Source organism: Tachypleus tridentatus, chromosome 7 (genome assembly GCF_004210375.1).
Source record: "Tachypleus tridentatus isolate NWPU-2018 chromosome 7, ASM421037v1, whole genome shotgun sequence".
Taxonomy (NCBI): Eukaryota; Metazoa; Arthropoda; class Merostomata; order Xiphosura; family Limulidae; genus Tachypleus; species Tachypleus tridentatus.
This window is the reverse complement of record NC_134831.1, coordinates 165069369-165186782: the sequence shown is the minus strand read 5'-3', so window position 1 is coordinate 165186782 and position 117414 is coordinate 165069369. Positions and strand designations below refer to the sequence as shown.

At 34.2% G+C, this 117414-nt stretch overlaps 5 protein-coding genes across 13 annotated transcripts; 2 read left to right on the top strand and 3 right to left on the bottom strand.

Annotated features, from left to right (window-relative positions):
• Positions 1 to 12942: 12942 nt before the first annotated feature.
• Positions 12943 to 37786, bottom strand: LOC143257119 (lysosomal Pro-X carboxypeptidase). Of its 3 annotated transcripts, XR_013031693.1 has the most exons (10): positions 37339 to 37786; positions 35470 to 35607; positions 33834 to 33935; positions 33326 to 33507; positions 32309 to 32466; positions 31746 to 31915; positions 29506 to 29670; positions 25726 to 25913; positions 15517 to 15788; positions 12943 to 15056 (listed from the first exon to the last, which is right to left on the bottom strand). XR_013031693.1 is itself a non-coding variant. In XM_076515372.1 (9 exons), the coding sequence occupies exons 1-9, from the start codon at positions 37438 to 37440 to the stop codon at positions 15584 to 15586; spliced, it is 1410 nt and encodes a 469-aa protein (XP_076371487.1). In that variant the 5' UTR covers positions 37441 to 37786; the 3' UTR covers positions 12943 to 15583. The 3 variants fall into 3 exon arrangements, 2 of the variants coding, with proteins under 2 accessions (XP_076371487.1, XP_076371488.1); XM_076515372.1 differs by having other exon boundaries at positions 12943 to 15788; XM_076515373.1 differs by lacking the exon at positions 29506 to 29670 and having other exon boundaries at positions 12943 to 15788.
• Positions 37787 to 37846: 60 nt separating this feature from the next.
• Positions 37847 to 43116, top strand: LOC143257120 (uncharacterized). Its single transcript, XM_076515374.1, has one exon. It carries the CDS (start codon positions 39045 to 39047, stop codon positions 39963 to 39965), a length of 921 nt encoding a protein of 306 aa, XP_076371489.1. The 5' UTR covers positions 37847 to 39044; the 3' UTR covers positions 39966 to 43116.
• An 8268-nt stretch (positions 43117 to 51384) lies between these two features.
• On the bottom strand, positions 51385 to 58802 carry LOC143257117 (RING finger protein 11-like). The gene is made up of 3 exons (XM_076515370.1): positions 57712 to 58802; positions 57084 to 57238; positions 51385 to 52998 (listed from the first exon to the last, which is right to left on the bottom strand). Exons 1-3 carry the CDS (start codon positions 57826 to 57828, stop codon positions 52812 to 52814), a joined length of 459 nt encoding a protein of 152 aa, XP_076371485.1. The 5' UTR covers positions 57829 to 58802; the 3' UTR covers positions 51385 to 52811.
• A 9571-nt stretch (positions 58803 to 68373) lies between these two features.
• On the top strand, positions 68374 to 92185 carry LOC143257115 (uncharacterized). 7 transcript variants are annotated; one of them, XM_076515363.1, is made up of 10 exons: positions 68374 to 68493; positions 69669 to 69794; positions 71796 to 71966; positions 79807 to 79899; positions 81624 to 81846; positions 83215 to 83372; positions 84860 to 85015; positions 87652 to 87712; positions 89318 to 89478; positions 91832 to 92185. In XM_076515363.1, exons 2-10 carry the CDS (start codon positions 69699 to 69701, stop codon positions 91976 to 91978), a joined length of 1266 nt encoding a protein of 421 aa, XP_076371478.1. In that variant the 5' UTR covers positions 68374 to 68493; positions 69669 to 69698; the 3' UTR covers positions 91979 to 92185. The 7 variants fall into 7 exon arrangements, with proteins under 7 accessions (XP_076371478.1, XP_076371479.1, XP_076371476.1 ...); XM_076515364.1 differs by lacking the exon at positions 68374 to 68493 and adding an exon at positions 68912 to 69039 and having other exon boundaries at positions 71799 to 71966; XM_076515361.1 differs by lacking the exon at positions 68374 to 68493 and adding an exon at positions 68912 to 69039.
• Positions 92186 to 92909: 724 nt separating this feature from the next.
• LOC143257116 (transcriptional activator protein Pur-alpha-like) lies at positions 92910 to 112246 on the bottom strand. The gene is made up of 7 exons (XM_076515369.1): positions 112089 to 112246; positions 99823 to 99941; positions 97332 to 97434; positions 96366 to 96484; positions 94967 to 95096; positions 94477 to 94583; positions 92910 to 93416 (listed from the first exon to the last, which is right to left on the bottom strand). The coding sequence occupies exons 1-7, from the start codon at positions 112129 to 112131 to the stop codon at positions 93288 to 93290; spliced, it is 750 nt and encodes a 249-aa protein (XP_076371484.1). The 5' UTR covers positions 112132 to 112246; the 3' UTR covers positions 92910 to 93287.
• Positions 112247 to 117414: the final 5168 nt, after the last annotated feature.

Sequence of the window (117414 nt, the reverse complement as noted above, 5' to 3'; positions counted from 1 at the left end):
ATGTTCTATTTTAGGAATAACAAAATAATATTCCGCACCAAGATGAATAGTTGGTTAAATAATCCCGTAAAAGAAAGAGAAACAGTACAACAAGAACATTTTTATTTTGTTTTTTAGCACAAACTATAGTGGGATAATTATACTCTGTCCATTAGGGTGAATCGAACCGTGTGTTTTAGCGTTGTAAATGCAGATAGCGCCGAGCCACACACACAGGGCGAGATATTTTGGTAATGCTTATTGCTATGTGACATTTCTATCTAAAGTTACTAGATACATTGCTATTCAACTTGAAGTGAATGGTTAGAGTGATGTGATGTCATTTAATAATATTAAATTAAATTCTGTGAAATTTAATCGGCAATATAACTAAGTAGAATTAGTTGTATTGTAACATTTATTGTTCTGCTGGTTCAATAACGTTTGCTATAATCTGTGTTCATTAGTAAGCCTAACTTCTCAAACAGTTTTTCAACAGGAACTTCAAACAAATACGCCTAACTCACAAATAAACTTACTTGCAGAAATTCTTCGTTAACTGATCGGTAGGAAAAACACTGACTGACGAACTTACTAATTACAGACAAACAGACGCAATAACTCCTACTGTCTACCTTATTAACTGACGTGGAACTGATCAACTAACCCTCTCTCAGTTCGGCGTTTTTATATTGTATTCATATTTTAATATCTTAGGAAGCTTTAAAATTTTGAAGAGGCCTTAATTTTCATGAAATTAAAGTTTATGGACTTAATTAGTCATTACCCATATAAAAAAACAAACTTCTATTGAACAAAAACAATGAAGTTACAAAAGCGTAGCCCACAACACTATCTCCTTCCTGAATTGTGAAATTCTTTAAAAATCCTCACACACAAATAAAACGCTACACTAACTTTATATTCCATAATTAGGAACAAAGTTATTTTTTACAACGAACAAAAATGATTTTACCAGTGAAGCACTATAACTATTAAATTATTAATTAAGTGTATTGTGAAAATATAATAAAAATCTCGATTAACAAAATTAATGTCTTATTTTACTGAGTCTCCACTGTCCTTTCACCAAGTATCCTTTGTATTTTTATTTTATGAGGCTAGTGTGCAGATATAACGACCTGTCTTTTATTGCTGTCCTTTCTTTAGGCAGGAGATCATATGAATCCACTAGTAGCGTTTATCCTCTCTTTTGGCAAAGACTGTAAGCCATACCATGTTACTTTGCTGAGGTCCAATCTTATCAATATAACAGCAATGTTTCATTTAATCACTAGATAAGTTAAGTCCTTTCTAGGTCAAGTTATCTTTGGCGTCAACAATCTTTATTATTGTCTCTGAACATTCTATGTAAGACTTTGTTGAATGACTATCTTCATGATGCGAATGCAAAAAGTCCAGTTGCACAATAAATTCTTCCTCAAACATCATTGATGATGATGTGTTTGTTACCTGTATATTTAGGTACCAGTATTTGATATCGCATACATTTGTTTGAAGTTAAGTACAAAGCTACACAATGAGCTATGTGTGCTCTGCCCACCATGGGTATCGAAACCCGGCTTCTAACGTTATAAGTCCACAGACATATCGCTGCGCCAACCTTGTAAGTATTGTGTTTCACAAGATATGTTAAAAGTATGACTGATAAACTGCTGTAAGTCGGATTTTGTATATGTGTAACTGAATTTGACTATCCACTTTTCTGTCTGTCTGACAACCACTAAATATCTCAGAAAAGCTTTTACGTCGTGGCTTCAACGTTTTCTGTGATGCTGTTATAATCTCTTCTGAGGTTTGTTTTGTTTTGAATTTCTCGCAAACCCACACGAGGGCTATTTGTGCTAGCCATTCCTAAATTATCAATGAAAAACTAAAGCAAGGTAATTAGTCAACATAACCCACCGCCATATCTTGATTATTCCAATTTAATAGCAGGATATGATCGAACGTTATAATGCCCCCAAGGCTGAAAGAGCAAACATGTTCACTGACGTGGTTTTGAACGTCCCGCAGATTACGAGTTGGGTGTTCCAGCCAAAAATAATGTAACTGCTGTATTTGTAATAAAATTTGAGATTGGTAAAGATGAGCACATTTAATTGGCTAAATAAAAAAGGGGGAATCATCAATAGCTGCGACAAATTATTTCAGGTAAGATTGGAGTAAATTAATCTTTGAGACCGGCCTCCCCCTTATATCATTCTGTATCAAGTTACTAACGGATCAAGAAATATGGAAACGTATACGGACAGATACACACACATATTGGTGTTTATTTATATACATCAGGTGAGGTCCAACCCATTTCATGTCATTCTGTATCACTGTGTCAAATTGTGCTGATTTGGTAGTTTTTACAAAATTAGATACAAAATGTATCTTCTGTGGGGAAAAAAAATACATAAATATATACATATAGTTTTCATTGACCCCACAAATATGACGTTACAAACATTAAACCTGAGTACATTGACTCCATATTTTTATTGTTCTACTATTATAGAGGCTTAAAGGTGCGAACAGACACACACAAACTTAGTTTTATATATTTGAAATTTTTGTATGCTAGCAATAAAAAGCGTAGAGTGTGCGCATACACGATTCGATTTTATTACTCATCAGGATCTCTACAAGCCTACCCTCATACTGAATTATTTTAAGCAGAATTCGAGTAAATTAATCTATGAGATCTTGGGCGTAGTCAAATACACCAGTCGAAAGAGTTTGACCTTCCGAATCCAAAACCGTAATTTGGTTATATAAATAGGCAGCAGCGATACAGAAATCTTAAATACATCACATAAAATTATAAATATTATATTTTCTGTTTATATAGGCAAGTGTAAAATTAATCAAAAGCCCACAGAAATTTCTTTAGTAAGGTAAATTTAAAACTACACTTTTACACAATTTCGCGTCAATCGAGAAACTAGTACTACAGATCTACAGAAGTTTTCCTTTATTCATGAGGCTACCCCTCAAATCTGCCGGTTTATGGCGTTAGAACTAGAATTTGGGTATCCATGGTAGGTAGAGCACAAACAGACCGTAATATAGCTTTAAACTTGACAACACTAAACGAAATTCCCGAGAACCAAGCAAAAACAGGGTTACAAAAATGTTTGTGCGTGTATAGGAGAGGAGCGACAATTCGCTATTAATTCACATGGGGCAGATCCTTCCTGTTAATTGTGTCAATAAATTCTATATGCAGGGATCGAGTACGTTATATTAAAACGGTTTTGGAACCTCGCCTCCTCATTGTAGTCTATGTTGTCACGTCCAGTCAATCTCTACCTAACAGCCGTACATCTTGACAATAGCCCTTTATGGTCGTGGATTCTCACCTGGTACGAGATGCCACACTTTGCTTACCATAAATAGAGTACGACTTGTTGCAAGTCCTGAATAATTCAAGACCACAAGTTGATCCATATTCTGTTGTTCCTCAGTGTCATTTCCTTTTGGAAATCCTAAATACTCAATATGAACAAAACTTTTTGAATACTTGCGTGAAAAAAGCCTGTTACGCATCTTCTCCAAAAGCGAACAATTTTCAGTGGTGTCATATCATCTATAAAACAATATCAAAATATAGATTTGGCACGTGTCGTTCCAACGCGAATTTTTATCTGCTGTTAGTGTCACATGACTTTGTAATTTGCGTATTCAAATTTGTCTGAATATAAAGTGCTAAACTTCATGGATATATCTTTTGCTTCATTCCTTCGTCATTTCTGGAGTGATTTATGATTATCAATAACTTACATAAAACGTCAGTGCCACCTTTTTGTTAATATTTACAACCAAGTTTCAGATAAATCTACGGTGCTTTAAATGCTTTGTTCTTATCTCTAGATGCATTGTGTTTACAATGATTTAACTCGGATTACTGAAGAAATATAGCATTCCGCGAAACAGAAATGTGTTGTCTGTTAGTGAGTAGACATTAAAATGGCATCACGTAATGGAAGCTTGACGTTGCAATTTGTACCCTCGTGACGTCTGCAAAACGTGTGCATGCCATTGATCACGAAAAAAAAAATTATAACACAACGTGACATACGAACTTCAAAAGCGAGAAACAAAAATATTTGTTGCTCTTAATTTGGGATTTATTTACACAATAGTGGGCTTCCGTGGAAGTACATCTTGCCGAAGCTATAAATAAACCAACAGATGTTAATAAATAAAAACAATACACCTTCGAGATTTTCCATATAGTTTGTTATTATTTTTATTGTGTGTACAAAATTCCCTGCAGAGACATTTCTAGTATTAGTTATTTGTTTGTTAAATTTTATATAAAATTGCTCGAGCCTTATGTGATAGATTAGATGACAGGTATATAGTTAACACTACCTACCATCCAACTCTTGGTTTACTCTCTACCAATGAATAATAGGATTGACCATCACATTGTAATGCCCCTACGACTGGAAGGGTGAACACGACTAATGGGGAAATTGGATCCTGCAACCCATAGACTATGTCCTAAGCCACAGGCCATTCTAGTATAAACACAATGAGCGCAACTCACTGAGCTGTGATAACAAAGATGTAATGATAGCTGGGTGGATATTTGTTTCGTCCATTATTATAAGACAAAGAAAATACCAAATAGAAAAGACCTGTAGCTACTGTACAGACAAAACTTTCTTTAAAAAACATGGATCGTTGTACATATTTGGTTGTATATGGATTGATTTTCAATTGCATAGTTAATTCTAAAACCTCCCAAGTGGCTCAGCAGCTAGAAACCGCGTTTCGATACCTGTGATGGATAGAGCACAAGTAGCCCATTGTGTAGTTTTATGCATAACTAGATACAAACAAACAATAATTCTTAAAATCAGGAGACGTTTGTCAACTAGATTCCTAACACTTTGATAGTTCGACAATAAACAAACTCACTATAAAAAGGAACATAACGTTTACTGAAATATTTTTTCAGCTTCTAGACATCTACACTACCAACATCCAAGTACTTAAGAATCTTGTTCAGTTTTGACATATTTATGTACAAAATGTGACTATACAGAAACCCTCGCATCTGAAATGATTATATCTTAAAAATATTTGTCTTAGAGAAATTACCCCTACCCCCAAGTGAGTAAACATTAAGTTCACAGATTTACAATGATAAAATCCAGGGTTCTATTCAATTAGGCGGTAAGAGTAAGACAAAGAATGACATGAAGCTCATTAACAATGTTTACAGTCCTACAGGACTTCTTGTTCCAGTGTTTGGTTCCCTTTCTGGATAGTGGACGCTATTCGTGCAGACACTCGCACGATGTGTCATCTACGATGCCACTTCACACTGGCTGGAGCACATTTATGACGAGTTAAACTGATATCTTCCAATCTGTTGATCAACTTACTGTGATTCTCACGTGAGTACATTATACTGTGGCAGTTCATACGGCACAACTGAAAACTCCAAGTTGGCGTAACCTAAAGTCTAGCTAACAATTTAAGGTCGAACATCACAACCAACCAGGCTAAATAAAACTCCACCCTTTCTTGAAGAAAGGTAATTTGGATTGATTGATTGATTGATTTAGTGTTTTATGGCACAAAGCGGCTAGGCTGTCTGCGCCAAACGCCTAGTAAAAGGGTAAAAATAAATTAAATGTAGTAAAACACATAAAAGGAAACGAAGGTAAAACAAAACATCATTGAAAAACAGAAAAAGTATAAAATCAATGTTGACACCTAGTTTACAATGTTAAGAGAGAAGGCAGAGTAAGATAAGTTGTAACAGGTGAGTACAAGAACCACCGTCAGTCACCTGAAGTTGGCCTTTCCAGTCCTAGTTCCGGGTTATGTTGTCCTAACAGCCATTATCAAAAAGTAAAATAAGAAAAGTGTTAAAAGACATATAGCAAAATCGTAATAATGATTAGCCAAATGTTCAGTAAAAATGTAAAAGTAAAGTAAATGTAGTAAAATTCGTAAAAGGAAACAAAAGATATAAACAAAACAGCAATTAAAACATAAAATGGCATAAAATCGATATTGACATCCACTCTACAAAGTTGTAAAGGACATCCTGTAGCAGAATGGTAATAATCATAACCCGCCAGGAAGACTAACAGGTAAGTACAAGAACCACCATCAGTTACCTGAAGTTGGTCTTTCCAGTCCTGGTTTCGGGTTATGTGTCATTATGGCCAGTACCAAAAGGTAAAGTAATAAAAGTGTTAAATGACATGCAGCAAAAGTGTAATAACAACTCGCCAGGACGACTAACGGGTAGTTCAAACAGCAGCTTTAGTCACCTAAAGTTGGCCTATCCAGTCCTGGTGTCGAGTTATTTAATGTTCTGGCCATTTTACAATGTCAAAATGAACTAGAGAGATTGAGACTCTGAAAAGGGAACCACAATTAAAAAGTTGTAATGAATAAATATCAAACACTTAAATGAGGGTAAAAAGATTAATGGCTATTAAAAAACTAAAAACTTTATCAAGGTGGACAGTGTCACCATTACCAATAATACTGTCCAATGTTACAGGCAAACCCTGGGACAGAACATGTTTAAAATAGTGCCGTTATTGAGAGTCGTAACGATGGCAGAAAAGTAAAATGTGGCTGACAGTGATTTGAGTGTTACACACACTACACACTGGTGCATCAGTTTCTGATAAAAGAAAACGATGAGTTGAAAAACTGTGACCAATGCGTAGTCTAGTTAGAACAATTTCCTCTTTCCGAGCTTTATGGAAGCTAGACGGCCAAAGCCCAATATAGGGTTTTATTTGGAAAAGCTTGTTGTCGCGTTGTTCACTCCAAGTAAACTACCAGCTGGCACGGAGCCGAGCCTTAAATACAGGAACATAGTCCATGTACAGAATAGGGACAGTGGTGATAGAGCCAGAGTAGATAGATTTAGCTGCCATGTCTGCAAGCCCATTCCAGCAAATATCAACGTAGCCTGGTATCCAGAAAAACTGGATAGAAATAGATGTTAATGAGAAATGAGCTAGTCGGTTTTGAATATCAGCGAGAACAGGGTGTGAGCCAACGTAAAGTGATTCCAAGGCCAGTAGAGAACTAAGCGAGTCAGTATAAATAATGCAGTCGGAGAACTGCTCAGCTTCAATATGATCTAGGGCAAGAGATATGGCGTACAGTTCAGCAGTGAACACAGAAGCTGTAGAGGGGATTCTGCACACAACCACCGAACTGCAACAAACCATGGCAGAGCTCACAGAATTACCTGATTTGGAACCATCCGTATAAATTGGAATGATTGTTCAAAAGATGTTCAGCAAATAAAAGACGGTACATCCAATCGGGAGTATCTGCCTTTTTCAGACAACTTAAAGAAAAGTCACATTTGGGGACTGTAATAAGCTATGGGGGGAATGAGCTGACCAGTGGATTCTGCAATGTCATCCAAAAACAGACCCAATTCATCCAATTGCACCTGGATGTGAAGGCCAAAAGGAGCAATGGCAGATCGTCTGTTCTGAAAAAGTAAGGCCCACTGAGAAAGGAAAACACATCCCCAGGTGGGATGCTTTGGTAAGGAACAAAGTTTAGAAGAATATAGTAAAGACAGTTGCAAATGGCAAAGGTGCAGAGAAGGTTCACGAGATTCTACGCATAAGCTTTGAACTGGGGAGGTGCGGAAAGCCCCAGTGCAGAGTCGAAGTCCTTGTTCATGAATGGGGTCCAGCATCTTTAAGGCCGAGGGTCTGGCAGAGCCATAGACCATTGATCCATAGTCGAGTTTTGAACAAATAAGAGCACGATATATCTTTAACATAGAACATTGATCTGCTCCCCAACTGACAGTAGAAAGGACAGGGAGGATGTTCAGTGCTCTTGTTCATTTGGCCCGTAGCTGCCTTAAGTGTGGTATAAAGGTCAGCGTAGGTCAAAGATAAGCCCCAAGAGCTTGGTCTCAAGGACCACTGGCAGCAAAACTGCATGCAAACGGTTTTTGAGAGAGAAAAGTTAAAGCCGTTTGCCATAGTCCACTTCAGTACACGATTGAGGGCAGTTTGTAGTTGCCGCTCAATATATCTCATGTTCGACGACTGACACGAGATGTGAAAGTCGTCAACATAGAGCCTGTTTGTAACAGTGAGAGGGAGTTTTTCAGTGATGACATTTATCTTAATACTGAAAAGTGTGACACTCAAAACACAGCCCTGAGGGACCCCAAGTTCCTGTACAAAAGAACGAGAGAGTGTCGAACCCACACAACCCTGGAATCTCCTGTCCATCAAAAAATTTTTCATAAACATGGGTAAATGGCCACGTAACCCATATATATGAAGGTCTCGCAAAATGCCATACCTCCATGTTGTGTCATAAGCCTTCTCAATGTTAAAGAATATTGAAATAAGATGTTGGCGTTTCAGAAAGGCTTCTCTGATTAATGTTTCAAGTCGAATTAGGTGATCCATGGTGGAATGCTGTCGTCGAAACCCACACTGGGTAAGCGAGAGAAGGTTGTTTGATTCGAGGAACCAAACAAGACGAGCATTAACCATCCTCTCTAAGGTCTTACAGAGACAACTCGTCAAAGCAATTGGAATCTTTCCCAGGTTTAGAGAAAGGTAAGATAATAGCCTGGCACCAGGCATCAGGAAAAACATTCTCCTGCCAGATCCAGTTAAAAACAATAAGAAGAATATCAAGAGAAGCAGGAGAGAGATGAAGCAGCATGTCATAGTGTACATAATCAGGTCCTACAGATGTACAGCCAGACCAATGAAGGGCCATTTTCAGTTCCACCAGTGTAAATGGACAATTATAGTAAAAAAGACAGTCAGTTCGAAAGGAAAGAGGTGAATGCTCTGCCCGAGCCTTGATGGCCAAGAAGGTGGATGAACAAGCAGAAGTGCTAGATACCCATCAAAAGCTCTCACCTAGAGTATCGGCGATGCTCCGAACATCAGCTACCTCTTGGCCATCAGAGAGTAAGAGAGGAGAACAGAATTGTAGTGCCCACTGACCTTTCAAATCCTGTCCCATATGACCTTGGAACTGGTGGTAGAAGATATGCTAGTTGTAAACTTAATCCAAGATTCCTTCTGGCTTTGAAGTCTTACCCACCTAGCATGTGCACGAGCACGTTGGAAAGTGATGCAGTTCGAAAGTGTGGGATATCTACGGAAAGTATCCCAGGCCCGTTTTTGAGCCTTACATGCCAAGTGGCAAGCAAGATTCCACCACTGACGAGGATATCGTGGAAAACGTGTTGAGGTTTTAGGAATACACTGAGCAGCTGCTTGTATAATACAGTCAGTTACCGCTGTCACACAGTCGTCTATTGATGGCTGATTCATGATGGCAGGATCAAGTTCTTCGAGAGCAGTGAAAGTGGACCAGTCTGCCTGATCCAGCTTCCACTGGGGCATGCGGGTAGGGTGGCATCGACCATGGTTAGTCTCTCTCAAAAGTATAGGAAAATGATCACTGCCTAGTGGATTATTGTCAACCCTCCATAAAAAATGGGAAAATAATGAAGGGGAGCAAACCGAGAAATCAATAGCAGAAAAGGACTGAATAGGTGCGTGAAAATAAGTGGAAGAACCAGTATTAAAAAGAGAAAGATTGTGATCAGAGAGCATACACTCTACAGAGTGACCCCTCCTATCAATAACAGCACTTCCTCAGAGGGGATGATGTCCATTAAAGTCCCTCAGGATTAGAAATGGAGACGGCAACTGTTCAACGAGAGCATCAAGGTCTGATTTATCATATGTCTGTCCAGGGGACAGGTAGAGAGTGATGATACGACCCAAGGAAACACAGATGGCTACGGCCTCCAAGGGTGTGTTGAGTGACAAAGACAGGGTGGGCACATACTGATCAACCAAGAGTGCCACCCCTCCATGTACTCGTCCATCACACAGCCTTTCATTTCTGTACAGAGAAAACTGCCGAATGGTGAGTGTATCAGCAGGTTTTATAAATATTTCTTGTACGGAAAGACATGCAGGATGGTAGGAAGCAATCAGTGTTTTAATATCATTCAGATTAGAACGAAAACCTTGACAGTTCCACTGTATCAAGGTGGCCATTTTTAATGACGAGTAGGTGAAGTGGCTGGAGAACCCTTCTGTTTACGACCACGTCTTTCTTCCTTACTGTCCTTATTCGGAGGAGGTCTATTGACCTCCATGGATCCTGCCCTGGATCGATTGGGCAGGTCTTTATTGTTGGAAGGGGATTCCAGTGACTGAGGACGTAAACGAATGATTGTTTTGCATCGTGGGGAAGGAGAAAAAGACGTATCAGAAGAAATGCCTGTATTTGAAACCGAAGGATGTGGATCTTAAGATTTGTTGGACTGTATGGGAGGTACAGAGATGGGTGTAGAAGTTGATTCATCAACCTTTTTAACCATGGAGGTCAAAAGGCTTTTCATTTGTTTTGAAAACGATTCTCTTGGAGGTACAGAGAGACCTGTCTGCACTCCCACTGTAGTTGTGAAACGAAGTGCAGCTGTATATGTCCGAGAAGGAGTGGCAGACAGCAATTTCCTAGCCTCAGGATAACTAATGTTATGGGTCGTTTTCAAACGCTGAACCTCTTTTTCCTCCAACCATTTTGGGCAAGAACGAAAGTGGGAAGGGTGGGAACCATTGCAGTTGACACAATGTGGGTCCGTGTGACACTCATTGGTATCGTGGCCCTTGCCACCACAACGAGCATATGTCAGGGAACCACGACAGGACGTCTTTGAGTGGCCAAACCTCTGACATTGGAAACATTGGAGAGGGTTTGGAATGTATGGCCGTACCCTGTAAATTAGATAACCTGCCTTGATGGTGGCAGTTGCACGTGGTGATGTAAATGTCAAAACGAGAATATTTGTCGGCAGTGTAACTCCGTCTTTGCGAGTGGAGATGCACCTCACTGCAGAAACTCCTTGAGTGGAGAGACCAGCGAGAATCTCTGACTCAGGAATGTTCTTCAAATTCCTCTCAACAATAACTCCTCGTGATGAATTCAAGGTAGCATAAGGGGTAACCTCAATAGGTACATCCCCAATTGCCTTTGAATTCAAGAGGAGTTCACTGTGTTGGGATGTGGATGTTTCAACCAATATGTCTCCAGATCGAAGTTTCTTTACTGACTTTGGAGAGCCAGCAAGTCCCTCTTGTCCCTTCTGAATAAAAAAAAGGGAACATTTGCCCTAAAGGTTTTTCTGAAAGAGAATGTAATATAAGAAAATGGGTACAGGTGTTACAGATGTTGAAGATTGCTGCTCAGAGTCTTCAAGACGTGGTCGTTTACCTATTGACTGTTTTTCATTATTTTATTTAAATTTTTTGTTGGAGGATCCTTATGAGAAAAGGAAAAATTCGGTACCCACTGACCCCACCCACGATGGAGCCCTACGGGACGCACTACAATGTCATGCAAGGGCATTGCAGCAACGCCAGGGTTTTGTGAGCACTATACCTAAACACCAGCATCAGGCACAATGTCCACAACACCCGTTGAGAACTTCCAACACTGGTACTTGGTTGACTCTAGCCCAAGTGGACCAGTCGATTGATCCAAGGGGGACCACCCAAAGGCCACCCGTCTACAGGAATTCAAAGCCAAAGTGGTGTGTTAGGGTTGGACCCCTCAACCACCGGGATCCTCTCCTCCCCTTCACGAGTCACCACGCACGGCAAACACGTGGGTGGATGTTTAGATCCTAGAGGAGGTAAACTGAAAGAACAGAATCTTCCCTGGTAGGTCCCCTCACCACGTACAGAAATCCACACCGAGGGGAGGTAATTTGGATATGGTTATAGAACACGTGTTGTATCTTATGCTACTCGACACTGTGACGTCAGGGCACGTTTCTTACAAGTGCTAGAAGACGTGCAAACCCACTTATCACTGCACAGAACTGGGCTACATTACCCTGACCATGACAGGCCTTGGCAACTACTTTCTACTGAGTTTTTCAACTAGGAAGTGAGTGGTAAAACTGCAAGATAACAATAGCTTGTGATAATAACTGAAATTAAGCTAACTTCTTTACAAGCAATAACCAAAATTTCTAACCTTGAAAGTTTTATACCCTGCTTTATCATAACAATAAGATGTTTTCTGATACAAATATATTAATATATTAAATATATTAAGATACAAGATTCAGCAATATCTGCCAAAATTTTTCACTCATACAATTCAAGAAAGCTACTCAAAAACAACACTTACAGTAACTGTGTTTTTATTTCATTATAATGATTCAGTTGCCTCAGCATCAGCGAAAATCATATTTTTCACCTTGCTTGGTGTAGATTCTATCCTAACTCAGGACTAGCTTGGTGAGAAACTATGCGTTTGTGCAAATTCCAAATTGATATCAAACAATATGTACATATATAATACTTACCTGTATTAAGCAAACGAGCCCTCTTTATTTCTCAGTGTGGTCAAAGATAGTCCTAACAAGTTCATTTCCATTTCATGCAAAACTACACGAGGACTATCTGCGGTAGCCGTCCCTAATTTAGCAGTGTAAGACTAGATGGAAGGCAGCTAGTCATCACCTCCCAGGGCCAATTTTGGGCTACTCTTTTACTAATGAATAGTGGGATTGACCGTCACATATAAAGACCCTGTGGTTGAAAGGGCGAGAAAGTTTGATGGGACAGGGTTTCAAACCTGCAACTGTCAGATTACAAGTTCAGCGCCCAAACCACCTGACCATGCCAAGTCGCATTCCTAACAATCTGTGAAATGCTTCTTTGAATTCCACCACTGAGCATGTTTGTCCTTTTAGCTGTAGGAATGTCATAATGTGACAGTAAATTTGTTTATAAAGTGTAGCCCAATAGTTGACTGTTGTTGGTCTTTATAAAATGCCTTCTTTCTTAACTATCGCTTCAAAATTAGGGACGATTACCAAAAACAGCGCTCAAAATAAACCAATCACACTATTTCTGACCAAACATACCACATCTCAACAGTTCAAGCCTTATTCTTTATTAGCATGAAAAACATTATACATACAATTAAATATTTGGAAACAGGTTTAGATAAATAATGGAGAACACGTTTATGCTGTCACGTTTGACAGAAATAAACAAAAAACAGATCACATTTAAACAATCCAACATAACAAATGGAATGCTAGCAAACTTACTTTCTATATCATTATAAACAGCCAAAATCACCATATTTACCTCACACGTGCTGCCGTCTAGGAATCGTCTTAATTTCTCATGTTATATCGGAGAACATCTTGCTTAAGAAAGCGTGTGTGTACCAATCAGACCATCAGATAAGATGCCAGTAATTGAGAGTGAACTGTTAACTTTACTAGCCTTTCATTTAACGATTTCCACTGTTACAGCTGTGTATCTAGAGAGTTTGTTCTACAGTAATTATATTAGAAATCTGCTATATAGACGGATCACTTAACACAAGACATTCGACCAACGTATCACTCAATAGCATATAAAGACAAGTGGTTTATAATAATGACACATCTTATTATGAAAGTGCTACTGCTGTGTACATCGATACTACATGTACAAGCTAACTTACTGCGTGGCCAAGCCAAATCTGGCTAATTCAGTTGTTTTCATTAAGTCTCTGTTAAGTTGTTCATAATGAATATTCAAGTACAGAACTGTCACTTCTTGAACATTCAGAAATCACTCTTATTTCCACATTAAATGAATGAAAAATATTTCACAGGTCGGTACCAACAATAAATGAATTAGTATGGACCATAAAATGATAGAGAACCAGTATATACTAGAGAGAGACTGAATTTGTACAGACTATAGTGACACTGAACCAGTACAGGCTAGAGAAACACTGAATTTGTACAGATTATAGTGACACTGAACCAGTACAGGCTACAAAAGACACTGAATTAGTACAAATTATAGTGATACTGAACCAATGCAGATTATACAGACACTGAATTAGTGCAGACTATAGTGACACTGAACCAATGCATGCTGCACAGACACCAAATTAGTACATACTATTGTGGCACTAAACCAGTACAAGCAACAGAGATATTGAATTAGTACAGAATAAAGTGACACTGCACCAGTACAGAATACACAAACACTAAATTAATACAGACTATAGTGACACTGAACTAGTACAGGCTACAGAGACATTGACCCAGTTCAGACTATAGTGACACTGAACCAGTACAAGCTATAGAGACACTGAATTAGTACAGACTAGAGAGACATTGCATTTGTACACACTATAGTGTTAGAATGACACTAAATTAATATGGACTACAGTGTGAACTGAATCAAAAAACTACATAGTGAAGTGAATCAATAGACAAGTGTAAAATGATTCAATAGACTATGCAACTGAATCAATAGACTATAGTGAAATAATCAATAAACTATACAGTGAACTGAATCAATAAACTGTACAGTTAACTGAATCAATAAACTATACAGTGAACTGAATCAATAAGCAACACAGTGAACTGAATCAATAAACTATACAGTTAACTGAATCAATAAACTAGACAGTGAACTGAATCAATAAGCAACACAGTGAACTGAATCAATAAACTATACAGTTAACTGAATCAAGAAACTATACAGTTAACTGAATCAATAAACTATACAGTTAACTGAATCAATAAACTATACAGTGAACTGAATCAACAAACTATACAGTGAGCTGAATCAATAAACTATACAGTTAACTGAATCAATACAGACTATATGATGACAAGATTTGTTTAGGTTCTACAAAACCAAGTTAGAAAGATAGAGCTTCTACTTACTTAAGATGTAAAAAAGCTGTTTCTCTATGGAATAACTATATATACATACTATTGACAGTTGACTCAGAGTCTAAAATGATATGAAACTTGTGTTTTAATTATACAGAATACTTGTTTTTGAAAGTACCATCAGCATATCATCTGTAGAGATCAGGTTTCAAGTGTTAAAGACAGTAATCAATCCAGTTCTCTTTGTGGTGACAGGAAAATGTTGAACATTGGAACCATGGAAGAGACCAGAACAAAACCATTATTCTGCTCATATAGAAAAACTGTTATGGAGGACTTCTGAAGAGTCTTTAGTCTAGAGTTCAAACATGGATTTGAAATAAGAGTTAGAAAATCCACTGTCGAGAATGTTTTAGCAAACAGATTAAAAAGTGCAATAGTTTCGTTCAAGGGAACTTTACTAAGATAAAGAGGCGTAATATCAACGTTAACCAACATGTAATTTTTAGAAATTGACTAATTACTTGGGAGAACTGCAAAAAGTCACATGTTGCTCATTCACTCATATATTTATAGGAAGTCATTCAACAAAACCATTATTATTTAAGTACTTCTTCCTTCATCTGTGTATTACAACATAGCTAGTTTTTAAATCCTCTCAAACCTCCTGTTAGGCTAGGATGGTTCACTGGTGTGCTATTAACACAGATGAGGTACAATAAAAACAAAAATAACACCACATCAATAATTATTCTCAACACAGAGGTCAAAGTTCTTTATTTAAAGTTTGAATTACTCTAAATGTCTTTCCTTACTTTTGATAAAAGTTAGAAATTTCTTATGTGGAAGTCTTCACTATCATTGTTACTTGTTGAATGTATTTCACTGAAGGCTCCTAGCTTGATGCAACCACTTTTTGATAATCTTCTCCTCCAGATACCTAGCTTTAATAACTGATGGTGGGTCCCTTGAGTTGGCTGAACGCAAGTCAAGGTGGTGAGTAGCTCCTGGAATAATTATAGCCACTAGGGATTCAGACAAGGATTTCAAAATCCCTCCACCACTCCATGGGTCTAAAAGTCCATTACTATAAAAGGAACCAGTAGAAAATGTGTCATCAACTTTGCTCTGTTTGACCACAACTAATTTGTACACTGTTTCACCAATCTTGCTTTTTCTAACTACAAACTATCTGTACAATGTGTCACAAACCTTGCTCATCTGACTACAACTAATCTGTACATTGTATCACCAACTTTGCTCTTTCTGACTAAAATTAATCTGACTGATAACTTGAAGTGTGGCAAGGACTCCCATACTTCACTAGAAGAAAAGGTGCAGCATTGGTATTGAGATGTCTTGAGGAACCACACACCACCCAGAAAACAGTGCAATGTGTGTCTGTAATTCTATATTTTTAAAATAGAAAAACATTAATTATAAGAATCATTGGTCATCTGATTTACTCATAAGTCCATAAGACCTACCCCACTCAAAGGCACACAGATGTGTGTAGAAATGTCACAGTATAATTGGATAAGAGATATACCAAGTATAATTTGGATGGGAATAACCTTAACAGTCATGAAAGAAAAGGATTTTGATGTAATGACTGATCAGTCTTTTAAGCTATCCATGCAGTGTGCTGTTGCTAATAGCAAATTGGATTTTTGGTTGTATCTAATATCATATACATTTGGAGTATTCTGTTCAGTCTTGCCTTATGAAGACTTTGAATTGTTGGAAATGGTTCAGAGGTACCTAAGATGAAGGGGTTGCAATGAGAGGAGAGAGAGATTCTTAAAATTGTTTCATCTTGAAAAATGAAGAGTTAAAGGGAATCTAATTGAAGTGTTTAAGATTGTAAAAGGAATTGATAATGTTGATGCATTGACATTTTTCATACATAACAGTGAGGATTATAGAACTAGGAAGCACAAATATAGATTCAGGCATGGTAAAAGCTGCCTCAAACTAAGACAATTTCATTTTTCAAATAGGGTGGTTGTCTTTGGATGTTGTGGAGGCAGTAAATTTGAGTGAGTTTAAAAGAAAGATTTTAATTATATGGATGATAAGGGCTGATTTTAATTTGTTTTATTTAATAGTTTTAGTTTGGCTTAGAGAATGGGACAGCAAAGATGGACCCACAAGTTCCTTGTTGTTCCTAAACATCATGTTATGTTATCTTGACTGAAAGTATCTACCCCTAAAGCTGAGAGGTGAGGAGCCAGAGTTCACAAGGAAAGAAGTTTAACATTCCAGTGAGGGGCAAACACACACACATATATATATATGTGGTGATCACAGTTGAGAATTCACCCACAGAAATATCTATGGATGAAAGGGTCATTCTCAAGGGAAAATCTGGTTGGAATGGGAAAAGTGATTAACCATACAATTCATAATTTTTGGAATATGACACATCAAAACCAGTGTTGTGGTTTTTGGTCTAGTATAGGAGAACATGAGTCTGAAAACAAAGATATCTGGAATTGGTTCAACCCTTACTTGGTGGTATAATTGATGACAAAGAAATTGTCAAAATAAACCAGAATTACCCACCCCTACAGTTGGGGAAGGAAATAATATAGAGCCAAAGGTTCAAGGATGTTGACCACTGACCTGAAATCTTTTGAGGAAAGCCTCCAACCCACCAAGGAAGCATCTGTAAAGATAAGAGACTCAATACAAGACAGAAAAATGGGCCCCCTCACCATGGCTACATCCCTATCAAGCCACCAAGGGAAGGTCAGCCCTGATCTCAGGTGGAAGGGTGATGGGATGGTCCAAAGAATCGTGGTCAACAAGCATCCTATGAAGAAAATGCACATGTGCTTGACCCACATCCCCAAATGAAGTAAAGGCCTTCATAACTGCCTACTCCATACCCAGAACCAAGGTGGAGAAGGCTGGGCCAAACCAAGAAGGGAATCCACAAATGAATAAGATAGTAGATAGGGTAGTAAAGGACTTCTTGAACTCAATGAGAAATCCTACCTGAACATCTTTTTGAACAAGTAAGTAGGTGTGAGTGACATGAAGAGGTGATAAGTAGCTAGTTGTAATGGTGAATCAAAAGACTCAGCGAGTGCAAATGACATGTAAATGACCAAACCACTTGACAGAGCTGGAGAAAAACTGAACAGCAGCACTCAAAACTATAATACAGAACTTTTGTGAGTAAACAGAAGAAAATGACACGACACAGGAGCAATCAGAATACGAAGTTAGACATCCATCACTCTTAACAGTCATGAAAGAAAAGGATTTTGATGTAATGACTGATCAGTCTTTTAAGCTATCCACGCAGTGTGCTGTTGCTAATAGCAAATTGGATTTTTGGTTGTATCTAATATCATATACATTTGGAGTATTCTGTTCAGTCTTGCCTTATGAAGACTTTGAATTGTTGGAAATGGTTCAGAGGTACCTAAGATGAAGGGGTTGCAATGAGAGGAGAGAGAGATTCTTAAAATTGTTTCATCTTGAAAAACGAAGAGTTAAAGGGAATCTAATTGAAGTGTTTAAGATTGTAAAGGAATTGATAATGTTGATGCATTGACATTTTCATACATAACAGTGAGGATTATAGAACTAGGGAGCACAAATATAGATTCAGGCATGGTAAAAGCTGCCTCAAACTAAGACAATTTCATTTTTCAAATAGGGTGGTTGTCTTTGGATGTTGTGGAGGCAGTAAATTTGAGTGAGTTTAAAAGAAAGATTTTAATTATATGAATGATAAGGGCTGATTTTAATTTGTTTTATTTAATAGTTTTAGTTTGGCTTAGAGAATGGGACAGCAAAGACGGACCCACAAGTTCCTTGTTGTTCCTAAACATCATGTTATGTTATCTTGACTGAAAGTATCTACCCCTAAAGCTGAGAGGTGAGGAGCTGGAGTTCACAAGGAAAGAAGTTTAACATTCCAGTGAGGGCAAAACACACACACATATATATATGTGGTGATCACAGTTGAGAATTCACCCACAGAAATATCTATAGATGAAAGGGTCATTCTCAAGGGAAAATCTGGTTGGAATGGGAAAAGTGATTAACCATACAATTCATAATTTTTTGGAATATGACACATCAAAACCAGTGTTGTGGTTTTGGTCTAGTATAGGAGAACATGAGTCTGAAAACAAAGATATCTGGAATTGGTTCAACCCTTACTTGGTGGTATAATTGATGACAAAGAAATTGTCAAAATAAACCAGAATTACCCACCCTACAGTTGGGGAAGGAAATAATATAGAGCCAAAGGTTCAAGGATGTTGACCACTGACCTGAAATCTTTTGAGGAAAGCCTCCAACCCACCAAGGAAGCATCTGTAAAGATAAGAGACTCAATACAAGACAGAAAAATGGGCCCCCTCACCATGGCTACATCCCTATCAAGCCACCAAGGGAAGGTCAGCCCTGATCTCAGGTGGAAGGGTGATGGGATGGTCCAAAGAATAAGTGGTCAACAAGCATCCTATGAAGAAAATGCACATGTGCCTGACCCACATCCCCAAATGAAGTAAAGGCCTTCATAACTGCCTACTCCATACCCAGAACCAAGGTGGAGAAGGCTGGGCCAAACCAAGAAGGGAATCCACAAATGAATAAGATAGTAGATAGGGTAGTAAGGACTTCTTGAACTCAATGAAAATCCTACCTGAACATCTTTTTTGAACAAGTAAGTAGGTGTGAGTGACATGAAGAGGTGATAAGTAGCTAGTTGTAATGGTGAATCAAAAGACTCAGCGAGTGCAAATGACATGTAAATGACCAAACCACTTGACAGAGCTGGAGAAAAACTGAACAGCAGCACTCAAAACTATAATACAGAACTTTTGTGAGTAAACAGAAGAAAATGACACGACACAGGAGCAATCAGAATCTGGGTTAGACATCCATCACTCTTAACAGTCATGAAAGAAAAGGATTTTGATGTAATGACTGATCAGTCTTTAAGCTATCCACGAGTGTGCTGTTGCTAATAGCAAATTGGATTTTTGGTTGTATCTAATATCATATACATTTGGAGTATTCTGTTCAGTCTTGCCTTATGAAGACTTTGAATTGTTGGAAATGGTTCAGAGGTACCTAAGATGAAGGGGTTGCAATGAGAGAGAGAGAGATTCTTAAAATTGTTTCATCTTGAAAAATGAAGAGTTAAAGGGAATCTAATTGAAGTGTTTATTATTGTAAAAGGAATTGATAATGTTGATGCATTGACATTTTTCATACATAACAGTGAGGATTATAGAACTAGGAAGCACAAATATAGATTCAGGCATGGTAAAAGCTGCCTCAAACTAAGACAATTTCATTTTTCAAATAGGGTGGTTGTCTTTGGATGTTGTGGAGGCAGTAAATTTGAGTGAGTTTAAAAGAAAGATTTTAATTATATGAATGATAAGAGCTGATTTTAATTTGTTTTATTTAATAGTTTTAGTTTGGCTTAGAGAATGGGACAGCAAAGATGGACCCACAAGTTCCTTGTTGTTCCTAAACATCATGTTATGTTATCTTGACTGAAAGTATCTACCCCTAAAGCTGAGAGGTGAGGAGCTGGAGTTCACAAGGAAAGAAGTTTAACATTCCAGTGAGGGGCAAACACACACACATATATATATATGTGGTGATCACAGTTGAGAATTCACCCACAGAAATATCTATAGATGAAAGGGTCATTCTCAAGGGAAAATCTGGTTGGAATGGGAAAAGTGATTAACCATACAATTCATAATTTTTGGAATATGACACATCAAAACCAGTGTTGTGGTTTTTGGTCTAGTATAGGAGAACATGAGTCTGAAAACAAAGATATCTGGAATTGGTTCAACCCTTACTTGGTGGTATAATTGATGACAAAGAAATTGTCAAAATAAACCAGAATTACCCACCCCTACAGTTGGGGAAGGAAATAATATAGAGCCAAAGGTTCAAGGATGTTGACCACTGACCTGAAATCTTTTGAGGAAAGCCTCCAACCCACCAAGGAAGCATCTGTAAAGATAAGAGACTCAATACAAGACAGAAAAATGGGCCCCCTCACCATGGCTACATCCCTATCAAGCCACCAAGGGAAGGTCAGCCGTGATCTCAGGTGGAAGGGTGATGGGATGGTCCAAAGAATCGTGGTCAACAAGCATCCTATGAAGAAAATGCACATGTGCTTGACCCACATCCCCAAATGAAGTAAAGGCCTTCATAACTGCCTACTCCATACCCAGAACCAAGGTGGAGAAGGCTGGGCCAAACCAAGAAGGGAATCCACAAATGAATAAGATAGTAGATAGGGTAGTAAAGGACTTCTTGAACTCAATGAGAAATCCTACCTGAACATCTTTTTTGAACAAGTAAGTAGGTGTGAGTGACATGAAGAGGTGATAAGTAGCTAGTTGTAATGGTGAATCAAAAGACTCAGCGAGTGCAAATGACATGTAAATGACCAAACCACTTGACAGAGCTGGAGAAAAACTGAACAGCAGCACTCAAAACTATAATACAGAACTTTTGTGAGTAAACAGAAGAAAATGACACGACACAGGAGCAATCAGAATACGAAGTTAGACATCCATCACTCTTAACAGTCATGAAAGAAAAGGATTTTGATGTAATGACTGATCAGTCTTTTTAAGCTATCCACGCAGTGTGCTGTTGCTAATAGCAAATTGGATTTTTGGTTGTATCTAATATCATATACATTTGGAGTATTCTGTTCAGTCTTGCCTTATGAAGACTTTGAATTGTTGGAAATGGTTCAGAGGTACCTAAGATGAAGGGGTTGCAATGAGAGGAGAGAGAGATTCTTAAAATTGTTTCATCTTGAAAAACGAAGAGTTAAAGGGAATCTAATTGAAGTGTTTAAGATTGTAAAAGGAATTGATAATGTTGATGCATTGACATTTTTCATACATAACAGTGAGGATTATAGAACTAGGAAGCACAAATATAGATTCAGGCATGGTAAAAGCTGCCTCAAACTAAGACAATTTCATTTTTCAAATAGGGTGGTTGTCTTTGGATGTTGTGGAGGCAGTAAATTTGAGTGAGTTTAAAAGAAAGATTTTAATTATATGAATGATAAGAGCTGATTTTAATTTGTTTTATTTAATAGTTTTAGTTTGGCTTAGAGAATGGGACAGCAAAGATGGACCCACAAGTTCCTTGTTGTTCCTAAACATCATGTTATGTTATCTTGACTGAAAGTATCTACCCCTAAAGCTGAGAGGTGAGGAGCTGGAGTTCACAAGGAAAGAAGTTTAACATTCCAGTGAGGGGCAAACACACACACATATATATATATGTGGTGATCACAGTTGAGAATTCACCCACAGAAATATCTATGGATGAAAGGGTCATTCTCAAGGGAAAATCTGGTTGGAATGGGAAAAGTGATTAACCATACAATTCATAATTTTTGGAATATGACACATCAAAACCAGTGTTGTGGTTTTTGGTCTAGTATAGGAGAACATGAGTCTGAAAACAAAGATATCTGGAATTGGTTCAACCCTTACTTGGTGGTATAATTGATGACAAAGAAATTGTCAAAATAAACCAGAATTACCCACCCCTACAGTTGGGGAAGGAAATAATATAGAGCCAAAGGTTCAAGGATGTTGACCACTGACCTGAAATCTTTTGAGGAAAGCCTCCAACCCACCAAGGAAGCATCTGTAAAGATAAGAGACTCAATACAAGACAGAAAAATGGGCCCCTCACCATGGCTACATCCCTATCAAGCCACCAAGGGAAGGTCAGCCCTGATCTCAGGTGGAAGGGTGATGGGATGGTCCAAAGAATCGTGGTCAACAAGCATCCTATGAAGAAAATGCACATGTGCTTGACCCACATCCCCAAATGAAGTAAAGGCCTTCATAACTGCCTACTCCATACCCAGAACCAAGGTGGAGAAGGCTGGGCCAAACCAAGAAGGGAATCCACAAATGAATAAGATAGTAGATAGGGTAGTAAAGGACTTCTTGAACTCAATGAGAAATCCTACCTGAACATCTTTTTGAACAAGTAAGTAGGTGTGAGTGACATGAAGAGGTGATAAGTAGCTAGTTGTAATGGTGAATCAAAAGACTCAGCGAGTGCAAATGACATGTAAATGAGCAAACCACTTGACAGAGCTGGAGAAAAACTGAACAGCAGCACTCAAAACTATAATACAGAACTTTTGTGAGTAAACAGAAGAAAATGACACGACACAGGAGCAATCAGAATACAAAGTTAGACATCCATCACTCTGAAGTTGGGTGTCTATGTCCCAGGGAGAAAAAAAACACTGAAGTGAGAAGTAGGACTCCACAGTGAAGCAAGATGTCTCCAGCGAGGTATATAGCTGGGACAAATCTATGATGGATCTCTGATATACCATGTTTACAGTTGCAACAAATAGATGGGAGTAAAATCCTAGGTGAATGGGCATCACCCATTTGATAACTTCTTTATTAGGAGGTCTTGAATAGACACAACAAGATGACTGGAAGAAGTACAGTCCTGAGGGGTAGCAGAACTGAAGTTTTATCTTCAAATATAACCCACAGAACTATCATGAAGTGTAGCCATAAAAACAAATAAACTAAATATATTTAGAGAAAGTGCTCAATATTAACATAACAAACTAACAAAACAAAGAAATATATAAATCTGCAAAACTATCAGAGGACCTATAAAATAAAGGATAAGAAAAACCTACTTGAGTAATGTTCATGAAAAACAAGTAAATATACCGATATTTACAAAAACAAAGTAATAACCAAACTCTAAATGCAAATTTAAACTAAGGTGACTTAGATAGTAAAAAAAGTATATAAATCTAACTTACCATACACTGAGCAAGGAAGACATGAAAGACCTAAATTATACAGTACAGAAATTAGGTCCATCTACATAAACACCCATATATACACATACACACACTTGTTAATCCTACTGGGAGTGAGGAATACACACTGAAAAACTTAGCATCAATCTCCTGGGAACAAGAAAAACAATACCTAACACAGCAGATTACATGAAGGCACAGTAACAGGTAGAAAGTGTCATGGAAAGATATTTACACACAACAGTTATATCTTTCCTCACAAAAAAATCATAATGTCAAAGGAAAAAGTCATCAGCCAAATGTAAGATATGGACTCACTACTACAAACTAAAGCTTGTGCTTCCCAAGTAGATACCATTGATCCTGAGATCTGAGGACAAATATCAGTACCACTGTCTACTAACATGAGAATTTCATTGTCTGCCATATAACATCTCAAATTCTAATGAACAAATTATGATTCAGAAAACTGAAATTTTTCTGAAACAAATATGTAGAAACGATGGAAATCAAACACAAGAAATAAAAACTAAAAGTTGAAACTGATATAAATCCGTAATCAAACACAATCAAAACTCTTGTAGTCACATGGATAACAAGTTAAAACATGTTTACATACTACAATACCAATCAAGAAAATGAGAATTGTGCTAGAATAACATAGCAAACTACAATGGATTGCTCACTATAACTGGTTGAGAATAATCACATGATCAGCACAAGGTCTGAAAGGGGAAAAACATTTTTAACAATTATAAGAGAACAAACCAGGATCAAGATAGCTTTGAGTGAGAGAGGTAGTAACACTTCAGAATTTACTCTTTTTTAGCAAAACCAATTTGTACATTGTGTCACTAATTATAGTATTTATAATTAGAACTAATTTGTACATTGTGTCACTAATTATAGTATTTATAATTAGAACTAATTTGTACATTGTGTCACTAATTATAGTATTTATAATTAGAACTAATTTGTACATTGTGTCACTAATTATAGTATTTATAATTAGAACTAATTTGTACATTTTGTCACTAATTATAGTATTTATAATTAGAAATAAATTGTACACTCTGTCACTAATTATAGTATTTATAATTAGAACTAATTTGTACATTCTGTCACTAATTATAGTATTTATAATTTAGTAAATTATAATTATAAATCTAAATTTAGTATTTCTGATGAGAACTGAATTGTTCATAAAGTCACTAAATTTAATATTTCTAATTAGAACTAACTTGTACATTCTGTTCTTAATTTACTATTTCTAATTAGAACTAATTTGTACATTCTGTTCTTAATTTACTATTTCTAATTAGAACTAATTTGTACATTCTGTTCTTAATTTACTATTTCTAATTAGAACTAATTTGTACATTCTGTTACTAAATTTAGTATTTCTAATGAGAACTCAATTGTTCATTGAGTTACTAAATTTAGTATTTCTGATTAGAACTAATTTGTACATTGTGTCACTAAATTTAGTATTTAAATTAGAACTAATTTTTATATTCCTTTACTAAATTTAGTATTTCTAATGAAAACTGAATTGTTCATTGTGTCACTAAATTTATTATTTCCAATTACAACTAATTTGTACATTGTGTCACTAAATTTAGTATTTAATTTAGAACTAATTTGTACATGCTGTTATTAAATTTAGTACTTCTAATTAGAACTAATTTGTACATGCTGTTATTAAATTTAGTACTTCTAATTAGAACTAATTTGTACCTGCTGTTACTAAATTTAGTACTTCTAATGAGAACTAAATTGTTCATTGTGTCACAAAATTTAGTATTCCTAATTTGAACTAATTTATAAATTACAAAACAGACCTCTTATTTTCATAGACTGGCACTTTTTAGTGTTTAAGGTATATCAGACATATTATGCTTCAGATCTGTAACTGCCTAAAACAGGGTCGTAAGATCACCAAATGACAAGAGTATTTGTTTCAACTCTCCATAAATCAATAGCTAACAGATTGGCTCACTGCCAAGTATTAAATGTGTTACAATAATAATGAATGGTCACACAAAAACTTCATATTAACAAAATATTACAGATGTGCAGTTCAATTTTAAATCTCTATCAAGTATAGATATATTACTTTGAAAATATTTCCTACACATAGATATCCATCATAATATTCCTATAGGAAGAAGATATAACAGAACATTACCTGAAAATTATGTTGCTGCCAAAAGAAATATTTCTTCCCCCAAACATTTCTTGTATTTTGTACGGTTCAGGGGTGACACCCCAATCCTTTGAACATTTCTGAGCATACTGTGTTAAATTCCAGGGGTTTGGTTCAAACATGTCTTTTCTTCCATCACTACACATCGGCATTACCATTTCAGTACAAGACTATAAAAAGTGTAACAAATAATTCTTTACATGTTAAAAACAAAGACATTTTATTGTAATTATTACATTAAAAACTATATTATGTAACAATAGGTTATAAGTATAGTATGCAACTTATCTTTTCATTACTACCTTCATATTCACATTGGAATATAACTTGAAATGGATAAAATGAAAGCAAAACCTAAATGATACCTGGTGTTATGAAGTCCTTTTTTTTTTCTTAACATACTGACATATCTGAAACAAAGCAGTAATATCCTTAGTGGAACAATCAACATTAAAATTATAAGAAAACAAGAAAAATATTAAATAAAGTACTGAATACCCTTTAAAATGATACACATATTTGTTGATTGTACATAAAATTAAAATAAAGGAATACAGTCAACTGTGAGATAAATTGTTCATAAAAACTGACTGGTTGAAATGTATTGTTTTTTGTAAAATAAACTATTCAGTGTAGTTTACACAGGAAAATGAAATATATATTTATGAAAATCTGTATATCCTAAGAACCAGTCATTTAAAGCAGAGGACAATGTGTTATAAAACATCCACCACACTCATTTACCACATCTAGTGCCAAGAAGGCCTTTTGTCCAATGCCAGGACTTAGACCAGCTGTGATGATTTATTTGGAAAAATACACTTGTAAACAAAAAATAGTTTTCAGTATGAAATAATTTTTTATATAAAAAAAACACATCATTCCTACAGAATCTTGTTTTGTACAAACATACTGATGTAAAACCTGCCCAAAGGAAATCATGTTATAAGAAGAGTTTAGTGTTTTTTATACACAGTTCTAACTTCTTTATACCTATAAATATAAGATAATTTGCCTGTTTGTTCACATCTATACATGAGACATTCATAAATTCAAGTATTTCACCTCCATAAATATCTATCTGTGCATGGCCTCTATGCATATAAATTGTGTATTCAATTGTGTTTCTCATCGTTGAATCACAAGTAATGGCCACCCAAATTTTCACTCACTGCAATCCGCTCAACGTAACAAGCTACCTATCCAGTAGAGAAAATATGTAATTTTGTACCATAATTTATAAGATTAATTACAACTTTTACAAAACAAGTTAATTTAAAAGTTATAGTCATTACTAATAACCATTCAAACTGCTGTTCATTTCATGATAGGTGGTGGCTATTTGTGATGTTAAGATGTTTTTGAAAATCATAAAAGTCTGAAGGAAAGATACACAAATCATTAGTTCTTGACTGAAGGATTGAACTATTCTACAGTACTATGAGCATCTTGAATATTGTGAACATCTAACACAATGTAGGTTATGCATAAGTTTCAAGAGCAGTCAAAAGTAATAATATTAATTACTTTCTCTATCCCCCCCCAAAAATAAGGTTACTCTGGTGAAAGTGGAGGAGCACACTGTATTATTCTGAGATTTGACTCTAGGACTGTTATGTAATGGCAAGAAAAGAAATTAACTTGTTTTATGTAACAATGATTAAAATCTCGATCGAATTAACACTGAAAAATCAAACTGACCACAACAATGCTGGAGCAAAGATTCTCTTTAGCCTCACTAATAATTACCTTTTGGTGCAAATACTAAAAAACAAAATTCAATTACAGTATTTCTCATCAATAATTATTAACTCTATGCATAAGGCAGGGATCAAAGTATATAGGTCACAACCTTTTTACACAAGTTACAATCAAAATTTGGACATACACTTTTATTATCAATGTATGTCAATATACTTGTCATCAAAACATTGTTTTTAATTCAGTTATTAATATAAGTTTCAATTTTTTTATATCAAAAGTATAATTCTAAATTATCACTCTTTATTTCTCTGCATCAAGTGACATTTATTTGCTCCATCTTGCCTATTTGAGATTTTCTATCTTTATCTAATCTCATATCAACATTGTACTAGATCATAAAGTAAATTTTTAGCATACAATCTTCTTGCTTTACTGACACATAAAGAAGAAAATCAAAGCCACATTCCACACCCCTTCCTATCATATCCTGCTTCTCAAAAAATGAAAATAATTCTCTCTGACATTTGCTACTGAATTATTTACAACCAGCAGAAATAGAAAATTCTACTTTACTGAAATTTTCATGAAGCTAACCAATTTTGACAACAAATTTTGAAATATATGGCCTCAGTTTCATTGTTTACTCTATCTACTGTAGAATCAACATTAACCAGATAAAGGGATGTTTTAACACCTTTGTAAGAAAGCCAGTTAAGTCATGATAGCTCTAAGACAAACCACTCTTTATGCATGATAATATTTTGTATTCTAAATTGCTTATTTCAAATAAGAACTCAATATTTTTTATAACACCAACTGTCACATAAAACGTAGGCTTATGGTACTTTGTCTTTCCAATAGCAAAGAGTCAAGACCCCAAATATAACAACAAAATTTCTTGCTTTTTGTGTATATTTTTATTCAATGTTATCAAAGCAACCAAATGTGAGTTACAACCTTACAAATTTAGATAAAAAAAATATAAATTAAACAAAAACTAAAATATTTCTCTGCAAGTAATACACATGAACTTCTATCCAAGACATAATTCAATATATCATTTACCATAACTTGCACTAAGCTTTTTATAGGTGATTTATTGCTTTGTTATGTTAGTTAGACATGACTGGTAGAGCAATAAGCAATTGCTATACCAATCAATAAGTCAATAAATTAAATTAAGTAAATAATTGCATTTGTCTGTTACAATCTGCAATCCCTCTAGGAAATTAACAAAAGACACTTTTGATCACATTTTCAACTTTTGCTGTGGAAAATTGTTCTTCAAGACAAAAAATCAAACAAAATATTTGATATTCAAGGCTGTGTAAATGAAATATGAAAAAAAAATTCTGGTTCTTAGCATGTGAAAGTCAGACTAACTCAATACATTCACAACTAAATTTTTAGTGGAAATACTTCATTAAAAATTTTCTTTTGTGTTTGTTTGTTGTTAATCACAAAGCTACATTGTGTTTTTTGGCCAATGCAGGAATCAACAGATAATTAACAGCAATATAAGCCCCCCAAAACCTAAGAACTAATACTCAGCCATAAAGGAATGTGGAAGGCAGGGTACGTGTGCACATAAAATACTTATTTCACCTTTCTGTGTTCACTGCACAATGACATTAAATGAAAATTTATAGTGGCAAATACAAGAGAAAAATATTTTAACTTATTTTTGCCATCACTAATTTGCAATCAGTCAAAGAACTTTCTTTCAAATCTTCCTTACAGATATTCCTCATAAATACAGGAAATAAAATGTACCAGTAAGCAGAAGGCAATACTTTAAAGTTGTCATATTTCATTGATACAATTTAAATCTGTTTCATAGGTACCAACCGTTCCAATCACATACGCTTCCCTTGTATAAAAGACAAAAATTTATTTTTAAAAAAGTATAGTGGAATATTCCTCTAGTACAATGGAATATAACCCTCAATTTATGAACAAAATGTAGTGGAATATACCTCTAATACAATGGAACATAACCCTCAATTTATGAACAGTATAGTGGAATATTCCTCCAGTACAATGGAACATAATCCTCACCTGAAAATCCCAACCTCTTTCCCCAAGTGATTGCCCTCCTGTCTGTGAAATGTTGAAACATCTAATATCTCCTGTGTAGTTCTGGAATACTGACACAGCTTTATAAATTTTCAACAGAAGTGACCTTTCATCCAAAGGCTTGCCAGACAAATGTTGGCATGCTGCCTGTTAAAAAAGGTTTTAATGAAAATACTGAATTTTTCTACTATTTGGCTCTGATAACCCCAAAATATTACATTAAAGGTTACATTATGAAAATAATTTATGAGAAATATGGAGATTATATTACCTATTAACACAGGATCTCTCCCTCAACTAGAAGAACCTCATGGGCAGGCAGCAGAAATAAAATAAATTCAAGATTTATTCAATTTTGTTGATATTTATAAACAATGTATCGTACGATGAAATATGGTGATTGAACTTAAAAATTTGCAAATCAAGTAAACAATGGCTAAGTCATAATTAGCCAAACCATCAACAGTAACCCTTAGAGTTGATGACTGTGTGTCATGTTGTGTAATTAACAGGTCTTATTTACATATCACTGAATCTAGTTTTCAGACCAAATTGCAGCAGGCAGATCTCAGCTCCACTGACCATGACTGGAACTTTACTGTATGTCATCATCAATTACCATTATTCCCCTAATTACCTGGATGGCTAAAGTTCTGAGATGTTCAATTCGCAATCTGTGTGACAGCAGTGAATGCAATTATGATGGATGTATGTTTTGGCAGCTGCTGATGAGTCAAATCCATTTATGAAGCTCAGACATGCTGTAGCAACATTAAAATATAGGTTCAATGCTGACAAGGACAGTAGTGATATTAACAACGGCCTTCCTCCACATCAGAAGTTCCATAACAAGGTCTTCAGCTTCAGACAATAAAGAAAGGTCACGTAATTTTATTTGAGACTTAAAAGAAAAAAAAGACAACCAATAAGTATGTGTAACAATTTCTGGTCAGGTGATGTGGCCATCCTAGAAACTTGTGTATCTTCCACTGCTCTTAAGTCCCAACAAAAATACATACCATCATACAGCAGCCCCTAACAATAACGACTTCCTTTTAAATACAGCTGTTGTATACGGAACTATTTTACGTTGATCTGACCTCCAACAAATGACTTCTTAACAGATGCAACACATGAACTTAATTTGTGGCAAGATAATGACCTCTCTATAGTGATATTTCTTCGTATCAATATTGTAATTTATAGAGACATGAATACAGTGTATATACAGTACAGAACAGAGGTCACATGACAGAAGAATGCTTCACAGTTTAGAATATGTATCTTATTACCTCAGGGTGTTCAAATCAAATTCCTTAGCACATATCCATTGGAATCCTGGTTTAAAAACTTCTGAAAGGTAACCAGGGTAAGTTAGAAATTATTTATCTTTGCCTCATTCATGGAATTAAGGTTTATTCTTTTAGCAAATGTAGTAGATTTTGAGCTAGTGGCCGAGACATTAAATAACTTGATTAGGATCTACTAGCGGGTGTGAAAATTATTAACTCGTTTGTTGAGCAATAGACTTGACAAAAGTGTGTTGTAAGCATGACTAATGAAATTCCCCAAGACATCTGGGAAAGCTGTAAATATCTCAATCTGAGAACAAAATATCGCTGTGAAGAACGAGAAGGTTCAAAATGTTTATAAACAAACATGACGTGGACGTTGATGTAGACTAAAGCTGTGATGAAAGCAATCATTTCCAAGTTATACAGGATATATAATGAAACATGAAAATTAGAGAATGTTTAGACAACTTGAAACTGTTTTAATTGAATTTGCTATATTATCTCATTATCTATACAGTACATAAACCATTATGCTCAACCTTTGGAAATAGCAACTATCACAGCTTATACTCAGTCATTTATTATCTGGTTATTGATCCTCTGAATAACAACTATTCTGTCATGGCAAACAGGCTGGTTATATCTAAGAGGGGCTACTGTATTTGGATAAAGAAGATTCTAGACTTTCCAACAGTGCATGCAGCACCAGCATAAAACAGTAAAAGATATTTTGTGTTCCTTGTCATGCCATCCAAAAATATTGCCTCTGGTTGAGGCAGAGATCCTGTGTTAATATAATAAATAATAAACAACAACAATAAAGAGTCTCAAATTTCTATTTTATCTCAAAATTTCCATCTTTCTCTGAACCCATTCTTCAGCCCTGTTTAATAGTAAATTTCTTCTAACAATGTTATCAGGACTCACTTTGATAGGATATGCTGGTAATGGAACCAAAAAACTTGTAGGGTAAGGGTAATCAGTCATGGCTAAAAATTGCCAGGTCTCTTTCAGCCATGAAATAAAATCTTCTAAACTTTCATGAGTTAGAGATGAACAGAGGTTAAACCTTGTAGTCAGCCACTTCAACCCTTTATCTGCAATAAAATTTCAAGAATATAACATTTAGTTCAATTCTAAGTTGTTTTCTGCTTGTAAACACATTTTAAAAGGTTCAATAATGCTGTATATTTTAACTATGTATGAGACTAGTTCCCCATCAATACTAATTCATTCTACCATACACTTAATGTCCAGTCCCATTAATGACCCTTCAGGGTTGAAACTGCTGAAACCCCCTTTACCTTACGTTTGTCTCCCTACATTCGTGTTGTTCTCATAGAAGGATAAAAGTTAAAAAAAAAACTTTTGGTAAATATGTAATTTTTTAATTAGTATGAACTATAATTTGTTTGAGGGTAACAGCAGAAATTTTGTAAAGTTTATAAATTATTAAAAAATCACAAAAAATAAGGTATAACAGCACTAGCCTGTTTTTCCCACCCTACGAACAGCAATCCAAGAATCCTTGATGAGTTGGACACATGTTGGTGAAACTTGAACGAAGTCTTTAGTCACAATCTCGGAAAAAATACCACAAGGAGTCAATCCAGTAAACTGAAGAAGAGGTGCACTGGACGATAAAGCCCTAGAAGTTAAAATAACTTATGTACAACCTTGATTAAAACAGAATAATGCTTAAAATACAGTACAGGAGCTAATTCAAATTTAATAAGGTTTGTGTTCTTATTGCATCTACCTTATTCAGTTAATGAACAAAATAACACCAGGAACAATTTTATTACATTAACATAAGCCATGCCTTATGGTTTGTACTAAAAGTTTGTGTTGTGTACAACTTCATGAAAACAACCTATATGGCTCCTGTGATCACTTTTAACTCTTTTCATAAGAAGACAACCTCTGGCCTCTTTATTCCAATGATATGAGAGAGTTTAAAACAATAATCCATTAGTCCACTTTTTGTTTATAAACTTGTTGACTTTACAAGGCACATAAAGCTGACACTTTCAAACTTTGGTTTCAACATCCTTCTTACTCAACAGTACACTAACAAATTAAAGGAGAGTGACAACACATTAATGAATACATGTGTGTGACAAACATCTTTCTCACTCAACAATACTTAATAATACATGATCTTTTTTTTTTTTAAATAGAGAAGAAGTATTTGTATGGGGCCACGTTCTATAAAATGTTCAGGAATTGTAACCCTAAAAATAGGTCACATGACTATTTAACAACAACAAAAAATTACAAATAAGACACAGTTATATCTTGCAACTCATTCTTAGAGATTATGTTCAATGTCAAAACATGTAGAATTAACTTTTCAGTGGTCATATACTGACCTTAATTAAAATGTTTTTACTTGTGTACTTATTTTAACATTGTGTGTTATTTATCTTTTTAACATTATACATATTTTATATTTGAATATTCTCATGTTTGTCACAAGTAAAATAAAATCAAGAAATCTTATTTACCCAATCACAATGTGTGGATATTTCAACCTTAGCCAGGCAGACAACATACCACCATAAGATCCACCGAATGCAACAACAGGTATATCAGCTGCACCTTTAATTGTTAATTTCAAGTAGGTTATCAAGGTAACAAAGTCTGCCAGAGCTTGTTCAGAGGTCAAGTAGCCCAAGTACTGCAGTTCCTGTCATTCATAACATGTGGAATTATTAGAAACACTAACATTCATACATCATATTCTTCATTTCTACATCCACTCAACTGAAAAACAAATTAGCTAGTTTTTAATTACCATGGCCACAAAAAACACTAATTTCCATAAGAAAAAGCAAAGTAGACCTAACTGAATTATGCCAGTTTCAAGTTTCTTCATGGGGTTCAGGTATTCTTACATCACTTCCTTTAAAATTTGAGTTTATTCAGAGTTACATCAGATACTCTCTCCCATAACAACCTCACACACACCTCACCCAAACAACTTTCATGGTTGATACAGATTCCTATACTTACATCATATGATTTGTTCCTGTAAGGAATTGAGTTGCCGTAGTAGCGATGCTCAGCAAAAACCAACATTGCTTTAAATTTCTGGGCCCAGTCCCACATTAATCCCTAAAGAAGGAAACATAACACTATCAGTTTACAATCTCATTAATTTTGAAACTTACTGATATATGTATGATTTAAATACAAAGAAAATATAACAATAGAACATAACAGGTTTGCATTGGTATCATTTAAAAAGCATGTCAGAATATGTTGATACATGCAACTTGTGTAATATAAATAAAATGATTAGATACTTGTAATGGATAAACAAATGCATCATATAGAGATATATTCATAATAAATGAATAGATTTTTTAATGGATAGACACATACTCAAAACAGATAGACAGATACTTGCAATGGTTAGTAGCTTGAACGTAAGCACAAAGCTATACAATGGGCTACTTGCAATGGATGGAGAAAGCATTGTAACAGATAGACAGATACATGTAATTGATAGGTAAATACTGGTAAATGTAATAAACATACAACATAAAGAAACAGATTATAACATTAACATAAAAGCCATCATATTATCAAAGTAAGATAGAGTTGAATTTCCTGAACTTAAAACTCATGTTTAAAATAAGAATTTCCTTGACCATTGTCAGGGGTCAGTGCTGGAAAAGACATCAAAGAGGAATAAAGATATTAAGAACAGGTCAGAATGAATTAAAGAAGCCATTTCTGTGTCATTAAAATGTAATTACATCACAAAAAGCAACAGATTGAAGAACGTTTCTACTAATTGATAACACAGTACAAATTTGATACATAAAAAAATGTAATTTCTTCATATCAAAAACTTAAATTAGATACATTAAATAATGTGTTAAAAATAATATATAAAGCAGTGTCTATTCTAAAATTCTAACATTAGTTATAATGAGTGATGGACATATTTGAAATGGATATACTCTTTACATCTACCTTTGCTGTATTACACTTAAAGCACACAGAGATCCTGTATAAACTAACAGAATATTCTTGTTGGTTAAAAGTTTACATCCACGTACACTAATAACACTATTATACTGTTTTCTAGACATTTCATAACATGCCTATATGCTAATGCTGTCCACTGATTTTAATGAACATATTTAAGAACTTTCTTTAAATGAATTTCACTGTTTCAATAGGCAAAGGAAAAAACAAAAAGACAAATCACTGTCTTTACCACTACAATAGGAAGAACAATACATACAAAAAAATATAAATCTAATGATAGATAAAACTATGTTATAACTTTTATGTTTTCAGATTAGGATCATGAAAAAAATTATAAATTACTTTTACTGTTCAAGTAATAAAACTTTATTTCAGTCAACATTTTACCGTAACACAAGAACTGTTTGACAAAGTTGTCGAGGAAAAATACTGATTGAAAAAAAAATCTCTCTTTATTATTACCTAAAGTTTTTCTAATGTTATTGTCAAAATGTCTGAACCCCACCAGTTTACACTGTGAATTCTGAAGAACATGAACAAAGGAAAATAGCAATTCAGGTATGCATATAATTTGTAATCTCAACAACTGTTTACTACCAATGTTGTAAAAAGCATTAATACATTAAACAGTTTAACTGATACATCTTACAGTGTTATTAACAAACATGAAAATGTCTCCTTCATTTCCTGTGTAAAAAAACATGGGTCCACCAGGTCTCCAGTGTTTGTCAGCAATGATGTAACGCTGCATGTACATTTCAGAGTTCACATATCCAAAGTGGTCAACCTATAAAGATTAGAATTAAAATCCTTTAATTATCCAATGAATACTTTGTTATACAACTCAAAATATACCTATTAGGTTAATCATCTGACAATAACACATAGTATTATACATAATAGACTATTAAAATGATATTATTAATATAGAATATGAAAGATCAAGGAGCATCCTTGGCCATCTAGGACATCCTAGCTTCCAATCTCCCTCAACCAAAAAAAATTAGTCACTGAATTATACCCTAAATATTCATCAACCCTTTTCTTATACTCCTGCAAAAGCATAGCATTACCACTATAGATGACAATACTTACCACCCTGCTCGAGAAACAGAAATGTTCGATTGAAAAGGTGTCAGATCTTTCCAAACCTTACATTTATGGCCATTTATACAATTTCTCTCAGTACTGAAAACAATAACAGTTAAGGCATCAGTATTATAAAATACTTTTGAATACTTCAACAGATCACTCCTCATCTCCATACTGTCAGGTGAGAAAAAGACAAAGATTTCAACTTATTCCCCTAAGACAACCAATTCATCTCATGAATCATCCCTCTGAATCTTCTCCATCAACTTCATCTTGTTCCAAAGTTGAGGGGTCCAACACCATACACAGTACTCGAAATAAGGTATCTTTAGATTTCTAGATACTTCTGTTAGCTTTACTGTTTGCAATACAGGTTATTACAAAACTTAAGAAAGAATTATATTAACTTAATCAAAACTTGTGTGAAACAAACTGTAAGTTTATTATTCTTTCATCTCATAAATGTAGGTGTTCTGAGCTTTGTATATCCCATACTAACACCTGTTAACACAAAATCTCATCTTGATGACAGTATACCAACATAGATACTGATCTGATAATAAGCAGTAGTGGAATTATTCACACCTAAGAAAAAGAAGACAGCTTCCTTTCTGAGGGCAAAATTATATTAGTAATGTTTAAATACCAGTTTATATTACAGATGTCCATTCCACAGCAACTTTTAATTTTATTTTAGTAGTTTACTATAAACAATACCACAAACTTCTATATCTGAGAATGAGGGTTAAGCACATAAGTTATACAGAGTATGTTGTTTCTCTAAGTAAGTATTAAAGAGTATGACACTGAACATTGAAAGGAACTTGTAAGATGGTTTGAAACCATGTTAAGGCTATAAATTAAAATGAAATTAGGTGTAAAATAACATTTTACTGAATGTTTGGCTATGCTTAAAAAAATTTGATTTGAATATAATGCCTGCTTTACTTTTAATCTTCTTCTGTTGTTCAAATTCTGATTTCCTAAGTACAGGAAAGGTACTGACTTACTATAGAAAATACACAATAAATTCAAATTGATACACACACACTGATGAAAACATACGAAATAGAGATAAATGCTTGAAGTGGTTTGGAGTTTACATAAATTTCTTGTTAAACTATCTAATTCCTTTATATTTTAAAATTTTATTTAAAAACAAGCCTAGTTGTTAAGAGTGCTGTTGTTGGTAAAATTTTCGCATTATATATAGTATCACTACTACCGATACCATATTTCATTTCGTGTGGATAGCTGATGACTCAATCAGTTGTGCTGTTTTATTATAATACTTTACTGCTTTTCTCAGTTTCCATCAGTAAGCCATAAACCATAATAAACATTACGAATTTACTTTAAGAAATAGTAAATAAACCCATATTTATTAACCCTAAATATAGTATATTATAGCCTACTTTACACGTACCTTCTGTTTGAAATACAATATTTTGTATTCCAACGATGATGTATTTTGAACAAAGTCGATTAAACTTAAGTTCAACATTAACATTATCCATATCAATTTCATTTAGCTTTCAATTTTTGAAACCGTTTTTATGTTTTGTATAAATCTTTCTCGGTTCTTTGAAAACTTCGTTTTACTGCTTTACTTTAGGCAAAAACCAAATGACTCCAAATAATGGTCAACAGCATCACCAGATCTCAAATATTAAGTTACCGTGTTGGAATCAAAATTAATTTATTTTCTGAGGAACGATTGTGCACTGCCAAAATTTAGATTACGTTTTTATATTAACTTTGTGACACGTTGCCATTTATATTATTATCAAATTTCTGCGCTATATTAATTGGTACTATTTGTTTTGCTGTTAGTTCTGTGTACTGTAATTATTCCACTTTTTCTGAGATTACCCACACTGCATTTCACCACTTACTGCATCAGATACTCAGTATCACATAGTGCAATTTGTGTAGTTACCTGTTTGTTTTTGTCTGTTTTTTTAATTTAGCACAAAGCTTCACGAGGGCTATCTGCAATAGCCGTCCATAATTTAGCAGTGAAAGACTAGAGGAAAGGCAGCTAGCCATTGTTATGTATGTGACATTATTAGCCAATCATCACTTAGTATTTTGTATGTGCGAGGCTATTCTAGATAAAGTACAGGAAGCTGCGGCACGTCTGAGTTTTGTTGTTACTCGATAACAAGTGTTTTATGAGAACTCAAAGACATAACATGGTTGTCAGAAGTGGAAGTTTTATTTCAATTGAGCCTTAGAAGCGACACACAGTCAAGATAAATACAAACTTTACGTTCACAAACTGTAAACTGACATAATCGTACGAGATACGATTCTCGCGGAAATACGCGTGTTCTACCCAGAAAAATGGCGGAGGCAAGTTTCAAGCCACCTGTTTTTAATGACAAGACGAATGCTAGTGCGGCATGGAAGAATCTCAAACAAGATTTGCGGATTTTCTTCATGGCATCAGGGTTATCAGAGGCAACAGAAGAACGTAAAGTGTCTATATTGTGTTGTACACACTCGGGTCGAAATACACGACAGTTTTCGACAATTTTGGACTGACAGAAGCTCAACAGAAGAACTATAAACATGTAATCAGAGAATTCGACAACTATTTTTAGCCAACCAAGGTAACAAAGTTGTACATGAAAAAGTTTGAGGACCGAAAGCAGCAACCAGGTGAGACTGTGTCCCAGTATACTTAGAGAGATAGCACAGAACTGTGAGTATGGTGATACTCTCGAACAACAGTTGTGTAAACAAATCAGCGTAGGCGTCAGTGATCGAGCATTAAGAGATAGACTGTGGTCAGAGGATCTGACACTGAAACAGATTACAGAGAAATGTCATCACCATGAACAGAAACTAGAATCACTGAAGGAAATCGAAGGATCCACAAGTACCGTAACAGATGTAAACTATGTACGTCGAGATCGAGGTCAAAGCAGAGGTTGTAGTCGCCACAGAAGTCTAGGTTCCAGAAACCAGCAAAGACGAGGCACACGGGTCTACAGAGGAGCCACGACACGGAGACCGCCACAGAGGTACTGTACTCGGTGTGGAAAACTACCACATCACAGTCAACAAAGATGCCCAGTATTAGAGAAAACTTGTAATTATTGTAAATTAAGAGGTCACTTTGCTGTCATGTGTAGAAATAAGAATAGAAATGTACATTTTGTAAACACATGTGATGATTATTTTCAAGATGTCAATGATTATGATGATTGTTATGAAATGTGTAATGTAGAGGAAAGTATGAATTCTTTGAATATTTACTCCATTGGTGTAAACAAACCTACTGAGTATTGGTCTGTCATATTAAGTACCCCATATGAACAGGGTAAAGGTGCAGTGCGTATGAAAATAGACACACAGGCAGAGTGTAATATATTGAGTAAACAGTCATTTGATCGCATGGCACCTCATCGTTCATTATCTTTGTCTAAGTCACAGGTAATCATAAGATCACACCTGTTGGAAAAAACTACATTTACTGTTATTCACAAAAGCAAAATGTATGATATTGATTGTGAAGTTGTTGATGGTGATGTACCTAATCTTCTTGGAGGTGAATCTAGTACTAAGTTGGGGTTAATACAAAAAGTAAATGAAATTAGTACTTATGTACAAGGTAAATACTTGCATGATCGGAGTTCACAACATAGGCTACCTCCAGGTCCCGAGATTCCCACTGTTCAAAGCCCCCCTCATGAATCAACACAAGTACGCCCCCCTTCGATTGATAAATCAAATAAGTGTACTAAAACCCAGACTCAGTCAGACTCCGAGTTCCTAGCCCGGGTTCCTAATATAAACAAAGTGCCACAGAGTATTCGTGAAATTTTGCTTCAGTATAAAGACAGATTTCCCACAGACAGAGTAGGCAAAATACCGGGAAAATGTACGTTGTCTATTGACCCAGATTACAAAGATGGCCCTGTGTCACAGGCTGCTAGGCCGATTCCTGTAGCGATGAGAGACAGAACCAAAGTACAGTTAGACTTTTTTAGAGTCACAAGGGATAATTTCGAAAGTACCATTTGGTATACCGACACCGTGGTGTAGTCAACTACATGTTGTACACAAGAAAGACGGAAACTCAGTGAGAATTTGCATTGATCCTAAGTTTCTTAATAAAGCACTACTGAGAGAATACCACCCTATCAATACACTAGAGGATGTACTTACCCGTATTAATGGAAGCAAGTATTTTACTGTCCTAGATGCAAACATGGGATACTATCAGCTACAGCTCGATGAGAATAGTCAGTTACTCACCGCTTTTAACACTCCGTGGGGTCGTTATATGTACTTACCTTTGCCGATGGGAATTAAGTCTAGTCCTGAATTGTACCAAAGAGCGATGGAAGAAATATTTCAGGAGCATGATCATGTGAATAACATTTTTGACGACATGCTACTCGATACTATTACACTACCTGAACATTGTAAAGTGCTACGCAACACATTGGAAACTGCTAGACAAAATGATGTGACATTTCGACTATCAAAATGTTTGTTTGGCCAGCCAGAGGTAGACTACACAGGTCATGTGATCACAGGCAACGGCATCAAAGTTTCTGATGAAAAAGTGCGTGCAATACATGAAATGCATACTCCAACCAATAGCGGCGAAGTAAGAACACTGCTCGAATGGCTACGTACCTGTCCAAATACATACCTAATTATTCTGATTTAACTGAACCTCTACGAAAAGTAGTCAGAAGAAGACAGAAGAAACACATGGATTCTATTTTGATGTACCACAGCAGGAGGCGTTTTCAAAGCTCAAGACTGCTCTCAGCCAAGCTCCAGTTCTGACATATGCACTTAATGAACTGTTGACATTGTCATGTGATGCATCACAAGGTGGACTAGGTGTTGTGATATTACAAAACAATCAACCAGTTGTCTATGCATCTAGGACACTAACACAAACAGAAAGAGTGTATGCACAAATAGAGAAAGAACTATTAGCAGTTGTATTTGGTTGCAGAAAATTTCATCACTTGTTATATGGCCGAAATGATATCACAGTGGAGACATATCATTTGCCATTGGTCCGTATTCAAGACAAACCATTGGGACAAGTTCCGTTATGACTACAGAAAATGCTTTTAAAACTACAGCCGTACAACATCACGTTAGTCGGAAAACCAGGTAAAGACATACCTATCGCAGATGCATTGAGCAGATTTCCAGTGAAAGATGAATATCCTGGCCTGGTAGATGATATGCGAGATTGTCAAGTTTTCGCAACTGAAGTTGCAAGTTTGTCTGCATTCACCGAAGAAAAGCAACAAGAGCTAAAGATCGCGACAGAAAATGATACAGAATATCGAATTCTCAAAGAACAGATTGTGAAAGGATGGCCCGAAAATCGAGACGAGGTACCATCAGAAGGCCATATTGGGATTTCCGAGAAGAGCTGACAGTATATGATGGTATATTATTCAAAGGAGAGAGAGTGATGATACCAAGGTCAATGAGACATAACATACTGAAACTCATACATCAAAGCCATGAAGGAGTTGTGAGATCAAAGCAGCTTGCACGTGACATTTTATTTTGGAAAGGAATGAACAAACAAATCGAAGACACTGTCTCAAAATGTACCACATGTCAAACAATGAGAAATGCACAACAAAAAGAACCAATGATCAGCACACCTACACCAACGCTGCCATGGCAATATGTTTCAACAGACTTATTTGAAAACCAAGGAACACATTATCTAGTAGTAGTTGATCATTACAGTGGATATTTGGAGATCAATGAATATGAAAAAGAGATCACATCTGAACAAACAGTTCAGAAGTTGAAGAAACTTTTCACTACGCATGGCATACCTCAGATTGTGTATTCAGACAATGGTCCACAGTATGATGCTAAAGAGTTTAAAGATTTCAGTCAGATCTGGGGATTTAAACACCAAACATTCAGTGCCCGATATCCACAAGCAAATGGACTGGCAGAATGCGCAGTTCAGACAGCGAAAATACTTGTTATAAAATCTCTGAAAGAAAAATCAGACCTGCATTTAGTATTGTTAGACTACCGAAATACACCAAAAGATGCAAAAATTGGATCACCAGTGCAAAGGTGCACGAGTCGTAGAACCAGAACGAGGTTACCGACAAATGAGAAGTTGTTTATTCCACAAGTGATAAAGTGACGTCAGAAATCGACATTCAGAAACAGAAAAGTAAATCAAGATATGATCAGAATTCAAAACCACTGGATCTTGAAAAATGTGTAAGATACAGACATGAAAACAAGTGGATGCTAAATCAGTTATTAGGGCAAGCTGAGAAACCCCGAAGCTACATATTACAAACACCAGCAGGCAGGATGATTTGTAGAAATCGTAGACATTTATTGCAAACAAATGAAGATGATGTCTATCACAGTGCTCGACAGAGATATCTTAGAAGAAAATCACAAGATGATTTGATTGCAGAAGAGTCTGTCCCAGAAAATGTGCCAAATATCCCTAAAACACCCCCAAGACAAAATATGTCTCAATCAGGGTCACCCAGAGCTAGCCATATATGTGAATCTCCACAATTGAAACAAAGTATTACACATGCTAAAAATAAAAATAAAATGCAAAATATTGCTCCTGCTCAAAAGAGTGAAATTGTAACAAGAACAGGTAGAATTTCTAAAGCTCCTACAAAACTAAGAGATTTTGTTATGTGAATTGTTAAAATGAGCAAGAATGTTACAAGAAAAATGTAATACTTAATGATTGAGAATAAGAGTTGTAAAACAAAGAATACTTTTGTATTTGTAAGAGTTAAAATACTCTTGTATTTGTGTAATAATTTGGTAGAATTTTTTTTTACTTCATTTTATATATTATTATGTTGTTATATCTGATTGGTATAATGTGTTATGTAGTTAGTAAAAAAAAAAAAAAGGGCTCAGTTTTTAATGTTGAAGAAAAATTTAATTTTCTGTGTATTTACACTTCTCATATTAAAAGAAAAATACATTTATCATATTACCAAAATAGACATTAATAACAACATAGTTTATTATGTCTTTTGATGTTATAACTATAAGATATGTAAATCCAAATTTATGTAACAATAGTTAATTGTCTTAATTGTTAAAAAAAAAGGGAGATGTTATGTATGTGACATTATTAGCCAATCAGCACTTAGTATTTTGTATGTGCGAGGCTATTCTAGATAAAGTACAGGAAGCTGCGGCACGTCTGAGTTTTGTTGTTACTCGATAACAAGTGTTTTATGAGAACTCAAAGACATAACAGCCATTATCACCTATCGCCAACTCTCGAGCTAATGTTTTACTAACGAATAGTGGGATTGACCACAACGTTGTAATGCCCCAGCGGCTGAAAGGGCGACCATGTATGTTGGGATGTGGAATCGAACTCACCTAACCACTTGTTCATGCCAGGCCCTAGTTACCTATGATCGTACCTGATGCAGTTACATTATATGCTAACTCTAGATTATTATGTAAATATAAATCATCACCATTTCCATTACTAGGAAGCAAATTAAAACTGTGTGGGAAGCAAGGTTTCTTGATCTAAAGAAGCGAGGGAATATGCTCCATAGAAGTACCCATTATGGCTAGGGTTCAGGGCTATGGATTAAATTTAATTTATTCTCCAGATGGTAATCTTCTTAATTTTGAAGCATTTCAACTGAAAAGATTGAAATGTGTGAGCCACCCTGCCATTCTACTTACCTTTACTTACAGTGTCTTGGAAAAATATTCATCGTCATGTAAAGTTTCCACACTTTGTTCCTGTCTTACCTTGAAACAATGAAACTTTTAAACAAAACTTTATATTTAGAATTTATACAATCTGCTCATAGACAAGAAAGTTAAAAAAACGTTGATATTGTGCAAGTAAGTTCAATTTTCAAAGAAAATGAGAATATTTTCAATTGAATAAGTATTCAACCATTTTATTACGGCAATCGTAAACCAGTTCAGGTGCTGAAAGATTAATAAGATCACAAATCAATGTAATGGTTTATGTGTGTTCGTAATCAAAGCGGTTTAACTTGAATCCAGAGTAAATGTAACTGTTCAAGCCACAATTCACATAGTGGTACAACAAACTAACCATGAAGACCACGGAGCTTTCTAAATAAACAAGTCAGGGATAAAGTGGTAGAGAAGCACAGATCAGGAGAAGGTTACAATGAGGTTTCAAAGTCGTTGATTATTCCTTTAAATATGGTGAAATCTATCATTAAAGAGTGAAATGTACTTCATACCATCAAGTCACTACCTAGATCATGCCACTCTTCCAAACTAATCAGCCAGCCGAGGAAGAAACTGGTTAGGGATGTCACTGTGAAGCCATCAATGACGTTGAAAGATCTTCAAATCTCTGTGTGTGAGGTAGGAGTCAGTATTCGTACATCGACACTATCCCAGAGTGGCAAGAAAGAAGCCAACTAAAAAGGAATCATCTTAAATCTCGTATGGAGTTTGAGACAAAGCATGTAAATGATGCTGCAGGCACCGGTCAGAAGATTTTGTGATCAGACAAGACAAAACTTCAAAGCGTTACATCTGGCGTAAGCTCAACATAGTACGTCATTCAGTCATCACCATCCCAACTGTCAAGCATACTTGAAGCAGCATCTTCTTATGGGAATGTTTCTCATAAGCAGAGGCTGGAAAGCCTATCAGAATTGAGGAAATGATGGATAGTGCAAATTACAGGCGATTCCTAGAGAAAAACCTACTAGTCAGCCAGAAATCTAAAACTGGGTCAAAATCTCACATTTCACGGGACAATGACCCAGAGTATAAGGTCAAAGCCACAATGAAGTGATTTCAAAAGAAGAAGGTGAATGCTTTAGAGTGGCGCAGTCAATTTCCTGCCTTTAATCCAATAACATATTTATGGCAAGACTACAAGAATGTGGTCCAGTAACAATCTCCAATTAAATTTTCAAATTAGAGCAATTTTGTCTGGAGGAATGGACAAATATTACACCATCTCATTGTGCAAAGCTGGTAATGACCTGTCCGTAAAGACTCACAGTAGTAATTGCTGTCAAAAATGCTTAAACCATGTACTAACTTATGGAGCTAAATATTTCAATTTATATACATATATTTCTTTTTACGGGTTTTGCTTACATTCAACCTCCTTCACACATGACAGCGTTAAGTTTTATCATTAGTTAGTTATAGTTAGTTAGTTATCACCATTAGATTCCATCAAGGAACATACGGCCGCAATCGCTTGCGGATTCTTCAACAGGTATTTTAAGTGAGTAGGTTGTTAGCCCACTGCACTGAGCCGTCTCTAATTTAGTAGTGTAAGACTAGAGGAAAGGCAGCTAGTCATCACCACCCACCGCCAACTCTTGGGCTACTCTTTTACCAACGAATAGTGGGATTGACCGTCACATTATAACGCCCCCCACGGCTGGGAGGGCGAGCATGTTTGGCACGACGCTGGCACGAACCCGCGACCCTCGGATTACGAGTCGCACGCCTTACGAGCTTGGCCATGCCAAGACATTTTATCATTAGAGTTTTGAATAAAAATAAGTTCATTAAAACAAATATTTATATTATTTGCATTTCATCAAAATGCTGCATTACTAGTAGGGGATAATAAATACTTTTGCAAGGTACTATATGTCTGTATTAAATTCCAATTTGTAGTTACTGTCCTACTCTACTACTTGTAGCAGTCCTGTAGTCCTTAACAGGCTGAGATAGTTTCATTGTCAGTATAAATCTGAGGAAGGAAACACAGTATAATTTCAGGAGTCTTGAGCTTATTACACCCATCAGAGATATTTATATACTGGTAAGTATGTTGCAGTTCATTAATCGTATCAGTAATGAGTGTGTTTTGCAGTTTTATTTTAATAATACTAACTTGTGGAAACATCTACTTGTAGAAAGCGTTTGGGAAAAAAACACACAAACTCAAGAATATCAAGAACAAATGCTGTCACTGCATTCAGCACCTTTTCGCCTCCGAGATCTTTTAAATCTTTCTCACATCAATTTCCTTAAAGTTCTTTGGCAGTTTCATCAGTGAACTTGCCTCCAATGGTCATCGATAAGCTAAAATAATTGTGTTATCAAGGTTAACAATTTGAGGTACTTCTTATACTAGTGACAGCACTGACTGGTATAATATGTGTGATATTTACTCTGCACCAATAGACAGGTTGAGGTATTTAATGTGAGTGAGAATCGGGTCATCAGAGTTGAAGCATTTCTTTGCTTTAGAGTAAAATATTCATGAGGATGCTCTGAGAATGACTTTCTAGTCACTGTAGAATAATAAAAGGAAGATGGCTTCCCTTTAGATAGACAAGCGGTTATCCACTTGTTGGAGAGAAAGATAATAGCAATTAGAGAAGTCTTCAACACTTTGCGAAATTCAACATAATAAACTTCTTGGTAGTGGTGCACGCGTCGTTAGATTCTTGTTTTTTAAATAATCATAAACATTTCTCGCTATGACCTCACATCCTCAAGAAAATTGTTTGCTTGCTTTACTGGAACATGAATCAATGAATGTGAAATGAAGCGTTGCACTAAAGTCCTGGAAACTTATTTTTCAGATATCTAACCATTGAACTGTTCTTACTCGTTGTATCAGTTGAAACCAAACGACAACGTTTACAAAGAGTACACCTGAAGTATCTGATTTGACCTTTCCTCACATAACCTCTTGGTCCCTCTTAAGCAGATCGCCTTGTAAGCTCTATACATCCCATCCTCGTAACATTTCTCATGAGAAATCTCACATTTCACAATGATATTATTATTAAATGGCTCATGGAATTTTTCAAATTTAATGACAGAACAAAGTATTCATGCTCTTTGATAATTTATTTTGTATCGCAGGTCTCACATGGTTGAAGACTTTGTTTTGGTTTGTTTAGAATTTCCATAAAGCTACACGAGGGCTATCTCGCTAGCCCTTTGTAATTTAGCAGTGTAAGACGAGAGGGGAGGCAGCTAGTCATCACCACTCACCGCCAACTCTTGGGCTACTTTTTTACCAACGAATAGTGGGATTGACCGTCACATTATAGCGCTCCCATGGCTGAAAGGGCGAACATGTTTGGTGCCACCGGGATTCGAACCCGCGAGTGGAACGCCCTAACCACCTGGCCATGCTGAGCCTGAAAACCTTGTACAAATTCGATAACCATCGTATCTCTGTGAGAGAATGAGAGATCATTGCGATAAAATAATTTTTACAAGGGAATATATTTATAGTTCATCGATTAAAAATGTACAAACCTTCGTGTGTACAGCACTGTTAACGCATTTTGTAATGTTCCAAAAGTTTCGGTATTACTCTTTATCACCGAAAACAAATATCAGTATTTATCAATAATATGATCACATGGTGTAGAATAATTTTACCAAATAACAAAACAGAAACAAAATAAATTTCGATTTCATATATCACCGAAGATTTTTTTGTCACAGTAAATTTTAATACACTATGTTCAGTGCCACTAGTAGCAGAAAACTGCTTCTGATGTTCTGATATAAGATTTGAAAATTACATTAAAACACTTAGTGAATCATACATCTTCAAATGAAGTCAAATCACTCGTGTGTTTTTTTTAAGAGAATGTGACATCAAGTAACTTACTGAATTTTTAGATATTGCCATAGAATTTAAATTATCTTAGTATAGTCTTAACGGTCATATTATAAAGAATAATAAAGTGTGTAATGTATAATTCGAAAAGTACATTTTTCTACGAATAAAGGCGTTCTCTGGCTCTACGCTTGCTTTTAATGGTTAATGCATCAGCTGCCTTCTGCTGGCTCGGCATGGCCAGGTGGGTTAAGGCTTTCGACTCGTAATCTGAGGGTTGCGGGTTTGAAGCTCTGTCACACCAAACATGCTCGCCCTTACAGCCATGGGGGCATTATAATGTGATGATCAATCCCACTATTCGTTGGTAAAAGAGTAGCCCACGAATTGGCGGTGGGTGTTGATGACTAGTTGCCTTTCCTCTAGTCTTACACTGCTAAATTTGCGACGGCTAGCGCAGGTAGACCTTGTGTAGCTTTGCGTAAAATTCAAAACAAACAAACAAACCTTCTGCTACATTAAAAACATCGTGTTTCTCTGGATGAGTTAAATTAATAGATGGACACGTGGTATGGTACTATAAATGGTGTCCTGTACGTGCAGGAAATACCATAAAGATAATTATTCATGATTAAGAAACGTCTTTCGAAAGAAACAAGTAAATAAATACCTTTAGACATATAACATTTAAAAAACGTGCAGATTTTAATTTTAAAAGTGTTGTTTATGTAAATATCGCAATAAGGTCGCTGTCAATCCTTGCATAAATCTACCATAGACTGTTGTGACAAACATCTATATTATGGTTACGATATTGTATACATAATATGGTAGCGTAGTCGGACAAACATCTATATTATGGTATTGCATACATAAAGGGCTGCTGGGTTGTAACAATATTAAATGAACGTTCACCACTGCCTTTTCTTGCCAAAACCTCAGGTTTTATCTACAACTGTCACGTTGAAGTAAGCAGTTGTTACCCAACATGGCCAAGTGGTAAAGGCACTTGACTCATAATCTGAGGGTCCATGGTTCGAATCTCTATCACACTAAATATGCTTGCCCTTTCAGCTGTGAGGGTGTTATAATGTGATGGTCAATTCCACTGTTCATTAGTTAAAGAGCAGCCCAAGAGTTGGAAGTGAGTGATGTTAACTAGCTGTCTTCCCTCTAGTCTCACACTGCTAAATTACGGATGGCTAGTGCAGATAGCCTTCGTGTAGCTATGCACAAAATTCAAACCACACCCTTCTTGTGTGCAGCAGTGCAGCAAAAGAACATTCATAATGTAGAGAAAATTGTAACTTAAAGTATACAGAAGTGTTTTTGTTATACTCAAATAAAATTAGAAGTACTACATGGTACATTAATACCAGACTACAATTAGTTTTAGTGAATCTGATATCATCAGTTTATGTCAGAACCTACAACCTTTCATTACAAGAACTTACATCATGAAATACTGAGGACCTGCATTACGTGGTAATTAGAACTTACATCATGAAACACTTAGATAAGAAACCTCACCAGGTGACACTTTGGTTAGAATCTACATCATCACATTAAGACACATGGGTTAGAACTTTTATCATGAAATGTGTAGGTTATGGAAGAAATTTTACCATGAGACATTTCACTTAGGTTAGATCTTCCACCATAGCACATGTTTGTTAGCATTCATTATGAGACACAAGTCATTTAGGTTAAAACTTCTATCATAAAACATTGGTGCAGAACTTTCATCATGAGATATTTTGGTTAGGGTAGAATTTGCACCATGAGACATTCAGGTTAAAACTTCTTTCATGAGACACTTAGGATTGAGCTTCTACCATTAGACTCTTAAGATGGATTACAACTTACATCATGAGACATTTAGGCCAGAGCTAACACCATCAGATACTGTCCTTTGTGATGTGATAGTTTAGAAAATCTCACACAGTGAATGGTCCTAACAGTGTGTAGAAGAAGCCAGTTAAGATGTGTTGGAATGTATCTTGGTGATAAAAAATATTTAATAATCATAATAACAACAGCACTGCTAACATACATTATAATACCTGTACATCCAGGTTGTGGAGAAAGTCACAAATACAGATTAACTTGTAATTACACTTCCATGTCTACATTTAATATTGATATCTGTTTAAATAAAAAACCCACTGAGTCAAAATTTACTTTTGAATAGAAACTACTCATATTATTTTTAAGTTGTAAGAGATATATAAATATAATTAATACACCATTTATTGGCAGATAATAAACAAATAAATATATCCAAATAATACAACAGTTTAAAAGAAAGAGAAAATATAAAAATGTATTTCAAAACAGCTGGTATGAGTATTAACACTTTTACTATTAAATCAGAGAACACTGTTTCTACCTTCCTAGGTCACATTCAGGTTGGGTTTTTTTGTTAACCTAGAGACAACTTAGGAAGGTCGAACCTTTGTTTTCCATTTTAATACTAAAAGTATTAGTACCCATACCAGCCTCTCTCGTCATCAAGAAAATATAGAAATGTCAGGTATCACTATGTATTATCATGACTAATGGTTCAATCCTTCATCTGGGAACCAAAACAAAGTCTGGCCAATTGTGAGCTACACAGTTACATTGTATAAAGGTTAATACTGATTCTGGCATTATATGTTATGTAAGCTATACATCATGTGAAGCAACATGGATCACACTAACATGTTGGGCTGACATCTACAACAAATCACATTACCATGTTGGACTGATATTTACAATAAATTATACTACTGTGTCAAATTGATATCTTCAACAAAATCTGATTTTCTTTTTCACAATAATTTTAACAAGCATTAAAGTGCATCCCTCAGCATAAAAATATTTCACAAACATTCAAATTCAGACATAAAAAATCATACAATCATTACATTTTTAAAATTTTAATCCAGTTCTTATGATTATTGTCAGAACAACACAAGAAAACTATGTAGTTTATAAATACAGACTTCATTCAAAATTCCAGAATTGTCAATCACCACATAAAAAAATTAAAAATACTTCTTTCCAACTTTTACAAACATAACCCAATTACTTGGTTCTAAGCAACTTCTACCTCTAGTATTTAGTTATTTTAATGTGGTGGTATTTCTTCCAATAAAAAACAAAAATGTCCTATCATTAAAGTACCAGCACTTCCTTCAACTGGGCAGACAGAAAATGTCTAAAGATAAGCCATGCTTCTGCTAGTACTGATTTCGAACAATATTTTACTGGGATGTATAAGCAAGCTATGGTTGTGAGCAAGTCTTGTAATGAAGTTAGGACAGTGTAGTTGGATAACATTTATGAAAATACTCACTTCTTTTAAGTGTGATTAGAGATACCTTCAGAGCTAAATGATATCAACTGATACCTGACAAGCCAGTTAGCCAATAAACAGTCAGAACTTTGGATATTCAACACTTAATGAATCATAACTGTTGTTCATAAAGTATATGTTCATTGTTTCATTTAAATGAGTATTTTTATAACAGTATGAAACATTTTATGTACTCCAAGTAGCAAAAACAGTGCAGCAAAAGGAATTCAGCCAAATAATACCATGATAAAAAAGCAAGACTTGCAAGTACATTAATTATCTTACAAAAATAAATAATTACAAAAAGCAAAGTTAATCACCAAGTATGCTAACTGTTGTTTCTTATCTTATGTTCATTAAAAAAACAAACCCATCAAAGATAAAAATTACTAAATATCGATTGTGTATTGCAGTTTTGGCAAATAGACAATGCCATTTGTCTTGGCTTGGTAAGTTTCAAATAGTTATTGAAACTTTTATTATCATACACTGATGAAGGAACAACCTACATGTACACACTACTACAGACACTTAAGAAACAAGTGTATAGGAGATTCTAGAAAATAGTCTTTTAATAGTTTTTCTAATTCCTTAAATGCTTTTATCTACACATAAGCATACATGTAAACACACTGAATCAGATTGTTTTATGAAACATTTAGGTTGGAACTGCTGTATCAACCCCTCAGGTTTAGAGCTATTACACACAAAAATATCTAAGGTAAACAGTTACTCTTAGATTCTGGGTACAAGCCAACTTCTGTAAATTATCTCAGCTTAAAGGATAGCATTTCTAAGTATTCTTTTAAAAGATTGGTTGAAGGGTAATGGAAGAGATGCCATAAAAGTGTTTAAAGGGGATTAGCAGTGAGAAAAGATGGATCATCGTTACTGTACAAGTTTCTCAGCCCAAGTATGTCCAACAGACCAAAATCATATATAAAATATTCCAGTTATCCCATATCAAAAGCAGAAATCCAAATTATTGTGTGAAAACAAAACAAAAATGTATCATAAAGTGGAGCATATATTACATATTGACTAAAATCTCATTGAGAAACAAATGTTATCAGATTTGAGTTTTTAAGTCAATGCTCTGATTCATCAGATTCCAACCTGACTTCATGTAAAATACCACACACTTTCAACTTGGAAGTTATAAACCACAATGGTGGTAACCAATCTGTAAGAAATAAAAAAAAATGTGCACCACTCTTAGTACTGTCTACAGTTTTCCATCTGGAGAGTGTTTCTTTTCTTGGCACATTCATTATTCCTAACACCTTGTTTCAACTGCTAGCATCATACACTGATGGTTGTCCATCACATTTGATACAATATTACCATACACTAATACTAGTCCATCCTATTTGATACAATATAACAATACACTGGCACTTGTCCATCATTTTTAATACAATATCACCATGCACTGACACTAGTCCATCCTATTTGATGCAGTAACACCATACATCAAAGCTACTCCATCCTATTCAATGCAATGGCACTAAACACTGAAACTGGTCTATTATGTTTGATGCAGTAGCACCATACACTGAAATTAGTCCATCCTATTTAATGCAGTAACACTGTACACTGAAGCTAGTCCATCCTATTCAGTGCAGTAACACTGTACACTGAAGCTAGTCCATCCTATTCAGTGCAGTAACACTGTATACTGAAGCTAGTCCATCCTATTCAGTGCAGTAACACTGTATACTGAAGCTAGTCCATCCTATTCAGTGCAGTAACACTGTATACTGAAGCTAGTCCATCCTATTCAGTGCAGTAACACTGTACACTGAAGCTAGTCCATCCTATTCAGTACAGTAACACTGTACACTGAAGCTCGTCCATCCTATTCAGTACAGTAACACTGTACACTGAAGCTAGTTCACGTTATTCGATGCAGTAACACCAAACACTGAAGCTAGTCCATCCCATTTAATGCAGTAACATCATATGCTAAAGCTATTCCATCCTATTCAATGCAGTTAGAATGAGTCTGGTAGGTACTTATTAAAGCTGCATCAACAGGCTCCATACAAGACGGACAAGTAAATGAACGCATCAACCAATCATCAATACAAGTTGTGTGGTAAGTATGCAAACATGGTAGATATCTCACTGCATCTCTAACAGCAAACTCTCCCATACAGATCACACACCTGAAAAGGTAAAGAATATGTAACTCTCTCCAAATATTATAGTTCTTAAAGCAAAAGCACTATAACTTACAGTACAATCACACTGAATGAATTTAGAAAAAAAATTTAATTTGCCTATACTTCTGGCAAGACATCTATGTGTCCTGTGATTTGTCAGTTTATTGGGTTAAACAGTTATTGGGTTTTAGATATTTTTAATAATTTATACTAAAATGGCCTGTCCTGGCTAGCAAATGAAATAAGCTGTGAATTCTATCTGTCTGAACCTACTAATTACATATTTAAAAAGCTTGTCATCAAATAACCACTTTCAATAAATGGGTATTTTAGACATTTTATATCTCCATAAAGAATTAAAAAAATAACACAGTAAAGCTGTTTAAGCTGAACCTGTACATAATGGAACTCTGTAAATCCTTGCAATACACAAAAAAATTATATAATTAAGAAAGTACAGTAGAATAACTGAGATTATAAAATACACATTGAACTGCACATTGGCTCATCATAAACCCAAATATGTAAAACTAAATCTTCAGGATAATTAATATAAATTTTGGAAGTGCAGCATAATAATTTTTTATTCATTTATTTTTTGACAATTTATCTGATATTTACAATTACTGCAACTCCAGTTTAGAGTGTTTAGTTTGACAAAATTTGTACTGCTAAACAGCCATAAAACAAAGGTTAGATTTATGACTTGAAGTACATAAGACATAAAAAATCACACTGAATGAATTTAGAAAAAAAAATTAATTTGCCTATACTTCTGGCACGTCATCTATGTGTCCTGTGATTTGTCAGTTTATTGGGTTAAACAAGATACTGATTAAGCAATGTGTGAGGTAATTGCTTCACCTGTATGAATGCAGAGGATGTAATCTACAGACAATAAGAGCAAGAACTGAAGAACTGACATTTCTAAAGATTTTCTTCAATGGATCACATCAATCATCAGTGGAAACAGATGAGAACATATTTGTTATTAGGAAAATCTGTGACCAAATATTGCTGGTTATTGATTCAAGAGAAATTCAACTTATATCCCAAGGGACTGATCTTTCATTAACAGTGAAATCAAGGTTTTTGCTTCAGTCTGAGTGAGGACATTACTATTACTGTTGTGAATCCTGGCTTTGATTTAAAAAAAAAATTATAAGGAACATCTCACAAGATATTAATTATTAAGTTAAATGCTCATGAAATTGGTAAACTAAAGGGTATTCTTCCACTTGGAAGAATGTGACTAGTGGGAAAATTTAGGACTTTTATTGTTTATGTGAAGTAGATAGCTTCTTGGACAGTAATATTTTCATTTCTGCCAATCATACCAAATGCTTAGGAGAGCCGATTCTGTATAAAATGCTTTTATTCAAACTGACTCTGACAATATATATAGCTAATGATTAGTAGAATTTGCTTCTTAATTAATTATTATATTCAACTAACCTACTGCTATGTCACTGAAGCAAAAGTTCCTAACACTAACATTCTTCTTGAATAGTTGGAATAGTCAAAAACAGTAATAAGTGGAAGTCCCAATTTCAATTAGTTATTTTCCAAATTTTGACATTAATCAAAAGACAATAATGCAAAAAAGTTTGATTACTGGACAGTTGAAATAACTGAAAATACTAATTTTCATCAGCTGTTTACTTTCATTACATTAACCAATTTAATCATAATTTTGCTGAATCGACTGTGGATTTCTGTGGATTTTCATGGCCATCATGAAAAAAAAATTAAATGTTAAATAGTTAATCATTTTCCTGACATTAGTACACATGATAATAATTTGTAATTGCTAAATATAAGCTGAGGTACCCATCCTTTATCCAGATTATGAACTTAACATTTACATGGATGTGATAAATAATACAAAAAAATAATAATCTTCATACCATTTATTTATAACATATGATTACATTTTAATTATTACCTCACCAAATATTTTGTGTAAGGTTTAAGAACTCAGTAAGTATATACTTAAAACATAATATACACTGTGTAATGGTCAGGATAACTTTGTTGGAAGAGTTAGTGGAAAAATTAGTAGCAGTAAGGGTGCTTTTTGTAACCCACTTTCAATACTTAGTTCTTAATGTCCTTTCACAGTAGTTCACATGATTCATTAGTCAATGATCATTGGGCTCAGAAGTGTCTTATGGGCTGATGTTGAAAGGCTACTTACTTTAGTAGGGGATATAATTAAAAAACAGCACTTCATATCAGTGTCATGATGGATGTTGAAGTAGAAACTTCAGGCGAGTTTATGTATTATTGTTATAAAAGTGGCCATTTTTTCATTGCTTTCTTTTGTAGAGGCTGCTAGCCTACTTTGTGATATATAAAAGACATTTGTATGCACTACTGCACACTATGTGTATGTTGTGTTGTAGAAAATATAATATTTTTGTGTATTGATGTAGCACCATCTATGAATGTAGTTAATGTTAACTTGTATCAAAGATAATAAATACTCAATAACAACAATAATGGAGAGTGGAGGCTAATCCTTCATTAGCATTTCCCTTGTTCCAAACTATATTCACACAAAGTTTGTTCAGATTCACCCACTGACCTGAGAAAAGTTCAATAATGAACAGATAACTCAGATTTTTGTGCCTTATTGAGTTGTTTCTATCCTATGTTACTGTCTTAAAAAAAGTCCTGAGAATGACAACTAGCCTGTATCATGAAAATGCAGGAATAAATGCTTGTCATGGTTACTGGCTAGTATCCTTAGTTTAATTATCAATTTAATTACTAGATGCTAAATAATAAGTGGTTTTATCATATGTATTGGTTGCCATCTTCAGAAAAGTTGTGAGGATGACTATTTCTGTAGTACTAGTGGAAGGACAGTTACTAAAGAAAGCATATGCTTCCAAAATGAAGACTCCTTAAGAATACAAAATTTTAATCAAGAAGAGACTTGAAGTTTGTTGACCTGAAGCATGGCAAAGTTGAAAATGACTTGATTCAGATGTTAACATTTATCACAGGATTAAATAATCTTCCAAAAGATGTCTTATTAAAAATTGAATGAAACTATTAGAAGCACAAACTTAAAAATTACAATTAACAGGTTTAAGACTTGAAAATCCAGATGTAAACTCACTCATTATCAAAACTATTTCTTTGTTATAAATCTGAGGAATGGTTCATCTTGGGGTAACTTCCTTCTCTCTTGTTAATCATGTTGAATACTGTTCCAATTTTTGTGATTAATCTGTAGGTGTTTCAAGTAATAAAACCAATGAAGGAAATTTGTGTGGTAATATGTTAGACCTGCTTAATGTTTATATAAAGTAAAAAATTATAAAACAGAAGTCTGTGATCCTATTACTTACAGAAATAATTACAGGTTTGTTAAAAAAAGAAGTTGCTTTACAGAAATATTTCAGTTTTGTACACAGGAGCTCAAGTGAACTTTTTTCTGACACTGAAAATTTATAAACACTGACAGCTATCTCTTGTTTTTATTTCTAGACCAGCTAATTTAGTAATCACAACTGTAAAGTATTAACTAACATGCTTAAGCTTCTATTTACTTGTCCCTTCTCCTACAACTGTTAATATGTTACAGTTTACTTTAACTTCATTTATATTTAATTTCCTTTGTTGGAAGGGGGACTTTGGTAACATATTTACAGGAATTAGTTTGAGAGGTAGAATGGGCAAAACTGTTAGAGGTAATAAGTAAAAACTTTGAAAACCATAGCCAAAACTCTATTATGAGTTAAAACTTGTGTCATTATAATATGGTTTATGATGAATATTTCACCTATAAGAAGAAACAATTTAAGTTTTAGACCTAAAGCACAGATACGTTTGAAATGACTTGATTCAAAACTGTTATGCTTCTGAATAATCTTCCTAAGGATTATTTGACTAAACAGTGGAGAGAAATAATCAGAAATATAAACTTGAAAATTAGGGTTAACAGATTTGAGCTTTATATGATACACTAAGGTTTTGTATATGAGGAAAATGTTGAATTATGATGGAAAGAACTGTAATAATAAGATTCAGTAGTGAAAACCATCATGAAATTACAGTGATTAAATGATATAACTCACTCTCTGGACTTCTTGCAACCATCATAGAATCCTGTTGGCAATTGTTGTATTAGACCAATCCGTTGAGCTATTTTAATCTGTTCCTCTTCTGTTAGCTGAGATGCTGGGCGACTCACATTAAGAGAAGGATAATAAACTGGGACAGAGACGCTCTCCTTTGAGAATGATTAACTGAACATTACCATACATAAATAAGGTTGAACTTAAAAACTTAAAATATATTTTTTAATGAAAATAGATCTTTTAGGTTTACGAATAGAAATTATTCCTAACTGTATGAGATAGCAATCCCATGCCTTTATTGTTTTTAAATAGCACATCAAAATATGCAAAAATGGGTTATATTAATTTTCTTTTAATTCATAACCATTCTGATATTGAAATGAAAAGATTTAACTTTCACAGTTAATTTACTTTCTACTGCAACATAATGTAGAAGTTATATACAATTAAACTTCACAAAATTTTTTCATAACTTTTGGGATTTTTTCTTTTAAATTTTCTGAGATGAAATTACTTCACACAAAAAAATTACAATAACCTTTTCATACCATTTTTCAAGTACAAATGCTTTACAATACTTTATATATTCTAACAAACTGATTTATTTATGTCTACAATAACTCACCTGGTATGATGGTGGAAGGTCAACATGATCTGTGGACAAATCTCTTGTACTGCTAGTAGTGTTTTCTTGCAATAAGGAAATATCATCTGTACTAAATGATTTTAAACAGTTTCCCATTTTTGGTAATTATTTACAGAAGGTTAAATCTGTCTTGACGTCACATGAACCAAAAGGTCCCTTTGTGGCAATAAATGTTATATTACACAAGGATTTACTTTTTTGGTCGAATATTTTAATGTATGATGTAGGCCTAATTTTCACTTTCAACAAGCAAGAAAAACTATCCTGTCTTGCAAACTTAAATCATATCTTTAAAATTTTCAGTAACTTAGTGTAAAAGTGTATTCATACATCAGTCATTACACCACTGGGGAATATTTGGTCAGATTTTTTTCTTTCGTTTGTTTAATCACTAATATTACACAAACTTCAGCTCCTAAAATCCAGTTCTAGCTGAAAGTCAGAAAACGTTGAAGTGCACTTTGTTCTTGTTGTAGTGCTAATACTAAGAGTAGGCCTGTCAGTGTTATTATTATCTCTTTCAAAGAAACCTCCCACATTTGTTTTTTAAAAAAGACAAGAAGTTATTTATGAATTCTTACGATATTTATAAATTAAGTGCATGACCAGCTTTTACGGAGTTAAGCTTCGACAAATTCAAACACATCGAATGTACTGAATGTCATCACGGATTAATTATAGTTTCAATTTTCAAATTCGATTAAGCACCGAATTTAACAAAGTAACGCTAACGTCACGAGTTAAGTACTTAATATATAAGCGTTAATTCCTATAACTCTCTCTTAAAAAGGTTATATTTTTGCAGAGTATACTATATATACCTATCAGTGTATTACGTCGTGACATTACGACCGTTAATCCATGGTTCACTGAAAAAGTTAAAATTATCTGTATTGTTCTTAAATTTTACAAATGACTTTTAAGCCTTACTGTCACAAAATACTGGGCAATTAAACATAAATTAAGCACACAAAACACTAATCACCTGCCTTGGCATATAACTACTACAGCAAGTTAACGAACAAGAACTGTATTGTTTTTTTCAGTTTCCGCTGGTAACAGCTGATTACTTTCGCTATCTAGTGGTTTTATACAGTACTAAATAAATTAACTTTATTTATTAATACGAGAAATAAACGACTTTAAACACAAACAAATTTAATTTAAATCCTGTAACACATATTGGTGTACGGAAAACATATAAATACTAAAAATAAACGACATTATATCATTAATTTTTTTTATTTAATTAGACACTCAACTTCTTCAGAAGCGACGATTAAAACGTAAACCGACAGTACAAAGCTTAAAATGGTTTACATAATAAATTCTATTTAAATTTATAACGTGCATTTGTATAGCGTGTTTTTGACATATTGTTGAAATAATTCACCGCTACCTGTAGTAAACACAAGTTGGTAGTACTAATTAGCTGTTTTTCCTCAAGTCTATCACTTCAAAATAAGAGTTGACCAGCATAGATAGCCCTCGAGTAGCTATGCGTGAAATGTAAAACAAACAAAGAAGCATAGTATTGGAGTTTCTCGATTCTTAACTATTATAAACTTTCTAGATTTTGACGTAATTGTAATAATTAATTCTATCCAACAAATATTGAAATTATAGCTTAGAACAATAACTATATTAGTACTGATTATTTACCTATATGGAAGATGAACAATTCATGGAATTAATTCCTATATTCTGTTGAAACAGAAATAGCAAATATATTATTGTAGTATTTTTTTTACATCGATAGTTTCTTCTGTATTGTTATGTGAAAATAATTCCAAATTCCATCCACTTTATTTTCTCCTTTATTGTTGCTACAATTTGAACACTTGTACACTGTCGTAAATTGTTATAGACTTACGTTGTAGGTTAAAAGCAAACATGTCTAACAATACTGGGACTAATGTAAAATCAAGTCAAGTTTCTTGTCCAATGTAACTCAATAGCCACAATAGCTAACACATCGTCTGATTCGCTCTACTATCTTGTTTGTTTGTTACTAAGCGTCAAGGTGTACAACTGCAAGTATTGAACTCTGAATTTTAGCATTGCGAGCTTTGAGACTTACCGGGAGCTCCATACTATCTCAATAAACTCTATATTTTCAAATAAGTATATTCTCTTAATTGTATCCTTAACTATATTTGAACCCAATAACCTCTTGATACCTCATAAACCTCATATTTATAACTTACACTTGTTCCAGATATTTATAGAACTTGCTTAATCTTAACATTATTTGCTTTCTAGTTAACGTCTAAATTAAACAAATCTCATCATTGTAAATATATCTTATAACGCTATTAATTTTAGATTAAGGCATTAAATTAATTAAAGATAGGATATTATGTTGTGATCGTTCCTGAATATAAGAAGTAAAAAGTTAAAAACTTATTTTCACATACTTAACAGATTTGACAAGTTAAGTTTCTTCAAAAATATAAATGTCACAACTATTTATTCAAAACAGTGTATGCATAAAAGGCCTTTTTACATCACCTGTACGTTGAAACTATGAACTAAGAAACCTAAAAATGACAACAAGGAAACAGTAATATCATGCATATACACTTAGTTACAAGTGTAGAATTATACATCTTCTTACAGGTTCTTATTTAATGGGAAACATTGGATTAACACATATTGACTAGTTATGTCAACTTGACTGGTCATTCTTATTCAACATAAGGGATGTCATAATCTCAAGGCCCTGCATAACCAGTTGGTTAAAGCACTCGACTTGTAATCTGAGTATCGTATGTTCGAATCTACGTCACACCAAACATGCTCGCCTTTTCAGCCATTGGGACGTTATAATGTAACGGTCAATCCCAATATTCGTTGGTATAAGAGTATCCCAAGAGTTGGCGGTGAGTGGTGATGACTAGCTTCCTTCCCTCTAGTCTTACACTGCTAAATTAGAGACAGCTAGCGCAGATAGTCCTTGATTAGCTTTGCGCAAAATTCAAAACAAACCAAACTTTAACCTTGAGAAATAATCTGACCTACTACTGAAGGACACTATTGTCATTTGAATTCTCGCACAATATTCAATGTTATAGCAATATCTTCCATGAGCAAAGCAGACTTTTTCTCTAGAGAAAAATAAAGGAACAAAGTTAACAACGATAAAGTCAACAGTTTTCTGGACTAAGTATTATGCTAAAACTACATAGATTCAGAATACATGAAAACTTTTGAACATTTTACGTTAAAATGAGAAGATAGGAAGCAAAGAGTATGCTTACATATCACACTTTTCGTATCCTCTCTGTTCCAGGCTTGTCCTCAAACTGGCAATTAAAGTTTATTTTAAAATAAACTAAAATTATGCCCATAACATGGTCAAGAAATCCATTAAATTAAACTCGCTCCTGTAAACGATCACATACCACATGGATAATAAAAACCTCAAGAATTACATCTTACAAATCTAACACGCAGTATGTAATGAAAAACACAAAATAATTATAATCAGTAATACAGATATAAGAACTTCTTTAAATAATGGAATAATATGCATATAGAGAAAAAACTCATTAACAAACACCACAAACACACACGCACACATATATATACAAACTAACCTTTAAACATAGAGAATTACTTATTAAAAATAGCTTTAGCAAAGATAATCTTTACGACTGGGTTGTCAAAGAAATTTTAATTTAGATGATACCTGCTTAGTTTTGCATAGACATAGATGAATACACAGCAAAACTTTAGCCATCATTTATTTATTAAAGATTGATATTCCTGCATCACTATGTAATACATCATAACACCTTTCATAGAAATAAATAAAAATAAAGGGCCCGGCATGGCCAAGCGTGTTAAGGCGTAATCCTAGGGTCGTGGGTTCAAATCCCGGTCGCACCAAACATGCTCGTCCTCCCAGCCGTGGGGGCGTTATAACGTGACGGTCAATCCCAATATTCGTTAGTAAAAGAGTAGCCCAAGAGTTGACGGTGGGTGGTGATGACTAGCTGCCTTCCCTCTAGTCTTACACTGCTAAATTAGGGATGGCTAGCACAGATAGTCCTCGAGTAGCTTTGCGCGAAATTTAAAAAAATAATAATAAAGAAATCCGCAAAATGCAAATATAAAATGAATCGTTAAACAAAAACAAACATATTTTACAAAATAAAACCCTTATAAAATTAGCACACACTAAAATCCTACTCCATAAGATGAACTTTCTAGACAAAAATGCAACAGGAATCAATAGAAATACAAAGCTATGAGACATTCCCTACAATTAATATCGGTCAGGCATAGCCAGGTGGTTAAGGCACTTGACTCGTAATTCGCGGTTTCGAATCCTTGTCACACCAAACGTGCTCGCCCTTTCAGCCGTGAGGGTGTTATAATGTTATGGTCAATCGCTGGTAAAAAAGTAGCCCAAACGTTGGCGGTGGATGGAGATGACTAGCTGCCTTCCCTTAAGTCTTACACTGCTAAATTAGGGACGGCTAGCGCAGACAGCCCTCGTGTAGCTTTGCGCGAAATTTAAAAACAAACGATCAGACAATTAATATCGTTAAAAACACTAAAGTTATACTCATTGACTAGATTTATTTTGGCAAAATTATAAATACATAAAAATTAAATATAAATAGGAAATACTAAAACATAAAACTGAATGTAGAGCTCCATACTTATATAATACAACTGAATATGATACATACATACAAAATATACATTTAAATTGATAAAATAAATTATAAAAGTCCTAACCACGCTGTGTATGTCAGCTCAGACAGTAGACTCTTTCTTTGACTTGTGATGGAGGCATTGTCCTCTGCTACGTTTGGTCTTCCTCTAGATTATAGAGGGCAAAGGTTTGGGTGTGTGCAACAACTATCTCTTAGTAGTACTACTCATAGATGGACATCTGTTTTAATGTGAAGTAGTTATTAAATCATTGTGTGTGGTTACGAGAGAGCTACACTCTCTGAGCCTATTCCTTGGTGTTACTTTGTTAGTGGTGCCTTGAGTTTGTCAAGACAGAGGCCTCTTGCCTTGTTTAAACTGTGTAGATATAGGTGGATTCTATCACTGATGTTGAAGTCCACTTTTTTACTGCATGGTCCAAGCGTAATGGTGGCAGCAGAAGAGACAGCCCATGAACTAACTACCTCGTCTGCAAACGTGACGATTCAGCATGGATAGTCGACACTTCAGCAGTTTCTGGCATTATTTGAGGACAAGTTTGTCCGGAGAACACAGGCGAGTAGAGCAAAGTCAACTTAATGGTCTTCTAAACTGTGCATTTTGCAAAGTCTGCAATCCTGAATAAACGATTTTTTTTTGAAAAATGTAAAACAGTCGACATTGAAGTATCAAATTAGAAGATGGATGATATGTCTGTGTACTATAGTACAAGTATTTTGTATGAACATGTTCTGGGCTTAAATAGGTTGTTTTCAAAATGAAGTTAGTTGTATATACTACAAGTAGTGTTTACTTACATTACTATATTGACCATTTTCGTACAGACTTCATTACCTTAGAATATTATCCTGAAGGAAAAGGAAGATGTTTAATCTGTTTATGGTAAGTTTGTTTTATAATTCCGTATAAACATATGATCTGATCTAGCAAAGCTTTTACATACATAGATGTACAATATATTTGATTACTCATTACAGTGTTAAGAGCTAAGACTCTTTAAAATACTGATTTTAAGATATCTAAATAAAACTACATGTAAAAACTCAAACACAGATTTTAATGAGATATCTAAATGCAACGAAATACTAAATAATAAACATCAAAAAAGAGAATATCTAATCACAAGTAATCTTGTCTAAGATTTCCAGATATTTTCAATCATTATGTGTTACTAGTTTTACATCCCATATTTGCTCATTTTTTAAAATATTGTTACAACCTACAGGGATCTTTAAACTATCCATTAGCCACTGTGTCCCTCAGTTGGACAGCAGTAAGTCTACAGACTTACAATCCTAAAATGTGAGGTTTGATTTCCTATAGTGGTCACAGCTGATAGCCCAGTATAGTTTTGCTCTAAAACAAACAATTAGCCAATTAACTCCATCGTTGCAAGTGCTTTAGCCTATTGTGTACTTAAAATTTTATTTAAGAAAGCAATTAAATGTACTGCGCTCATACTTTGTTTCTTCCATTCCTCAGCATTCAAGTAACATGTTTATAATTTTTTCTAATGTCAGGTGCTATTATCTGTACAACAAAGTTTCCAGCAAATTATATGTTTAAATAAAAATAATGTTAGTTCTGAAGTTTTATTTCTTTAACTTTCCATTGTCTCATCATACATCGTCGGAGTTTATTTTAAGGCCCGGCATGGCCAAGCGCGTAAGGCGTGCGACTCGTAATCCGAGGGTCGCGGGTTCGCGCCCGAGTCGCGCTAAACATGCTCGCCCTCCCAGCCGTGGGGGCGTATAATGTGACGGTCAATCCCACTATTCGTTGGTAAAAGAGTAGCCCAAGAGTTGGCGGTGGGTGGTGATGACTAGCTGCCTTCCCTCTAGTCTTACACTGCTAAATTAGGGACGGCTAGCACAGATAGCCCTCGAGTAGCTTTGTGCGAAATTCCAAACAAACAAACAAACAAACTCATCATACATCATATACGATAGAAAAGTAATGGTAATGATTTCCCTTTACTGCGACTGCGCATGCTTCTTAGTTGTATAATGTTTCCATCTGCCTCAACACACGATTCAAATAGAACAGGGGTGTGCAACATTTTTCGTCGATGGGCCATATAACCAACTTCATCAATCAAGCGGGGCCACTTAAAAAACAAGCTTATTCGTGTACATGCACAATAAATTAAAAAAAATTCTCAAAATGCAAGCAATAATATTTTATATTTTGCATGAGTGATCATTTTAGTGCGACACTTGAAATTTAGAGTCCTTGCAGAGCTTGTCAATATCAGCTTTGACAGAAGTGGTTGCCACTCTTAACTGACTGGTCAAATGTTCATCAGTCAGCTGACTTCTACATTTGGTTTTGATGAGCTTCATTTTGGAGAAAAATTGCTCACAGCAGTAGGTGCTACCAAAAAGGGAGGCAATTCTTTGTGCATGACGGGACAAATTGGGAAACTTTTCACGTACACAGAGTTTGTAAAAGTCTAGCAAACTGTTTTCAGAGAATTTCCTTTTAGTGTCCATGTCAGCCTGCAGTTCAATGAGTTCCATTTGGCAATCATCAGGACTGTCTTCCACTGCCAAATCAAAGGTTGAGCGAACAATTTCAATCTAATTTCAGTTTGTCTGAAATCTGGAAATCTGTTTGCAAACTCATCACGCAGCTTTTGTACACTGGTTCCATATTTGGTGCAATCCAGATTAGGAAATTCCAGTTTCCTGGTTGCAAGACATGTAAAATGGGTCAATATGGCTCTTCTCAACTGAACCTGGAAAAGTTCCAATTTCTTCTCAAAAGCACAAATATGCTCAAACAACTTATTCACAAGTTGACTTTTCCCTTGTCGTTTTAAGTTTAAATCAGACAGATGCTGTGTAATGTCTGTGAGGAATGCTAAGTCATTCAGCCAGTTCTCATTGCTCAAGAAGTCCACATTCTGACGTTTGCTCTCCATGAAGAACTTAATCTCCTCTCGCAGATTCCAGAATCTCTTCAAAGTAGCAGCTCTACTAAGCCAACGTACAGCAGAGAAGTACAAAACATCTGAATACTCACTGTCCAGCTCATCTAAAAAGTTTTAAATTGTCGATGATTTAATCCTCGTGTTCGAATATAATTTACGCATTGGACGACATTTTTCATGACTTCTGCAAAATCCAGAACTTTGGTGCACAAGCTCTCTTGGTGAATAATGCAATGGCTTACAACTACGTCTTGTGCTCCAATTGCAGTTAGAAATTTCTTGGTGAATCCATTTGTCCTACCTGTCATGGAAGGAGCACCATCTGTTGTAACACCACATAATTTATAAGGATTCAGTTCAAACTTTTCTACAACCTTAAGCACTTGTTCACAAATATCCTGTCCTGTGGTTGTGGAGGAAAGGCTTGCCATATCTAAAAACTCTTCGAAAACATCAAAGCCTGCAGTAACAGCTCTGATGAAAATGACAAGTTGGGATGTGTCATTGATATCAGTGCTTTCATCCAAAGCCAGACTGAAAGCTTCACACGAATTCAATCTCTCTTTCAAAGTTTCTTTAATGTCCTCTGAAAGATCTTTTGTCCTGCGTGAGACAGTAAAGCGGGAAAGGCTAGTTTGCTCCACCAAATATTTTTCTCTGGACATGCATATTCTGTGAATATTGTTAAACAATTTTTAATAAATTCTCCATCACTGAAAGGCTTTCCCTTTTCTGCCATACATTCACAAAGCTTAACACTCAGTTTTGTCACCAGTTCTGAATTTTTCTTGAAAGTGGTAAAACACCTTGTTGCTTTTCAATGGATGTTTTAAATGTTCAATTTTGTCCTTTCGTGCCTGACCAACAATTTCATCAAACTGGGAGGAGTGCTTAGTTGCGTAATGTCGCTTAATATTGTACTCTTTCATGACTGCAACTGTAGTTTGACAGACGAGGCAGACAACACCTTGATTATGTGGGACAACAAGATATTTTGTGCACCATTCACTGTTGAATAACCTTCCCTCATCATCAATTTTCGTTTCTTAACTGCTGACATTTTACTAGCCCTGAAATCAAAACAAAAATTATTCTCACGAAAATAGCAAAGTAGAAAAAAACATAGAATTTATTTACACATGGAACCTCTTATGGACAGAAACACATGTTTCTAAATTGGCATCCGATCATAGCCTTCCGGTACTTAAATTAATTGAGAATAGCAAAATACGGTGTGACCTCGCCTATTCGCGGTTCGCCATTCGCGGCCCCGCATATTCGCGGGTTATGCGCGAACTGCGTTTTGTAGGTCACAGAGACTGAAAAGGGCTTTTCGAGGAGATTTCTGTTGTATTTACTCAATCAAGCCGTTTTATCAATTGTCGTCTTCACCAAACAAGATTGGACTGCTATTGGCTGACTGCCTCAGCTTCCCCAACAACGCAAACGGCAAAGCACAGCCCGGTAACGCACGGTACAATTTAGTGAAATACATAACAGTATGCAATATTGCTACATTATTACTGCATCAATGAGTATAAGTATCATTAGTGTTTGGGAAGCATTTCATATAGTATATAATCGCATACATATACGTTTTAAAACTGCATCCAATATTCGCGGTTTTTTCGCTATTCGCGGGAGGGTAAAGAACGTAACCCCGCGAATAACGAGGTCACACTGTACATAGAATCAGATGCATCTGAAAGCAAAATTTTAATAAATTCAGTAAAGTCACAACAATATGCTAAATAATAATCAATTTACCTTCAATCTCTTGTAGTAACTGTAAAGGTAATAAAATTTTCACCAATAATGAATGACGGACAGCAGAGGTTAGGGAAAATTGTCGCCAGCGGGCGAAGGCGAGGTTCAGGACATGACGTTGAGTCGTAGACAATAGTGCTAGTGCACGTCACCTATTCATGCCCTAAGGAGGCCGACCAATCGAATTCGGCCTGCTCCTCTCTAGCAAAGATAATTTTAGAAGTTTGTCAAGTCGAAGCCTGGGAATCCCGTAGGATCGATGCTTTTAAAAATATTCCATTTGCGTTGGATTACAGATCAGGCCACATGGTTAGATTACAACAACTAGGGCCACACTAAATGGCTTGGCGGGCCGGGTTGTGGCCCGCGGGCCGCCTGTTGCACACCCCTGAAATAGAATGACAATTATAAAAATCATGGTGTTTGTGCGTTTCCTTATAGCAAAACCATATCGAGGTATCTGCTGAGTCCACTAAGGAGAATGGAACCTCTGATTTTAGAGTCGTAACTCGCTAGACTTACCGCTGTACCAGCGTGGGACAAAAATCATCGTATTAGCTTTAAATTACTATTACTTTTATAATAATATGATGTCCATATAATCACATGGAACACGCATATGTTGTGAAACAGCTACTTTCTACCAAACGTTATGTGACATCTCATTGCTTAGAATTCAAAATAACTTTAGCATTCTCAGGTAAAACTGATTTTCACTTGAATATTATATAGGCCTGTTTTATAATTGGGACACTGTGAATTATTTAAGTTTAAGTAAATGAACATGTGATATCAGTGAATTAATCTTCATTACGTGAAAAGTGAAAATTAAATGTGCGTACACATTGTAGACTCTGAACCAGTCACTTTCTATAAAATTGATAAATCAATTCTCATCTTTTATCTTTTGAGAAATATTTCTGTTGACTAATTTAGTTTGTTGACCAAGTACAATTGATATAAATCTAGTACTACGTACTCAGTGATGACGAGAAACCCACTTGTTGAGAAATTTATATGCAAAAACGGCTCGTTTGGGCTGAGAAAACACTTTACATAGAAGAGCGAACAACGTTTCGACCTTCTTCGGTGAACCTGACGATGACCGAAGAAGGTCGAAACGTTGTTCGCTCTTCTATGTAAAGTGTTTTCTCAGCCCAAACGAGCCGTTTTTGCATATAAAGTACTACGTACTAATAGGAAAAACCGGATTTAGCCAGAACGACTTGTAACATACCACATCTCTCGCAGTTCATTCTTAACAGAGTTAAGGTTGTAACCTCTACATATCTTCTAATCGGATAGTAAACGATGTTGCTATTACTGACCTATTCTAAATACTGTGCAAAGTTATAGGGAATATTTCCACAGGCAAAGTAAGTACCATCTGTTACAGAATGACAAAGGAACAAAGACAACTAGAACGAAAACAACTTAAAATTTTCTAGACCCGTGTTTATGCGTATATTGCATAGATTCAGAGTTGACTAAAAATTAAAATTCTTATAGCACTAAAAAGAAGATAGAAAACATATAGTATACCAGCATACTACAATACTAATAAAATGTTCTCAATCAATATATGTTGTTTCAGCTTTTATTAAGTTGAATGTTTCATATAAAGGAATTATTTGTTATTGCTGTTTTTTAAAGGATGTCATGAAATAAACTATAATTCAAGTATTTTTTATTGTTTTTAAAATAAAACTGAACATTAACACAACGTCTGAAACGTTATTATACATTTATAGTACGTATTTCTTATTAACCAATGGTCCCTACTTGGGTTTACCATATACGCCTACCGGTATATAATTTCTTTAAACAACAAGAACTTTGAAAGGGTTATGAGTTCGTAAATATAGTACTGCGATGAAAATTTATGATAAAGTTATGAAGTGATGTGAAGAGGTCAGGATGAAGTAATAAATTGTTAATTTTCAGTTTTAGTTTGTTATATTTATACGCAATATAGTATTTATACTACAAGTAAACACTTTGTGAAATCAAATTTCAGTTATATGTTTTTACTTTTCAATAACAATGCTTGAAAACTTACTGATTGTAGGAATTGTACTACAGTAATATTAATAGTATTTGGGTCTGTGTTGCAATTTGTAGTATCATTATATTTTAGTATTTATATTTAAATTTTACGAATCATTTAAGTTTGAAGTGTTCTAATTGCTGTTGAACTTGATTGGAAAGTGTCGTTGCACCGAACGTATTAACTACTAGTAATAATACTAATAATATAACTCAGTAATAGTATTCTTTAATAGATTGTTTAAGCAGAGTATTCATAATGAAACTTTGTAGAATGGACGGCAACTGCCTGTTGTGGAGACACAAGTGAAGGGAACGACGTTTTGAAAGTTTTTCCGCCTTTCGTCTTCAGATCAGTCTCCACAACAGGCAGTTGCCGTCCATTTTTGCAAAGTTTCATTAGTGACAGTACTACTACGTCAACTTTATAACTGGTTTATTAGTTTTCCTATTTTACAGCTTATTGTATATAATTTATATGTATATATAATTGTTTATCATGCAGCTGTTATCTGTGAATTATGGAAGATGAGAAATGAAAGTAAAAATGACCACTACTAGTAGCACTACATATGATTTTGATAAAGTTTCTACTAAACTCAAGGTCATCAAAAGTAATCTACAAAATAAGGTAAAAACATTCAGTCTGTGACTCTATATAATATTACTAATAAGTTGCCTTGATTTACTGTTTTAAGTTATTTACATTTTGATATATCTAACATTTAAAAGATTGTCACATAACAGTAGTAGGAAAACAAATAGGACTATTTGTTAATGAGGAGGTTCTCTAAATGTCTTTGTTCAAGACCCATCACCCATGACATAATGAATCACTCAATGAATCTTAAGTCCTTTCATTGAAGGTTATCATTTCCTGTTTTGTTATGCTTGTAGTTACCACTCTTACTGTATTAATTTACAGTGTTTAATACTGTTGACGTAAGATCTTTTCAGGTGTCAATGGCATTTGGAAGTGAATAATTTTATGTATGTGCTGTGGTCACCTTGATATATAAGATATCGATAACAACAGACGAATTAACCCTACAAGGCTATTCTTTCACACTAATCTTTGAGAAAAATAAACAATTAAAACTGCCCTTTACTTCCTCAGGAAGTCATTTATTACTCTCTTAAAACATTTTCAAACATCAGCCTTCACTGCTGCTTGTAACAGCTCATTCAGTAAGATGATTATGCTGTTAGAAAAACTTAACTGGGGCCTTTCTTGTTTCTCTTGTGCAATTGTCTTCAGAATGCAGTACAAAGAAATTAGTGACCTTTAACCTTCAATCTTCTAGATACCCTTATATTCAGTAAGTTCACTTGTTACTTATTCTATTTCAAGAAAAAAGAATTGAAGACCTTGTCATACATCCTATTAAGATAACCCTTTCTAATTCTGGAGTTACCTTAAATTGCCCTCCTCTGAACTCCTTCTCATAAGGCTATATTACTTAGATAATCCAACAAAAAACAAACAATTTTTGAAATGCAGCATAATTAGTGATTTGTACAGAGATATAACTGCTTCTATTTTATTAGTATGTTTATAAATACACCCTAAAATTTTACTAGCCTTACCATTTATAATAGATCATTTCTTCAATGACTTGTGCTAAGATCCTTTTCTTCAGTGAATGGTCATTATATGTGTACTCCAAATTTTGATGAACCAAGTGCACTTATTACAACTAAAGGTCATCTGTTGAACATTTTTGTAACTTATTAATTGGCTGAAGTTATTTTAATCAAAATATTCAATACAGCCAGAAATAGCTAAGGGTTTAATGTCATTAGTAGGCTTTGCTATTATGTAATATTAGTGTAAGTAAGAAAAGAACAAAAGCCTAAACATTAAGGAATCATTTCTCAAAGAATAGGTGTTACTCAGTGGTTTAGGATCATTGGGCAGTTCAGAAAGTTTCTTATGGGGAGGGGTTGTGGTGTATAACCTTGTAAGTGTAGTGAGTATTATAAGCCTAAAGTAAAGATATAGTGTAGGAACACTCAGCCAAGAGCTAAGTACTTAAAATTTATCATAAAAGTAAAAATAGGTTAAATTTTAAGCTCAAATTGTTTTCGAATTAAACATTTTTCTGTTATATCACCAACATTTCAATAAAAACAAAAAAACCTCTGTAATCAACAGAGACTCTGAATTAAGAAATCAACAAATATTTTCCAGTTTTGTTGTCTACATTTCATTTGATACTTTCAGTACATAGACTAACAACAATATTAGATCATACTTTTGTTGCTAAACAACATGATATAGAAGCCATTGTCGGAAAGTATAGTTCCTAAAACACACTGGTTTTTACTTAGATTATAAGTTGATAATCTAACTAGTTTTTAACCCATAATTATTCTACAAATATGCCACAAATTCAATTCATTTCACTTTTTGTTTCTTTAATGCCACCTCATGGTAGTGATAACATGTTATCACACACAGGTGAGAACCCTTATAATGGTTTGGCACACACCCAAAAATTATTTAGCATGAGACAGTTGTTAAGTGGAGAGGTCAGAATTTACCTAAACAAGGTTTTCAGGAGAGTGAAGTGTTAACTTTCAAATCAAAACTGGTATAATCATTGGAAGACTAAACTCTTCTTCTTTTCAGAAGTTCAGTAGTGAAGCAGTTCAGGAATTAGTGGATGTAGTGAAAGTGTGTCCATCTTCATTTTGTGTTATTCCACCAGATACTCTAGAGGCTCTGATAGAATGTATGGTTCTGTACCTTCAAGGAACACTAGAGGATACTGATAACCCCACTCTGAGAAAGTGGTTTCAAGTAAGACAAAATGATTTATATTTAACCACTATCCTAACTTAATTACACTTATTTTACCCTTTAAATTGTCTACTTATATGTAGACTGTTTTGTCATAGGAAGAGGTGTGCGTGTGTACATGTTGCTAGCTTGACTGCTGTTTATGTTGGTTTATGAAATGGTGTGTGTTGTCATGGATTGAACCTATTATATCTAGAGTGCAATAGGAATGTTAACAATGTGTTTATCATGTAATAGAATGGAAAATTCAGTAGTCAGAATAAACATTAATGATCCAAATAAGACATCCCCTCAGAGAGGATTTTTGTAGGTGGTAAGAGGACCTCTTAGGGAAGGTTCTCTTCTTTCATTTCACTTCCTCTGGGATCTAAACATCCACCCACATGTTTGCCATGCATGGTGACCCATGAAGAGGAGGAGAGGATCCTGGTGGTTGAGTAGTCCAACCCCAACACACCACTTTGGGCTTGAATGCCTGTAGATGGGTGGCCTTAGGGTGGCCCCCCAGGGTCAATTGACTGGTCCATTTGGGCTAGGGTCAACAAAGTACCAGTGTTGGATGTTCTCAACAGGTGTTGTGGACATTGTATCTGATGCTGGGTGTTTGGGTATAGTGCTCACGAAATCCTGGCATTGCTGCAGTGTCATCGTTTAACATTGTAGTGCATCCCCTCGTAGGGATCCTTGGTGGGTGGGGTCAGTGGGCACCAAAATATTCTTTTTTTATTATGGATCCTCCAAATAAAAACTTAAATAAAATAGTGAGAAAACAGTTCATAGGTAAATGACCATGTCTTGAAGATTCCCCTCGGTGTGGATTTCTGTACGTGGTGAGGGGACCTACCAGGGAAGATTCTGTTCTTTCAGTTTACCTCCTCTGGGATCTAAACATCCACCCACGTGTTTGCCGTGCGTGGTGACTCGTGAAGGGGAGGAGAGGATCCCGGTGGTTGAGGGGTCCAACCCTAACACACCACTTTGGCTTTGAATTCCTGTAGACAGGTGGCCTTTGGGTGGCCCCCCTTGGGTCAGTCAGCTGGTCCACTTGGGCTAGAGTCAACCAAGTACCAGTGTTGGAAGTTCTCAACGGGTGTTGTGGACATTGTGCCTGATGCTGGTGTTTGGGTATAGTGCTCATGAAACCCTGGCGTTGCTGCATTGTCCTTGCGTGACTTTGTAGTGCGTCCCCTTGTAGGGCTCCATGGTGGGTGGGGTCAGTGGGTACCGAAATTTTTTTCCTTTTCCTATGGATCCTCTAAAAATTTAAATAAAATTGTAAAAAAACAGTCAATGGGTAAGCGACCACGTCTTGAATACTCAGAACAGCAATCTTCAACATCAGTAACACACGTACCTCATTTTCTTATATTACATTCTCTTTCAGAAAAACCTTTCAGGCAAATGTCCCCTTTTTTTATTCAAAAGGGACTAGAGGGACTTGCTGGCTCTCCAAAGTCAGTAAAGAAACTTCGATCTGGTGACATATTGGTTGAAACATCCACATCCCAACACAGTGAACTCCTCTTGAATTCAAAGGCAATTGGGGATATACCGATTGAGGTTACACCCCATGCTACCTTCTTCATGAGGAGTTATTGTTGAAAGGGATTTGAAGAACGTTCCCAAGTCAGAGATTCTCGCTGGTCTCTCCACTCAAGGAGTTTCTGCAGTGAGGCGCATCTCCACTCGCAAAGATGGAGTTACACTGCCAACAAATACCCTCGTTTTAACATTTACTTCACCACGTGCACCTGCCACCATCAAGGCAGGTTATCTCATTTGCAGGGTTCGGCCATACATACCAAACCCTCTTCGATGTTTCCAATGTCAGAGATTCGGCCACTCAAAGACATCTTGTTGTGGTTCCCTGACATGTGCTCGTTGTGGAGGCAAGGACCACGATGCCTATGACTGTGACATGAACCCACATTGCGTAAACTACAATGGTTCTCACCCCTCCTACTTTCATTCTTGCCCAAAATGGTTGGAGGAAAAAGAGGTGCAGTATTTGAAAACGACACATAACATTAGTTATCCTGAGGCTTGGAAATTGCTGTCCACAACTCCATCTCGGACATATGCTGCTGCACTTCATTCCACAACTACAGTGGGAGTGCAGACAGATCTCTCTGTGCCTCCAAGAGAATCGTTTTCAAAACAAATGAATAGCCTTTTGACCTCCATGGTTAAAAAGGTTGATGAATCGACTTCCACACCCATCTCTGTTCCTCCCATACCTTCCAACAAACCTCAAGATCCATGTCCTTCAGTTTCAAATACAGGCATTTCTTCTGATACATCTTTTTCTCCCACCACAAGAGACAAAACAATTATTCATTCGCATCCTCAGTCACTGGATTCCCTTCCAATAACAAAACCTGCCCACCGACCCAGAGCAGGATCCATGGAGGTTGATAGACCTCCTCCGACTAAAGACAGTAAAGAAAAAAGACGTGGTCCGTAAACCGAAGGGTTCTCCAGCCACTTCACCTACCCATTCTTAAAAATGGCCACCTTGATACAATGGAACTGTCGAGGTTTACGTTCTAATCTGGATGATATCAAAACGCTGATTGCTTCCTACCATCCTGTTTGTCTTTCTTTACAAGAAACATTTCTCACAACTGCTGATACTGTCTCCATTTGGCAGTTTTCTCTGTACAGAAATGACAGGTTGTGTGATGGTCGAGTACATGGAGGGGTGGCACTGTTGGTTGATCAACACGTGCCCCCCCTGTCTTTGTCACTCAACACAACCATGGAGGCTGTAGCCATCCGTGTTTCCTTGGGTCATACCATCACTGTTTGTTCTCTGTACCTGTCCCCAGGAGAGACATATAATCAATCAGATCTTGATGCTCTCGTTGAACAATTGCCATCTCCATTTCTAATCCTAGGGGATTTTAATGGACATCATCCCCTCTGGGGAAGTGCTATTATTGATGGGAGGGGCCGATCTGTAGAGCGGATGCTCTCTGATCACAATCTTTCTCTTTTCAATACTGGTTCTTCCACTTACTTTCATGCACCTAGTCAGTCCTTTACCGCTATTGATCTCTCAGTTTGCTCCCCTTCATTATTCTCCCATTTTTCATGGAGGGTTGACAGTAATCCACTAGGCAGTGATCATTTTCCTATCCTTTTGAGAGAGACTGGCCGTGGTCGATGCCACCCTACCCGCGTGCCCCGGTGGAAGCTGGATCAGGCAGATTGGTCCACTTTCACTGCTCTCGCAGAACGTGATACTGTCATCGTGAATCAGCCATCAATAGACGACTGTGTGGCAGTGGTAACTGACTGTATTATGCAGCTACCTGGACAGACACTGATAAGCTAAATAGGACATATAGCAACCTGAACAGACACTGATAACCTAAATAGGACATATAGCAACCTGAACAGACACTGATAATCTAAATAGGATGTACAGCAACCTGAACAGACACTGATAATCTAAATAGGATGTACAGCAACCTGAACAGACACTGATAATCTAAATAGGATGTACAGCAACCTGGACAGACACTGATAATCTAAATAGGACGTACATCAATCTGGACAGACACTGATAATCTAAATAAGACGTACAGCAACCTGAACAAACACTACTGGTCCAGTTAGGAAATACAGCAACCTGAACAAAACTAATGATCCAGATAAGCTTGTTTATCTATGCCAAAATATAAATCAGTTTTAGAACTTTCAACCTATTCCTAGTTGTTAACAAGATAATAAGTGTATAGAGAATGTCCACAACAAATGATTCCAACATACATAACTATAAGTGTTATGAAATGGTTATGCTCAGGTTGCTGTATGTTCTGTTTAGATTATTAGCGCTTGTGTAGGTTGCTGTATGTCCTACTTAGATCATTAGTGCTGTATGCCCAACTTAAATCATTAGCATTTGTTCAGGTTGCTGTATGTCCTACTTAGATCATTAGCATTTGTTCAGGTTGCTGTATGTCCTACTTAGATCATTAGCATTTGTTCAGGTTGCTGTATGTCCTTCTTAGATCATTAGCATTTGTTCAGGTTTCTGTATGTCCTACTTAGATCATTAGCATTTGTTCAGGTTGCTGTATGTCCTACTTAGATCATTAGCATTTGTTTAGGTTGCTGTATGCCCTACTTAGATCATTAGCATTTGTTTATGTTGCTGTATGTTCTGCTTAGATCATTAGCATTTGTTCATGTTGCTGTATGTTCTGCTTAGATCATTAGCATTTGTTCAGGTTGCTGTATGCCCAAATTAAATCATTAGCATTTGTTCAGGTTGCTGTATGTCCTACTTAGATCATTAGCATTTGTTTAGGTTGCTGTATGCCCTACTTAGATCATTAGCATTTGTTCATGTTGCTGTATGTTCTGCTTAGATCATTAGCATTTGTTCAGGTTGCTGTATGTTCTGCTTAGATCATTAGCATTTGTTCAGGTTGCTGTATGTCCTATTTAGATCATTAGCATTTGTTCAGGTTGCTGTATGTTCTGCTTAGATCATTAGCATTTGTTCAGGTTGCTGTATGCCCAAATTAAATCATTAGCATTTGTTCAGGTTGCTAAATGCCCTGCTTAGATCATTAGCATTTGTTCAGGTTGCTGTATGCCCAAATTAAATCATTAGCATTTGTTCAGGTTGCTGTATGCCCAAATTAAAGCATTAGCATTTGTTCAGATTGCTGTATGTCCTGCTTAGATCATTAGCGTTTGTTCAGGTTGCTGTATGCCCAAATTAAAGCATTAGCATTTGTTCAGGTTGCTGTATGTTCTGCTTAGATCATTAGCGATTGTTTGGGTTGCTAAATGCCCTGCTTAGATCATTAGCATTTGTTCAGGTTGCTGTATGCCCAAATTAAATCATTAGCATTTGTTCAGGTTGCTGTATGCCCAAATTAAAGCATTAGCATTTGTTCAGATTGCTGTATGTCCTGCTTAGATCATTAGCGTTTGTTCAGGTTGCTGTATGCCCAAATTAAAGCATTAGCATTTGTTCAGGTTGCTGTATGTTCTGCTTAGATCATTAGCGATTGTTTGGGTTGCTGTATGTCCTGCTTAGATCATTAGCATCTGTTCAGGTTGCTGTATGTCCTACTTAGATAATTAGCATTTGTTCAGGTTGCTGTATGCCCAAATTAAATCATTAGCATTTGTTCAGGTTGCTGTATGTCCTACTTAGATCATTAGCATTTGTTCAGGTTGCTGTATGTCCTACTTAGATCATTAGCATTTGTTCAGGTTGCTGTATGCCCAAATTAAAGCATTAGCATTTGTTCAGGTTGCTGTATGTTCTGCTTAGATCATTAGCGATTGTTTGGGTTGCTGTATGTCCTGCTTAGATCATTAGCATCTGTTCAGGTTGCTGTATGTCCTACTTAGATAATTAGCATTTGTTCAGGTTGCTGTATGCCCAAATTAAATCATTAGCATTTGTTCAGGTTGCTGTATGTCCTACTTAGATCATTAGCATTTGTTCAGGTTGCTGTATGTCCTACTTAGATCATTAGCATTTGTTCAGGTTGCTGTATGTCCTACTTAGATCATTAGCATTTGTTCAGGTTGCTGTATGTCCTACTTAGATCATTAGCATTTGTTCAGGTTGCTGTATGTCCTACTTAGATCATTAGCATTTGTTCAGGTTTCTGTATGTCCTACTTAGATCATTAGCATTTGTTCAGGTTGCTGTATGTCCTACTTAGATCATTAGCATTTGTTTAGGTTGCTGTATGCCCTACTTAGATCATTAGCATCTGTTCAGGTTGCTGTATGCCCAAATTAAAGCATTAGCATTTGTTCAGGTTGCTGTATGTTCTACTTAGATCATTAGCGATTGTTTGGGTTGCTGTATGTCCTGCTTAGATCATTAGCATCTGTTCAGGTTGCTGTATGTCCTACTTAGATAATTAGCATTTGTTTAGGTTGCTGTATGCCCAAATTAAATCATTAGCATTTGTTCAGGTTGCTGTATGCCCAAATTAAAGCATTAGCATTTGTTCAGGTTGCTGTATGTCCTGCTTAGATCATTAGCATTTGTTCAGGTTGCTGTATGTCCTGCTTAGATCATTAGCATTTGTTCAGGTTGCTGTATGTCCTGCTTAGATCATTAGCATTTGTTCAGGTTGCTGTATGTCCTGCTTAGATCATTAGCATTTGTTCAGGTTGCTGTATGTTCTGCTTAGATCATTAGCATTTGTTCAGGTTGCTGTATGTTCTGCTTAGATCATTAGCAATTGTTTGGGTTGCTGTATGTCCTGCTTAGATCATTAGCATCTGTTCAGGTTGCTCTATGTCCTACTTAGATAATTAGCATTTGTTCAGGTTGCTGTATGTCATACTTAGATCATTAGCATTTGTTCAGGTTACTGTATGTCCTGCTTAGATCATTAGCATTTGTTCAGGTTGCTAAATGCCCTGCTTAGATCATTAGCATTTGTTCAGATTGCTGTATGCCAATTAAAATCATTAGCATTTGTTCAGGTTACTGTATGTCTTACTTAGATCATTAGCATTTGTTCAGGTTGCTGTATGCCCAAATTAAAGCATTAGCATTTGTTCAGGTTGCTGTATGTCCTGCTTAGATCATTAGCATTTGTTCAGGTTGCTGTATGCCCTGCTTAGATCATTAGCATTTGTTCAGGTTGCTGTATGTCATACTTAGATCATTAGCATTTGTTCAGGTTGCTGTATGTCATATTTAGATCATTATTCTGGTGATCATCCATAACAAATGACTCCAACATACATAACTATATGTGTTTGTTTAGTGAACGTCCATAACAGACGACACCAGCAAACATTACTATAAACATCAGTGAATGGCCATAACAAATGACTCTAACATTAGTCTACAGCATGGTTACTACATAACATTGGTTTACAGCATGGTTACAGTATAATATTAGTTTCCAGAGTGTACACCATTATACATATTATGAACATTTATTTTTAACAAGTTACTTCAAATCAAACTTATTACCAGCAACAAATTTTCTATTCTACCCATGTGTGCAAAAAATCTTAAGTTTCATGAACTTCATGTCATTTGGCAACTAGTACAATGACTTTAATTTTCAGTAAGTGTCACATTTTAAGTTTCCTTTTTTTGGCATATTACTACATTTGTAATTATATTTATGATTTTTAAAAAAACCTGAAGCCTGGAACATTACTTGAATACATTGTTATTTAAGCTTGAGTGACTCTAGTGAATGATGCACAAGAATCTTCTGGAAAATAATTATCATAATGTGGGTTTATTTGATAATTAATAATCACATTGTTAGTTTGTTTGAATAACTTTTACCAATTTTGACAACTAAATTATCAGCCAATAAATATTGTTGATGGTCACTGGCTAACTACTAGAGCAAACTGATGTTTTGCCAGCTAGCTATTGTTAATGTCCAGCACCATTTTTAGAGAATGTTTAAACTCTTTTGGTGAGTTAATTTATAGTTGATTGATATCTTATCAGAAGGTAGCATGACATTTTTAATGTTTTTTTATAAATATTTAAATAAGTCTAATTCATGCACAATATTACATTCCTGAAGATCATCCAGTAACTGTCAAACATGTTGAGTGTATGAGACTGTTTTCTCTCTCTCTGAGTTTATTTTCTTTCATTCTGTAAGTTATTTGGTACTTTTATTTTGAGGCTAGAAACTATCTTATTTGGACTACTGTGTACAATAAATTACTCTCTACTGAAGATTGAATTTTTAACTTGATTTTAATTTGACTAGTTATAATTCAGAGAATTTTTAACTTGATTTTAAATTTTAATTTGTTATAATTCAGATAATAAAAAGTTATTTACCATAACTTTTTTTTTATTGAATAGTTAAAGTTGAGATCTTTCATCACAACTGGAGGGAAAGAATGGAAAAACAGAGCATACCTGTCTGTTATACCAGTTTATAATGTTATGTCTCAGGTGAGATGTCAATCCAAGCTTCTAGTTCATCAAACAGGTGATATTAATGAATTTAACAAAACCAGTAGACAGAATACATTGGTTTAACCAGTCCAGTTCCATATATTTTTAGCAGTTCATGATTTTCGTCTTTATTTTTTATGAGTGTTTTAAAATGCTCACCTGTCAAGACCATTATGTGGTTAGTTGCATGTGAATGTTACAAACTTTGAGTGTGTTGGGATATTCAAGATATAACAAACATGTTTAGTATTATGTATACGTTTTAGTGTTATGCATTAGATCAATGTGCTGGTCTGTCTATAAGTCACATTTTAGTGTTACATAGTGGATGAATGTGTTTGGATGTCCAGGAAGCTATACATACAGTCAGCATTATATGAATTTTAATATAATGTATTGGGAAGGCATCAAGTCTTAGTAACTTCATGCTTTGGATTTGTAGTTTGAGGCTCACCTCCATCATACTGTTATGTCCTTGAACAAGACACTTGTACGGTTGAACCTGTTCCAGCTGCATGATGAGTAAACAGCTGTTAGTAAAAGGTTAATCTGCAATGAACTTGCACTTCATTCAGGAGAAATGTATTACCATTCTTTCCCAGTTGTGTTATTGAAACCAGGGCTCTCAAGCCACCAGCCTCATATGCATAAGTTTAAGATTATTTACTGTGTAAAATTCTTCTGTATTGCAGTTTCTTTCATATTTGGCTGGCTAACTATGCCTGTTATAAATTTAGCAATGTACTATCCTGAGTTATTTCTTAGTGTCCCTTTTATAATCTTGTGTTTCCTAGTTTTACTGTGGGATATGCTTTTAATGAATTTATATTATTAGTGAATTTATACTTAAGTTTCATAACTTGAAAATATATTACAAGAAACAATTTAAGTGTTTTCTGTAGATTGTTTTGATAGAACAAAACATTTAATTATCTTCAATTTTTTGCTAGTTTCGATCGAGAATAGAATATTTAGTAATTTTCAACTAGTGGTTTATTTTGATAGAATAGAATGTTATCTTCAACTAGTGGCTTGCTTTGATAGAATGTTTAGTTATCCTTAATTTGTAGCCTGTTTAGATAGAATAGAATGTTTAGTTATCCTCAACTTGTGGACTGTTTAGATAGAATAAAATGTTTTTATTTACCATCAACTTGTACCTTGTGTAGATGGAATAGAATGTGTAGTTACCATCAACTTGTAGATTATGTAGATAGAATGTTTAGTTACCATCAACTTGTAGATTATGTAGATAGAATAGAATGTTTAATTACTATCAACTTATAGATTGTGTGGATAAAATAGAATGTTTAGTTACCATCAACTTGTACTTTGTGTAAATAGCATGTTTAGCTATCCAACTGTATTAGTTTAAGAAATAATTAGTTTAAATGATGTAATTTTTTATGAGACATTTTGAATTTTCTGTTTAAATAATTTGAGAATGTTAGTGTTTAATGTATAATCTTGTTTTGGTATAATATTTCTTTAAATTCTTAGCCCAACAATACACTATTCAAAGATAATGAAATTAGAAAATGTGGTCTTGTGATATATATTTGTATAATTTTGAGATCTATGCTATAAATGTTGTTAAGGTGTTAGCCAACATTAATGTAAAACTATATAAAGAACATGTGTATAAAAATTCAATGATATGTCCACATATTCCATTACAGAAAATTTGTTTTAAGTATGTGTTATTGTTTCTTTCAATTTAGTTTCTCCAAGAGTTGACTCATGGTGAGCTGGGGAATAAAAATAACTCCATTTTAGCAGGTTTTGGACTCGTGGGTTTACATGACCAGTGCCTTAACCCTGATGTTATTTCTTCAATCCTTAACATTTTGTACAGCAGCCGTGGTGATTCCAAGTGTGATTCAGACTTGTCTCCTGAATATATTCACAAGTATCTCTGCAGTGTTGCATCTAATATTGAGTCAGGTATTATATAAGGGAGAAAATAGTGCAGTCATTTTTACTGTCACTGACAAAACTTGGATCCTACATCTAAATATAGGTTGTTTCTTTCTGGAACTGTAAGTTGTGAGCTGTACAGAATGAAATTTAGTTAGCTAGATAATCATGGATAATCTGGTTGAAACAAAGAGTCCATTCATCCATGATGTAGAAATGTCCACCTTTGGAAATTGCTCTAGTTGTACAGTTTGTAATTTTTCTTTAAACTAATCTTTTAAATTTGTGTTTTTTTTACATCATGAGATATTTATAAATTATGTCTACTTACTGCTATAAGTTTAAACATAATGTCAAAGAATAATTTTTGTATAATTAAGTAATGCATATAAGAGCATAGAATAATAACATACACAAAGTAAAGAATGTTTCTAATTATCATAATTTTCCTGGCTTTCAAACTGTTTGATAGGAACCTTTAAAAATTCTACTAGTTTATCAGTGCAAATATTAGGAAAAAAAGTCTCAAAGAAAAAGTGAAATAGACAATACTTTGCACAGAAAACAACATTGAATATGTTTTGTAATAGATTTATACACTGGATTTCTGTTGGTTATAAATAATATAGTATAATGTGTAAGAGAGAATTATTGGTGGGTGTGGCAAATGGATCTGATTTTCAAGTTTATGGCTCTGTAAAAAAAGTGAGATTGAAGGCTATAAAAGTTATGCTTTGCCTGACTAATAATTATATTATAATAAGTAATTTAAATTGCATTACACAATTCTTGAAAGGGTGATAAAAAATATTACAGAAAAGAAAAGACCTAGAGAACAAATATCACAGTTCTTATACTAGGGGAAACTGTGAATGTGTTTAAAATTTCTTTATAAAATAGTTTATACAGTACAATCTGATTTATTAACTGTGTTTTGATAAGAAGTTTATTCATGTACAAGTACAATAGAGAAGCTTAATTAAACTTTGAATGTGACTCTAAACAGTTGTGATGTGAACTTTGACCTGCCTGTAGCGAAAGGGTTATCTTCTAATTGCAAGAAGTGTTTCTACTCTTTTCAGTACCTCCTCATTTGTCAGATGATCCATCCAGGATATCCTCAGTGTTCCTTTTTAAAACCATATCTTAACTGCTTGTAGTATCCTATCCAAGGTGAAGAAAACTAAAGAGCAAATGTTCATATATGAGCAGCTTAAATTTGGCTTGTTACAAGCTTTATAATTTTTACCTTAATATTTTTTGCTTGCCACCAACATTAGCTTCACTTTATGATAGCTTGAGAATTCTCTATGTAGACATAAATGTTAGTTTTTTATTCTGTTGATGTTTGGTTTTACATGAGCTGTTGTTTTACAATGACTTATGAAATTCCAGGTGAACTCTGTCTTCCAGTTTCTGCTCGGACACAGCTGTGGTTGCTTCATACACCAGCCTTAGAACGCTTCTTGCTGTTCATGATTTCGTCTTTAGCTTCAGAAACTAAAAGTAACTCCTCGAGTGAGATATTTGATTTACTTCAACAGACAATTTTAGTAGGTTCTACATTTGGTGTTAACTCATGAGCTTGAAGCCTTTCAGTTTTATTCTAACCTTGAACTACTTTTATATGTTTACTGACTTTTAGCTAACTGTTAGTACTGTTCTTAATGTTGTTCATTCAGTATCAACTAAAAATTTGACTATATTCTGCCCAGTTTTATTTATTTCATAATCTTGAGACATGTTTTATTTAATGATCACAGTTCTACTTTGATCAATTTCAGATATTTCATAAACTGAATTTGCCTTCAAAGTCATGTTAACAGTTTTCATAATCTTGTTCACATTTCTCTCACTTTTAACCATTTTTCAACCCTTGAACTATCCAGTTTCAACAGTGTACCTTTAAAAACCCCAATTTAAAACATTTTTCACACCCTTGAACTAACAGTTCTAATAATATTTTGTATCCTAAAACAATCCAATTTGAACATTTTTTTTTTTAAAACTGTTTTCTGTACTTACTTCTTCAGTCTTCTGTATCTGTACTTACTTTCCTGATGTCCTACTCTTGTCCAGTCTCTGGTATCTGTACTTACATCCTCATGTCCAACTTTTATTCAGTGTTCTGTGTCGTATCCTTGCTTTCTGATCTGCTGTCTTTATTTCCAAGTAGTGTTGCCATCTTTTTCAGTTATCTACTTTCTGCTCATTATTATCATGTTGTATAGAAAAGATTCTTTTATTGACTGTTTTTCTGAATATAAGAATTAAAAAAATAATTATATAATTCAAATATTGTCTCATGTCTGGATAGTCAGAAATTGTAAGCACACAATATCACAATTTGAAATTTAATGTGGTAACCTTGAAGGTTATTTATTCTACCTTTGTTGAATAATACATATTTTATATTTTTGTACATAGTTATTGCTTCTTATTCTAACAACCATGAGTCAAAATCAAAGGAGAATATGTTAAAATGTCCCAACCACCCTACTTACATCCAGTACTGAAGAACCTTTTTCACCCAATATTAGAGATCTTCATGTTGGTTTTGACATAATTAACTAAAAGCTATTAATTCTTACCATAAAAATAAGATTTTAGGGTAAGAATTAGTAGCACTAATTATTTATTTTGATACCAATTATTTTATATTTATTTTAATTAAATTTATTATCATTCATAAGAACTAACAAATTAGGACACAAGTCTTTTTGCATTTGCAGTTTTATTTTTCTGTTCTTAATGCTGCTTATTGGAGTTGTATAACTTTTATAAAATGAAAGAAATGTATAATTAATTGCTTCAGTGACAAAGATATCAAAATTAAAGAATAGATTAAACAAATATTCTTATTTTTACTTCAAGAGGATGATAATCGTGATCTGATGATGAGCAATAGCTTAAAATATCATCCAAATAAAAAAAAAAAAACAACTTGACGATTGTTTATCTTTTTATTTACTTATTATCTGTAAACCTGATTTCTGTTTTTCCACTTTGTAAGTAATAACAGTTTGACCTATCCATCTAGCCTGAAGCCACTTCAAAAAGTCCAGAATTGTTCCAGACTGTAATTAGCATATTAATGGCAATGGGGAAACAGGAGGAAGCTCTACTTCCAATCCTCCAGGACTTTCTGGTTGTTCTTGTGACAATGGTTGAAGACCGTTTGTTTCCCAAGAGTCTTGTAAGCATTATTAAGGTTTTCTTTGGATCATATATTTTTATTGTAATCATTATAAACATGTAGTTGATACTTTGACACATAAACCAGGAGAGGACCCAAAGGCTTCTTGAGGATAATGAACCTTAATTTATTTTGCATTTTATAAGTGATGTTTTACAATTTTTCTGAACTTATGAATGTTATCCAACTACATGATTAACACCAAGATTTCATTTTTATTTTGCCTTTGTTTTAAGTAATGTTTGTAATTTGTTAAAGATGAACTTGATAGTTTCATTTGAGGTCGTATGTTACATTTAGAGCTTTCATAAAGGAAACGTAACTGAAAATACATTAACAGGAGCAAGGACACATTAATATGTAATAATCATAACTTAAACAATTGTTTTGTGAATTTTGTGTGCCCCCCTCTTCTACTTTTCCATACAACATATTTATGTGTGTATACTGTTCACATCATTTCCCATGTTTATTGTTATTACTGTGTAATTTTAGTAGTTAGTAATTGGTACAGTAATTTATAAGTTATTTTTTTATATATTTAAATTCATACTTTCAGGTACATATTTTTCTATAGTCATGTTTGCATGCCCCTTGAGGGGTACACCCCCACAGATTTTAACCCTCTTGCATTGGGCTTGGTGTAATATACACAAATTTGTATGTATATTTACATACATTAAGTATTTATACTACAACTTTTGATGCAGTATGTGTATCTTCACAAAATTTGGTAGACTTTTTAGAGTTTTTGTACACAAAAAAAATCAATTTTTAATGAAGTATTTTTACTTAAGATTTGTTTGTGAAAATGTGTTCAAATGCAAAGTGATTTTCATGTTTTGATTTAAATAAAAACTATTATTTGTCCCAGAAATCTAAAATGTTATTTGTGTAATCTGTATGAACTTTCTAAAAATATTTCAAATGTTTGTTTTCAATAAAACTATATTTTGTCTGTTATGTGGGGTCTGTCAATTAGATTGACCTTGTAGCTACCATAAAAAAAATTAGAACATAAATTATGCTTTTTTTCCTATTCTAGAATCATTACAAATCACAACACAAAACTGTAGTCTAAAGAGCTTAAATTTCAAAACATTACACATTGATATATATTTTATTACACTGACCTACCAGTCATGCCTGGGTAACATTACAGAGGTTGCATTAACATGGCACATGTGCACTCATGTTACTTTATCCAATAATACAAAACTGTCCTTTAGTCACAGTGTGACCTGTCTTGGCTGTGTTTTAGTAGACTTGACATTTTGTAATATAAAGTCATATTTCAGTTATTATACATTATATATATATTGTCAATATTTACAAATTAGTTTTTAAGTGTACTTTTCTTAAAACATAGAAGAGTAAATAATTAAGTGTAACAATTATATGTTTTAGTTACAATGACCTTTGTAATCATTTGTTGCTTGAGATAGGTTGCTAAGCTTTTTCAAATTTTGTACAAAGACATTAAAAGAAGTTTCTTTTTAGGTTTTATTTTTTCTAAAAAATTATAAATAACTGTTGATTGCATGGAATTGTACCATAATTTATCAAGCTTAGTAAGTAAGTTGTATCTTTTTGAAAAAATGTGTAATTTAGAGTAGACTAAAGACACAATGTTCCCTCTGGGAATCTTGGTTTGAAAGAATGAGGGGACTTCCTAGAACTTTAAAATGAGTGAGAAGGCAAGCAGAGGGACATTTTAAGCTTTTAATTGGTTATTTACATGTCATATATTGAAGTGAATGTACATAAAGGACCATTCCAATGGAAGAGATGAGTGGGCTACTGTGTTTGATTTAGTTCATAAACCATATTTCAAGAAATAAAAAAAATATAAGGTTCTTTTATATTTTAACTTGTCAATATCAGCAATTTGAGTTCATAATTTGTATGGAACAATATATTTAGGATTTTGACATCACATCTAATTTGAACCAGTGCTGCATTCAACATACCCTGTGATGTGCAAAAATCTATATTTAGAAATTTTTTTAATATAAAGGTGATTTTTAAATATTTACTTTTAAATTAAGAAATTAACTCATATATAATATTAATGTTTGAAACATAATCTAGAATTTGATTCCAAACTCACTGATATAAATTCACAAACCAGTAGTTCAATAAATTTTTGAATGGAAGTCAGTAAATGTAGATATGGCTTTTGACTTGTGACCCACTGCAGTAGGGTTAATTGATAAAAAAAAGTCACTTACTGTTGTTACAATATTCCATTGTATTTCTTCTAACTATATACATTTATTCCAGCTCAAGAACGTTAGTACTTTCTGAACTAACTTTCAATGCATTCTAAAATAAGTAACATTGCCGTTTATTCTTTTGTCAGCAAACTTCATTAGAATAGTCAAAAGTATTGTTGGTTAACTAGATCTATATTAAGCTGATAGGCATTTAACTAACAATATCTATGTCATTGATATTTTAGTCAAAATATTTGGTTTTATTTTAACAAATTGATCTTTAACATTAAGGTAAGTTTCTAGCATGTTTGTGAAAAAATTGAGATGTTTACTTTCATTAAAAATGATTGTTAAGGATAGTTTATTTAAATACTAAGATTAACCAGTGATTTCTGTTCATTCATCTGCTATGTCCTCCAGATAACACACTTCCCAGAAGAAGTACAGTTCCTGGTTCTCTTACTACTAGTGCCACCAAGTGGTAAGATTTGACATAAAGATATATAAAAACAACATAGTTGATGTGGTTTTATTTTCTGTTAAGTACCTGACACATTGTGCATGCTTTAATAAAGCTGTTACTATTGAGAAATTAGTTTTTAAGTAGATGTATTGTAATAAAAATCAAACCAATTTTTTTAAATTGTAAGAATAAAGATATCTTTTGACAGATAAATCAATGAAAAGTTGACAAAACTGTTAAAATTAAAATTGTTTGCAACTTTTATTGCTTATATATATATTTTAAAAGCATATGTTGTTTCAGAAAAGACTGTTGAGAAGTTAGAAAAAGGACAAAAATAAGGCAAAACTATCGCTTGTATACTAAACATTATGGTTTGTTTGTTTTTTTACCACAAAATAATCAACTTTCCACAGGGGGCAGCATGGAGCAATACATGCAGTTTTTTAGTAGTTTTTAAAAGATCAGTTGTGTTAGAAATCTTGTCTAATTAAATTTAATTCTAGAAATATAATCATTTCAAAAAGTTTGTGGCCAGAAATGTGTGCTAGAATAAAAGTTTGTTCCCAGACCTCCTATTTTATTAGGAAGGTGGCAACACTGCCTGTATATGGATAACTCAGAATTTTCATCAAAATGGTATTTTAAAAATATCCTCAATAGGTCAACAAAACTTTACAATACTATACAGTGTTTCCTTTTATAATAATATTTATGTAATGACTGAGTTATAGTAATATCTGTAAATATTATAACAAAAACTATGAATTTCTTGTTTCTTTAATTACATAACTGAAAAACCAAAATAATAGTGTTAACCACTTTACCTGATGTAACATATTATTAAGAACTAGTAGTAGTTTTTAAAAACAAAATCATATTTCTAGTGTAAATGTTATTACCCCTTGAAGTTAGCTTTCTTACAAACATCTGGTGTTCCTTTAAAAAGCATGAGTACAAGGTGAAACAGGAATTACCAGCCAGTGATAAACAATAAATATTAAAATTGGAACTTCACTGTAGTTAGAACTCAGTTAAATCTGTAACTTTCATATGTCTATTAAAATACTGAAATAAAAAACACAAACAAAGTTTTCCTAAAAGGAGATAAGTATATGTATGGCATTTGCATTAACCCTACATGATAGCACAGACAAAAATTAACATAATGTAAGTATTCAATCACAACTGAGTTTAATTCATCCAATTTTGTCTGTTAACATTGTAATGCACTGTATACCTGTGTTATATATGGATGATACAAGTACCAACTCTTCTATCTTATTTGTACTGTTTTTTGAAAGACTGGTAATGGCCATCCTTATAATTTTATTTATTTTTGGGAAAGGTTTACTTGTGTAACTGGAAGTAGTTAAATACTGAAATATGATTGGTTTACAGGCTAACAGGAAAGCACAAAAACATTTGTAATAAGAGCCAATACTTAGAGTTGTTGGTCAATTAATAGTACATTTATTTAGTTAATATCACTTGTATTTCACTATTACCAATCAAGTAAAGTGTAATCCTTCATTTACTGTATGAGCAAGTAAAGAATTAATAGTACTTCTAAAAATATTGTCACATTCTGTGGTTGTTTTTATCTGAAGGCTTTATCAACAGATATCCCAAAGAGAATGAAGTTGGAACATGTTGAAAAGTTGTGTGAAACTGGATTGTGGTCAGTACACAATAACACCTGTAATATTGAGCAGGTGCATCATGTCTTCTTCTGTTTTCCTGCTTGGCTTAGGATTTTAGTTCAAGAGAAGAAAAGTATACACGTAAGTGTTGATTCTTGGCATAAACAATTAAAAACATTATGAATTGAGGCTAATCTGAGGCCTCCCCCAAAACAATATTTGTGAATTCTTGGTAATAAGAGGGTATAAAAAGTTTGTGAATTATTAGAGAGACCAAGGTCTGACAAATGAGTACAAGTACATAGCTTGACCTTCTGTTAAAAGTTATGCAGATAGTAAACCCATATACATAGCCTAGTGAAAGATATATATACATGACATTTTATGTCTTCAATGCCAATCAAATTCAGTGACTTAGTTGACAACAATAGTATAATGTCAATAAAAATACTTGGCATTAAACCTTGACACATTGCTGACATTATTGTAATCTTTTCTTAGCTGAATTTTACTACATATAATAAATGTCTGTGTATAATCTTTCCAACTTATTGTTTATATTAGACAAATTAAAACCCCTTTTAAGTTAGTAATGCCATTTCTCCTGATTGCATAAACAGTGAAGAGTTTTCACATTTCTATGATCTAGATGAAAAATAAGTTTTCATAACAATAATTTGATAATAGTTACTTTACAGGTTCACCATTAAATCAAACAACTGGGCCATGGCCAAAAGTGTTTCAAGAAGTAATTAAATGTTAACTTTTTTAGTTAATTCTTTAACGGTGGTTTAAAACGACTCTAATTCCCAGTTACAGAAGTCCTATTTATATAAAGGAACAAATACTAATTAACCCGATTTTGATGGGTGTTCCTAGAATCAGGGTTCAAAGAGCATGTCATCATATCTGTAGACTTACATTCACATTTTTTTATAAACGTTTGTCAGTAAGGTTAGTATCAAATTGTAGGTTATAATTCATATTTTAGTATCATACATTAATTTTCTAGTTTAAATTAAATATTAATACAAAATTCTTAAATATTCATTTTTTGTGTTGCATGAATGAGTGCATCCTTGATTCAAGCTATATGTTTCTGATGTCCAAATACAAAGTCTGTAGTTTCTTACAAATTAGAAACTCAAACTGTCGATACTTACAAGCTAAAATAAAAATCTGTATTTTCTGAGATGATATTACATTTAATGAATTAACCAAAGTGGCCTTGCCCACCTTTTCCTTTTTGGAAATGCTCATACACGTACTTCATTATATGATGTGTGGACAACCAATTGAAAGCCAAGAATATCCCTTGTAGTTTCTTCAGTCTCTATGAAGTGTTTACACAGGAAAACTTTTCATTACATGATAGAATTAAAGCAGAGAGGTAAGATATAATTGAGCTTAAAATATATATTTTAGACCCAAATACAGCATAGTTACTAGGGCATTGTCTATTGTTCTTACGTTTTATGAAAAATAATTTAAATTTTAAAAATTCTTTTTAAATCTTACTATACTGGATGTAGTGTGGGCATCTACAACTTTCACCAAAACTGTATAAAAATGTGATGCCATCTATTGAATGGCATCACAAACAAAAATCCATATATAAATATTTTTTTTCAGGAGAGTATTCAAAATTCAGTTAGCAAAAACTGTGATAGGTGTAACAATCATTTCTTTACAATTTAACACAACTTTAAATAAAAGTACTCTCTTTACAACAGGAACATAACTTACACTAGGACTGTACGTGAGGGTTTGGTAACATCTTTATTAATGTAATTTTTTAGCGTAGCTGTGAGAAACTGGAATTTGTAAAAAAGTGTTCTACTTTTATTGTACAAAACAATGTAGTTTATATCAGTAAAAATTATTTTAGCTATGTACATTGAATGATTTTGATGGGATGAATTGCATACAACTAAAGAGCATAATTGGAACACTATTTCTGTCTAGTACTTCCCAGAAATACTTTAATGAGATATGGATACTCCAATAAGAGAATTAGCTGGCCACAGGACGGCATTACTGTTAGTAGTAATAATACGTATACATGTGAAATGTAACTGAATTGTGACTATATTTTTTTAAAATACTTTATTTCCTAATTTTTAATGATGGTTATGAGATCAGTTAAGTGGACTAATTCCATACTGGGACACAATAGTGGAAGTATACTTATTTGTAGGTTATAGATTTCTCATGTGAAAATTGACAAATTTTTGATGCATAAAATTATTTTAATCTTAAAATCAAAATTATCTTGAATGTTGGTCTGTCAACATTTTTTCTTTTCAATTCATTAGTACATCATTAATTTAAAAATCTGATATTGGGTATACAAAAGCCCTGTAATGTTTACTGATAACCTGTAAAATGTTAAGCAAGTTACAGAACTACAAGTATGAGGTCAGTCCCGTGGACCAGGTCTATAGTCAGAGAGTTAAAATTTCCCAGATGTCATTGAACATATTTTTCTTTTCAGATTTCACCTACTAAACATCATTTCATTCACATTCTTACATCAGTGGATGACAGTCTGTTTCATGCACAGAATCGTGAGGTGTACAGTGTTACCAATCAGACAAGTATGTGCCTTGATCAGCGTTCACTGTACAAGTTACTACATTAACTTTGGTGTCTAAAAAAACAATTTTTACACTGTTGAAAAATAACTTTGGGCATTAAGAAAGTTGATCCAGAACCCTGTTGTTTTATCAAGCTTTTCATAGGCTTGATATATGTATGTACTGTAACATGAATATTTTTTTATACTTTAAACAGTTATTAATAACAAGAAAATGTTAAAAGATTATAATTAAAAATTATTTATGTTCAACAGGATACACTATACTTTGTTTAGTGGACATCTCATTTATATTGCTGTCTATTACACAATAGGAAAGTGAAACCAAATAATATAGCTATGTCCTGCAGGATAAAGGTAATCTGATGGCAGTTAATTTTTACTGACCAATGAAGTTCAAAGTTCCTCCTATCAGAAAAGTAGTCTAAACAGTGTAAAGATGCAACTGCATCATTTTTGTTGTGTAAAATAAAATAAAGTGCAAGTGTTTTGAGAAGCTGGCTAGTTCTATGGCTGAAGTAAAATAAACAGTATCTAAGGTAAGGTATATCAGCAAATTACTTAATGCAGAGGCCTCCCAGCAACTATTTTAAATCTTATATTTGTTCACAAAACCCTCTTTAAAATGTAACATTGTTTCTAAACTTGCTGAACAAGACCCATATTTGGGCTAGTGCCAGATGGAGTCCTGACCATAGACCTTAAAAATAAACTACTGGTAATTTTCAAAACTTCTAAGTCTGTCGTCAGGAAAGTTATTCGAGGGGTTTGTAAGATAATCTACAAGTGGCTGATTCAGAGACATCATAGATGGAGTTTTGATTACATTCTGATTACAAGGTCAAAAATCAAATACCCATATTAGGTTCTATTATTTCAATCCATTGTCACACAGATTCTCCTAAATATATTAGCTGGCCAGCTACTGGGAGGCCTGCTAGAAACTTTCAGAAGTTTATATAAAACACTAATAACGTTAACATCAATAGTTTATTATTCAGTCAACTGTACACCTTTCACCGGGTTCTATGCAGCAGCAAGACGTTTCTCTTCTTCTGGTTGTAACAAAGTAATAAAAAACTTTCAAATCTGTCTACACAACAAATAGAAGACAATCTGATGCTATTGAAAAGCAAGGCCAACCAGCCCTTTCCTACAGTGTATCAGGTAGCAAACAGATGATGTCAGCAGTTCCTTCCTGAAGAAACTGGTGACACCAGGGTGCTTCCCTCCCCATCACGTTCACAGATAACAATAGAGAATCTCACATTAACAATGGTCGGTAATCGTAGCTACCGAATCAACAACATACACTTTCCACAGCTTGCAGCCAGTCACTGCACAAAATTAAACCCTATTTTCCACCTTCATTCGATGGCTCTGTGAGGTCTTTCATTTTATCCACATACTCAGTAAACGTGTCTCGAAAACGTGACCACGACTTTTCTGGAATGGTGATGGCAGTTCTGAAATTGTTTTTTACCTAAAATATAAACAACAGAAACAAAGCTGGTTCTTAGATGATCTGTTCAGCTACTTAATATTCGTAATAATAAAAACAAATTATATTCCCCTAACCTCCTGATATTAGTAAAAGATGTATAGGTGCAAAGTCTTGACAGAAATGAATAAAAAAATCTATAACACAAGTACTTTCAAAAGTGCTTTGGTTATAGGATTTTATTCATTTATATTTTAATAAGCTCTCTCAAGTTATGTTAGTTAAAGATACATTAAATATATGAAAAATTTAGTAGGATGCTTGTAAATATTTTTTTTTTAATTCTGTGTTCAAACTAACTGTATTTCAGAGCACACCAGGCTCCTTATGGGTGACGAAAACTGTAATATTAAGTGGTTAAAGAATATTGTGGGAGTGTGGTTGTATTAGATGTAGTAAAAACAGATAGACATCTTAACAATAGGAACAAAACTTTAAATTCTACTCTTGGAGGAGGGGCAATACACTTTTATATCATCACAGAGGTGATTTATAATAACCGCTCTGTATCTGCTCCATCCACAATACAACACTATTTGTGGCTTGAATAGTTAATGAGTGAACCTTACTCACCTGATTAATTCTGTTTTCAGTCCTAGCATTGTACATTGACAATCTAAAAACTATAAAAGTATATGACATGAAACTTCCTCTAAACAAAGACGTAGGATTTCTTAAAGTTGTTATATAGGAAGAATGATTCTGTAAGGTACTGACATTTTCTTTACCAGCAAGAAGCCCTGGTTCAACATTAACTCTATAGAGAATTCAGTCTTTATTTGGAAGAAGTACATTTCTCTACTTCAATAATGAAAGTACAGCCCTCCCTTAAGTTACACAATTGTTCAGCTTTCTTTAACTACCACTCAATTCAAGCTGAAATGTTAAATAATAATATAAAACATAAATCTAAATCCACAATAAGAAACTTTCCTTTCAAAACTCATCCAGTTATTTCTTGTGTACTTTTCCTATTAAGAGCTAAGACTCTAGAACTAAAAGGAACTTACATTTCTTTGAAAATAAAAGCCAGTACCCATACCTCTGATATACGCATGAAAATTCCCCTGCTGTTTTGTCCAACATCAAAATAGAAATTCTTGTTTTCTACCCGCATGTGTCGAGCTTCCGGGAGGACCCCTTTGAACCCTGATGTACATAATATTTAAAATTATGAACACAGAGAACATTTCAATAATTAATACAAGACTATAATAGAGGTTCTATACAGCTAACTATCACTTATTTTACAGATGTTGGAGTGAAAATGTGTTTTTTATAAAACTATTTAGTTACAATCTGTTTTGTGTGTAAAAGTTAAAACCAAGTTTTCATATGTCAACAGGGGTATCTTACACGAGTTTACTGTAATAATACATCAAGATTTATTTAAAAATTGCAACAAAAAGAAACCGTGATCGTGGTAACAACAAATAATTCAATACTAGTAGAATCAGTTCAAGATAAGTATGGTATAGTATCACTTCCAAAATCAAAACTACTACCCAGTTTTGTTAGAAAAGTAACATTACCAAATGTTGTTCCATCATCTGTACCAAACTCTTCTAACAGGTCAGTGAGGGCATCACGAAATTCTATCATTCCCTGGGCTGGGATGGCTATCTGGGACCGTGGTCCTCCTTGTGTAATAGTTTGTGATATCTGCAGTACCAAACCATTTTCAAATTACTGATATGACCCTCGGTGGAAGAAAAATGAATTCAAGAGTCTTTTGATGGAGGAAAAAAAAATCAAATCAGAATTCCAAACTAAATATATTCTTTGAAAGAGTGTGTCGTGATGAACTCTTTAGTTAAACTCTTTAGTTAAACTTCTACTATTTGGTATGTTAAATCCTACATGTCACATCCTTATAACAAACTATTTTAATAAGCACCTAAGTAAGGCAATAAAAAACGTTTGCTAGTTTTCTCAATAATTTGTGCAATATAACACAAATTGTGTTAACGCTTTTACAAAATGTGTTCAGAACAAAAGCTAGTTGTACTCTACCTGCACAGCATGTAGTTGTAGTACAAAATAATGAAAGATTGCAGTTAGAAGGACACAATTCTAGGGACTAAGTAATGCCAAAATCTGTTATTCAGGTCTTATGCACTATCTTGCACAATTTTAGGCATACATGACAAATTTGGTTGTTCATGGAGACCGAGATAACAAAATTGCACTGTAATCTTGGAGGCCATTATTTTAATTCAATTTCCTTTCACACTTTTATGTTATACAGACATCCATATTGTGTTTTATATGGGTGAATACCCATAAATATCATTGGTGATATTCAACGTACATTTCCTCATGATATCACCTGCACTATGTATAATCATGTTAAGTGCTACAGGCAATGTTACTGCTAAATTACTTTAAATGATCGTTTTTGATATAGAACTGCCAGACCTTATTAAAATAAACGTATATCATTTTGACATCTTTAAAACCTTCCCTCAATCAATATTTCTAGACTAATACCATGGGAACTGTATTAGTAATTCACCAAAACAACTTAATTGAAACAGACTATTTCTCTACATTATTTTGAGGGCTTTTGTAGCTATGTGATCTTTCATAACCTAGCCTTAGTAAAATAAGACTAAGCCTTTTCCATTCCTTTTAGACAAAAAGCTATGTATTGTTTGTGTAAACTACTGTGACTGATTCATACTCCTTAACACTTAATAGTAAGCTAAAAGATCACCTCAGATAAAACAGTTTACATATATTGACATGTTAAATGTTCTGGAATTAACCTGTGTGAAATTTTTTGTTTCCATGAGAAGTAAGAATGATAACAGATATAGTCTCTTAACAAAGTCTGTTAAAATTCTTTCACTGTCTCCATGATAGTAAAAACATCTAAGTATTGGATTACTATTATTTTCTGTAAGTACATATCACACGTCGAATACTCACTCGTAAAAACCTTCCCCGAGAATTCTCTTTCAGGTCGAGATAGTATCGTCTGTTTTCTTTAATCATTAACTCACTTTTTAACTTTCCATCTTCTGGTAGGTTGTCTGGGTTTGGAGGACCTTTAAAAATACATAAATGTTTTTTTTAGATAGTTTTCAGTGAAATAGAGAAAATTAAAATTCAATAACTGCTACTCTCTAAATAATACTCAAACTATTCATACTACCATACATCTGAGGTAATATTTTGGGGTAATAAATTTTTTACCCATACATCTTCAGTTTTTGTGTCAGATTGGAGAATTTTCACAGCTGCTATCAATCTAGCTTTTAAGAGCATTCAGACCAATCTTTGTAATGGACCAAAGTTTCTCTAGATTTTAATTCAGGTTGACCCTTTGATGTATCAATACTTCTGAAGCTTTTTTAAGTGTTCAGTAGAAAGTTCTACAATATGCAATTCCTTGACAGTAAACAACACTAACGTTCATGGCAATACCTAGAAGGCATTTATTATTTTATAAAACACCAATACATTTGTGTCATGTGACTTCAAACATGTTAAAACTAATGTTACTTCCACAAAATCTGGGTAAATGTCCAATGATCTTCAAACTGTGAGAATACAGTTTAAATCATAAAATAATTGTTGATGTAACAAATATGACAATTTTTTTTGAATGCCTTGTTAAGAATTAAAGCTACTTAAAAGAATAGCTCCTCTTTAGATTTATTTACTCAACAACAAACTACAAGAAACCTGAGATTTCTAATGGTCTTAAAATCACCCAAACACTGAAGCTTGTAAAAGAAGAATGAAATATAGAAGGTACTTACTGTAAAGAATACTTCAATTACAATATAAATAATATTGTAAAACTATAACTAACAAAATTAATTAAACTATAATTAAAACAGGAATAAGTTACTACTTATTACTATTAGGTGACAGATTAAGTTTGCTTACCTAAAGAGGCATATATTTCACTAAAGACTGTTAGATGGTCCCTTAACTCTAAAGCTGTGGACATAGCTAATAACAGACGACTCTTTCTTCCTGCTGGTCCCACCTTAGTACCAAAACAAACCATCTAAATCACAAACTTGCAAATTTCTATTACTTATATAAAGTAAGACAGTGACACTTTAATATTATTTTTCCATTTTAAACTTAATTTTACCAAATCACCCAATATTTTTGTAAGCAGAGAATTTTTACATCTGAGCAACCATACAGGAGGAGCACGTTTGGCTACAGGGATTTGATTGTAAGTTGAGCACCTTAACCACCAGCCCGTGATGTTTTGACACACACTGACAAATCAAATATATTTAGGTCTCGATTATGGGAAGTCAATCTTTAGGTTCATAAAACTGCATTTGTAAATGTACAACAGAAAACACTTAAACAAATATAACCTATCAAAGGCAGATTTTTCAAAGTATTTAAATAATTGATTATTGATAATATACTAATGTCAAATTTTTTTTTTTTTTTTTTTTTTTTTACTACTTTTTCAGTATAAAACATTTGGATAAGTTATGATTCAGTTTTCTATTAAAATTTAAGCCATTTTACCAATGTCAGAAAAAATGTGAATAAATGAAGTTAAGGCATCAAAATAACAGATCTAATGATGAGAAAACATCGGTATAAATTTAATATAGCAACATAAAGATGGAAATACATCCCCATTTTATCAGCCAACTGGATATATAAACCTTGGACCCACATAAATATTGTGGTTATTCTCAAAAATTACTTTGATATATAAATAACTTTTTAAGAAGATTAGGTACAGAGAAACCATTTAAAAAAACAGTATTGACCAAAATGTTCCATGAACGTTATTTTAAACAACTACTTTACGTAAACATTACATATGGCTTTCTTAGCCAGATTTTTCCATCTCACGTTATAACTCTGCCTGAATTATTTCAATCACTGCAATTATCAGGTCATCCCATAAGTAATGTCTAAAAATTTAATACAGAAAGTGCATCATCATTCCTGTCTTTGTAGAAGGCTTTAATGATTAAAATATGTAATAGGACGTGTATAAAAACATTTAGACAAATAAAAGAAACTAACCCAACCCGTTTTCAGATCATTAATCAAATAAACCCTTATGAAGATGGATGTGTCTGAGGTGCACATTAGACATATAATGTTTTATGAGTTTAAAAAAAGGCAATAGTGCAGCAGAAACTACATGAAACATTCAAGATATTTATGGTGCGGAGTCTCTTAACGAAAGAAAATTTCTAAGGTGGTTTCAGAAGTTCAAATCGGGTAAATACAGCTTAAGTGATGTGCCACGTTCAGGTCATCCTGTTGAGTTTAATGACGACTTGCTGCTGGCTGCACTTGATGAAGATTGTGCTGTAACAGCTGAAGAACCAACATAGAAGCTTAATTCAACCCATTCAACAGTTCACCATCATCTGCAACAGTTTCAAAACTTGGAAAATTGATCCCCCATGATTTGACAGAAACCCACCTTAGAGCAAAAGCAGACATGTGCACTCTTGTGAACCTAACTCACCTTTTTTCAACAGGTCAGTGACTGGAGATGAAAAGTGAATATTTTTAAAAATGTCAAGCATTGCAGACAATGACTCAGTGCAGTTAAATAGACCTCCACCCTAGGAAAGTCTTGTTAAGCGTTTAGTGGGATATTGTTGGCGTGATCCACTTTGAGTCGCTGCCAATCAATGTAACCATTACATAAGTCTTGTGTTATCAACAGTTAGAGCATTTGAAAGTTGCACTAAAAGAAAAGAGGCCTGCTTTGATCAATCGTAAAGGTGCTGTGTTACACCAGAATAATAAACGGCCCCATAAAGCAATGATCACATTTGCAAAGATTGAAGAGCTAGACTGGGAAAAACTTCCACATCCTCCTTATTCTCCAGACCTTGTCCCATCTGATTATCACCTGCTCCAATGTTTGCAGAACTATCTTGATGGAAAAGAGCTTGGAACACAAGAAGATGTCAAAACTGCTCTCTCTATATTCTTCTCCTCCAAACCCCAAGAATTTTACAGAAGTGACACTCAGAAGCTTGTGAATCATTGGCAGGAAGTAATTAATAATAATGGAACATACATTATTGATTAAATAACATTAAAAGCATTTGAAATCATTTCTCTTTTTCTGAACCTAAAATCAGACATTACTTAAGGGATGACCTGATAATATAACTACTGAGAATTCCATCTTGCATTAAACCAGCCTGTTGCTTGCATGTTCAACAACTTAACTGTAATGACCTATTTATGTATCATTGCATAACCACACTGAACCTTTGATTTTATGTAATTCCATTAGAGTAGTAAATTTAATATACCCACTATCTGGTTTATTTCTTTCTTTTTGATACATAACTTTATCCAATATGCCACAGGACCAACACAACCCTGAATTCACAAAATACTACAGCCTTTTTTGTCTTACCTCTGCCACTTTAATAAATCGGCCACGTCTGTTCTGTTTAACATCAAGATAAAACCTTTTGGACTGTATTTGAAGAACTTTAGTTGCTAACTCCTGCTCTGGTGGTGGTAGCAGCTGCCCTGTGGGAACAAAAACAAATCATGTGAAAGCATAATCCTTATACAACCCACATTATATCAGTGACTGTGAATACATATGAACACTTTCTATAGTTAGGCCTACACAACACAATGAACCAGTTAGGCTTATAACATACACTGAAAAAATATATATATTATAGTTATCATAAAATAAAAATTATTATACTCTACTGACATTTCTTGATTAGTTAAAAATGAAAAGAATTATTTTTAAGCCATATTTCAGATTTATATAAATTCAAAAACTGTTTCATGTAACAGAAATCACCACAGTTATTAAAGTAACAAAAACAAAATGCAACAAGCCTATTAAAATTACTAATACCTATAAAAAACAATGTTTAACATAATCATGATGACACAACTGTGCTGTACAAATCAAATTGAAAACCTATGTTAAGTGAGAAGTTAATACATACAGTCTCATCTGGCACCAGGACCTCACTTTTCTATGAATAATATTAGAAAGTTTGTATTTATAAAGATCACACAATAGCTATTACAATTTAATGAACAAATGCGTGCATATACAAACTTTTTTAAAAGTACATATTTGCTTATTTCAGATTTTATAGTTTTGACCAAGAACAAACTGTAAGTGGTTGACAATACTTAGTTGCTGGTTGTTTTCCTTTTGAGATTTGTCTGAGAAATAACACAATGCCACAACAGATATCCCACATCAAGCACCTTACAAACTTATTTTTGAGTTACACGAGTGAAAGATAACTTTGAATCAAGAGGAAACCAAACAACAATGAAAAGTCACGCTTCACAATGTTGTTAAATTCTGTTAGGTGGAGTCACTCAACTGTAGAACTATGAGATACATGTGGCACCATCATTTTTAAGCACATTTGTCTAAACTTTTTCCTGCATCAAATTGCTTGTGGGTTTATGACCATTGAATAGATATACAATCCTGTTAAAACAGACAATAATGTGAAATTATTCAATACAATGAATGAATATGTGGAACCTTCTACAAATAATGAGTAGTATAAAAAAACAGTAATGTCTAAAATGTAACGATGGACTAAGTTATTAATGGAGCAATGTAGATGTTAAAAGTAAACCCTGAACTTCACCAAAATGGACACATTATACTAATCTAAAAATGAATTTTCCAAGTGTGTGACACTGAATATTACTATTTAAATATTGTGAAATGGTTTCTGTTAGCAAGAAAGAAAAAAATACTGCTTAAATACAGCCTTACAAATTTTCTAACACACCCCAAGGAAGTTGAAGGCTAAAATCTGGTGATGGGTTTAAGGTTTTTATACGTGGACACTCTAAAAAGTGTAGCAATAAGGTGGGAGGGGTTGAGTATCATTTTTCAGATCTGAATGTCCATGATCCTAGCTTCAGGTTGTTTTGTTTAGCTGTTATTTTCTGTGTTCAGCCAACACAACATTATTTCCTCATCTGACACGTGTTCTGAAAATTCAGATCGCCTACTTTGAAGAAATTTTTCCCACAGAAATTAATATATGCAGTGTTTTTATGGCAAGTAAGATTTTATATCAATATTATACAGTGATAGACAATGAATGCTAAAGTTACCAACACCTTGGTAGCGAGAAATATCAAATCAAATTCATATATAAACTTTATTTTATAAACATTTATGATAAACGCACACAATATTTCAAATCAATTACAGTGTGAAAATATATCCTTTTATACAACCGTTTTCATTAGAAACTTACTAGTGCTTCGGGAAAAACCGTTGTAGTGAGGCAGTGACCGCTACAACATTCCTCTCTCAACCTTGACTATGTCGTTATATAGTTCAAGTTCAAGGTTAGGAAACCGCCACGCCGATAGAACTAACTAAACCAGTTTTTTTGCGTTGTTTGTCTACACTTGAAAAATAGTTTATAAAACATCTAGACAAAGGAGGTACGTTTTCTTTGTTTGTTACTTATGGTTCACTAAGTCACTTATTATTTTCAACTGAATATGTCTGGTTCTCTAACCTTCTGAACTAATTACTTGGAGGTTTTCTTTTTATAGCTTTTTTTAAAAAAAGCGCGATCCATGTCAGGTCACTTACCGAACCAAGATAGACAAACCTCTGTTCAGAAACGATGACTGTCAATATTTACAGTTTAAATATTTGTATATTTAAATATTACAGTTTATTCTGGGTTACGTAATTTTGTTAAACTATTATATATTAAACAGGTATGGTAACAACTGACTAAGAGATGGATACTGACCAATCATGGTGACAAATTACAAAACCTACGCTGAGTGTTCAGCTCACAAGTTTTCTCTAAAAGTTATTTTCGATAAAATACGGTTCATTACTTACCAGTAAGTTTATTGAAACTCGTATAAACATTGCTAAAATATGTACGAAGTGGTAAAACAACAATTGGCTGTTACAGAGGAGACAATAATCAACAACGTAACAGCTGATGGAACGTTATTATAATTTTTACTCCACTCAATTTAAAACTACATTTTAGAAGTAACAGAATAATGCGTTTAGTAAAAATTTTTGTTCATAATGATAAGAGTTGAAATGTTTTGTGTATATTAAAGATTGCTATAAAAAATTATACACTATCTCATAACCTGCACATTTTTTTTTATTTCTTGGTTAACACACCATAAAAGCGGTAGTCCGCTGAGCTATCCGTTTTGTTTTTTTTTAAATATACTGAAGGTGTTCATCCATTCACGATTCATGTTTAACCTAACGGTTGCTACTACCTCCTTCAAGTTAAGACAGAATAGGCCGGTCCAATCAATACGTCGCGCCGTTTGAAGCAGACAGGGAAGTCAGCTGTAGCACGTCTGGTTACAACGTACCAACCGAGAACTTTCACACCACTACAAATACACAACAATCCATATTACCGAGAAGAGGTTTAGATGGCAAGTTCTAACATCGAATTAACAACTTAAAAACTATCACCACATATAATCTATTACGTTCAGAAACCTCTACAATGTACCACTTGTATGGATAATTCGAATAAAATGTACGATTCGTTATTAGCGCCACTATTTGTTAGTAACGTGTTCGCTGTCCACTGAAGTTTCAATACTCCTCTATCTCCCATAAGCACCATGGGGAATAACCACAATCTGTCTATCTGCACCTGTTATTAACGGTTATCGCCCATTCCTCCGCCACAGGCCATGTCTGCAGGCAACTGCACAACCACGTATCTTACTCTGCGATGACACACAACTTTTACTAATAAAGCAAGGAACAACGTTTGGACCTTCTTAGGTCATCTTCAGGTTTAATACCCATATCTGCCGTCCTGAGATACATTTTTACGTGTCTTACTGTTCCATGGAATGGATCGTTCGAAACATGATGACTTCCTCCACTATCCCATGATCATGCAGCACCGCGCCAACATTGATCCGACTAGAAGACTTCAATCTGCAGAAAATGAGACGGCTTTGTTCGACCAACTTGAACTATGTTTGAGGTAGTCAACTAACCCATGCTGAAATCACCAACAATTTTCATTTGTACATACCCAGAGATCTCTATAACACAAATCTTATGATGCTTCGAATTTTGTTGGCAAACGTCGGAACTGCCTCGCTGGTCACCAGGATTAAAAGTATCGGTAGGGAGGATTGTTTTGAAAATGTTTCTTCTGTGATTAAAACCCAGTGAACACTCCCCCCCCCAAAAAAATGAACAAAACGAATAGACTTTAATTAAGAAATCACAAATGTTCTAAATAATCGATTGGTGATATCTATAAGATATACATTCCTTAAGTTTGTACTACAACCTTGCCTCTCTACCACGTGTACATTCTTAGTTTGTACCACAACCCAGCCTCTCTACCACGTGTACATTCTTAGTTTGTACCACAACCTTGCCCCTCTACCACGTGTACATTCTTAGTCTGTACTACAACCCTGCCCCTCTACCACGTGTGCATTCCTTAAGTTTGTACTACAACCCTGCACCTCTCTACCACGTGTGCATTCTTAGTTTGTTCTACAACCCCCTACCTTAAGTTTGTACAATTCTTAAGTTTAAGTTTGTACTACAACCCTGTTCCTCTACCACGTGCGTTTGTACATTCTTAGTTTGTACTACTACCACTCTACCATTACCACCTTGTTTGTACCCCCTACCCCTCTACCACGTGTGCATTCCTTAAGTTTGTACTACAACCCTGCCTCTCTACTAAGCATATATCCTGAGAAATGTATCTCAGAATGGCTGGTATGGGTATTATTACTTTTACTACTAAAGCAGAGAACAACATTTCAACCTTCCTAGGTCATTTTCTGATTACCAAAAAAAAATTCAGCTTGTACTATGCATTTGCGTTTTTCTTATAGCAAAGCCACGTCGAGCTATCTGCTGAGCCCACCAAGGGGAATCAAACCCCTGATTTTAGCATTGTAAATCTGAAGACATACTGCTGTACTAGCAGGGGGCAGCTTGTACTATAACCCTGCCTCTCTAAGGAGTGTATATCCTTAGCTTACACTTTACCTTGCTTCCCAATACATGACTGATATAATATAAAAAATATGTTATAAAAATCAGCCAGTTATATAATATCAAAATTAATTTCTTTTTCAAAAAAATAAAATGTGTAAGAACATTTAGGGAAATAATACTGTACAAAAATTTATCCATTGCATACAACTATACAGAAAATTGTCCATTACAAAAGTTTATGTACATTCTAACAATAATCCGTTAAGTTAAACAAAAAAGTGTTGTCTTATTAGTGCAAACCTGTACAGTGAGCATCATGGAAAACCAAACCTTTGTTTCTGACAGTTTAAATCTGTAAACTTACTACTGAGCTATGACAAGAGTGTACAAACTAAATCCATTAAATAAAAGTGTATATGAAACAAATACATTAAATAAGTGTATGTAAAAATAATCCACTGAAAGGTTTTATGTGTTTTCAGATACTTGTGAAAAACTACCTAATGGTTATCTATTACCTTATAATGTACCCATAACCACAAAATGGCTTTATGATTTTTGTTTTCTATTGGTAATGGCATACAAATGTTGGATCCACGGACCGAGAACACTAAACACCAAGGCATGCTAGCCCTGTAGGCTGTAGAATAACTGATAAGTTGATTGGGTCAATGTGTCATATAAACATATATGTGTAAACCAGGAGAAACTGAAATGAAATTAGCTTAAATTCCTCCCAGAAAGCATGAAGTGTAGATTGATACAAATGCTAGCCACACTGACATCACTTCTTGCAGTAAGAAGGTTTTGTCAAGTATTATTATTCTAGGCTAATTTCAATCCATATTAAACTTCTTAAAAGTCTCAAACAAAAGTACGATAACAAAGCAATTCTCAAGTATTATCTCAGAAATGTATCCCCATTACTTTGTGATGATCAACAGTAGTATAAGACAGATCATTTTCATCCTTTAAATCCCCCACCCTAAATCGTCAACTCCATTTTGACAACATTCTAACCTTTCTACATTCTATTACAAAAATAGCATGAAATTATGTGAAAGTAAGCTATATAAACACATAAAAACTGTACACAATAACTGAATTAATGCAGAAAAAAGAAAATCTTGTTATTCATACAGTGCATCAGTGTGGATTCAAACCTATACTACCACATTAAACTGGAAGTCATGTTAGCCAAACTCACTAATAAGTTAATAAAAAAAATTAGAAACACAGATTTTGATAACAGTAAAATATACTAAAGACCTTGGATTTAGAGCAATGTTGATACAACAGCAAGCACCAAGAATATTTATTACAGTGTAATAGTTGCCCACAATAATTCAATAGCTTTACATTTCTTTATTGTCCCAACAATGGATGAGACAACCAGATGCTGAATGAAAGCAGTGATGCACTGGGTAGTTGCTTGCCACCTTGGATACTCTGATTACCTGCTGAACTGGGACTCAGAAGAAAGGAAATTTCATTTATTCCAAAGGATTACTAGGTAATAGGTTTTTCTAATTGTACATATTTTTAATCATGCATACTGAGGCATAGATAAGCAAATTAAAACAATATTAAAGTTACCTCTTAAATATCATGCACAAGAAGGTAAATTAGTACAGTTTGATACCACACAAAAACATACCTACACTGTATAGAATGCGATATATAAATCTGTATATTAATGTGGATTTCTGTTGTATATAAATGTGAGTATACTATATACCAACAGGGCATACAAATGGATACATTAACCTGGATTATTGCTGTATATAAAATAATACACATATGGCCCAAAAGTGAAAAGCAAGGTTGTGAGTAATGAAATAAGAACCATGGACCATTGGATTAATAGTCCATTAGGCTAACCACTAGATTTCATGCAACCCTATAACAACGTGATATGCAAAGGCATTAACCTAATAGGTCTCAAGCATTTTAAACAGTGCCCTCTTCCTCTAATCTTCATTGCTCTATGCCCACAAACATAGATCCATATCCTAGAAAAGAATAAACTGTAGTGCACTACAGGTTGTAACTGGCACACTAAAACAAGTACATCATAATGTAAACTGGATAACAGATATTACTTACTAACCTCTGCTCTCATAGCATATTCGAAGGTCACAGAGTTTATTAATGACAAAAAGTCATGAATTTTCTCATAACTTTTTTCACCATTTCACACCTCCCCCACAGGGAGAGCACCCTAATGTTTGGAAACTACTGCTCATAAACACAAGCACATTACCTATGAAAGTGAAATTGTGTGCATTACAGAAGAATTTCAGAATAAATAAAAGCAAATAAAGAAGTTTGATGAATATGAAAATAACAATAAAAGTAATCTAAAATAGTTTAACAAAATTATCCAATTAAACTTTATATTTCACATTATACACCTCTTGGAGGCCACCATTTCTCTCTATTCCATCTTTGTGATCTACAAAGTGTAAATAATGATGTGCACATGCTTTAACAAAGTGTTACAGACACTGATCTATGAATAAACCAGTGGTTACATTTTTTTTTCATATTTTATCATCATCAGTGTTTAGATCTCCTAGACCTGAGATTTTCAGGTAAACATGAATCCCCCAGTAAAATATGAATTTAAATATTATACAAGGGTTAGAGTATCCTGTACTTACCCTAACATCTGAGATATTAATCTTGGTACTTTATATGCTGCTGTCAGTACTGAATTATGAAGCATTAGTAATTTAGTTGCAATTTGTTTAGGTGCAAGTGATACATGTATGATGACTAGACATAAGTTTGCTTTGTGGATTTTGATTTTTTAGCCAGCTGAAGTTCTGTTATTTTTGCCCATCAGACTCCTGGCATAATTTGTATGCTGATAAACTTTTTTTTAGAATATTATTTGTGTTTAACCCACATTAATTGTAGGTTAAACCTAGGAATTTGGCTGATGTTGTGGTCTGGAGGAATGTCCCATTCATATCGTTTGGATAGGTCTTTTTTGTGTTTTGTTAATTTTGCCAATACTACCGACTGATTTTTTTGGGTAGATATAAAAGATACTTGCAGAGATTCTGAGGAGCTTCTTGCGTGTTAAATATCAGCAGTAATAAATTACAGACATTAAAATATACTATCATATTTGACAAATTATTAAAAAATTACATGTTCTTGCATGGCTATTATTTATCATAAACTTGCCATTATAAATTACACATATGATTGACTGCTTAACTCACAAAAAAGTATAGTCATCTACTTAACTTGCATACACCATCTCTCTCTCTCTTTCTTTTCTTTATATGCCTCAAAGAATTTTAGCCCTTATCTAGAATTTTTCTATCATATTCAGCTTCTCAAACAATTGTTTTTATTCTATTGCTTGTATAGGCTGTTTACAAATCAAGTTGTCAAGCACTTTGTGCTACCTACAAAGTTTTTTAAGCACAAATTAAGACCCTTCATTGGAGGGTTCTGCCTCCATGTGAGAGTCTTCTTATTTAATTCATCCTTAAAAAAGGCTGTCTTAATATTATTTCACTGATGAAGAGTAGGAAATAAATGATATCTAATTCAGGTGTTAAAAAAGGTGCTTGTGTCATTTTTAAACAAACCCTCATTTTAAATTTGGTTTAATCACTGTAAAATACCTCTTTTCATCACTTTTAAAGCTGTGCATGGAAGAATTGGTAATTAGGTTATCAATGTTTGTAAATCACAAGCTGAAATGTAACCTATTGTGTGATGTTACCCACAGAAGACACAACAGTAAATAGTTCAAAATGTATTACTACTTGATTAAACCTTGACCAATAGATACAAATAACGAGACAATACTTTATTGGGGTGAATTAAGTGAAGACTCCCTCATTGGATAACTCCGTTCCTATCTCAGATAGTTTAAGTTTCTTAAATTTTCTACACTGTGACTCCCACTCACATGAATTTTATTTTTTTTTACCCCAAACTTTTTGTCCCCTAAATAAAAAAGCCCAGACATGCCACTGCATTAAACACATATCAGAAACAAAATATTCTTTGACACAAATTGTTTTTATACATTCACATGAGTACTCTACCAGCACTGACACTTAGTAAAAGGCTCGGAAACAAACTTTGTCTCTGCCTACAATAACATTAATATACTTGCATACCACATTAGAATTTGTTTAATGACACCTATCAGGTATTATATGATAATTATCATAAACAGTATTTGAAATGTCTAACAAACATACACAGTCACACTTCACAGTGCTGAAAAAAAGAAATATTCTTTGCTCTACAAGTTTGTGGTTTATCTGAAAAGTAAATGTGTCCTAATGATACTAATAGCGCCATCTATTAACAACTTTAAATATTGCTCAGATTGTTAACATTTCTCACTATAACCTAGTTTCCCTTAAATTTAATAAACGTCAGTGGTTGCATCACAATTCTTTTAAATTCTGTTATTGATATTTTTACAATGAATAAAATGTGGTCCTGTTTCACATACTGGCTCATACAACACATTTAACAAGTCATTTTATCAACAAAGTAATACATGTAGTAATGTTTGATACTAGTGCATAGGACAAAGTGATACAAAATACCACAATAAAGCTAACCATTTAGGTAATTTCCATTCTTTATTGAATTATCATTCACCAGTACAAGGTTATCATAATTTTAAAGTTTATTTCTCATTATGGTACCCCTGGTCTAATTTTTTAAGTAGGATTTTAGCACAGAACAACATTTTTTATTAAGGTAAATTAAAGGGCTTCATCAGCTCCAATATAATAAACTTTATGTTTAATTTCTAGTTTAGCTCATTATTCCTCTATGGTCATAGATGAACCTCTTCAGAGTTCAGTCTCTCATTCAGGGTAAAAACAGGCACCTTCAAACAAAATAAGTTAGTCTTATAACAGAATTAAGTCTCACCCTCATATTTCTAAGTAACAAAATACATTCAAAACACTTTTTTCTTTTCACAAAGCTGTCACACAGTATCATTCATATAGAAGGATAAATAAGTTATTTCATTTTTCCTGCTAGGCAATGTTTTTAACACCAAACACATATGTAAGTGCAGATTTAGGATGCACCACTACTTATCTCAAGTTATATGGTCAAGTTGAAGCATCTATTCTACAAACCACTGTCGTTTCCATCTATTATCTTTCACATAGGAAAGAATTAAATGTAGCATTGTCAGATAAGGAAAATTAAATACTGTGAGCAAAGAAATTCTACCATTTTATCCATGATATTAATTAGAGTTATGGAAAAGCAGCCATTCTTTTTCAACAATACTGTTCTGCCTCCTGACTGTCACAAACCCAAACACCTAAACTATTAATAAACAGAAAAAAAACAATAACAAAATACACATAAAATAGATTCAGTGACTGAATTTTAGTATCTCATATGTATATAGGACATTTAAACATGAAATTCAGGTATGTACACAACATTCAGTGAAGTAATTTTAGTATCCCATTCACAGGTCTATAGGATCCAAGGACCAGACTGTTGCATTACAACTTTTACACCAATAAATGCCTTGAGAACTAATAAGTACCAATCTATTGATCTCCCCTTTAATAGAAAACATTCATTTTGATTTTATTTTTACTGCACTATGGATTATTTTGCTAGGTGTGGAATGTAATCAGTTTCTGTAGGATGTGTCCCAACTCGTTAGCTGTACCTATGGTTGCCATCTAAATAGATCTAACATAAGGAACACATATGTTGGTGTTTTACAATGTCCAACGTTTTCTTGAAGTCAGAAAGTAAAATTTAAAAAAATAAACTATGCACTTATGGCAAAATGTGGAACAAATCAGATTCCATTCCTATCCAAAACAGAGTGCTGTATTTGACCACTGAATACAGGATAGTTCTGTTGGGACACAACATATTGCAGGCCTGCTTACATCAATGTATAAAACCTATCAATACACCTATGTCACTATTAGTTCATGCAGTCTCAAAGTCCATTTTCTTTAGCATAAAATTTTCCAGAACTGAAAACACTATCTAAAGCACACAAGAAACAAAATGCAAATCATATTATAATAATTTGGGCTCCCCATCTGATACAGTTTACTTCAAGTTGTATTTTTTGTATCTAGTAGTGTTTTAAACACGGGTAAATTTCTTGATTACTTGGAATAATATCCTAACAGCAACCACTGGTGTTCAAACAAACCACAATATATTGAGAATATCAGGCCTAATTTTGTGATTGTTTATAGTTTCACAGTACTTCATAAGAAAAAAAAAAAGTTGTAGCTGAAAGCTATCCAGATTTATTACCAAAATTCAGATGAATTGGATGTGAGGGCCAAATCTCACTTTCTTCTGTGTAATTCCACTTCACTTAAAAACAGGGAACACAAAATGATAAGGTAAAATGAAAGATGTTTCTGATATTTCAACAGTTAGTAATCATTTGATTTTTTTTTAATGTGTTAAGCAACATACATTTAAAATAATTAGATACAAGTGAATCTGGGTTTTACAAACAATGATGTATATTTATAAGAAATATTACTTTTCAGACAAGTCACAAGTGGTGTATGATATATATTCAGTCTCATAGATAACTGCTACAACATAATTTTCAATCATAATCAAATATAGTTTAACTTTCTGAAAGCAATGCTCTAGTAACTAAGTTAGAAAAGCCCACTTTTAATATTTTTGAAAAAGGTCATCACCATTAAAAAAAAAAGCCACACCAAGTAAGCCACTGAATTACTATGAGTTGAGCAGACTTATTGGATCTCATGTCTAGAAACTAAGGGTACCTTCAGTCAGATTAGATAAATCACATTTTTGAACTTCAAAGTTAAATTTATATTTTCATGAGACAGTTCTCATAATTTCTTCTTCCAAATATTATTGCTTGTTGAATACAATAACTGTATTGGATTATTTTCTCACTGTTACAAGTAAACTAAGATTTGTTTGGAATTAAGCACAAAGCTACACAATGGGCTATTTGTGCTCTGCCCACCACGAGTATCAAAACTCAGTTTCTAGCAGTGTGAGTCCACAGATATACTGCTGTGCCACTAGGGAAGCAAAAAGAAAACTAAGAATTATTGTTTTTCTTTTCAATCTAGCATCCCACTAAACTAGCTATATGACTGCATGTATAGTCTTAAGCAGTAATCCTCTCTCCTTTTTTTAATTTTTAAATCTTACTTTGTTTAGTTACGACAGGTCTTTAACAGAAACAGTGAAAATAATCAAGTTACTTATATGTTGGCAATTAGCATACTACTTTGGTACTTTTACCAGTTGTTGTAATTCTACTACTAATGTTTTGCTCGTTTTAATTTCTAAAGAATTAATATTATTATTCACTTCATTCGGACATTATCCCAGTCACGTGATAAACGAACAATACAAACATTAGCGACAAGTACATAGGTTTGCTTCTTTTCTCAACAATTACATAACTTACTGTAAACGCTTTCTTTCTTAAGCCTACAATCATCGTCTGCATGCCTTACAAAACGCCATGTTAAATTTTATCTTCACTACACTGTAGACGACCACTGGAAACACAGATTTCGAGCCATTTCAAAAACACTTAAACATGGAATATTGTAATTTAAGGAAAAGTTAGAACTGCGCATGATTGAAGGAAAACTTATGACAATATTTCTATATAAATAAGAAGTACGTACTTTGGGCTTGTACCTGTTCATCACCACTACCTCGGTCCGACATGGTGCCACTCCGGTTGTCCTCGTTACGAGAATTCGCTCTCGACTCCGAATATTTTTACTGCATCTAGCCAATCAGAAAGTCTAAAATATTGTTTCTTTTACGATTGAAAGTCATCTTCGGTTATAATTTTGTTATAATTTTTAACACGTGCATCCCACAGTGCTGGATTATACTTTAAATTTCGAATAGCGCTAGCTAACTTTTATAGAATAAATTTTATCCATTTAATACTCAAAACGTGAGGAAACGTTACGGTATGTTAACATAAAATGTAAAGTTCATTGATAAATTAAGAGTCACGTGATACCAGGATTTTCATTCACAACATCCTCTCAATTCAATAACAAATATTTTTAAAAATGTTTTTTTTGGGATTTCGTTATTCGTATTAATATTTCAATAATTATCTAATTAGCTTCGAGAAATAAATATCACTAATCAAAATTCCCAGCTTCTTTGACTTACATATCGCATTATTTCGCAACTTGTGCTCATATTTATTCTTTGTGGACATTGGTATCATTTAATTGTGTATCTTCTCTTTCTTTGAAAGGTTTAACGGTTTACAATCGAAAATCATAATTAATAAATAAATTTCGAAGCCAGTAAATAATTAGTTCTTAGTGGTTGTTGTTTTTAAACCTATCTCCTGGAGCTGCCCATGATTCGCGGTTCTGTTGATGCAAGATCGCGTGAATTCGTAACAAAAGAGGAGCAAATTCCACTACGCTGATTAGAGTAACCTAAGAGTCGACGGCTATCATTTTAAAACAAAACCGGTTAGTGTAGTTAGCCTTTGTGTATGTTTTGCGCAAATATCCTAACTAAACCTGTCAATTGATTTAATTTTGTGTCGTGACTAACAATTATTAAAGTTATTAATTAAATACATTTATTTTAATGATTTTAACTTCGTAATAAATTTTATAAAAACAAAATGTACCGTCAATTACGAAACTTATCTAAATAACAGGCCCCGCCCCTTTCAATTTTAACTGCCAAGTATTTCTCAAGCAGAAATACATTAACTAGAGAGTTAAAACAACAGATTGGCATAGCTATTACAAGTTTAGGACTTCTGCCGAGAAAGAAAGCAACGACTAAGCAAAATACGCCATCTACAAAACTCGTCTTATTGGAATAACGCGACTGATATTACATTTATAATGCACCTCCAACTCAGTAAAAATGTGTTCAGCAACATATCGCAAATTCGACTAAGTCAGGCCCAATCCACTGTCGTAAGAAAGCCAAAGAAATATATGAGAAAAATACTGACCATCACGCCCTAGTAATTTGTAATTATTCGGTTACGTTGAAATATTAGGAACAATAAGTAATACCTAATCGCTTCTGCTTAAATTATTGTACTAGTCCTTTCTGTTATGTTCATTTTTAAATAAAGTACAAAAATCAGTGAACCTAATTGTTAGGCCCGGCCTTGCCAAGCGTGTTAAGGCGTGCGACTCGTAATCTGAGGGTCGCGGGTTCGCATCCCCGTCGCGCCAAACATGCTCGCCCTTTCAGCCGTGGGGGCGTTATAATGTGCGGTCAATCCCACTATTCGTTGGTAAAAAGTAGCCCAAGAGTTGGCGGTGGGTAGTGATGACTAGCTGCCTTCCCTCTAGTCTTACACTGCTAAATTAGGAACGGCTAGCACAGATAGCCCTCGAGTAGCTTTGTGCGAAATTCAAAACAAACAAACCTAACTGTTATTTTGATATGACAAAATTGTAGTCACAGATGCTGAAAAACTCGTAAACAGCGACGGAAATCGAGATTTCATTTTAACCACAGTTATATTCATTTTATTGATTATATTCAGTTTCATTATTACTATTAAAAAGGTTTGTCGTTTTTAAATTCTGATGACGCTGATATTTACCCGCCCAAAATCAAAGACACAGGTGACGTCATTCATCCATAAAATAAAATCTCACTTTTTGTTTCACTCTTTGCCTCGGCGTGACAACCTGTACAGTCATTTTTATGGTCCTCTAATGTTTATTTTAGTTGTCAGGTATGGAAACCTCTAGAAAGGAATACATGTATATATATGAGCACATATATTTGTATATTGCTTAATTTTAACGATATTTTCATAAAACTGGCCCGGCATTGGCCAGGTGGGTTAAGGCGTTCGACTCGTAATCCGAGGGTCGCGAGTTCGAATCCCCGTCGCACCAAACATGTGGTGCTCTTTCAGCCGTGGGTGCGTTATAATGTGACGGTCAGTCCCACTGGTCGTTGGTAAAATAGTAGTCCAAGAGTCTGCGGTGGGTGATGATGACTAGCTGCCTTCCCTGTGGTCTTACACTGTTAAATTAAGGACGGCTAGCGCAGATAGCCCTCGAGTAGCTTTGCACGAAATTCAAAACAATTTTCATAAATATCTTCCACTAGCGGATCGAAAGGGGAGATTAATATCCCTGAAAGCTCCAGCTATTGAAAGTTTCTTTCTTTTAAAACTATATACCTGCTACGAATAAAATAAATGACATTGTACATAGCCTTCCGTTACTCTGAACATTACTTTCGGTGATATTTCCCGCCAACATTTAGGTCCGTTCACCTTTCCATGTTTTGGACCGTAATTTAAAACATTTTCGGGTTCTACCATTTATAACCTACCTAATCAGTACAACGGATATTGCTCATTTACGTAAAGTGATGTACTTTATATCATAATCCACATTTTACAGCACAGAAAAGAAGAGACGTACTTTTCCACAACAGAAAAAAAAAAAAACTTACATTTACATAAAGTGTCTATAGATGGCACTATCATCAAAACTGCCAGGATTTTTTATATTTCTAAAGTACAGTTCTCATATGTTCTATATTGAAAATATAATTTTCTGCTGAGTTTCGTGCATCGCGTTGAAAAAATTCTCTTTGGCAAACAATATGATGCATACTTTATTATAGCAAAATCGAAATTGGTTTATGGATGCTTTAAAACAAATAACCAATGAAAATTTTTATATGTATAAAAAAGTTGTATCACTGTTGTTTGTCTTGCACTTGTTGTTGTCCTGTTAGCTTGAATGGTAAATAAACCAAAGATATGCCACTAGACCGGTTGTTTACAAAACTTAGATTCATTTTTTTGGTATAAATTGGTGTGATCAAGAACGAGTAATTTGTTTGTAATAAACAGTATTTATCAGTGAAACATTTGAGATTATCCATGTAGGACAGAGAGCAAATTGGTTTGTTTTGAATTTCGCGCGAGGCTACACGAAATTTATCTGCGCTAGCCGTCCTTAATTTAGCAGTGTAAAACTATAGGGAAGGCAGTTTGTCATCACCACCCACCGCCGACTATTGGGCTACTCTTTTACCAACAAATAGTGGGATTAACGGGCATTCGAACCCGCGACCCTCAGATTACGAGTCGAGTGCCTTAACCACCCGGCCATGTCGGGCCAGAGCGAGTTGGAAATGGTCAGTTTGTAACCTGTTCGACACAAGCCTAATCTGAGACTAGCAGCATTGGTGTTTCGTTCGTACAGAAATTGCAAAGTTGTTTATTGTTCAAAATTCCTTGGAACCCTGTTCTGTATCGAGCAGTCTTGTGAAAATCAAGTAACGTTGAAAGTTCATCCCAACTCGTATTTTTCGTGTATTCACAGAATCAATAGGATTTCTTAATCCCTCCCCACCGCCAAAAAAAAAAAGAAAAAAGGTGTAATTTGAAAAGTTAAAACTTTATATACGTATAGTTAATATTTCTTATTTGCTAATAATAAAGACTTAATCTAAAGTTTTCGTTGCTAAATCAACATAAATTTGAATCTCATGCATTTAACGATCCACAAGTTGTTAATTCTTCTATTAACTTTCAAGGTATGTCTAAAACAAGTTCTAGTGTTAAATACCATCCTGTTATAACTGCAAATTATAGGTTTTCAGGTCTTGTGTATGCAAAGAACTACATTTATTCTAAATTTTGTATCTGTTAACAGAAGCATAAGACATCTCCAAAAATGTCATTACAAGTGACCTTTGACCAACAGTGTAAGAGGCTTCCATAGTATTCACTAACAAATATGAAACCACCCTTACACAATTTGGTTTATTTTGAATTTCACACAAAGCTACTCTATGATTATCTGCACTATCCATCCTTAATTTAGCAGTGAAAGACTAAAAGGGAAGGCAGCTATGCATCACCACCCATCACCAATTCTTGGACTACTCTTTTACTGACTAGTGTAACTGACAGTAACGTGATAATGCTACCATGGCTGAAAGGACGAACGTTTCGTGGGACAGGGATTTAAACTAGTAACCCTCAGACTGTGAGTTAAGCACTTTAACCACCTGGCAATGCCAGTTCCCGTCTCACAAGTACTACAGAGAAAAACATTAACTATCCATCATTAAGATTTCTGTCTACATACAACAAGATACACAAGTTTTAATACTGTGAAAGTGAATTAATGATATTAAAATGCTATTTACTTCTGAGTTATTCAACACACTTAGACAACACAGTCCTTTTTTTTAAAGTTTATTAATCGCATAAAGTCAAGGTTGCAGTCTTTTGAAATAGTATCAGTGCAACTGTTTAGAACATGGGACAATTATTACACAACAGAAGTTCTAAAATCACTTTGCCAGGTGTTAGTTTTCAGTTGCGTGGAAATCTGACTTAATACACATAACTTACAGCCTTATAACTCAGAGACAGACCTATCCACTCAGAAACCTCTCAGTGTTTGTGGATTATATGACTTCAGGAATGTATTAGTGTTTTTACAAAACAAAAATGTTTATGAAATGAGCGAGTGATATTATTGTGCTTTACATTAAAATTAAATATGAATGTCTGAGAATTCATGACATTTAAACTTTCTGTCCAAAAACGTTCTCTATAAACAAGAAAGGAACTTTGGAAGATGAAGTATTTTTGTTGTCGAGTTAATGCTCAAGCCAAGATTGCGAGTGACAAATCACAATGACCAACAGTGGCACATTTGAACAAGACATGGTCAGCAGTTGGGTGATCTCACTTAGAATGCTCTAAATACAAATATGTCTTGGTGAAAGTTACTATGAGTAATGAATATTATTCTATAGATAAATTGGTGAAATACATAACAGTTTCAGAATACGACAAATAACAAATACAATGCATAAAATTAAATGCAGATTTTACAAGTACCAGTACTTCAAAAACTACTAAGAAACAAATTATGCTGTAGCTTTTCCGTTGAAGGTATCATAAGATCACTAACATTTTAATCCCGTGGTCACTGCTGTTAGTTTCACACACTC

Excerpts from the sequence above, each read along its gene's own strand:
- LOC143257119 (XM_076515372.1), bottom strand. The coding sequence starts at position 37,440 with ATGAAATTGATATGGATAATGTTAATGTTGAACTTAAGTTTAATCGAC. Across the intron at positions 33,936-35,469 it reads TCATGTTTGTTAATAACACT|GGATTAATGTGGGACTGGGC; the intron begins GTAAGATGTATC and ends TTCCTTCTTTAG. Across the intron at positions 15,789-25,725 it reads GGCAGCAACATAATTTTCAG|TAATGGACTTTTAGACCCAT; the intron begins GTAATGTTCTGT and ends TTCCTTTTATAG.
- LOC143257120 (XM_076515374.1), top strand. The coding sequence starts at position 39,045 with ATGTGTAGAAATAAGAATAGAAATGTACATTTTGTAAACACATGTGAT.
- LOC143257117 (XM_076515370.1), bottom strand. The coding sequence starts at position 57,828 with ATGGGAAACTGTTTAAAATCATTTAGTACAGATGATATTTCCTTATTG. Across the intron at positions 57,239-57,711 it reads ACCTTCCACCATCATACCAG|GAGAGCGTCTCTGTCCCAGT; the intron begins GTGAGTTATTGT and ends TCATTCTCAAAG. Across the intron at positions 52,999-57,083 it reads GGTTGCAAGAAGTCCAGAGA|GTGTGTGATCTGTATGGGAG; the intron begins GTGAGTTATATC and ends TTACCTTTTCAG.
- LOC143257115 (XM_076515363.1), top strand. The coding sequence starts at position 69,699 with ATGAAAGTAAAAATGACCACTACTAGTAGCACTACATATGATTTTGAT. Across the intron at positions 69,795-71,795 it reads AAAGTAATCTACAAAATAAG|AAGTTCAGTAGTGAAGCAGT; the intron begins GTAAAAACATTC and ends TCTTCTTTTCAG. Across the intron at positions 79,900-81,623 it reads TTTATAATGTTATGTCTCAG|TTTCTCCAAGAGTTGACTCA; the intron begins GTGAGATGTCAA and ends CTTTCAATTTAG.
- LOC143257116 (XM_076515369.1), bottom strand. The coding sequence starts at position 112,131 with ATGTCGGACCGAGGTAGTGGTGATGAACAGGTACAAGCCCAAA. Across the intron at positions 97,435-99,822 it reads GATTTATTAAAGTGGCAGAG|GTGGGACCAGCAGGAAGAAA; the intron begins GTAAGACAAAAA and ends TTTGGTACTAAG. Across the intron at positions 93,417-94,476 it reads TTTTCATGCGTATATCAGAG|GTAAAAAACAATTTCAGAAC; the intron begins GTATGGGTACTG and ends TTTATATTTTAG.